The sequence below is a fragment of the Mesoplodon mirus genome (genome assembly GCF_964341445.2).
Source record: "Mesoplodon mirus genome assembly, chromosome: 12".
Classification (NCBI taxonomy): Eukaryota; Metazoa; Chordata; class Mammalia; order Artiodactyla; family Ziphiidae; genus Mesoplodon; species Mesoplodon mirus.
In genome coordinates, this window is record NC_138988.1 from 58,967,077 (window position 1) to 59,109,373 (window position 142,297).

Here is a 142,297-nt window from a genome sequence, read left to right on the forward strand (position 1 = left end):
CTTAGTGAATCCCTTCAAACCCTGTTTTCCAAAGGGACCACAAAGCACTCTCCCTTTGCCTTCCTGCGGTCTTTGGGGCTTCCCGGTGCTGTAGAAGGTAGATACTTCTGTTGTTCACATTGACACCTTCTAGTGGCTTCCGAAAACGCTGAACGTTTTCAGGTCAGTTTTCAAGCCCTATTCTGCACAAGGACCACAGAGCATTCCCCCTGCGCCTTCGTTCTGTGTTTTGTACTTCCCAGGTGCGGTAGAAGGGAGATACATCTGCTGTTCACATTTAGAGCTTCTAGTGGCTTAAGAAAAGAAGGTCTCCATTGCCCTTCTTTTGGCATATAGTTCTCCTCAACTGAACGTGGCTTACCGGTCCCAGAAGTGTCGGGCACTCCGTCGCCTACATCTTAGAATCTAGTGCACAGCCTAGTGGCCTATGACATCATAAACGCATGCTGGAGTTTAAGCACCGCTTTGAAACAGGCTGCCTTGGACCTGGGGCCTGCCTCTTTCTGGGACGAGAAATGGATTGTGTTAAGAAGAGAAGATATGGAACAACAGTGTTTCCCTGCCACAATTGAGCCGGCAACGCTCTAAATCCCAGTGAGGAAAAAAGTTTCCCTTCAAGCTCTCTTTTCCAAAGGGAACGCAGAGCATTCTCCCTGCACTTTCCCTTTGAGTTTTGTACTTCCCAGGTGCGGTAGAAGGGGGACACTTTGGCTGTTCACATTTACACGTTCTAGTGGCTTAAGGAAAGAAGGCCTCCATTGCCCTTCTTTTGGCATATAGGTGTCCTCAACTGAAAGTGGCTTACAGGTCCCAGTAGTGTCAGGCAGTCCGTCGTTTACATGTTGCATCCTAGTGCAGAGGCTCATGGCCTAAGACACCGTAAAAGCTTCCTGCATTTAAAGCACCGCTTTGACACACGCTGCCTTGGACCTGCGGCCTGCCTCTCTGTGTGACGAGAAACAGAGAGCTTGAGCTCGATGCAAGTCGTCCCATGTGCTTTACCTATTCACTAACAAATCTTAGTGAATCCCTTCAAACCCTGTTTTCCAAAGGGACCACAAAGCACTCTCCCTTTGCCTTCCTGCGGTCTTTGGGGCTTCCCGGTGCTGTAGAAGGTAGATACTTCTGTTGTTCTCATTGACACCTTCTAGTGGCTTCCGAAAACGCTGAACGTTTTCAGGTCAGTTTTCAAGCCCTATTCTCCACAAGGACCACAGAGCATTCCCCCTGCGCCTTCGTTCTGTGTTTTGTACTTCCCAGGTGCGGTAGAAGGGAGATACATCTGCTGTTCACATTTAGAGCTTCTAGTGGCTTAAGAGAAGAACGGCTCCATTGCCCTTCTTTTGGCATATAGTTCTCCTCAACTGAACGTGGCTTACCGGTCCCAGAAGTGTTAGGCACTCCGTCGCCTACATCTTAGAATCTAGTGCACAGCCTAGTGGCCTATGACATCATAAACGCATGCTGGAGTTTAAGCACCGCTTTGAAACAGGCTGCCTTGGACCTGGGGCCTGCCTCTTTCTGGGACGAGAAATGGATTGTGCTAAGAAGAGAAGATATGGAACAACAGTGTTTCCCTGCAACAATTGAGCATGCAACGCTCTAAATCCCAGTGAGGAAAAAACGTTCCCTTCAAGCTCTCTTTTCCAAAGGGAACACAGAGCATTCTCCCTGCACTTTCCCTTTGAGTTTTGTACTTCCCAGGTGCGGTAGAAGGGGGACACTTTGGCTGTTCACATTTACACGTTCTAGTGGCTTAAGGAAAGAAGGCCTCCATTGCCCTTCTTTTGGCATATAGGTGTCCTCAACTGAAAGTGGCTTACAGGTCCCAGTAGTGTCAGGCAGTCCGTCGTTTACATGTTGCATCCTAGTGCAGAGGCTCATGGCCTAAGACACCGTAAAAGCTTCCTGCATTTAAAGCACCGCTTTGACACACGCTGCCTTGGACCTGCGGCCTGCCTCTCTGTGTGACGAGAAACAGAGAGCTTGAGCTCGATGCAAGTCGTCCCATGTGCTTTACCTATTCACTAACAAATCTTAGTGAATCCCTTCAAACCCTGTTTTCCAAAGGGACCACAAAGCACTCTCCCTTTGCCTTCCTGCGGTCTTTGGGGCTTCCCGGTGCTGTAGAAGGTAGATACTTCTGTTGTTCTCATTGACACCTTCTAGTGGCTTCCGAAAACGCTGAACGTTTTCAGGTCAGTTTTCAAGCCCTATTCTCCACAAGGACCACAGAGCATTCCCCCTGCGCCTTCGTTCTGTGTTTTGTACTTCCCAGGTGCGGTAGAAGGGAGATACATCTGCTGTTCACATTTAGAGCTTCTAGTGGCTTAAGAGAAGAAGGGCTCCATTGCCCTTCTTTTGGCATATAGTTCTCCTCAACTGAACGTGGCTTACCGGTCCCAGAAGTGTTAGGCACTCCGTCGCCTACATCTTAGAATCTAGTGCACAGCCTAGTGGCCTATGACATCATAAAAGCATGCTGGAGTTTAAGCACCGCTTTGAAACAGGCTGCCTTGGACCTGGGGCCTGCCTCTTTCTGGGACGAGAAATGGATTGTGCTAAGAAGAGAAGATATGGAACAACAGTGTTTCCCTGCAACAATTGAGCATGCAACGCTCTAAATCCCAGTGAGGAAAAAACGTTCCCTTCAAGCTCTCTTTTCCATAGGGAACACAGAGCATTCTCCCTGCACTTTCCCTTTGAGTTTTGTACTTCCCAGGTGCGGTAGAAGGGGGACACTTTGGCTGTTCACATTTACACGTTCTAGTGGCTTAAGGAAAGAAGGCCTCCATTGCCCTTCTTTTGGCATATAGGTGTCCTCAACTGAAAGTGGCTTACAGGTCCCAGTAGTGTCAGGCAGTCCGTCGTTTACATGTTGCATCCTAGTGCAGAGGCTCATGGCCTAAGACACCGTAAAAGCTTCCTGCATTTAAAGCACCGCTTTGACACACGCTGCCTTGGACCTGCGGCCTGCCTCTCTGTGTGACGAGAAACAGAGAGCTTGAGCTCGATGCAAGTCGTCCCATGTTCTTTACCTATTCACTAACAATCCTTAGTGAATCCCTTCAAACCCTGTTTTCCAAAGGGACCACAAAGCACTCTCCCTTTGCCTTCCTGCGGTCTTTGGGGCTTCCCGGTGCTGTAGAAGGTAGATACTTCTGTTGTTCACATTGACACCTTCTAGTGGCTTCCGAAAACGCTGAACGTTTTCAGGTCAGTTTTCAAGCCCTATTCTGCACAAGGACCACAGAGCATTCCCCCTGCGCCTTCGTTCTGTGTTTTGTACTTCCCAGGTGCGGTAGAAGGGAGATACATCTGCTGTTCACATTTAGAGCTTCTAGTGGCTTAAGAAAAGAAGGTCTCCATTGCCCTTCTTTTGGCATATAGTTCTCCTCAACTGAACGTGGCTTACCGGTCCCAGAAGTGTCGGGCACTCCGTCGCCTACATCTTAGAATCTAGTGCACAGCCTAGTGGCCTATGACATCATAAACGCATGCTGGACTTTAAGCACCGCTTTGAAACAGGCTGCCTTGGACCTGGGGCCTGCCTCTTTCTGGGATGAGAAATGGATTGTGTTAAGAAGAGAAGATATGGAACAACAGTGTTTCCCTGCCACAATTGAGCCTGCAACGCTCTAAATCCCAGTGAGGAAAAAACGTTCCCTTCAAGCTCTCTTTTCCAAAGGGAACGCAGAGCATTCTCCCTGCACTTTCCCTTTGAGTTTTGTACTTCCCAGGTGCGGTAGAAGGGGGACACTTTGGCTGTTCACATTTACACGTTCTAGTGGCTTAAGGAAAGAAGGCCTCCATTGCCCTTCTTTTGGCATATAGGTGTCCTCAACTGAAAGTGGCTTACAGGTCCCAGTAGTGTCAGGCAGTCCGTCGTTTACATGTTGCATCCTAGTGCAGAGGCTCATGGCCTAAGACACCGTAAAAGCTTCCTGCATTTAAAGCACCGCTTTGACACACGCTGCCTTGGACCTGCGGGCTGCCTCTCTGTGTGACGAGAAACTGAGAGCTTGAGCTCGATGCAAGTCGTCCCATGTGCTTTACCTATTCACTAACAATCCTTAGTGAATCCCTTCAAACCCTGTTTTCCAAAGGGACCACAAAGCACTCTCCCTTTGCCTTCCTGCGGTCTTTGGGGCTTCCCGGTGCTGTAGAAGGTAGATATTTCTGTTGTTCTCATTGACACCTTCTAGAGGCTTCCGAAAACGCTGAACGTTTTCAGGTCAGTTTTTAAGCCCTATTCTCCACAAGGACCACAGAGCATTCCCCCTTCGCCTTCGTTCTGTGTTTTGTACTTCCCAGGTGCGGTAGAAGGGAGATACATCTGCTGTTCACATTTAGAGCTTCTAGTGGCTTAAGAAAAGAAGGTCTCCATTGCCCTTCTTTTGGCATATAGTTCTCCTCAACTGAACGTGGCTTACCGGTCCCAGAACTGTCGGGCACTCCGTCGCCTACATCTTAGAATCTAGTGCACAGCCTAGTGGCCTATGATATCATAAACGCATGCTGGAGTTTAAGCACCGCTTTGAAACAGGCTGCCTTTGACCTGGGGCCTGCCTCTTTCTGGGACGAGAAATGGATTGTGTTAAGAAGAGAAGATATGGAACAACAGTGTTTCCCTGCCACAATTGAGCCGGCAACGCTCTAAATCCCTGTGAGGAAAAAATTTTCCCTTCAAGCTCTCTTTTCCAAAGGGAACGCAGAGCATTCTCCCTGCACTTTCCCTTTGAGTTTTGTACTTCCCAGGTGCGGTAGAAGGGGGACACTTTGGCTGTTCACATTTACACGTTCTAGTGGCTTAAGGAAAGAAGGCCTCCATTGCCCTTCTTTTGGCATATAGGTGTCCTCAACTGAAAGTGGCTTACAGGTCCCAGTAGTGTCAGGCAGTCGGTCGTTTACATGTTGCATCCTAGTGCAGAGCCTCATGGCCTAAGACACCGTAAAAGCTTCCTGCATTTAAAGCACCGCTCTGACACATGCTGCCTTGGACCTGCGGCCTGCCTCTCTGTGTGACGAGAAACAGAGAGCTTGAGCTCGATGCAAGTCGTCCCATGTGCTTTACCTATTCACTAACAATCCTCAGTGAATCCCTTCAAACCCTGTTTTCCAAAGGGACCACAAAGCACTCTCCCTTTGCCTTCCTGCGGTCTTTGGGGCTTCCCGGTGCTGTAGAAGGTAGATACTTCTGTTGTTCACATTGACACCTTCTAGTGGCTTCCGAAAACGCTGAACGTTTTCAGGTCAGTTTTCAAGCCCTATTCTCCACAAGGACCACAGAGCATTCCCCCTGCGCCTTCGTTCTGTGTTTTGTACTTCCCAGGTGCGGTAGAAGGGAGATACATCTGCTGTTCACATTTAGAGCTTCTAGTGGCTTAAGAAAAGAAGGTCTCCATTGCCCTTCTTTTGGCATATAGTTCTCCTCAACTGAACGTGGCTTACCGGTCCCAGAAGTGTCGGGCACTCCGTCGCCTACATCTTAGAATCTAGTGCACAGCCTAGTGGCCTATGACATCATAAACGCATGCTGGAGTTTAAGCACCGCTTTGAAACAGGCTGCCTTGGACCTGGGGCCTGCCTCTTTCTGGGACGAGAAATGGATTGTGTTAAGAAGAGAAGATATGGAACAACAGTGTTTCCCTGCCACAATTGAGCCTGCAACGCTCTAAATCCCAGTGAGGTAAAAACGTTCCCTTCAAGCTCTCTTTTCCAAAGGGAACACAGAGCATTCTCCCTGCACTTTCCCTTTGAGTTTTGTACTTCCCAGGTGCGGTAGAAGGGGGACACTTTGGCTGTTCACATTTACACGTTCTAGTGGCTTAAGGAAAGAAGGCCTCCATTGCCCTTCTTTTGGCATATAGGTGTCCTCAACTGAAAGTGGCTTACAGGTCCCAGTAGTGTCAGGCAGTCCGTCGTTTACATGTTGCATCCTAGTGCAGAGGCTCATGGCCTAAGACACCGTAAAAGCTTCCTGCATTTAAAGCACCGCTTTGACACACGCTGCCTTGGACCTGCGGCCTGCCTCTCTGTGTGACGAGAAACAGAGAGCTTGAGCTCGATGCAAGTCGTCCCATGTGCTTTACCTATTCACTAACAATCCTTAGTGAATCCCTTCAAACCCTGTTTTCCAAAGGGACCACAAAGCACTCTCCCTTTGCCTTCCTGCGGTCTTTGGGGCTTCCCGGTGCTGTAGAAGGTAGATACTTCTGTTGTTCTCATTGACACCTTCTAGTGGCTTCCGAAAACGCTGAACGTTTTCAGGTCAGTTTTCAAGCCCTATTCTCCACAAGGACCACAGAGCATTCCCCCTGCGCCTTCGTTCTGTGTTTTGTACTTCCCAGGTGCCGTAGAAGGGAGATACATCTGCTGTTCACATTTAGAGCTTCTAGTGGCTTAAGAAAAGAAGGTCTCCATTGCCCTTCTTTTGGCATATAGTTCTCCTCAACTGAACGTGGCTTACCGGTCCCAGAAGTGTCGGGCACTCCGTCGCCTACATCTTAGAATCTAGTGCACAGCCTAGTGGCCTATGACATCATAAACGCATGCTGGAGTTTAAGCACCGCTTTGAAACAGGCTGCCTTGGACCTGGGGCCTGCCTCTTTCTGGGACGAGAAATGGATTGTGTTAAGAAGAGAAGATATGGAACAACAGTGTTTTCCTGCCACAATTGAGCCGGCAACGCTCTAAATCCCAGTGAGGAAAAAAGTTTCCCTTCAAGCTCTCTTTTCCAAAGGGAACACAGAGCATTCTCCCTGCACTTTCCCTTTGAGTTTTGTACTTCCCAGGTGCGGTAGAAGGGGGACACTTTGGCTGTTCACATTTACACGTTCTAGTGGCTTAAGGAAAGAAGGCCTCCATTGCCCTTCTTTTGGCATATAGGTGTCCTCAACTGAAAGTGGCTTACAGGTCCCAGTAGTGTCAGGCAGTCCGTCGTTTCCATGTTGCATCCTAGTGCAGAGGCTCATGGCCTAAGACACCGTAAAAGCTTCCTGCATTTAAAGCACCGCTTTGACACACGCTGCCTTGGACCTGCGGCCTGCCTCTCTGTGTGACGAGAAACAGAGAGCTTGAGCTCGATGCAAGTCGTCCCATGTGCTTTACATATTCACTAACAATCCTCAGTGAATCCCTTCAAACCCTGTTTTCCAAAGGGACCACAAAGCACTCTCCCTTTGCCTTCCTGCGGTCTTTGGGGCTTCCCGGTGCTGTAGAAGGTAGATACTTCTGTTGTTCACATTGACACCTTCTAGTGGCTTCCGAAAACGCTGAACGTTTTCAGGTCAGTTTTCAAGCCCTATTCTCCACAAGGACCACAGAGCATTCCCCCTGCGCCTTCGTTCTGTGTTTTGTACTTCCCAGGTGCGGTAGAAGGGAGATACATCTGCTGTTCACATTTAGAGCTTCTAGTGGCTTAAGAAAAGAAGGTCTCCATTGCCCTTCTTTTGGCATATAGTTCTCCTCAACTGAACGTGGCTTACCGGTCCCAGAAGTGTCGGGCACTCCGTCGCCTACATCTTAGAATCTAGTGCACAGCCTAGTGGCCTATGACATCATAAACGCATGCTGGAGTTTAAGCACCGCTTTGAAACAGGCTGCCTTGGACCTGGGGCCTGCCTCTTTCTGGGACGAGAAATGGATTGTGTTAAGAAGAGAAGATATGGAACAACAGTGTTTCCCTGCCACAATTGAGCCTGCAACGCTCTAAATCCCAGTGAGGAAAAAACGTTCCCTTCAAGCTCTCTTTTCCAAAGGGAACACAGAGCATTCTCCCTGCACTTTCCCTTTGAGTTTTGTACTTCCCAGGTGCGGTAGAAGGGGGACACTTTGGCTGTTCACATTTACACGTTCTAGTGGCTTAAGGAAAGAAGGCCTCCATTGCCCTTCTTTTGGCATATAGGTGTCCTCAACTGAAAGTGGCTTACAGGTCCCAGTAGTGTCAGGCAGTCCATCGTTTACATGTTGCATCCTAGTGCAGAGGCTCATGGCCTAAGACACCGTAAAAGCTTCCTGCATTTAAAGCACTGCTTTGACACACGCTGCCTTGGACCTGCGGCCTGCCTCTCTGTGTGACGAGAAACAGAGAGCTTGAGCTCGATGCAAGTCGTCACATGTGCTTTACCTATTCACTAACAATCCTTAGTGAATCCCTTCAAACCCTGTTTTCCAAAGGGACCACAAAGCACTCTCCCTTTGCCTTCCTGCGGTCTTTGGGGCTTCCCAGTGCTGTAGAAGATAGATAGTTCTGTTCTTCACATTGACACTTTCCAGTGGCTTCCGAAAACGCTGAACGTTTTCAGGTCAGTTTTCAAGCCCTATTCTCCACAAGGACCACAGAGCATTCCCCCTGCGCCTTCGTTCTGTGTTTTGTACTTCCCAGGTGCGGTAGTAGGGAGATACATCTGCTGTTCACATTTAGAGCTTCTAGTGGCTTAAGAAAAGAAGGTCTCCATTGCCCTTCTTTTGGCATATAGTTCTCCTCAACTGAACGTGGCTTACCGGTCCCAGAAGTGTCGGGCACTCCGTCGCCTACATCTTAGAATCTAGTGCACAGCCTAGTGGCCTATGACATCATAAACGCATGCTGGAGTTTAAGCACCGCTTTGAAACAGGCTGCCTTGGACCTGGGGCCTGCCTCTTTCTGGGACGAGAAATGGATTGTGTTAAGAAGAGAAGATATGGAACAACAGTGTTTCCCTGCCACAATTGAGCCTGCAACGCTCTAAATCCCAGTGAGGAAAAAAGTTTCCCTTCAAGCTCTCTTTTCCAAAGGGAACGCAGAGCATTCTCCCTGCACTTTCCCTTTGAGTTTTGTACTTCCCAGGTGCGGTAGAAGGGGGACACTTTGGCTGTTCACATTTACACGTTCTAGTGGCTTAAGGAAAGAAGGCCTCCATTGCCCTTCTTTTGGCATATAGGTGTCCTCAACTGAAAGTGGCTTACAGGTCCCAGTAGTGTCAGGCAGTCCGTCGTTTACATGTTGCATCCTAGTGCAGAGGCTCATGGCCTAAGACACCGTAAAAGCTTCCTGCATTTAAAGCACCGCTTTGACACACGCTGCCTTGGACCTGCGGGCTGCCTCTCTGTGTGACGAGAAACTGAGAGCTTGAGCTCGATGCAAGTCGTCCCATGTGCTTTACCTATTCACTAACAATCCTTAGTGAATCCCTTCAAACCCTGTTTTCCAAAGGGACCACAAAGCACTCTCCCTTTGCCTTCCTGCGGTCTTTGGGGCTTCCCGGTGCTGTAGAAGGTAGATATTTCTGTTGTTCTCATTGACACCTTCTAGAGGCTTCCGAAAACGCTGAACGTTTTCAGGTCAGTTTTTAAGCCCTATTCTCCACAAGGACCACAGAGCATTCCCCCTTCGCCTTCGTTCTGTGTTTTGTACTTCCCAGGTGCGGTAGAAGGGAGATACATCTGCTGTTCACATTTAGAGCTTCTAGTGGCTTAAGAAAAGAAGGTCTCCATTGCCCTTCTTTTGGCATATAGTTCTCCTCAACTGAACGTGGCTTACCGGTCCCAGAACTGTCGGGCACTCCGTCGCCTACATCTTAGAATCTAGTGCACAGCCTAGTGGCCTATGATATCATAAACGCATGCTGGAGTTTAAGCACCGCTTTGAAACAGGCTGCCTTGGACCTGGGGCCTGCCTCTTTCTGGGACGAGAAATGGATTGTGTTAAGAAGAGAAGATATGGAACAACAGTGTTTCGCTGCCACAATTGAGCCGGCAACGCTCTAAATCCCTGTGAGGAAAAAATTTTCCCTTCAAGCTCTCTTTTCCAAAGGGAACGCAGAGCATTCTCCCTGCACTTTCCCTTTGAGTTTTGTACTTCCCAGGTGCGGTAGAAGGGGGACACTTTGGCTGTTCACATTTACACGTTCTAGTGGCTTAAGGAAAGAAGGCCTCCATTGCCCTTCTTTTGGCATATAGGTGTCCTCAACTGAAAGTGGCTTACAGGTCCCAGTAGTGTCAGGCAGTCGGTCGTTTACATGTTGCATCCTAGTGCAGAGCCTCATGGCCTAAGACACCGTAAAAGCTTCCTGCATTTAAAGCACCGCTCTGACACATGCTGCCTTGGACCTGCGGCCTGCCTCTCTGTGTGACGAGAAACAGAGAGCTTGAGCTCGATGCAAGTCGTCCCATGTGCTTTACCTATTCACTAACAATCCTCAGTGAATCCCTTCAAACCCTGTTTTCCAAAGGGACCACAAAGCACTCTCCCTTTGCCTTCCTGCGGTCTTTGGGGCTTCCCGGTGCTGTAGAAGGTAGATACTTCTGTTGTTCACATTGACACCTTCTAGTGGCTTCCGAAAACGCTGAACGTTTTCAGGTCAGTTTTCAAGCCCTATTCTCCACAAGGACCACAGAGCATTCCCCCTTCGCCTTCGTTCTGTGTTTTGTACTTCCCAGGTGCGGTATAAGGGAGATACATCTGCTGTTCACATTTAGAGCTTCTAGTGGCTTAAGAAAAGAAGGTCTCCATTGCCCTTCTTTTGGCATATAGTTCTCCTCAACTGAACGTGGCTTACCGGTCCCAGAAGTGTCGGGCACTCCGTCGCCTACATCTTAGAATCTAGTGCACAGCCTAGTGGCCTATGACATCATAAACGCATGCTGGAGTTTAAGCACCGCTTTGAAACAGGCTGCCTTGGACCTGGGGCCTGCCTCTTTCTGGGACGAGAAATGGATTGTGTTAAGAAGAGAAGATATGGAACAACAGTGTTTCCCTGCCACAATTGAGCCTGCAACGCTCTAAATCCCAGTGAGGAAAAAACGTTCCCTTCAAGCTCTCTTTTCCAAAGGGAACACAGAGCATTCTCCCTGCACTTTCCCTTTGAGTTTTGTACTTCCCAGGTGCGGTAGAAGGGGGACACTTTGGCTGTTCACATTTACACGTTCTAGTGGCTTAAGGAAAGAAGGCCTCCATTGCCCTTCTTTTGGCATATAGGTGTCCTCAACTGAAAGTGGCTTACAGGTCCCAGTAGTGTCAGGCAGTCCATCGTTTACATGTTGCATCCTAGTGCAGAGGCTCATGGCCTAAGACACCGTAAAAGCTTCCTGCATTTAAAGCACTGCTTTGACACACGCTGCCTTGGACCTGCGGCCTGCCTCTCTGTGTGACGAGAAACAGAGAGCTTGAGCTCGATGCAAGTCGTCCCATGTGCTTTACCTATTCACTAACAATCCTTAGTGAATCCCTTCAAACCCTGTTTTCCAAAGGGACCACAAAGCACTCTCCCTTTGCCTTCCTGCGGTCTTTGGGGCTTCCCAGTGCTGTAGAAGATAGATAGTTCTGTTCTTCACATTGACACTTTCCAGTGGCTTCCGAAAACGCTGAACGTTTTCAGGTCAGTTTTCAAGCCCTATTCTCCACAAGGACCACAGAGCATTCCCCCTGCGCCTTCGTTCTGTGTTTTGTACTTCCCAGGTGCGGTAGTAGGGAGATACATCTGCTGTTCACATTTAGAGCTTCTAGTGGCTTAAGAAAAGAAGGTCTCCATTGCCCTTCTTTTGGCATATAGTTCTCCTAAACTGAACGTGGCTTACCGGTCCCAGAAGTGTCGGGCACTCCGTCGCCTACATCTTAGAATCTAGTGCACAGCCTAGTGGCCTATGACATCATAAACGCATGCTGGAGTTTAAGCACCGCTTTGAAACAGGCTGCCTTGGACCTGGGGCCTGCCTCTTTCTGGGACGAGAAATGGATTGTGTTAAGAAGAGAAGATATGGAACAACAGTGTTTCCCTGCCACAATTGAGCCTGCAACGCTCTAAATCCCAGTGAGGAAAAAAGTTTCCCTTCAAGCTCTCTTTTCCAAAGGGAACGCAGAGCATTCTCCCTGCACTTTCCCTTTGAGTTTTGTACTTCCCAGGTGCGGTAGAAGGGGGACACTTTGGCTGTTCACATTTACACGTTCTAGTGGCTTAAGGAAAGAAGGCCTCCATTGCCCTTCTTTTGGCATATAGGTGTCCTCAACTGAAAGTGGCTTACAGGTCCCAGTAGTGTCAGGCAGTCCGTCGTTTACATGTTGCATCCTAGTGCAGAGGCTCATGGCCTAAGACACCGTAAAAGCTTCCTGCATTTAAAGCACCGCTTTGACACACGCTGCCTTGGACCTGCGGGCTGCCTCTCTGTGTGACGAGAAACTGAGAGCTTGAGCTCGATGCAAGTCGTCCCATGTGCTTTACCTATTCACTAACAATCCTTAGTGAATCCCTTCAAACCCTGTTTTCCAAAGGGACCACAAAGCACTCTCCCTTTGCCTTCCTGCGGTCTTTGGGGCTTCCCGGTGCTGTAGAAGGTAGATATTTCTGTTGTTCTCATTGACACCTTCTAGAGGCTTCCGAAAACGCTGAACGTTTTCAGGTCAGTTTTTAAGCCCTATTCTCCACAAGGACCACAGAGCATTCCCCCTTCGCCTTCGTTCTGTGTTTTGTACTTCCCAGGTGCGGTAGAAGGGAGATACATCTGCTGTTCACATTTAGAGCTTCTAGTGGCTTAAGAAAAGAAGGTCTCCATTGCCCTTCTTTTGGCATATAGTTCTCCTCAACTGAACGTGGCTTACCGGTCCCAGAACTGTCGGGCACTCCGTCGCCTACATCTTAGAATCTAGTGCACAGCCTAGTGGCCTATGATATCATAAACGCATGCTGGAGTTTAAGCACCGCTTTGAAACAGGCTGCCTTGGACCTGGGGCCTGCCTCTTTCTGGGACGAGAAATGGATTGTGTTAAGAAGAGAAGATATGGAACAACAGTGTTTCGCTGCCACAATTGAGCCGGCAACGCTCTAAATCCCTGTGAGGAAAAAATTTTCCCTTCAAGCTCTCTTTTCCAAAGGGAACGCAGAGCATTCTCCCTGCACTTTCCCTTTGAGTTTTGTACTTCCCAGGTGCGGTAGAAGGGGGACACTTTGGCTGTTCACATTTACACGTTCTAGTGGCTTAAGGAAAGAAGGCCTCCATTGCCCTTCTTTTGGCATATAGGTGTCCTCAACTGAAAGTGGCTTACAGGTCCCAGTAGTGTCAGGCAGTCGGTCGTTTACATGTTGCATCCTAGTGCAGAGCCTCATGGCCTAAGACACCGTAAAAGCTTCCTGCATTTAAAGCACCGCTCTGACACATGCTGCCTTGGACCTGCGGCCTGCCTCTCTGTGTGACGAGAAACAGAGAGCTTGAGCTCGATGCAAGTCGTCCCATGTGCTTTACCTATTCACTAACAATCCTCAGTGAATCCCTTCAAACCCTGTTTTCCAAAGGGACCACAAAGCACTCTCCCTTTGCCTTCCTGCGGTCTTTGGGGCTTCCCGGTGCTGTAGAAGGTAGATACTTCTGTTGTTCACATTGACACCTTCTAGTGGCTTCCGAAAACGCTGAACGTTTTCAGGTCAGTTTTCAAGCCCTATTCTCCACAAGGACCACAGAGCATTCCCCCTTCGCCTTCGTTCTGTGTTTTGTACTTCCCAGGTGCGGTAGAAGGGAGATACATCTGCTGTTCACATTTAGAGCTTCTAGTGGCTTAAGAAAAGAAGGTCTCCATTGCCCTTCTTTTGGCATATAGTTCTCCTCAACTGAACGTGGCTTACCGGTCCCAGAAGTGTCGGGCACTCCGTCGCCTACATCTTAGAATCTAGTGCACAGCCTAGTGGCCTATGACATCATAAACGCATGCTGGAGTTTAAGCACCGCTTTGAAACAGGCTGCCTTGGACCTGGGGCCTGCCTCTTTCTGGGACGAGAAATGGATTGTGTTAAGAAGAGAAGATATGGAACAACAGTGTTTCCCTGCCACAATTGAGCCTGCAACGCTCTAAATCCCAGTGAGGTAAAAACGTTCCCTTCAAGCTCTCTTTTCCAAAGGGAACACAGAGCATTCTCCCTGCACTTTCCCTTTGAGTTTTGTACTTCCCAGGTGCGGTAGAAGGGGGACACTTTGGCTGTTCACATTTACACGTTCTAGTGGCTTAAGGAAAGAAGGCCACCATTGCCCTTCTTTTGGCATATAGGTGTCCTCAACTGAAAGTGGCTTACAGGTCCCAGTAGTGTCAGGCAGTCCGTCGTTTACATGTTGCATCCTAGTGCAGAGGCTCATGGCCTAAGACACCGTAAAAGCTTCCTGCATTTAAAGCACCGCTTTGACACACGCTGCCTTGGACCTGCGGCCTGCCTCTCTGTGTGACGAGAAACAGAGAGCTTGAGCTCGATGCAAGTCGTCCCATGTGGTTTACCTATTCACTAACAATCCTTAGTGAATCCCTTCAAACCCTGTTTTCCAAAGGGACCACAAAGCACTCTCCCTTTGCCTTCCTGCGGTCTTTGGGGCTTCCCGGTGCTGTAGAAGGTAGATACTTCTGTTGTTCTCATTGACACCTTCTAGTGGCTTCCGAAAACGCTGAACGTTTTCAGGTCAGTTTTCAAGCCCTATTCTCCACAAGGACCACAGAGCATTCCCCCTGCGCCTTCGTTCTGTGTTTTGTACTTCCCAGGTGCCGTAGAAGGGAGATACATCTGCTGTTCACATTTAGAGCTTCTAGTGGCTTAAGAAAAGAAGGTCTCCATTGCCCTTCTTTTGGCATATAGTTCTCCTCAACTGAACGTGGCTTACCGGTCCCAGAAGTGTCGGGCACTCCGTCGCCTACATCTTAGAATCTAGTGCACAGCCTAGTGGCCTATGACATCATAAACGCATGCTGGAGTTTAAGCACCGCTTTGAAACAGGCTGCCTTGGACCTGGGGCCTGCCTCTTTCTGGGACGAGAAATGGATTGTGTTAAGAAGAGAAGATATGGAACAACAGTGTTTTCCTGCCACAATTGAGCTGGCAACGCTCTAAATCCCAGTGAGGAAAAAAGTTTCCCTTCAAGCTCTCTTTTCCAAAGGGAACACAGAGCATTCTCCCTGCACTTTCCCTTTGAGTTTTGTACTTCCCAGGTGCGGTAGAAGGGGGACACTTTGGCTGTTCACATTTACACGTTCTAGTGGCTTAAGGAAAGAAGGCCTCCATTGCCCTTCTTTTGGCATATAGGTGTCCTCAACTGAAAGTGGCTTACAGGTCCCAGTAGTGTCAGGCAGTCCGTCGTTTACATGTTGCATCCTAGTGCAGAGGCTCATGGCCTAAGACACCGTAAAAGCTTCCTGCATTTAAAGCACCGCTTTGACACACGCTGCCTTGGACCTGCGGCCTGCCTCTCTGTGTGACGAGAAACAGAGAGCTTGAGCTCGATGCAAGTCGTCCCATGTGCTTTACATATTCACTAACAATCCTCAGTGAATCCCTTCAAACCCTGTTTTCCAAAGGGACCACAAAGCACTCTCCCTTTGCCTTCCTGCGGTCTTTGGGGCTTCCCGGTGCTGTAGAAGGTAGATACTTCTGTTGTTCACATTGACACCTTCTAGTGGCTTCCGAAAACGCTGAACGTTTTCAGGTCAGTTTTCAAGCCCTATTCTCCACAAGGACCACAGAGCATTCCCCCTGCGCCTTCGTTCTGTGTTTTGTACTTCCCAGGTGCGGTAGAAGGGAGATACATCTGCTGTTCACATTTAGAGCTTCTAGTGGCTTAAGAAAAGAAGGTCTCCATTGCCCTTCTTTTGGCATATAGTTCTCCTCAACTGAACGTGGCTTACCGGTCCCAGAAGTGTCGGGCACTCCGTCGCCTACATCTTAGAATCTAGTGCACAGCCTAGTGGCCTATGACATCATAAACGCATGCTGGAGTTTAAGCACCGCTTTGAAACAGGCTGCCTTGGACCTGGGGCCTGCCTCTTTCTGGGACGAGAAATGGATTGTGTTAAGAAGAGAAGATATGGAACAACAGTGTTTCCCTGCCACAATTGAGCCTGCAACGCTCTAAATCCCAGTGAGGAAAAAACGTTCCCTTCAAGCTCTCTTTTCCAAAGGGAACACAGAGCATTCTCCCTGCACTTTCCCTTTGAGTTTTGTACTTCCCAGGTGCGGTAGAAGGGGGACACTTTGGCTGTTCACATTTACACGTTCTAGTGGCTTAAGGAAAGAAGGCCTCCATTGCCCTTCTTTTGGCATATAGGTGTCCTCAACTGAAAGTGGCTTACAGGTCCCAGTATTGTCAGGCAGTCCATCGTTTACATGTTGCATCCTAGTGCAGAGGCTCATGGCCTAAGACACCGTAAAAGCTTCCTGCATTTAAAGCACTGCTTTGACACACGCTGCCTTGGACCTGCGGCCTGCCTCTCTGTGTGACGAGAAACAGAGAGCTTGAGCTCGATGCAAGTCGTCCCATGTGCTTTACCTATTCACTAACAATCCTTAGTGAATCCCTTCAAACCCTGTTTTCCAAAGGGACCACAAAGCACTCTCCCTTTGCCTTCCTGCGGTCTTTGGGGCTTCCCAGTGCTGTAGAAGATAGATAGTTCTGTTCTTCACATTGACACTTTCCAGTGGCTTCCGAAAACGCTGAACGTTTTCAGGTCAGTTTTCAAGCCCTATTCTCCACAAGGACCACAGAGCATTCCCCCTGCGCCTTCGTTCTGTGTTTTGTACTTCCCAGGTGCGGTAGAAGGGAGATACATCTGCTGTTCACATTTAGAGCTTCTAGTGGCTTAAGAAAAGAAGGTCTCCATTGCCCTTCTTTTGGCATATAGTTCTCCTCAACTGAACGTGGCTTACTGGTCCCAGAAGTGTCGGGCACTCCGTCGCCTACATCTTAGTATCTAGTGCACAGCCTAGTGGCCTATGACATCATAAACGCATGCTGGAGTTTAAGAACCGCTTTGAAACAGGCTGCCTTGGACCTGGGGCCTGCCTCTTTCTGGGACGAGAAATGGATTGTGTTAAGAAGAGAAGATATGGAACAACAGTGTTTCCCTGCCACAATTGAGCCTGCAACGCTCTAAATCACAGTGAGGAAAAAAGGTTCCCTTCAAGCTCTCTTTTCCAAAGGGAACACAGAGCATTCTCCCTGCACTTTCCCTTTGAGTTTTGTACTTCCCAGGTGCGGAAGAAGGGAGATACTTTTGCTGTTCACATTTACACGTTCTAGTGGCTTAAGGAAAGAAGGCCTCCATTGCCCTTCTTTTGGCATATAGGTGTCCTCAACTGAAAGTGGCTTACAGGTCCCAGTAGTGTCAGGCAGTCCGTCGTTTACATGTTGCATCCTAGTGCAGAGGCTCATGGCCTAAGACACCGTAAAAGCTTCCTGCATTTAAAGCACCACATTGACACACGCTGCCTTGGACCTGCGGCCTGCCTCTCTGTGTGACGAGAAACAGAGAGCTTGAGCTCGATGCAAGTCGTCCCATGTGCTTTACCTATTCACTAACAATCCTTAGTGAATTCCTTCAAACCCTGTTTTCCAAAGGGACCACAAAGCACTCTCCCTTTGCCTTCCTGCGGTCTTTGGGGCTTCCCGGTGCTGTAGAAGGTAGATACTTCTGTTGTTCACATTGACACCTTCTAGTGGCTTCCGAAAACGCTGAACGTTTTCAGGTCAGTTTTCAAGCCCTATTCTCCACAAGGACCACAGAGCATTCCCCCTGCGCCTTCGTTCTGTGTTTTGTACTTCCCAGGTGCGGTAGTAGGGAGATACATCTGCTGTTCACATTTAGAGCTTCTAGTGGCTTAAGAAAAGAAGGTCTCCATTGCCCTTCTTTTGGCATATAGTTCTCCTAAACTGAACGTGGCTTACCGGTCCCAGAAGTGTCGGGCACTCCGTCGCCTACATCTTAGAATCTAGTGCACAGCCTAGTGGCCTATGACATCATAAACGCATGCTGGAGTTTAAGCACCGCTTTGAAACAGGCTGCCTTGGACCTGGGGCCTGCCTCTTTCTGGGACGAGAAATGGATTGTGTTAAGAAGAGAAGATATGGAACAACAGTGTTTCCCTGCCACAATTGAGCCTGCAACGCTCTAAATCCCAGTGAGGAAAAAAGGTTCCCTTCAAGCTCTCTTTTCCAAAGGGAACGCAGAGCATTCTCCCTGCACTTTCCCTTTGAGTTTTGTACTTCCCAGGTGCGGTAGAAGGGGGACACTTTGGCTGTTCACATTTACACGTTCTAGTGGCTTAAGGAAAGAAGGCCTCCATTGCCCTTCTTTTGGCATATAGGTGTCCTCAACTGAAAGTGGCTTACAGGTCCCAGTAGTGTCAGGCAGTCCGTCGTTTACATGTTGCATCCTAGTGCAGAGGCTCATGGCCTAAGACACCGTAAAAGCTTCCTGCATTTAAAGCACCGCTTTGACACACGCTGCCTTGGACCTGCGGGCTGCCTCTCTGTGTGACGAGAAACAGAGAGCTTGAGCTCGATGCAAGTCGTCCCATGTGCTTTACCTATTCACTAACAATCCTTAGTGAATCCCTTCAAACCTGTTTTCCAAAGGGACCACAAAGCACTCTCCCTTTGCCTTCCTGCGGTCTTTGGGGCTTCCCGGTGCTGTAGAAGGTAGATATTTCTGTTGTTCTCATTGACACCTTCTAGAGGCTTCCGAAAACGCTGAACGTTTTCAGGTCAGTTTTTAAGCCCTATTCTCCACAAGGACCACAGCGCATTCCCCCTTCGCCTTCGTTCTGTGTTTTGTACTTCCCAGGTGCGGTAGAAGGGAGATACATCTGCTGTTCACATTTAGAGCTTCTAGTGGCTTAAGAAATGAAGGTCTCCATTGCCCTTCTTTTGGCATATAGTTCTCCTCAACTGAACGTGGCTTACCGGTCCCAGAACTGTCGGGCACTCCGTTGCCTACATCTTAGAATCTAGTGCACAGCCTAGTGGCCTATGATATCATAAACGCATGCTGGAGTTTAAGCACCGCTTTGAAACAGGCTGCCTTGGACCTGGGGCCTGCCTCTTTCTGGGACGAGAAACGGATTGTGTTAAGAAGAGAAGATATGGAACAACAGTGTTTCCCTGCCACAATTGAGCCGGCAATGCTCTAAATCCCAGTGAGGAAAAAAGTTTCCCTTCAAGCTCTCTTTTCCAAAGGGAACGCAGAGCATTCTCCCTGCACTTTCCCTTTGAGTTTTGTACTTCCCAGGTGCGGTAGAAGGGGGACACTTTGGCTGTTCACATTTACACGTTCTAGTGGCTTAAGGAAAGAAGGCCTCCATTGCCCTTCTTTTGGCATATAGGTGTCCTCAACTGAAAGTGGCTTACAGGTCCCAGTAGTGTCAGGCAGTCCGTCGTTTACATGTTGCATCCTAGTGCAGAGGCTCAGGGCCTAAGACACCGTAAAAGCTTCCTGCATTTAAAGCACCGCTTTGACACCGCTGCCTTGGACCTGCGGCCTGCCTCTCTGTGTGACGAGAAACAGAGAGCTTGAGCTCGATGCAAGTCGTCCCATGTGCTTTACCTATTCACTAACAATCCTTAGTGAATCCCTTCAAACCCTGTTTTCCAAAGGGACCACAAAGCACTCTCCCTTTGCCTTCCTGCGGTCTTTGGGGCTTCCCGGTGCTGTAGAAGGTAGATACTTCTGTTGTTCTCATTGACACCTTCTAGTGGCTTCCGAAAACGCTGAACGTTTTCAGGTCAGTTTTCAAGCCCTATTCTCCACAAGGACGACAGAGCATTCCCCCTGCGCCTTCGTTCTGTGTTTTGTACTTCCCAGGTGCGGTAGAAGGGAGATACATCTGCTGTTCACATTTAGAGCTTCTAGTGGCTTAAGAGAAGAAGGTCTCCATTGCCCTTCTTTTGGCATATAGTTCTCCTCAACTGAACGTGGCTTACCGGTCCCAGAAGTGTTAGGCACTCCGTCGCCTACATCTTAGTATCTAGTGCACAGCCTAGTGGCCTATGACATCATAAATGCATGCTGGAGTTTAAGCACCGCTTTGAAACAGGCTGCCTTGGACCTGGGGCCTGCCTCTTTCTGGGACGAGAAATGGATTGTGCTAAGAAGAGAAGATATGGAACAACAGTGTTTCCCTGCAACAATTGAGCAGGCAACGCTCTAAATCCCAGTGAGGAAAAAACGTTCCCTTCAAGCTCTCTTTTCCAAAGGGAACACAGCGCATTCTCCCTGCACTTTCCCTTTGAGTTTTGTACTTCCCAGGTGCGGTAGAAGGGGGACACTTTGGCTGTTCACATTTACACGTTCTAGTGGCTTAAGGAAAGAAGGCCTCCATTGCCCTTCTTTTGGCATATAGGTGTCCTCAACTGAAAGTGGCTTACAGGTCCCAGTAGTGTCAGGCAGTCCGTCGTTTACATGTTGCATCCTAGTGCAGAGGCTCATGGCCTAAGACACTGTAAAAGCTTCCTGCATTTAAAGCACCGCTTTGACACACGCTGCCTTGGACCTGCGGCCTGCCTCTCTGTGTGACGAGAAACAGAGAGCTTGAGCTCGATGCAAGTCGTCCCATGTTCTTTATCTATTCACTAACAATCCTTAGTGAATCCCTTCAAACCCTGTTTTCCAAAGGGACCACAAAGTACTCTCCCTTTGCCTTCCTGCGGTCTTTGGGGCTTCCCGGTGCTGTAGAAGGTAGATACTTCTGTTGTTCACATTGACACCTTCTAGTGGCTTCCGAAAACGCTGAACGTTTTCAGGTCAGTTTTCAAGCCCTATTCTCCACAAGGACCACAGAGCATTCCCCCTGCGCCTTCGTTCTGTGTTTTGTACTTCCCAGGTGCGGTAGAAGGGAGATACGTCTGCTGTTCACATTTAGAGCTTCTAGTGGCTTAAGAAAAGAAGGTCTCCATTGCCCTTCTTTTGGCATATACTTCTCCTCAACTGAACGTGGCTTACCGGTCCCAGAAGTGTCGGGCACTCCGTCGCCTACATCTTAGAATCTAGTGCACAGCCTAGTGGCCTATGACATCATAAACGCATGCTGGAGTTTAAGCACCGCTTTGAAACAGGCTGCCTTGGACCTGGGGCCTGCCTCTTTCTGGGACGAGAAATGGATTGTGTTAAGAAGAGAAGATATGGAACAACAGTGTTTCCCTGCCACAATTGAGCCTGCAACGCTCTAAATCCCAGTGAGGAAAAAACGTTCCCTTCAAGCTCTCTTTTCCAAAGGGAACACAGAGCATTCTCCCTGCACTTTCCCTTTGAGTTTTGTACTTCCCAGGTGCGGTAGAAGGGGGACACTTTGGCTGTTCACATTTACACGTTCTAGTGGCTTAAGGAAAGAAGGCCTCCATTGCCCTTCTTTTGGCATATAGGTGTCCTCAACTGAAAGTGGCTTACAGGTCCCAGTAGTGTCAGGCAGTCCGTCGTTTACATGTTGCATCCTAGTGCAGAGGCTCATGGCCTAAGACACCGTAAAAGCTTCCTGCATTTAAAGCACCGCTTTGACACACGCTGCCTTGGACCTGCGGGCTGCCTCTCTGTGTGACGAGAAACAGAGAGCTTGAGCTCGATGCAAGTCGTCCCATGTGCTTTACCTATTCACTAACAATCCTTAGTGAATCCCTTCAAACCTGTTTTCCAAAGGGACCACAAAGCACTCTCCCTTTGCCTTCCTGCGGTCTTTGGGGCTTCCCGGTGCTGTAGAAGGTAGATATTTCTGTTGTTCTCATTGACACCTTCTAGAGGCTTCCGAAAACGCTGAACGTTTTCAGGTCAGTTTTTAAGCCCTATTCTCCACAAGGACCACAGCGCATTCCCCCTTCGCCTTCGTTCTGTGTTTTGTACTTCCCAGGTGCGGTAGAAGGGAGATACATCTGCTGTTCACATTTAGAGCTTCTAGTGGCTTAAGAAATGAAGGTCTCCATTGCCCTTCTTTTGGCATATAGTTCTCCTCAACTGAACGTGGCTTACCGGTCCCAGAACTGTCGGGCACTCCGTTGCCTACATCTTAGAATCTAGTGCACAGCCTAGTGGCCTATGATATCATAAACGCATGCTGGAGTTTAAGCACCGCTTTGAAACAGGCTGCCTTGGACCTGGGGCCTGCCTCTTTCTGGGACGAGAAATGGATTGTGTTAAGAAGAGAAGATATGGAACAACAGTGTTTCCCTGCCACAATTGAGCCGGCAATGCTCTAAATCCCAGTGAGGAAAAAAGTTTCCCTTCAAGCTCTCTTTTCCAAAGGGAACGCAGAGCATTCTCCCTGCACTTTCCCTTTGAGTTTTGTACTTCCCAGGTGCGGTAGAAGGGGGACACTTTGGCTGTTCACATTTACACGTTCTAGTGGCTTAAGGAAAGAAGGCCTCCATTGCCCTTCTTTTGGCATATAGGTGTCCTCAACTGAAAGTGGCTTACAGGTCCCAGTAGTGTCAGGCAGTCCGTCGTTTACATGTTGCATCCTAGTGCAGAGGCTCAGGGCCTAAGACACCGTAAAAGCTTCCTGCATTTAAAGCACCGCTTTGACACCGCTGCCTTGGACCTGCGGCCTGCCTCTCTGTGTGACGAGAAACAGAGAGCTTGAGCTCGATGCAAGTCGTCCCATGTGCTTTACCTATTCACTAACAATCCTTAGTGAATCCCTTCAAACCCTGTTTTCCAAAGGGACCACAAAGCACTCTCCCTTTGCCTTCCTGCGGTCTTTGGGGCTTCCCGGTGCTGTAGAAGGTAGATACTTCTGTTGTTCTCATTGACACCTTCTAGTGGCTTCCGAAAACGCTGAACGTTTTCAGGTCAGTTTTCAAGCCCTATTCTCCACAAGGACCACAGAGCATTCCCCCTGCGCCTTCGTTCTGTGTTTTTTACTTCCCAGGTGCGGTAGAAGGGAGATACATCTGCTGTTCACATTTAGAGCTTCTAGTGGCTTAAGAGAAGAAGGTCTCCATTGCCCTTCTTTTGGCATATAGTTCTCCTCAACTGAACGTGGCTTACCGGTCCCAGAAGTGTTAGGCACTCCGTCGCCTACATCTTAGTATCTAGTGCACAGCCTAGTGGCCTATGACATCATAAATGCATGCTGGAGTTTAAGCACCGCTTTGAAACAGGCTGCCTTGGACCTGGGGCCTGCCTCTTTCTGGGACGAGAAATGGATTGTGCTAAGAAGAGAAGATATGGAACAACAGTGTTTCCCTGCCACAATTGAGCCTGCAACGCTCTAAATCCCAGTGAGGAAAAAACGTTCCCTTCAAGCTCTCTTTTCCAAAGGGAACACAGAGCATTCTCCCTGCACTTTCCCTTTGAGTTTTGTACTTCCCAGGTGCGGTAGAAGGGGGACACTTTGGCTGTTCACATTTACACGTTCTAGTGGCTTAAGGAAAGAAGGCCTCCATTGCCCTTCTTTTGGCATATAGGTGTCCTCAACTGAAAGTGGCTTACAGGTCCCAGTAGTGTCAGGCAGTCCGTCGTTTACATGTTGCATCCTAGTGCAGAGGCTCATGGCCTAAGACACCGTAAAAGCTTCCTGCATTTAAAGCACCGCTTTGACACACGCTGCCTTGGACCTGCGGCCTGCCTCTCTGTGTGACGAGAAACAGAGAGCTTGAGCTCGATGCAAGTCATCCCATGTGCTTTACCTATTCACTAACAATCCTCAGTGAATCCCTTCAAACCCTGTTTTCCAAAGGGACCACAAAGCACTCTCCCTTTGCCTTCCTGCGGTCTTTGGGGCTTCCCGGTGCTGTAGAAGGTAGATACTTCTGTTGTTCTCATTGACACCTTCTAGTGGCTTCCGAAAACGCTGAACGTTTTCAGGTCAGTTTTCAAGCCCTATTCTCCACAAGGACCACAGAGCATTCCCCCTGCGCCTTCGTTCTGTGTTTTGTACTTCCCAGGTGCGGTAGAAGGGAGATACATCTGCTGTTCACATTTAGAGCTTCTAGTGGCTTAAGAAAAGAAGGTCTCCATTGCCCTTCTTTTGGCATAAAGTTCTCCTCAACTGAACGTGGCTTACTGGTCCCAGAAGTGTCGGGCACTCCGTCGCCTACATCTTAGTATCTAGTGCACAGCCTAGTGGCCTATGACATCATAAACGCATGCTGGAGTTTAAGCACCGCTTTGAAACAGGCTGCCTTGGACCTGGGGCCTGCCTCTTTCTGGGACGAGAAATGGATTGTGTTAAGAAGAGAAGATATGGAACAACAGTGTTTCCCTGCCACAATTGAGCCTGCAACGCTCTAAATCCCAGTGAGGAAAAAAGATTCCCTTCAAGCTCTCTTTTCCAAAGGGAACGCAGAGCATTCTCCCTGCACTTTCCCTTTGAGTTTTGTACTTCCCAGGTGCGGTAGAAGGGGGACACTTTGGCTGTTCACATTTACACGTTCTAGTGGCTTAAGGAAAGAAGGCCTCCATTGCCCTTCTTTTGGCATATAAGTGTCCTCAACTGAAAGTGGCTTACAGGTCCCAGTAGTGTTAGGCAGTCCGTCGTTTACATGTTGCATCCTAGTGCAGAGGCTCATGGCCTAAGACACCGTAAAAGCTTCCTGCATTTAAAGCACCGCTTTGACACACGCTGCCTTGGACCTGCGGCCTGCCTCTCTGTGTGACGAGAAACAGAGAGCTTGAGCTCGATGCAAGTCGTCCCATGTGGTTTACCTATTCACTAACAATCCTTAGTGAATCCCTTCAAACCCTGTTTTCCAAAGGGACCACAAAGCACTCTCCCTTTGCCTTCCTGCGGTCTTTGGGGCTTCCCGGTGCTGTAGAAGGTAGATACTTCTGTTGTTCACATTGACACCTTCTAGTGGCTTCCGAAAACTCTGAACGTTTTCAGGTCAGTTTTTAAGCCCTATTCTCCACAAGGACCACAGAGCATTCCCCCTGCGCCTTCGTTCTGTGTTTTGTACTTCCCAGGTGCGGTAGAAGGGAGATACATCTGCTGTTCACATTTAGAGCTTCTAGTGGCTTAAGAAAAGAAGGTCTCCATTGCCCTTCTTTTGGCATATAGTTCTCCTCAACTGAACGTGGCTTACCGGTCCCAGAAGTGTAGGGCACACCGTCGCCTACATCTTAGAATCTAGTGCACAGCCTAGTGGCCTATGACATCATAAACGCATGCTGGAGTTTAAGCACCGCTTTGAAACAGGCTGACTTGGACCTGGGGCCTGCCTCTTTCTGGGACGAGAAATGGATTGTGTTAAGAAGAGAAGATATGGAACAACAGTGTTTCCCTGCCACAATTGAGCCTGCAACGCTCTAAATCCCAGTGAGGAAAAAACGTTCCCTTCAAGCTCTCTTTTCCAAAGGGAACACAGAGCATTCTCCCTGCACTTTCCCTTTGAGTTTTGTACTTGCCAGGTGCGGTAGAAGGGGGACACTTTGGCTGTTCACATTTACACGTTCTAGTGGCTTAAGGAAAGAAGGCCTCCATTGCCCTTCTTTTGGCATATAGGTGTCCTCAACTGAAAGTGGCTTACAGGTCCCAGTAGTGTCAGGCAGTCCGTCGTTTACATGTTGCATCCTAGTGCAGAGGCTCATGGCCTAAGACACCGTAAAAGCTTCCTGCATTTAAAGGACCGCTTTGACACACGCTGCCTTGGACCTGCGGCCTGCCTCTCTGTGTGACGAGAAACAGAGAGCTTGAGCTCGATGCAAGTCATCCCATGTGCTTTACCTATTCACTAACAATCCTCAGTGAATCCCTTCAAACCCTGTTTTCCAAAGGGACCACAAAGCACTCTCCCTTTGCCTTCCTGCGGTCTTTGGGGCTTCCCGGTGCTGTAGAAGGTAGATACTTCTGTTGTTCACATTGACACCTTCTAGTGGCTTCCGAAAACGCTGAACGTTTTCAGGTCAGTTTTCAAGCCCTATTCTCCACAAGGACCACAGAGCATTCCCCCTGCGCCTTCGTTCTGTGTTTTGTACTTCCCAGGTGCGGTAGAAGGGAGATACATCTGCTGTTCACATTTAGAGCTTCTAGTGGCTTAAGAAAAGAAGGTCTCCATTGCCCTTCTTTTGGCATAAATTTCTCCTCAACTGAACGTGGCTTACTGGTCCCAGAAGTGTCGGGCACTCCGTCGCCTACATCTTAGTATCTAGTGCACAGCCTAGTGGCCTATGACATCATAAACACATGCTGGAGTTTAAGCACCGCTTTGAAACAGGCTGCCTTGGACCTGGGGCCTGCCTCTTTCTGGGACGAGAAATGGATTGTGTTAAGAAGAGAAGATATGGAACAACAGTGTTTCCCTGCCACAATTGAGCCTGCAACGCTCTAAATCCCAGTGAGGAAAAAAGATTCCCTTCAAGCTCTCTTTTCCAAAGGGAACGCAGAGCATTCTCCCTGCACTTTCCCTTTGAGTTTTGTACTTCCCAGGTGCGGTAGAAGGGGGACACTTTGGCTGTTCACATTTACACGTTCTAGTGGCTTAAGGAAAGAAGGCCTCCATTGCCCTTCTTTTGGCATATAAGTGTCCTCAACTGAAAGTGGCTTACAGGTCCCAGTAGTGTTAGGCAGTCCGTCGTTTTCATGTTGCATCCTAGTGCAGAGGCTCATGGCCTAAGACACCGTAAAAGCTTCCTGCATTTAAAGCACCGCTTTGACACACGCTGCCTTGGACCTGCGGCCTGCCTCTCTGTGTGACGAGAAACAGAGAGCTTGAGCTCGATGCAAGTCATCCCATGTGCTTTACCTATTCACTAACAATCCTTAGTGAATCCCTTCAAACCCTGTTTTCCAAAGGGACCACAAAGCACTCTCCCTTTGCCTTCCTGCGGTCTTTGGGTCTTCCCGGTGCTGTAGAAGGTAGATACTTCTGTTGTTCACATTGACACCTTCTAGTGGCTTCCGAAAACGCTGAACGTTTTCAGGTCAGTTTTCAAGCCCTATTCTCCACAAGGACCACAGAGCATTCCCCCTGCGCCTTCGTTCTGTGTTTTGTACTTCCCAGGTGCGGTAGAAGGGAGATACATGTGCTGTTCACATTTAGAGCTTCTAGTGGCTTAAGAAAAGAAGGTCTCCATTGCCCTTCTTTTGGCATATAGTTCTCCTCAACTGAACGTGGCTTACCGGTCCCAGAAGTGTCGGGCACTCCGTCGCCTACATCTTAGAATCTAGTGCACAGCCTAGTGGCCTATGACATCATAAACGCATGCTGGAGTTTAAGCACCGCTTTGAAACAGGCTGCCTTGGACCTGGGGCCTGCCTCTTTCTGGGACGAGAAATGGATTGTGTTAAGAAGAGAAGATATGGAACAACAGTGTTTCCCTGCCACAATTGAGCCTGCAACGCTCTAAATCCCAGTGAGGAAAAAACGTTCCCTTCAAGCTCTCTTTTCCAAAGGGAACGCAGAGCATTCTCCCTGCACTTTCCCTTTGAGTTTTGTACTTCCCAGGTGCGGTAGAAGGGGGACACTTTGGTTGTTCACATTTACACGTTCTAGTGGCTTAAGGAAAGAAGGCCTCCATTGCCCTTCTTTTGGCATATAGGTGTCCTCAACTGAAAGTGGCTTACAGGTCCCAGTAGTGTCAGGCAGTCCGTCGTTTACATGTTGCATCCTAGTGCTGAGGCTCATGGCCTAAGACACCGTAAAAGCTTCCTGCATTTAAAGCACCGCTTTGACACACGCTGCCTTGGACCTGCGGCCTGCCTCTCAGTGTGACGAGAAACAGAGAGCTTGAGCTCGATGCAGGTCGTCCCATGTGCTTTACCTATTCACTAACAATCCTTAGTGAATCCCTTCAAACCCTGTTTTCAAAAGGGACCACAAAGCACTCTCCCTTTGCCTTCCTGCGGTCTTTGGGGCTTCCCGGTGCTGTAGAAGGTAGATAGTTCTGTTCTTCACATTGACACCTTCTAGTGGCTTCCGAAAACGCTGAACGTTTTCAGGTCAGTTTTCAAGCCCTATTCTCCACAAGGACCACAGAGCATTCCCCCTGCGCCTTCGTTCTGTGTTTTTTACTTCCCAGGTGCGGTAGAAGGGAGATACATCTGCTGTTCACATTTAGAGCTTCTAGTGGCTTAAGAAAAGAAGGTCTCCATTGCCCTTCTTTTGGCATATAGTTCTCCTCAACTGAACGTGGCTTACCGGTCCCAGAACTGTCGGGCACTCCGTCGCCTACATCTTAGAATCTAGTGCACAGCCTAGTGGCCTATGACATCATAAACGCATGCTGGAGTTTAAGCACCGCTTTGAAACAGGCTGCCTTGGACCTGGGGCCTGCCTCTTTCTGGGACGAGAAATGGATTGTGTTAAGAAGAGAAGATATGGAACAACAGTGTTTCCCTGCCACAATTGAGCCTGCAACGCTCTAAATCCCAGTGAGGAAAAAACGTTCCCTTCAAGCTCTCTTTTCCAAAGGGAACACAGAGCATTCTCCCTGCACTTTCCCTTTGAGTTTTGTACTTGCCAGGTGCGGTAGAAGGGGGACACTTTGGCTGTTCACATTTACACGTTCTAGTGGCTTAAGGAAAGAAGGCCTCCATTGCCCTTCTTTTGGCATATAGGTGTCCTCAACTGAAAGTGGCTTACAGGTCCCAGTAGTGTCAGGCAGTCCGTCGTTTACATGTTGCATCCTAGTGCAGAGGCTCATGGCCTAAGACACCGTAAAAGCTTCCTGCATTTAAAGCACCGCTTTGACACACGCTGCCTTGGACCTGCGGCCTGCCTCTCTGTGTGACGAGAAACAGAGAGCTTGAGCTCGATGCAAGTCATCCCATGTGCTTTACCTATTCACTAACCATCCTCAGTGAATCCCTTCAAACCCTGTTTTCCAAAGGGACCACAAAGCACTCTCCCTTTGCCTTCCTGCGGTCTTTGGGTCTTCCCGGTGCTGTAGAAGGTAGATACTTCTGTTGTTCTCATTGACACCTTCTAGTGGCTTCCGAAAACGCTGAACGTTTTCAGGTCAGTTTTCAAGCCCTATTCTCCACAAGGACCACAGAGCATTCCCCCTGCGCCTTCGTTCTGTGTTTTGTACTTCCCAGGTGCGGTAGAAGGGAGATACATCTGCTGTTCACATTTAGAGCTTCTAGTGGCTTAAGAAAAGAAGGTCTCCATTGCCCTTCTTTTGGCATAAAGTTCTCCTCAACTGAACGTGGCTTACTGGTCCCAGAAGTGTCGGGCACTCCGTCGCCTACATCTTAGTATCTAGTGCACAGCCTAGTGGCCTATGACATCATAAACACATGCTGGAGTTTAAGCACCGCTTTGAAACAGGCTGCCTTGGACCTGGGGCCTGCCTCTTTCTGGGACGAGAAATGGATTGTGTTAAGAAGAGAAGATATGGAACAACAGTGTTTCCCTGCCACAATTGAGCCTGCAACGCTCTAAATCCCAGTGAGGAAAAAAGATTCCCTTCAAGCTCTCTTTTCCAAAGGGAATGCAGAGCATTCTCCCTGCACTTACCCTTTGAGTTTTGTACTTCCCAGGTGCGGTAGAAGGGGGACACTTTGGCTGTTCACATTTACACGTTCTAGTGGCTTAAGGAAAGAAGGCCTCCATTGCCCTTCTTTTGGCATATAAGTGTCCTCAACTGAAAGTGGCTTACAGGTCCCAGTAGTGTTAGGCAGTCCGTCGTTTACATGTTGCATCCTAGTGCAGAGGCTCATGGCCTAAGACACCGTAAAAGCTTCCTGCATTTAAAGCACCGCTTTGACACACGCTGCCTTGGACCTGCGGCCTGCCTCTCTGTGTGACGAGAAACAGAGAGCTTGAGCTCGATGCAAGTCGTCCCATGTGCTTTACCTATTCACTAACAATCCTTAGTGAATCCCTTCAAACCCTGTTTTCCAAAGGGACCACAAAGCACTCTCCCTTTGCCTTCCTGCGGTCTTTGGGGCTTCCCGGTGCTGTAGAAGGTAGATACTTCTGTTGTTCACATTGACACCTTCTAGTGGCTTCCGAAAACGCTGAACGTTTTCAGGTCAGTTTTCAAGCCCTATTCTCCACAAGGACCACAGAGCATTCCCCCTGCGCCTTCGTTCTGTGTTTTGTACTTCCCAGGTGCGGTAGAAGGGAGATACATCTGCTGTTCACATTTAGAGCTTCTAGTGGCTTAAGAAAAGAAGGTCTCCATTGCCCTTCTTTTGGCATATAGTTCTCCTCAACTGAACGTGGCTTACCGGACCCAGAAGTGTCGGGCACTCCGTCGCCTACATCTTAGAATCTAGTGCACAGCCTAGTGGCCTATGACATCATAAACGCATGCTGGAGTTTAAGCACCGCTTTGAAACAGGCTGCCTTGGACCTGGGGCCTGCCTCTTTCTGGGACGAGAAATGGATTGTGTTAAGAAGAGAAGATATGGAACAACAGTGTTTCACTGCCACAATTGAGCCTGCAACGCTCTAAATCCCAGTGAGGAAAAAACGTTCCCTTCAAGCTCTCTTTTCCAAAGGGAACGCAGAGCATTCTCCCTGCACTTTCCCTTTGAGTTTTGTACTTCCCAGGTGCGGTAGAAGGGGGACACTTTGGCTGTTCACATTTACACGTTCTAGTGGCTTAAGGAAAGAAGGCCTCCATTGCCCTTCTTTTGGCATATAAGTGTCCTCAACTGAAAGTGGCTTACAGGTCCCAGTAGTGTTAGGCAGTCCGTCGTTTACATGTTGCATCCTAGTGCAGAGACTCATGGCCTAAGACACCGTAAAAGCTTCCTGCATTTAAAGCACCGCTTTGACACACGCTGCCTTGGACCTGCGGCCTGCCTCTCTGTGTGACGAGAAACAGAGAGCTTGAGCTCGATGCAAGTCGTCCCATGTGCTTTACCTATTCACTAACAATCCTTAGTGAATCCCTTCAAACCCTGTTTTCCAAAGGGACCACAAAGCACTCTCCCTTTGCCTTCCTGCGGTCTTTGGGGCTTCCCGGTGCTGTAGAAGGTAGATACTTCTGTTGTTCACATTGACACCTTCTAGTGGCTTCCGAAAACGCTGAACGTTTTCAGGTCAGTTTTCAAGCCCTATTCTCCACAAGGACCACAGAGCATTCCCCCTGCGCCTTCGTTCTGTGTTTTGTACTTCCCAGGTGCGGTAGAAGGGAGATATATCTGCTGTTCACATTTAGAGCTTCTAGTGGCTTAAGAAAAGAAGGTCTCCATTGCCCTTCTTTTGGCATATAGTTCTCCTCAACTGAACGTGGCTTACCGGTCCCAGAAGTGTCGGGCACTCCGTCGCCTACATCTTAGAATCTAGTGCACAGCCTAGTGGCCTATGACATCATAAACGCATGCTGGAGTTTAAGCACCGCTTTGAAACAGGCTGCCTTGGACCTGGGGCCTGCCTCTTTCTGGGACGAGAAATGGATTGTGTTAAGAAGAGAAGATATGGCACAACAGTGTTTCCCTGCCACAATTGAGCCTGCAACGCTCTAAATCCCAGTGAGGAAAAAAGTTTCCCTTCAAGCTCTCTTTTCCAAAGGGAACGCAGAGCATTCTCCCTGCACTTTCCCTTTGAGTTTTGTACTTCCGAGGTGCGGTAGAAGGGGGACACTTTGGCTGTTCACATTTACACGTTCTAGTGGCTTAAGGAAAGAAGGCCTCCATTGCCCTTCTTTTGGCATATAAGTGTCCTCAACTGAAAGTGGCTTACAGGTCCCAGTAGTGTTAGGCAGTCCGTCGTTTACATGTTGCATCCTAGTGCAGAGGCTCATGGCCTAAGACACCGTAAAAGCTTCCTGCATTTAAAGCACCGCTTTGACACACGCTGCCTTGGACCTGCGGCCTGCCTCTCTGTGTGACGAGAAACAGAGAGCTTGAGCTCGATGCAAGTCGTGCCATGTGCTTTACCTATTCACTAACAATCCTTAGTGAATCCCTTCAAACCCTGTTTTCCAAAGGGACCACAAAGCACTCTCCCTTTGCCTTCCTGCGGTCTTTAGGGCTTCCCGGTGCTGTAGAAGGTAGATACTTCTGTTGTTCACATTGACACCTTCTAGTGGCTTCCGAAAACGCTGAACGTTTTCAGGTCAGTTTTCAAGCCCTATTCTCCACAAGGACCACAGAGCATTCCCCCTGCGCCTTCGTTCTGTGTTTTGTACTTCCCAGGTGCGGTAGAAGGGAGATACATCTGCTGTTCACATTTAGAGCTTCTAGTGGCTTAAGAAAAGAAGGTCTCCATTGCCCTTCTTTTGGAATATAGTTCTCCTCAACTGAACGTGGCTTACCGGTCCCAGAAGTGTCGGGCACTCCGTCGCCTACATCTTAGAATCTAGTGCAAGCCTAGTGGCCTATGACATCATAAACGCATGCTGGAGTTTAAGCACCGCTTTGAAACAGGCTGCCTTGGACCTGGGGCCTGCGTCTTTCTGGGACGAGAAATGGATTGTGTTAAGAAGAGAAGATATGGAACAACAGTGTTTCCCTGCCACAATTGAGCCTGCAACGCTCTAAATCCCAGTGAGGAAAAAAGTTTCCCTTCAAGCTCTCTTCTCCAAAGGGAACGCAGAGCATTCTCCCTGCACTTTCCCTTTGAGTTTTGTACTTCCCAGGTGCGGTAGAAGGGGGACACTTTGGCTGTTCACATTTACACGTTCTAGTGGCTTAAGGAAAGAAGGCCTCCATTGCCCTTCTTTTGGCATATAGGTGTCCTCAACTGAAAGTGGCTTACAGGTCCCAGTAGTGTCAGGCTTTCCGTCGTTTACATGTTGCATCCTAGTGCAGAGGCTCATGGCCGAAGACACCGTTAAAGCTTCCTGCATTTAAAGCACCGCTTTGACACACGCTGCCTTGGACCTGCGGCCTGCCTCTCTGTGTGACGAGAAACAGAGAGCTTGAGCTCGATGCAAGTCGTCCCATGTGCTTTACCTATTCACTAACAATCCTTAGTGAATCCCTTCAAACCCTGTTTTCCAAAGGGACCACAAAGCACTCTCCCTTTGCCTTCCTTCGGTCTTTGGGGCTTCCTGGTGCTGTAGAAGGTAGATACTTCTGTTGTTCACATTGACACCTTCTAGTGGCTTCCGAAAACGCTGAACGTTTTCAGGTCAGTTTTCAAGCCCTATTCTCCACAAGGACCACAGAGCATTCCCCCTGCGCCTTCGTTCTGTGTTTTGTACTTCCCAGGTGCGGTAGAAGGGAGATACATCTGCTGTTCACATTTAGAGCTTCTAGTGGCTTAAGAAAAGAAGGTCTCCATTGCCCTTCTTTTGGCATATAGTTCTCCTCAACTGAACGTGGCTTACCGGTCCCAGAAGTGTCGGGCACTCCATCGCCTACATCTTAGAATCTAGTGCACAGCCTAGTGGCCTATGACATCATAAACGCATGCTGGAGTTTAAGCACTACTTTGAAACAGGCTGCCTTGGACCTGGGGCCTGCCTCTTTCTGGGACGAGAAATGGATTGTGTTAAGAAGAGAAGATATGGAACAACAGTGTTTCCCTGCCACAATTGAGCCTGCAACGCTCTAAATCCCAGTGAGGAAAAAACGTTCCCTTCAAGCTCTCTTTTCCAAAGGGAACGCAGAGCATTCTCCCTGCACTTTCCCTTTGAGTTTTGTACTTCCCAGGTGCGGTAGAAGGGGGACACTTTGGTTGTTCACATTTACACGTTCTAGTGGCTTAAGGAAAGAAGGCCTCCATTGCCCTTCTTTTGGCATATAGGTGTCCTCAACTGAAAGTGGCTTACAGGTCCCAGTAGTGTCAGGCAGTCCGTCGTTTACATGTTGCATCCTAGTGCAGAGGCTCATGGCCTAAGACACCGTAAAAGCTTCCTGCATTTAAAGCACCGCTTTGACACACGCTGCCTTGGACCTGCGGCCTGCCTCTCTGTGTGACGAGAAACAGAGAGCTTGAGCTCGATGCAAGTCGTCCCATGTGCTTTACCTATTCACTAACAATCCTTAGTGAATCCCTTCAAACCCTGTTTTCCAAAGGGACCACAAAGCACTCTCCCTTTGCCTTCCTGCGGTCTTTGGTGCTTCCCGGTGCTGTAGAAGGTAGATACTTCTGTTGTTCACATTGACACCTTCTAGTGGCTTCCGAAAACGCTGAACGTTTTCAGGTCAGTTTTCAAGCCCTATTCTCCACAAGGACCACAGAGCATTCCCCCTGCGCCTTCGTTCTGTGTTTTGTACTTCCCAGGTGCGGTAGAAGGGAGATACATCTGCTGTTCACATTTAGAGCTTCTAGTGGCTTAAGAAAAGAAGGTCTCCATTGCCCTTCTTTTGGCATATAGTTCTCCTCAACTGAACGTGGCTTACCGGTCCCAGAAGTGTCGGGCACTCCGTCGCCTACATCTTAGAATCTAGTGCACAGCCTAGTGGCCTATGACATCATAAACGCATGCTGGAGTTTAAGCACCGCTTTGAAACAGGCTGCCTTGGACCTGGGGCCTGCCTCTTTCTGGGACGAGAAATGGATTGTGTTAAGAAGAGAAGATATGGCACAACAGTGTTTCCCTGCCACAATTGAGCCTGCAACGCTCTAAATCCCAGTGAGGAAAAAAGGTTCCCTTCAAGCTCTCTTTTCCAAAGGGAACACAGAGCATTCTCCCTGCACTTTCCCTTTGAGTTTTGTACTTCCCAGGTGCGGTAGAAGGGGGACACTTTGGCTGTTCACATTTACACGTTCTAGTGGCTTAAGGAAAGAAGGCCTCCATTGCCCTTCTTTTGGCATATAGGTGTCCTCAACTGAAAGTGCCTTACAGGTCCCAGTAGTGTCAGGCAGTCCGTCGTTTACATGTTGCATCCTAGTGCAGAGGCTCATGGCCTAAGACACCGTAAAAGCTTCCTGCATTTAGAGCACCGCTTTGACACACGCTGCCTTGGACCTGCGGCCTGCCTCTCTGTGTGACGAGAAACAGAGAGCTTGAGCTCGATGCAAGTCGTCCCATGCGGTTTACCTATTCACTAACAATCCTTAGTGAATCCCTTCAAACCCTGTTTTCCAAAGGGACCACAAAGCACTCTCCCTTTGCCTTCCTGCGGTCTTTGGAGCTTCCCGGTGCTGTAGAAGGTAGATACTTCTGTTGTTCTCATTGACACCTTCTAGTGGCTTCCGAAAACTCTGAACGTTTTCAGGTCAGTTTTCAAGCCCTATTCTCCACAAGGACCACAGAGCATTCCCCCTGCGCCTTCGTTCTGTGTTTTGTACTTCCCAGGTGCGGTAGAAGGGAGATACATCTGCTGTTCACATTTAGAGCTTCTAGTGGCTTAAGAAAAGAAGGTCTCCATTGCCCTTCTTTTGGCATATAGTTCTCCTCAACTGAACGTGGCTTACCGGTCCCAGAAGTGTCGGGCACTCTGTCGCCTACATCTTAGAATCTAGTGCACAGCCTAGTGGCCTATGACATCATAAACGCATGCTGGAGTTTAAGCACCGCTTTGAAACAGGCTGCCTTGACCTGGGGCCTGCCTCTTTCTGGGAAGAGAAATGGATTGTGTTAAGAAGAGAAGATATGGAACAATAGTGTTTCCCTGCCACAATTGAGCCTGCAACGCTCTAAATCCCAGTGAGGAAAAAAGTTTCCCTTCAAGCTCTCTTTTCCAAAGGGAACGCAGAGCATTCTCCCTGCACTTTCCCTTTGAGTTTTGTACTTCCCAGGTGCGGTAGAAGGGGGACACTTTGGCTGTTCACATTTACACGTTCTAGTGGCTTAAGGAAAGAAGGCCTCCATTGCCCTTCTTTTGGCATATAAGTGTCCTCAACTGAAAGTGGCTTACAGGTCCCAGTAGTGTTAGGCAGTCCGTCGTTTACATGTTGCATCCTAGTGCAGAGACTCATGGCCTAAGACACCGTAAAAGCTTCCTGCATTTAAAGCACCGCTTTGACACACGCTGCCTTGGACCTGCGGCCTGCCTCTCTGTGTGACGAGAAACAGAGAGCTTGAGCTCGATGCAAGTCGTCCCATGTGCTTTACCTATTCACTAACAATCCTTAGTGAATCCCTTCAAACCCTGTTTTCCAAAGGGACCACAAAGCACTCTCCCTTTGCCTTCCTGCGGTCTTTGGGGCTTCCCGGTGCTGTAGAAGGTAGATACTTCTGTTGTTCACATTGACACCTTCTAGTGGCTTCCGAAAACGCTGAACGTTTTCAGGTCAGTTTTCAAGCCCTATTCTCCACAAGGACCACAGAGCATTCCCCCTGCGCCTTCGTTCTGTGTTTTGTACTTCCCAGGTGCGGTAGAAGGGAGATATATCTGCTGTTCACATTTAGAGCTTCTAGTGGCTTAAGAAAAGAAGGTCTCCATTGCCCTTCTTTTGGCATATAGTTCTCCTCAACTGAACGTGGCTTACCGGTCCCAGAAGTGTCGGGCACTCCGTCGCCTACATCTTAGAATCTAGTGCACAGCCTAGTGGCCTATGACATCATAAACGCATGCTGGAGTTTAAGCACCGCTTTGAAACAGGCTGCCTTGGACCTGGGGCCTGCCTCTTTCTGGGACGAGAAATGGATTGTGTTAAGAAGAGAAGATATGGCACAACAGTGTTTCCCTGCCACAATTGAGCCTGCAACGCTCTAAATCCCAGTGAGGAAAAAAGTTTCCCTTCAAGCTCTCTTTTCCAAAGGGAACGCAGAGCATTCTCCCTGCACTTTCCCTTTGAGTTTTGTACTTCCGAGGTGCGGTAGAAGGGGGACACTTTGGCTGTTCACATTTACACGTTCTAGTGGCTTAAGGAAAGAAGGCCTCCATTGCCCTTCTTTTGGCATATAAGTGTCCTCAACTGAAAGTGGCTTACAGGTCCCAGTAGTGTTAGGCAGTCCGTCGTTTACATGTTGCATCCTCGTGCAGAGGCTCATGGCCTAAGACACCGTAAAAGCTTCCTGCATTTAAAGCACCGCTTTGACACACGCTGCCTTGGACCTGCGGCCTGCCTCTCTGTGTGACGAGAAACAGAGAGCTTGAGCTCGATGCAAGTCATGCCATGTGCTTTACCTATTCACTAACAATCCTTAGTGAATCCCTTCAAACCCTGTTTTCCAAAGGGACCACAAAGCACTCTCCCTTTTCCTTCCTGTGGTCTTTAGGGCTTCCTGGTGCTGTAGAAGGTAGATACTTCTGTTGTTCACATTGACACCTTCTAGTGGCTTCCGAAAACGCTGAACGTTTTCAGGTCAGTTTTCAAGCCCTATTCTCCACAAGGACCACAGAGCATTCCCCCTGCGCCTTCGTTCTGTGTTTTGTACTTCCCAGGTGCGGTAGAAGGGAGATACATCTGCTGTTCACATTTAGAGCTTCTAGTGGCTTAAGAAAAGAAGGTCTCCATTGCCCTTCTTTTGGCATATAGTTCTCCTCAACTGAACGTGGCTTACCGGTCCCAGAAGTGTCGGGCACTCCGTCGCCTACATCTTAGAATCTAGTGCACAGCCTAGTGGCCTATGACATCATAAACGCATGCTGGAGTTTAAGCACCGCTTTGAAACAGGCTGCCTTGGACCTGGGGCCTGCGTCTTTCTGGGACGAGAAATGGATTGTGTTAAGAAGAGAAGATATGGAACAACAGTGTTTCCCTGCCACAATTGAGCCTGCAACGCTCTAAATCCCAGTGAGGAAAAAAGGTTCCCTTCAAGCTCTCTTTTCCAAAGGGAACGCAGAGCATTCTCCCTGCACTTTCCCTTTGAGTTTTGTACTTCCCAGGTGCGGTAGAAGGGGGACACTTTGGCTGTTCACATTTACACGTTCTAGTGGCTTAAGGAAAGAAGGCCTCCATTGCCCTTCTTTTGGCATATAGGTGTCCTCAACTGAAAGTGGCTTACAGGTCCCAGTAGTGTCAGGCTTTCCGTCGTTTACATGTTGCATCCTAGTGCAGAGGCTCATGGCCGAAGACACCGTTAAAGCTTCCTGCATTTAAAGCACCGCTTTGACACACGCTGCCTTGGACCTGCGGCCTGCCTCTCTGTGTGACGAGAAACAGAGAGCTTGAGCTCGATGCAAGTCGTCCCATGTGCTTTACCTATTCACTAACAATCCTTAGTGAATCCCTTCAAACCCTGTTTTCCAAAGGGACCACAAAGCACTCTCCCTTTGCCTTCCTTCGGTCTTTGGGGCTTCCCGGTGCTGTAGAAGGTAGATACTTCTGTTGTTCACATTGACACCTTCTAGTGGCTTCCGAAAACGCTGAACGTTTTCAGGTCAGTTTTCAAGCCCTATTCTCCACAAGGACCACAGAGCATTCCCCCTGCGCCTTCGTTCTGTGTTTTGTACTTCCCAGGTGCGGTAGAAGGGAGATACATCTGCTGTTCACATTTAGAGCTTTTAGTGGCTTAAGAAAAGAAGGTCTCCATTGCCCTTCTTTTGGCATATAGTTCTCCTCAACTGAACGTGGCTTACCGGTCCCAGAAGTGTCGGGCACTCCGTCGCCTACATCTTAGAATCTAGTGCACAGCCTAGTGGCCTATGACATCATAAACGCATGCTGGAGTTTAAGCACCGCTTTGAAACAGGCTGCCTTGGACCTGGGGCCTGCCTCTTTCTGGGACGAGAAATGGATTGTGTTAAGAAGAGAAGATATGGAACAACAGTGTTTTCCTGCCATAATTGAGCCGGCAACGCTCTAAATCCCACTGAGGAAAAAAGTTTCCCTTCAAGCTCTCTTTTCCAAAGGGAACACAGAGCATTCTCCCTGCACTTTCCCTTTGAGTTTTGTACTTCCCAGGTGCGGTAGAAGGGGGACACTTTGGCTGTTCACATTTACACGTTCTAGTGGCTTAAGGAAAGAAGGCCTCCATTGCCCTTCTTTTGGCATATAGGTGTCCTCAACTGAAAGTGGCTTACAGGTCCCAGTAGTGTCAGGCAGTCCGTCGTTTACATGTTGCATCCTAGTGCAGAGGCTCATGGCCTAAGACACCGTAAAAGCTTCCTGCATTTAAAGCACCGCTTTGACACACGCTGCCTTGGACCTGCGGCCTGCCTCTCTGTGTGACGAGAAACAGAGAGCTTGAGCTCGATGCAAGTCGTCCCATGTGCTTTACCTATTCACTAACAATCCTTAGTGAATCCCTTCAAACCCTGTTTTCCAAAGGGACCACAAAGCACTCTCCCTTTGCCTTCCTGCGGTCTTTGGAGCTTCCCGGTGCTGTAGAAGGTAGATATTTCTGTTGTTCTCATTGACACCTTCTAGTGGCTTCCGAAAACGCTGAACGTTTTCAGGTCAGTTTTCAAGCCCTATTCTCCACAAGGACCACAGAGCATTCCCCCTGCGCCTTCGTTCTGTGTTTTGTACTTCCCAGGTGCGGTAGAAGGGAGATACATCTGCTGTTCACATTTAGAGCTTCTAGTGGCTTAAGAAAAGAAGGTCTCCATTGCCCTTCTTTTGGCATATAGTTCTCCTCAACTGAACGTGGCTTACCGGTCCCAGAAGTGTCGGGCACTCCGTCGCCTGCATCTTAGAATCTAGTGCACAGCCTAGTGGCCTATGACATCATAAACGCATGCTGGAGTTTAAGCACCGCTTTGAAACAGGCTGCCTTGGACCTGGGGCCTGCCTCTTTCTGGGACGAGAAATGGATTGTGTTAAGAAGAGAAGATATGGCACAACAGTGTTTCCCTGCCACAATTGAGCCTGCAACGCTCTAAATCCCAGTGAGGAAAAAAAGTTCCCTTCAAGCTCTCTTTTCCAAAGGGAACACAGAGCATTCTCCCTGCACTTTCCCTTTGAGTTTTGTACTTCCCAGGTGCGGTAGAAGGGGGACACTTTGGCTGTTCACATTTGCACGTTCTAGTGGCTTAAGGAAAGAAGGCCTCCATTGCCCTTCTTTTGGCATATAGGTGTCCTCAACTGAAAGTGGCTTACAGGTCCCAGTAGTGTCAGGCAGTCCGTCGTTTACATGTTGCATCCTAGTGCAGAGGCTCATGGCCTAAGACACCGTAAAAGCTTCCTGCATTTAAAGCACTGCTTTGACACACGCTGCCTTGGACCTGCGGCCTGCCTCTCTGTGTGACGAGAAACAGAGAGCTTGAGCTCGATGCAAGTCGTCCCATGTGCTTTACCTATTCACTAACAATCCTTAGTGAATCCCTTCAAACCCTGTTTTCCAAAGGGACCACAAAGCACTCTCCCTTTGCCTTCCTTTGGTCTTTGGGGCTTCCCGGTGCTGTAAAAGGTAGATACTTCTGTTGTTCACATTGACACCTTCTAGTGGCTTCCGAAAACGCTGAACGTTTTCAGGTCAGTTTTCAAGCCCTATTCTCCACAAGGACCACAGAGCATTCCCCCTGCGCCTTCGTTCTGTGTTTTGTACTTCCCAGGTGCGGTAGAAGGGAGATACATGTGCTGTTCACATTTAGAGCTTCTAGTGGCTTAAGAAAAGAAGGTCTCCATTGCCCTTCTTTTGGCATATACTTCTCCTCAACTGAACGTGGCTTACCATTCCCAGAAGTGTCGGGCACTCCATCGCCTACATCTTAGAATCTAGTGCACAGCCTAGTGGCCTATGACATCATAAACGCATGCTGGAGTTTAAGCACCGTTTTGAAACAGGCTGCCTTGGACCTGGAGCCTGCCTCTTTCTGGGACGAGAAATGGATTGTGTTAAGAAGAGAAGATATGGCACAACAGTGTTTCCCTGCCACAATTGAGCCTGCAACGCTCTAAATCCCAGTGAGGAAAAAAAGGTTCCCTTCAAGCTCTCTTTTCCAGAGGGAACACAGAGCATTCTCCCTGCACTTTCCCTTTGAGTTTTCTACTTCCCAGGTGCGGTAGAAGGGGGACACTTTGGCTGTTCACATTTACACGTTCTAGTGGCTTAAGGAAAGAAGGCCTCCATTGCCCTTCTTTTGGCATATAGGTGTCCTCAACTGAAAGTGGCTTACAGGTCCCAGTAGTGTCAGGCAGTCCGTCGTTTACATGTTGCATCCTAGTGCAGAGGCTCATGGCCTAAGACACCGTAAAAGCTTCCTGCATTTAAAGCACCACTTTGACACACGCTGCCTTGGACCTGCGGCCTGCCTCTCTGTGTGATGAGAAACAGAGAGCTTGAGCTCGATGCAAGTCGTCCCATGTGGTTTACCTATTCACTAACAATCCTTAGTGAATCCCTTCAAACCCTGTTTTCCAAAGGGACCACAAAGCACTCTCCCTTTGCCTTCCTTTGGTCTTTGGGGCTTCCCAGTGCTGTAGAAGGTAGATACTTCTGTTGTTCACATTGACACCTTCTAGTGGCTTCCGAAAACGCTGAACGTTTTCAGGTCAGTTTTCAAGCCCTATTCTCCACAAGGACCACAGAGCATTCCCCCTGCGCCTTCGTTCTGTGTTTTGTACTTCCCAGGTGCGGTAGAAGGGAGATATATCTGCTGTTCACATTTAGAGCTTCTAGTGGCTTAAGAAAAGAAGGTCTCCATTGCCCTTCTTTTGGCATATAGTTCTCCTCAACTGAACGTGGCTTACCGGTCCCAGAAGTGTCGGGCACTCCGTCGCCTACATCTTAGAATCTAGTGCACAGCCTAGTGGCCTATGACATCATAAACGCATGCTGGAGTTTAAGCACCGCTTTGAAACAGGCTGCCTTGGACCTGGGGCCTGCCTCTTTCTGGGACGAGAAATGGATTGTGTTAAGAAGAGAAGATATGGCACAACAGTGTTTCCCTGCCACAATTGAGCCTGCAACGCTCTAAATCCCAGTGAGGAAAAAAGTTTCCCTTCAAGCTCTCTTTTCCAAAGGGAACGCAGAGCATTCTCCCTGCACTTTCCCTTTGAGTTTTGTACTTCCGAGGTGCGGTAGAAGGGGGACACTTTGGCTGTTCACATTTACACGTTCTAGTGGCTTAAGGAAAGAAGGCCTCCATTGCCCTTCTTTTGGCATATAAGTGTCCTCAACTGAAAGTGGCTTACAGGTCCCAGTAGTGTTAGGCAGTCCGTCGTTTACATGTTGCATCCTCGTGCAGAGGCTCATGGCCTAAGACACCGTAAAAGCTTCCTGCATTTAAAGCACCGCTTTGACACACGCTGCCTTGGACCTGCGGCCTGCCTCTCTGTGTGACGAGAAACAGAGAGCTTGAGCTCGATGCAAGTCATGCCATGTGCTTTACCTATTCACTAACAATCCTTAGTGAATCCCTTCAAACCCTGTTTTCCAAAGGGACCACAAAGCACTCTCCCTTTGCCTTCCTGCGGTCTTTAGGGCTTCCCGGTGCTGTAGAAGGTAGATACTTCTGTTGTTCACATTGACACCTTCTAGTGGCTTCCGAAAACGCTGAACGTTTTCAGGTCAGTTTTCAAGCCCTATTCTCCACAAGGACCACAGAGCATTCCCCCTGCGCCTTCGTTCTGTGTTTTGTACTTCCCAGGTGCGGTAGAAGGGAGATACATCTGCTGTTCACATTTAGAGCTTCTAGTGGCTTAAGAAAAGAAGGTCTCCATTGCCCTTCTTTTGGCATATAGTTCTCCTAAACTGAACGTGGCTTACCGGTCCCAGAAGTGTCGGGCACTCCGTCGCCTACATCTTAGAATCTAGTGCACAGCCTAGTGGCCTATGACATCATAAACGCATGCTGGAGTTTAAGCACCGCTTTGAAACAGGCTGCCTTGGACCTGGGGCCTGCGTCTTTCTGGGACGAGAAATGGATTGTGTTAAGAAGAGAAGATATGGAACAACAGTGTTTCCCTGCCACAATTGAGCCTGCAACGCTCTAAATCCCAGTGAGGAAAAAAGGTTCCCTTCAAGCTCTCTTTTCCAAAGGGAACGCAGAGCATTCTCCCTGCACTTTCCCTTTGAGTTTTGTACTTCCCAGGTGCGGTAGAAGGGGGACACTTTGGCTGTTCACATTTACACGTTCTAGTGGCTTAAGGAAAGAAGGCCTCCATTGCCCTTCTTTTGGCATATAGGTGTCCTCAACTGAAAGTGGCTTACAGGTCCCAGTAGTGTCAGGCTTTCCGTCGTTTACATGTTGCATCCTAGTGCAGAGGCTCATGGCCGAAGACACCGTTAAAGCTTCCTGCATTTAAAGCACCGCTTTGACACACGCTGCCTTGGACCTGCGGCCTGCCTCTCTGTGTGACGAGAAACAGAGAGCTTGAGCTCGATGCAAGTCGTCCCATGTGCTTTACCTATTCACTAACAATCCTTAGTGAATCCCTTCAAACCCTGTTTTCCAAAGGGACCACAAAGCACTCTCCCTTTGCCTTCCTTCGGTCTTTGGGGCTTCCCGGTGCTGTAGAAGGTAGATACTTCTGTTGTTCACATTGACACCTTCTAGTGGCTTCCGAAAACGCTGAACGTTTTCAGGTCAGTTTTCAAGCCCTATTCTCCACAAGGACCACAGAGCATTCCCCCTGCGCCTTCGTTCTGTGTTTTGTACTTCCCAGGTGCGGTAGAAGGGAGATACATCTGCTGTTCACATTTAGAGCTTTTAGTGGCTTAAGAAAAGAAGGTCTCCATTGCCCTTCTTTTGGCATATACTTCTCCTCAACTGAACGTGGCTTACCGGTCCCAGAAGTGTCGGGCACTCCGTCGCCTACATCTTAGAATCTAGTGCACAGCCTAGTGGCCTATGACATCATAAACGCATGCTGGAGTTTAAGCACCGCTTTGAAACAGGCTGCCTTGGACCTGGGGCCTGCCTCTTTCTGGGACGAGAAATGGATTGTGTTAAGAAGAGAAGATATGGAACAACAGTGTTTTCCTGCCATAATTGAGCCGGCAACGCTCTAAATCCCACTGAGGAAAAAAGTTTCCCTTCAAGCTCTCTTTTCCAAAGGGAACACAGAGCATTCTCCCTGCACTTTCCCTTTGAGTTTTGTACTTCCCAGGTGCGGTAGAAGGGGGACACTTTGGCTGTTCACATTTACACGTTCTAGTGGCTTAAGGAAAGAAGGCCTCCATTGCCCTTCTTTTGGCATATAGGTGTCCTCAACTGAAAGTGGCTTACAGGTCCCAGTAGTGTCAGGCAGTCCGTCGTTTACATGTTGCATCCTAGTGCAGAGGCTCATGGCCTAAGACACCGTAAAAGCTTCCTGCATTTAAAGCACCGCTTTGACACACGCTGCCTTGGACCTGCGGCCTGCCTCTCTGTGTGACGAGAAACAGAGAGCTTGAGCTCGATGCAAGTCGTCCCATGTGCTTTACCTATTCACTAACAATCCTTAGTGAATCCCTTCAAACCCTGTTTTCCAAAGGGACCACAAAGCACTCTCCCTTTGCCTTCCTGCGGTCTTTGGAGCTTCCCGGTGCTGTAGAAGGTAGATATTTCTGTTGTTCTCATTGACACCTTCTAGTGGCTTCCGAAAACGCTGAACGTTTTCAGGTCAGTTTTCAAGCCCTATTCTCCACAAGGACCACAGAGCATTCCCCCTGCGCCTTCGTTCTGTGTTTTGTACTTCCCAGGTGCGGTAGAAGGGAGATACATCTGCTGTTCACATTTAGAGCTTCTAGTGGCTTAAGAAAAGAAGGTCTCCATTGCCCTTCTTTTGGCATATAGTTCTCCTCAACTGAACGTGGCTTACCGGTCCCAGAAGTGTCGGGCACTCCGTCGCCTGCATCTTAGAATCTAGTGCACAGCCTAGTGGCCTATGACATCATAAACGCATGCTGGAGTTTAAGCACCGCTTTGAAACAGGCTGCCTTGGACCTGGGGCCTGCCTCTTTCTGGGACGAGAAATGGATTGTGTTAAGAAGAGAAGATATGGAACAACAGTGTTTCCCTGCCACAATTGAGCCTGCAACGCTCTAAATCCCAGTGAGGAAAAAAAGTTCCCTTCAAGCTCTCTTTTCCAAAGGGAACACAGAGCATTCTCCCTGCACTTTCCCTTTGAGTTTTGTACTTCCCAGGTGCGGTAGAAGGGGGACACTTTGGCTGTTCACATTTGCACGTTCTAGTGGCTTAAGGAAAGAAGGCCTCCATTGCCCTTCTTTTGGCATATAGGTGTCCTCAACTGAAAGTGGCTTACAGGTCCCAGTAGTGTCAGGCAGTCCGTCGTTTACATGTTGCATCCTAGTGCAGAGGCTCATGGCCTAAGACACCGTAAAAGCTTCCTGCATTTAAAGCACTGCTTTGACACACGCTGCCTTGGACCTGCGGCCTGCCTCTCTGTGTGACGAGAAACAGAGAGCTTGAGCTCGATGCAAGTCGTCCCATGTGCTTTACCTATTCACTAACAATCCTTAGTGAATCCCTTCAAACCCTGTTTTCCAAAGGGACCACAAAGCACTCTCCCTTTGCCTTCCTTTGGTCTTTGGGGCTTCCCGGTGCTGTAGAAGGTAGATACTTCTGTTGTTCACATTGACACCTTCTAGTGGCTTCCGAAAACGCTGAACGTTTTCAGGTCAGTTTTCAAGCCCTATTCTCCACAAGGACCACAGAGCATTCCCCCTGCGCCTTCGTTCTGTGTTTTGTACTTCCCAGGTGCGGTAGAAGGGAGATACATGTGCTGTTCACATTTAGAGCTTCTAGTGGCTTAAGAAAAGAAGGTCTCCATTGCCCTTCTTTTGGCATATACTTCTCCTCAACTGAACGTGGCTTACCATTCCCAGAAGTGTCGGGCACTCCATCGCCTACATCTTAGAATCTAGTGCACAGCCTAGTGGCCTATGACATCATAAACGCATGCTGGAGTTTAAGCACCGTTTTGAAACAGGCTGCCTTGGACCTGGAGCCTGCCTCTTTCTGGGACGAGAAATGGATTGTGTTAAGAAGAGAAGATATGGCACAACAGTGTTTCCCTGCCACAATTGAGCCTGCAACGCTCTAAATCCCAGTGAGGAAAAAAAGGTTCCCTTCAAGCTCTCTTTTCCAGAGGGAACACAGAGCATTCTCCCTGCACTTTCCCTTTGAGTTTTCTACTTCCCAGGTGCGGTAGAAGGGGGACACTTTGGCTGTTCACATTTACACGTTCTAGTGGCTTAAGGAAAGAAGGCCTCCATTGCCCTTCTTTTGGCATATAGGTGTCCTCAACTGAAAGTGGCTTACAGGTCCCAGTAGTGTCAGGCAGTCCGTCGTTTACATGTTGCATCCTAGTGCAGAGGCTCATGGCCTAAGACACCGTAAAAGCTTCCTGCATTTAAAGCACCACTTTGACACACGCTGCCTTGGACCTGCGGCCTGCCTCTCTGTGTGATGAGAAACAGAGAGCTTGAGCTCGATGCAAGTCGTCCCATGTGGTTTACCTATTCACTAACAATCCTTAGTGAATCCCTTCAAACCCTGTTTTCCAAAGGGACCACAAAGCACTCTCCCTTTGCCTTCCAGCGGTCTTTGGGGCTTCCCAGTGCTGTAGAATGTAGATACTTCTGTTGTTCACATTGACACCTTCTAGTGGCTTCCGAAAACGCTGAACGTTTTCAGGTCAGTTTTCAAGCCCTATTCTCCACAAGGACCACAGAGCATTCCCCCTGAGCCTCCGTTCTGTGATTTGTACTTCCCAGGTGCGGTAGAAGGGAGATACATCTGCTGTTCATATTTAGAGCTTCTAGTGGCTTAAGAAATGAAGGTCTCCATTGCCCTTCTTTTGGCATATAGTTCTCCTCAACTGAACGTGGCTTACCGGTCCCAGAAGTGTCGGGCACTCCGTCGCCTACATCTTAGAATCTAGTGCACAGCCTAGTGGCCTATGTCATCATAAACGCATGCTGGAGTTTAAGCACCGCTTTGAAACAGGCTGCCTTGGACCTGGGGCCTGCCTCTTTCTGGGACGAGAAATGGATTGTGTTAAGAAGAGAAGATATGGAACAAAAGTGTTTCCCTGCCACAATTGAGCCGGCAACGCTCTAAATCCCAGTGAGGAAAAAAGTTTCCCTTCAAGCTCTCTTTTCCAAAGGGAACGCAGAGCATTCTCCCTGCACTTTCCCTTTGAGTTTTGTACTTCCCAGGTGCGGTAGAAGGGGGACACTTTGGCTGTTTACATTTACACGTTCTAGTGGCTTAAGGAAAGAAGGCCTCCATTGCCCTTCTTTTGGCATATAGGTGTCCTCAACTGAAAGTGGCTTACAGGTCCCAGTAGTGTCAGGCAGTCCGTCGTTTACATGTTGCATCCTAGTGCAGAGGCTCATGGCCTAAGACACCGTAAAAGCTTCCTGCATTTAAAGCACTGCTTTGACACACGCTGCCTTGGACCTGCGGCCTGCCTCTCTGTGTGACGAGAAACAGAGAGCTTGAGCTCGATGCAAGTCGTCCCATGTGCTTTACCTATTCACTAACAATCCTTAGTGAATCCCTTCAAACCCTGTTTTCCAAAGGGACCACAAAGCACTCTCCCTTTGCCTTCCTTTGGTCTTTGGGGCTTCCCGGTGCTGTAGAAGGTGGATACTTCTGTTGTTCACATTGACACCTTCTAGTGGCTTCCGAAAACGCTGAACGTTTTCAGGTCAGTTTTCAAGCCCTATTCTCCACAAGGACCACAGAGCATTCCCCCTGCGCCTTCGTTCTGTGTTTTGTACTTCCCAGGTGCGGTAGAAGGGAGATACATGTGCTGTTCACATTTAGAGCTTCTAGTGGCTTAAGAAAAGAAGGTCTCCATTGCCCTTCTTTTCGCATATACTTCTCCTCAACTGAACGTGGCTTACCATTCCCAGAAGTGTCGGGCACTCCATCGCCTACATCTTAGAATCTAGTGCACAGCCTAGTGGCCTATGTCATCATAAACGCATGCTGGAGTTTAAGCACCGCTTTGAAACAGGCTGCCTTGGACCTGGGGCCTGCCTCTTTCTGGGACGAGAAATGGATTGTGTTAAGAAGAGAAGATATGGAACAAAAGTGTTTCCCTGCCACAATTGAGCCGGCAACGCTCTAAATCCCAGTGAGGAAAAAAGTTTCCCTTCAAGCTCTCTTTTCCAAAGGGAACGCAGAGCATTCTCCCTGCACTTTCCCTTTGAGTTTTGTACTTCCCAGGTGCGGTAGAAGGGGGACACTTTGGCTGTTTACATTTACACGTTCTAGTGGCTTAAGGAAAGAAGGCCTCCATTGCCCTTCTTTTGGCATATAGGTGTCCTCAACTGAAAGTGGCTTACAGGTCCCAGTAGTGTCAGGCAGTCCGTCGTTTACATGTTGCATCCTAGTGCAGAGGCTCATGGCCTAAGACACCGTAAAAGCTTCCTGCATTTAAAGCACTGCTTTGACACACGCTGCCTTGGACCTGCGGCCTGCCTCTCTGTGTGATGAGAAACAGAGAGCTTGAGCTCGATGCAAGTCGTCCCATGTGCTTTACCTATTTACTAACAATCCTTAGTGAATCCCTTCAAACCCTGTTTTCAAAAGGGACCACAAAGCACTCTCCTTTTGCCTTCCTGCGGTCTTTGGGGCTTCCCGGTGCTGTAGAAGGTAGATACTTCTGTTGTTCACATTGACACCTTCTAGTGGCTTCCGAAAACGCTGAACGTTTTCAGGTCAGTTTTCAAGCCCTATTCTCCACAAGGACCACAGAGCATTCCCCCTGCACCTTCGTTCTGTGTTTTGTACTTCCCAGGTGCGGTAGAAGGGAGATACATCTGCTGTTCACATTTAGAGCTTCTAGTGGCTTAAGAAAAGAAGGTCTCCATTGCCCTTCTTTTGGCATATAGTTCTCCTCAACTGAACGTGGCTTACCAGTCCCAGAAGTGTCGGGCACTCCGTCGCCTACATCTTAGAATCTAGTGCACAGCCTAGTGGCCTATGACATCATAAACGCATGCTGGAGTTTAAGAACCGCTTTGAAACAGGCTGCCTTGGACCTGGGGCCTGCCTCTTTCTGGGACGAGAAATGGATTGTGTTAAGAAGAGAAGATATGGAAGAACAGTGTTTCCCTGCCACAATTGAGCCTGAAACGCTCTAAATCCCAGTGAGGAAAAAAGGTTCCCTTCAAGCTCTCTTTTCCAAATGGAACACAGAGCATTCTCCCTGCACTTTCCCTTTGAGTTTTGTACTTCCCAGGTGCGGTAGAAGGGGGACACTTTGGATGTTCACATTTACACGTTCTAGTGGCTTAAGGAAAGAAGGCCTCCATTGCCCTTCTTTTGGCATATAGGTGTGCTCAACTGAAAGTGGCTTACAGGTCCCAGTAGTGTCAGGCAGTCCGTCGTTTACATGTTGCATCCTAGTGCAGAGGCTCATGGCCTAAGACACCGTAAAAGCTTCCTGCATTTAAAGCACCGCTTTGACACACGCTGCCTTGGACCTGCGGCCTGCCTCTCTGTGTGACGAGAAACAGAGAGCTTGAGCTCGATGCAAGTCGTCCCATGTGCTTTACCTATTCACTAACAAACCTTAGTGAATCCCTTCAAACCCTGTTTTCCAAAGGGACCACAAAGCACTCTCCCTTTGCCTTCCTGTGGTCTTTGTGGCTTCCCGGTGCTGTAGAAGGTAGATACTTCTGTTGTTCTCATTGACACCTTCTAGTGGCTTCCGAAAACGCTGAACGTTTTCAGGTCAGTTTTCAAGCCCTATTCTCCACAAGGACGACAGAGCATTCCCCCTGCGCCTTCGTTCTGTGTTTTGTACTTCCCAGGTGCGGTAGAAGGGAGATACATGTGCTGTTCACATTTAGAGCTTCTAGTGGCTTAAGAAAAGAAGGTCTCCATTGCCCTTCTTTTGGGATATAGTTCTCCTCAACTGAACGTGGCTTACCGGTCCCAGAAGTGTCGGGCACTCCGTCGCCTACATCTTAGAATCTAGTGCACAGCCTAGTGGCCTATGACATCATAAACGCATGCTGGAGTTTAAGCACCGCTTTGAAACAGGCTGCCTTGGACCTGGGGCCTGCCTCTTTCTGGGACGAGAAATGGATTGTGTTAAGAAGAGAAGATATGGAACAACAGTGTTTCCCTGCCACAATTGAGCCGGCAACGCTCTAAATCCCACTGAGGAAAAAAGTTTCCCTTCAAGCTCTCTTTTCCAAAGGGATCACAGAGCATTCTCCCTGCACTTTCCCTTTGAGTTTTGTACTTCCCAGGTGCGGTAGAAGGGGGACACTTTGGCTGTTCACATTTACACGTTCTAGTGGCTTAAGGAAAGAAGGCCTCCATTGCTCTTCTTTTGGCATATAGGTGTCCTCAACTGAAAGTGGCTTACAGGTCCCAGTAGTGTCAGGCTTTCTGTCGTTTAAATGTTGCATCCTAGTGCAGAGGCTCATGGCCTAAGACACCGTAAAAGCTTCCTGCATTTAAAGCACCGCTTTGACACACGCTGCCTTGGACCTGCGGCCTGCCTCTCTGTGTGACGAGAAACAGAGAGCTTGAGCTCGATGCAAGTCGTCCCATGTGCTTTACCTATTCACTAACAATCCTTAGTGAATCCCTTCAAACCCTGTTTTCCAAAGGGACCAGAAAGCACTCTCCCTTTGCCTTCCTGCGGTCTTTGGGGCTTCCCGGTGCTGTAGAAGGTAGATATATCTGTTGTTCTCATTGACACCTTCTAGTGGCTTCCGAAAACGCTGAACGTTTTCAGGTCAGTTTTCAAGCCCTATTCTCCACAAGGACCACAGAGCATACCCCCTGCGCCTTCGTTCTGTGTTTTGTACTTCCCAGGTGCGGTAGAAGGGAGATACATCTGCTGTTCACATTTAGAGCTTCTAGTGGCTTAAGAAAAGAAGGTCTCCATTGCCCTTCTTTTGGCATATAGTTCTCCTCAACTGAACGTGGCTTACCGGTCCCAGAAGTGTCGGGCACTCCGTCGCCTACATCTTAGAATCTAGTGCACAGCCTAGTGGCCTATGTCATCATAAACGCATGCTGGAGTTTAAGCACCGCTTTGAAACAGGCTGCCTTGGACCTGGGGCCTGCCTCTTTCTGGGACGAGAAATGGATTGTGTTAAGAAGAGAAGATATGGAACAAAAGTGTTTCCCTGCCACAATTGAGCCGGCAACGCTCTAAATCCCAGTGAGGAAAAAAGTTTCCCTTCAAGCTCTCTTTTCCAAAGGGAACGCAGAGCATTCTCCCTGCACTTTCCCTTTGAGTTTTGTACTTCCCAGGTGCGGTAGAAGGGGGACACTTTGGCTGTTTACATTTACACGTTCTAGTGGCTTAAGGAAAGAAGGCCTCCATTGCCCTTCTTTTGGCATATAGGTGTCCTCAACTGAAAGTGGCTTACAGGTCCCAGTAGTGTCAGGCAGTCCGTCGTTTACATGTTGCATCCTAGTGCAGAGGCTCATGGCCTAAGACACCGTAAAAGCTTCCTGCATTTAAAGCACTGCTTTGACACACGCTGCCTTGGACCTGCGGCCTGCCTCTCTGTGTGACGAGAAACAGAGAGCTTGAGCTCGATGCAAGTCGTCCCATGTGGTTTACCTATTCACTAACAATCCTTAGTGAATCCCTTCAAACCCTGTTTTCCAAAGGGACCACAAAGCACTCTCCCTTTGCCTTCCAGCGGTCTTTGGGGCTTCCCGGTGCTGTAGAAGGTAGATACTTCTGTTGTTCACATTGACACCTTCTAGTGGCTTCCGAAAACGCTGAACGTTTTCAGGTCAGTTTTCAAGCCCTATTCTCCACAAGGACCACAGAGCATTCCCCCTGCACCTTCGTTCTGTGTTTTGTACTTCCCAGGTGCGGTAGAAGGGAGATACATCTGCTGTTCACATTTAGAGCTTCTAGTGGCTTAAGAAAAGAAGGTCTCCATTGCCCTTCTTTTGGCATATAGTTCTCCTCAACTGAACGTGGCTTACCGGTCCCAGAAGTGTCGGGCACTCCGTCGCCTACATCTTAGAATCTAGTGCACAGCCTAGTGGCCTATGACATCATAAACGCATGCTGGAGTTTAAGAACCGCTTTGAAACAGGCTGCCTTGGACCTGGGGCCTGCCTCTTTCTGGGACGAGAAATGGATTGTGTTAAGAAGAGAAGATATGGAAGAACAGTGTTTCCCTGCCACAATTGAGCCTGAAACGCTCTAAATCCCAGTGAGGAAAAAAGGTTCCCTTCAAGCTCTCTTTTCCAAAGGGAACACAGAGCATTCTCCCTGCACTTTCCCTTTGAGTTTTGTACTTCCCAGGTGCGGTAGAAGGGGGACACTTTGGCTGTTCACATTTACACGTTCTAGTGGCTTAAGGAAAGAAGGCCTCCATTGCCCTTCTTTTGGCATGTAGGTGTCCTCAACTGAAAGTGGCTTACAGGTCCCAGTAGTGTCAGGCAGTCCGTCGTTTACATGTTGCATCCTAGTGCAGAGGCTCATGGCCTAAGACACCGTAAAAGCTTCCTGCATTTAAAGCACCACTTTGACACACGCTGCCTTGGACCTGCGGCCTGCCTCTCTGTGTGATGAGAAACAGAGAGCTTGAGCTCGATGCAAGTCGTCCCATGTGGATTACCTATTCACTAACAATCCTTAGTGAATCCCTTCAAACCCTGTTTTCCAAAGGGACCACAAAGCACTCTCCCTTTGCTTCCAGCGGTCTTTGGGGCTTCCCGGTGCTGTAGAAGGTAGATACTTCTGTTGTTCACATTGACACCTTCTAGTGGCTTCCGAAAACGCTGAACGTTTTCAGGTCAGTTTTCAAGCCCTATTCTCCACAAGGACCACAGAGCATTCCCCCTGAGCCTCCGTTCTGTGTTTTGTACTTCCCAGGTGCGGTAGAAGGGAGATACATCTGCTGTTCATATTTAGAGCTTCTAGTGGCTTAAGAAATGAAGGTCTCCATTGCCCTTCTTTTGGCATATAGTTCTCCTCAACTGAACGTGGCTTACCGGTCCCAGAAGTGTCGGGCACTCCGTCGCCTACATCTTAGAATCTAGTGCACAGCCTAGTGGCCTATGTCATCATAAACGCATGCTGGAGTTTAAGCACCGCTTTGAAACAGGCTGCCTTGGACCTGGGGCCTGCCTCTTTCTGGGACGAGAAATGGATTGTGTTAAGAAGAGAAGATATGGAACAAAAGTGTTTCCCTGCCACAATTGAGCCGGCAACGCTCTAAATCCCAGTGAGGAAAAAAGTTTCCCTTCAAGCTCTCTTTTCCAAAGGGAACGCAGAGCATTCTCCCTGCACTTTCCCTTTGAGTTTTGTACTTCCCAGGTGCGGTAGAAGGGGGACACTTTGGCTGTTTACATTTACACGTTCTAGTGGCTTAAGGAAAGAAGGCCTCCATTGCCCTTCTTTTGGCATATAGGTGTCCTCAACTGAAAGTGGCTTACAGGTCCCAGTAGTGTCAGGCAGTCCGTCGTTTACATGTTGCATCCTAGTGCAGAGGCTCATGGCCTAAGACACCGTAAAAGCTTCCTGCATTTAAAGCACTGCTTTGACACACGCTGCCTTGGACCTGCGGCCTGCCTCTCTGTGTGACGAGAAACAGAGAGCTTGAGCTCGATGCAAGTCGTCCCATGTGCTTTAACTATTCACTAACAATCCTTAGTGAATCCCTTCAAACCCTGTTTTCCAAAGGGACCACAAAGCACTCTCCCTTTGCCTTCCTGCGGTCTTTGGGGCTTCCCGGTGCTGTAGAAGGTGGATACTTCTGTTGTTCACATTGACACCTTCTAGTGGCTTCCGAAAACGCTGAACGTTTTCAGGCCAGTTTTCAAGCCCTATTCTCCACAAGGACCACAGAGCATTCCCCCTGCGCCTTCGTTCTGTGTTTTGTACTTCCCAGGTGCGGTAGAAGGGAGATACATGTGCTGTTCACATTTAGAGCTTCTAGTGGCTTAAGAAAAGAAGGTCTCCATTGCCCTTCTTTTCGCATATACTTCTCCTCAACTGAAAGTGGCTTACCATTCCCAGAAGTGTCGGGCACTCCATCGCCTACATGTTAGAATCTAGTGCACAGCCTAGTGGCCTATGTCATCATAAACGCATGCTGGAGTTTAAGCACCGCTTTGAAACAGGCTGCCTTGGACCTGGGGCCTGCCTCTTTCTGGGACGAGAAATGGATTGTGTTAAGAAGAGAAGATATGGAACAAAAGTGTTTCCCTGCCACAATTGAGCCGGCAACGCTCTAAATCCCAGTGAGGAAAAAAGTTTCCCTTCAAGCTCTCTTTTCCAAAGGGAACGCAGAGCATTCTCCCTGCACTTTCCCTTTGAGTTTTGTACTTCCCAGGTGCGGTAGAAGGGGGACACTTTGGCTGTTTACATTTACACGTTCTAGTGGCTTAAGGAAAGAAGGCCTCCATTGCCCTTCTTTTGGCATATAGGTGTCCTCAACTGAAAGTGGCTTACAGGTCCCAGTAGTGTCAGGCAGTCCGTCGTTTACATGTTGCATCCTAGTGCAGAGGCTCATGGCCTAAGACACCGTAAAAGCTTCCTGCATTTAAAGCACTGCTTTGACACACGCTGCCTTGGACCTGCGGCCTGCCTCTCTGTGTGACGAGAAACAGAGAGCTTGAGCTCGATGCAAGTCTTCCCATGTGCTTTACCTATTCACTAACAATCCTTAGTGAATCCCTTCAAACCCTGTTTTCAAAAGGGACCACAAAGCACTCTCCTTTTGCCTTCCTGCGGTCTTTGGGGCTTCCCGGTGCTGTAGAACGTAGATACTTCTGTTGTTCACATTGACACCTTCTAGTGGCTTCCGAAAACGCTGAACGTTTTCAGGTCAGTTTTCAAGCCCTATTCTCCACAAGGACCACAGAGCATTCCCCCTGCACCTTCGTTCTGTGTTTTGTACTTCCCAGGTGCGGTAGAAGGGAGATACATCTGCTGTTCACATTTAGAGCTTCTAGTGGCTTAAGAAAAGAAGGTCTCCATTGCCCTTCTTTTGGCATATAGTTCTCCTCAACTGAACGTGGCTTACCGGTCCCAGAAGTGTCGGGCACTCCGTCGCCTACATCTTAGAATCTAGTGCACAGCCTAGTGGCCTATGACATCATAAACGCATGCTGGAGTTTAAGAACCGCTTTGAAACAGGCTGCCTTGGACCTGGGGCCTGCCTCTTTCTGGGACGAGAAATGGATTGTGTTAAGAAGAGAAGATATGGAAGAACAGTGTTTCCCTGCCACAATTGAGCCTGCAACGCTCTAAATCCCAGTGAGGAAAAAAGGTTCCCTTCAAGCTCTCTTTTCCAAAGGGAACACAGAGCATTCTCCCTGCACTTTCCCTTTGAGTTTTGTACTTCCCAGGTGCGGTAGAAGGGGGACACTTTGGCTGTTCACATTTACACGTTCTAGTGGCTTAAGGAAAGAAGGCCTCCATTGCCCTTCTTTTGGCATATAGGTGTGCTCAACTGAAAGTGGCTTACAGGTCCCAGTAGTGTCAGGCAGTCCGTCGTTTACATGTTGCATCCTAGTGCAGAGGCTCATGGCCTAAGACACCGTAAAAGCTTCCTGCATTTAAAGCACCGCTTTGACACACGCTGCCTTGGACCTGCGGCCTGCCTCTCTGTGTGACGAGAAACAGAGAGCTTGAGCTCGATGCAAGTCGTCCCATGTGCTTTACCTATTCACTAACAATCCTTAGTGAATCCCTTCAAACCCTGTTTTCCAAAGGGACCAGAAAGCACTCTCCCTTTGCCTTCCTGCGGTCTTTGGGGCTTCCCGGTGCTGTAGAAGGTAGATACTTCTGTTGTTCACATTGAAACCTTCTAGTGGCTTCCGAAAACGCTGAACGTTTTCAGGTCAGTTTTCAAGCCCTATTCTCCACAAGGACCACAGAGCATTCCCCCTGCACCTTCGTTCTGTGTTTTGTACTTCCCAGGTGCGGTAGAAGGGAGATACATCTGCTGTTCACATTTAGAGCTTCTAGTGGCTTAAGAACAGAAGGTCTCCATTGCCCTTCTTTTGGCATATAGTTCTCCTCAACTGAACGTGGCTTACCGGTCCCAGAAGTGTCGGGCACTCCGTCGCCTACATCTTAGAATCTAGTGCACAGCCTAGTGGCCTATGACATCATAAACGCATGCTGGAGTTTAAGAACCGCTTTGAAACAGGCTGCCTTGGACCTGGGGCCTGCCTCTTTCTGGGACGAGAAATGGATTGTGTTAAGAAGAGAAGATATGGAAGAACAGTGTTTCCCTGCCACAATTGAGCCTGAAACGCTCTAAATCCCAGTGAGGAAAAAAGGTTCCCTTCAAGCTCTCTTTTCCAAAGGGAACACAGAGCATTCTCCCTGCACTTTCCCTTTGAGTTTTGTACTTCCCAGGTGCGGTAGAAGGGGGACACTTTGGCTGTTCACATTTACACGTTCTAGTGGCTTAAGGAAAGAAGGCCTCCATTGCCCTTCTTTTGGCATGTAGGTGTCCTCAACTGAAAGTGGCTTACAGGTCCCAGTAGTGTCAGGCAGTCCGTCGTTTACATGTTGCATCCTAGTGCAGAGGCTCATGGCCTAAGACACCGTAAAAGCTTCCTGCATTTAAAGCACCACTTTGACACACGCTGCCTTGGACCTGCGGCCTGCCTCTCTGTGTGATGAGAAACAGAGAGCTTGAGCTCGATGCAAGTCGTCCCATGTGGTTTACCTATTCACTAACAATCCTTAGTGAATCCCTTCAAACCCTGTTTTCCAAAGGGACCACAAAGCACTCTCCCTTTGCTTCCAGGGGTCTTTGGGGCTTCCCGGTGCTGTAGAAGGTAGATACTTCTGTTGTTCACATTGACACCTTCTAGTGGCTTCCGAAAACGCTGAACGTTTTCAGGTCAGTTTTCAAGCCCTATTCTCCACAAGGACCACAGAGCATTCCCCCTGAGCCTCCGTTCTGTGTTTTGTACTTCCCAGGTGCGGTAGAAGGGAGATACATCTGCTGTTCATATTTAGAGCTTCTAGTGGCTTAAGAAATGAAGGTCTCCATTGCCCTTCTTTTGGCATATAGTTCTCCTCAACTGAACGTGGCTTACCGGTCCCAGAAGTGTCGGGCACTCCGTCGCCTACATCTTAGAATCTAGTGCACAGCCTAGTGGCCTATGACATCATAAACGCATGCTGGAGTTTAAGCACCGCTTTGAAACAGGCTGCCTTGGACCTGGGGCCTGCCTCTTTCTGGGACGAGAAATGGATTGTGTTAAGAAGAGAAGATATGGAACAAAAGTGTTTCCCTGCCACAATTGAGCCGGCAACGCTCTAAATCCCAGTGAGGAAAAAAGGTTCCCTTCAAGCTCTCTTTTCCAAAGGGAACGCAGAGCATTCTCCCTGCACTTTCCCTTTGAGTTTTGTACTTCCCAGGTGCGGTAGAAGGGGGACACTTTGGCTGTTTACATTTACACGTTCTAGTGGCTTAAGGAAAGAAGGCCTCCATTGCCCTTCTTTTGGCATATAGGTGTCCTCAACTGAAAGTGGCTTACAGGTCCCAGTAGTGTCAGGCAGTCCGTCGTTTACATGTTGCATCCTAGTGCAGAGGCTCATGGCCTAAGACACCGTAAAAGCTTCCTGCATTTAAAGCACTGCTTTGACACACGCTGCCTTGGACCTGCGGCCTGCCTCTCTGTGTGACGAGAAACAGAGAGCTTGAGCTCGATGCAAGTCGTCCCATGTGCTTTACCTATTCACTAACAATCCTTAGTGAATCCCTTCAAACCCTGTTTTCCAAAGGGACCACAAAGCACTCTCCCTTTGCCTTCCTTTGGTCTTTGGGGCTTCCCGGTGCTGTAGAAGGTGGATACTTCTGTTGTTCACATTGACACCTTCTAGTGGCTTCCGAAAACGCTGAACGTTTTCAGGTCAGTTTTCAAGCCCTATTCTCCACAAGGACCACAGAGCATTCCCCCTGCGCCTTCGTTCTGTGTTTTGTACTTCCCAGGTGCGGTAGAAGGGAGATACATGTGCTGTTCACATTTAGAGCTTCTAGTGGCTTAAGAAAAGAAGGTCTCCATTGCCCTTCTTTTCGCATATACTTCTCCTCAACTGAACGTGGCTTACCATTCCCAGAAGTGTCGGGCACTCCATCGCCTACATGTTAGAATCTAGTGCACAGCCTAGTGGCCTATGTCATCATAAACGCATGCTGGAGTTTAAGCACCGCTTTGAAACAGGCTGCCTTGGACCTGGGGCCTGCCTCTTTCTGGGACGAGAAATGGATTGTGTTAAGAAGAGAAGATATGGAACAAAAGTGTTTCCCTGCCACAACTGAGCCGGCAACGCTCTAAATCCCAGTGAGGAAAAAAGTTTCCCTTCAAGCTCTCTTTTCCAAAGGGAATGCAGAGCATTCTCCCTGCACTTTCCCTTTGAGTTTTGTACTTCCCAGGTGCGGTAGAAGGGGGACACTTTGGCTGTTTACATTTACACGTTCTAGTGGCTTAAGGAAAGAAGGCCTCCATTGCCCTTCTTTTGGCATATAGGTGTCCTCAACTGAAAGTGGCTTACAGGTCCCAGTAGTGTCAGGCAGTCCGTCGTTTACATGTTGCATCCTAGTGCAGAGGCTCATGGCCTAAGACACCGTAAAAGCTTCCTGCATTTAAAGCACTGCTTTGACACACGCTGCCTTGGACCTGCGGCCTGCCTCTCTGTGTGACGAGAAACAGAGAGCTTGAGCTCGATGCAAGTCGTCCCATGTGCTTTACCTATTCACTAACAATCCTTAGTGAATCCCTTCAAACCCTGTTTTCAAAAGGGACCACAAAGCACTCTCCTTTTGCCTTCCTGCGGTCTTTGGGGCTTCCCGGTGCTGTAGAAGGTAGATACTTCTGTTGTTCACATTGACACCTTCTAGTGGCTTCCGAAAACGCTGAACGTTTTCAGGTCAGTTTTCAAGCCCTATTCTCCACAAGGACCACAGAGCATTCCCCCTGCACCTTCGTTCTGTGTTTTGTACTTCCCAGGTGCGGTAGAAGGGAGATACATGTGCTGTTCACATTTAGAGCTTCTAGTGGCTTAAGAAAAGAAGGTCTCCATTGCCCTTCTTTTGGCATATACTTCTCCTCAACTGAACGTGGCTTACCGGTCCCAGAAGTGTCGGGCACTCCGTCGCCTACATCTTAGAATCTAGTGCACAGCCTAGTGGCCTATGACATCATAAACGCATGCTGGAGTTTAAGAACCGCTTTGAAACAGGCTGCCTTGGACCTGGGGCCTGCCTCTTTCTGGGACGAGAAATGGATTGTGTTAAGAAGAGAAGATATGGAAGAACAGTGTTTCCCTGCCACAATTGAGCCTGCAACGCTCTAAATCCCAGTGAGGAAAAAAGGTTCCCTTCAAGCTCTCTTTTCCAAAGGGAACACAGAGCATTCTCCCTGCACTTTCCCTTTGAGTTTTGTACTTCCCAGGTGCGGTAGAAGGGGGACACTTTGGCTGTTCACATTTACACGTTCTAGTGGCTTAAGGAAAGAAGGCCTCCATTGCCCTTCTTTTGGCATATAGGTGTCCTCAACTGAAAGTGGCTTACAGGTCCCAGTAGTGTCAGGCAGTCCGTCGTTTACATGTTGCATCCTAGTGCAGAGGCTCATGGCCTAAGACACCGTAAAAGCTTCCTGCATTTAAAGCACCGCTTTGACACACGCTGCCTTGGACCTGCGGCCTGCCTCTCTGTGTGACGAGAAACAGAGAGCTTGAGCTCGATGCAAGTCGTCCCATGTGCTTTACCTATTCACTAACAAACCTTAGTGAATCCCTTCAAACCCTGTTTTCCAAAGGGACCACAAAGCACTCTCCCTTTGCCTTCCTGTGGTCTTTGTGGCTTCCCGGTGCTGTAGAAGGTAGATACTTCTGTTGTTCTCATTGACACCTTCTAGTGGCTTCCGAAAACGCTGAACGTTTTCAGGTCAGTTTTCAAGCCCTATTCTCCACAAGGACGACAGAGCATTCCCCCTGCGCCTTCGTTCTGTGTTTTGTACTTCCCAGGTGCGGTAGAAGGGAGATACATGTGCTGTTCACATTTAGAGCTTCTAGTGGCTTAAGAAAAGAAGGTCTCCATTGCCCTTCTTTTGGCATATACTTCTCCTCAACTGAACGTGGCTTACCGGTCCCAGAAGTGTCGGGCACTCCGTCGCCTACATCTTAGAATCTAGTGCACAGCCTAGTGGCCTATGACATCATAAACGCATGCTGGAGTTTAAGCACCGCTTTGAAACAGGCTGCCTTGGACCTGGGGCCTGCCTCTTTCTGGGACGAGAAATGGATTGTGTTAAGAAGAGAAGATATGGAACAACAGTGTTTCCCTGCCACAATTGAGCCGGCAACGCTCTAAATCCCACTGAGGAAAAAAGTTTCCCTTCAATCTCTCTTTTCCAAAGGGATCACAGAGCATTCTCCCTGCACTTTCCCTTTGAGTTTTGTACTTCCCAGGTGCGGTAGAAGGGGGACACTTTGGCTGTTCACATTTACACGTTCTAGTGGCTTAAGGAAAGAAGGCCTCCATTGCCCTTCTTTTGGCATGTAGGTGTCCTCAACTGAAAGTGGCTTACAGGTCCCAGTAGTGTCAGGCTTTCTGTCGTTTAAATGTTGCATCCTAGTGCAGAGGCTCATGGCCTAAGACACCGTAAAAGCTTCCTGCATTTAAAGCACCGCTTTGACACACGCTGCCTTGGACCTGCGGCCTGCCTCTCTGTGTGACGAGAAACAGAGAGCTTGAGCTCGATGCAAGTCGTCCCATGTGCTTTACCTATTCACTAACAATCCTTAGTGAATCCCTTCAAACCCTGTTTTCCAAAGGGACCAGAAAGCACTCTCCCTTTGCCTTCCTGCGGTCTTTGGGGCTTCCCGGTGCTGTAGAAGGTAGATATATCTGTTGTTCTCATTGACACCTTCTAGTGGCTTCCGAAAACGCTGAACGTTTTCAGGTCAGTTTTCAAGCCCTATTCTCCACAAGGACCACAGAGCATACCCCCTGCGCCTTCGTTCTGTGTTTTGTACTTCCCAGGTGCGGTAGAAGGGAGATACATCTGCTGTTCACATTTAGAGCTTCTAGTGGCTTAAGAAAAGAAGGTCTCCATTTCTCTTCTTTTGGCATATAGTTCTCCTCAACTGAACGTGGCTTACCGGTCCCAGAAGTGTCGGGCACTCCGTCGCCTACATCTTAGAATCTAGTGCACAGCCTAGTGGCCTATGTCATCATAAACGCATGCTGGAGTTTAAGCACCGCTTTGAAACAGGCTGCCTTGGACCTGGGGCCTGCCTCTTTCTGGGACGAGAAATGGATTGTGTTAAGAAGAGAAGATATGGAACAAAAGTGTTTCCCTGCCACAATTGAGCCGGCAACGCTCTAAATCCCAGTGAGGAAAAACAGTTTCCCTTTAAGCTCTCTTTTCCAAAGGGAACGCAGAGCATTCTCCCTGCACTTTCCCTTTGAGTTTTGTACTTCCCAGGTGCGGTAGAAGGGGGACACTTTGGCTGTTTACATTTACACGTTCTAGTGGCTTAAGGAAAGAAGGCCTCCATTGCCCTTCTTTTGGCATATAGGTGTCCTCAACTGAAAGTGGCTTACAGGTCCCAGTAGTGTCAGGCAGTCCGTCGTTTACATGTTGCATCCTAGTGCAGAGGCTCATGGCCTAAGACACCGTAAAAGCTTCCTGCATTTAAAGCACTGCTTTGACACACGCTGCCTTGGACCTGCGGCCTGCCTCTCTGTGTGACGAGAAACAGAGAGCTTGAGCTCGATGCAAGTCGTCCCATGTGCTTTACCTATTTACTAACAATCCTTAGTGAATCCCTTCAAACCCTGTTTTCAAAAGGGACCACAAAGCACTCTCCTTTTGCCTTCCTGCGGTCTTTGGGGCTTCCCGGTGCTGTAGAAGGTAGATACTTCTGTTGTTCACATTGAAACCTTCTAGTGGCTTCCGAAAACGCTGAACGTTTTCAGGTCAGTTTTCAAGCCCTATTCTCCACAAGGACCACAGAGCATTCCCCCTGCACCTTCGTTCTGTGTTTTGTACTTCCCAGGTGCGGTAGAAGGGAGATACATCTGCTGTTCACATTTAGAGCTTCTAGTGGCTTAAGAACAGAAGGTCTCCATTGCCCTTCTTTTGGCATATAGTTCTCCTCAACTGAACGTGGCTTACCGGTCCCAGAAGTGTCGGGCACTCCGTCGCCTACATCTTAGAATCTAGTGCACAGCCTAGTGGCCTATGACATCATAAACGCATGCTGGAGTTTAAGAACCGCTTTGAAACAGGCTGCCTTGGACCTGGGGCCTGCCTCTTTCTGGGACGAGAAATGGATTGTGTTAAGAAGAGAAGATATGGAAGAACAGTGTTTCCCTGCCACAATTGAGCCTGAAACGCTCTAAATCCCAGTGAGGAAAAAAGGTTCCCTTCAAGCTCTCTTTTCCAAAGGGAACACAGAGCATTCTCCCTGCACTTTCCCTTTGAGTTTTGTACTTCCCAGGTGCGGTAGAAGGGGGACACTTTGGCTGTTCACATTTACACGTTCTAGTGGCTTAAGGAAAGAAGGCCTCCATTGCCCTTCTTTTGGCATGTAGGTGTCCTCAACTGAAAGTGGCTTACAGGTCCCAGTAGTGTCAGTCAGTCCGTCGTTTACATGTTGCATCCTAGTGCAGAGGCTCATGGCCTAAGACACCGTAAAAGCTTCCTGCATTTAAAGCACCACTTTGACACACGCTGCCTTGGACCTGCGGCCTGCCTCTCTGTGTGATGAGAAACAGAGAGCTTGAGCTCGATGCAAGTCGTCCCATGTGGTTTACCTATTCACTAACAATCCTTAGTGAATCCCTTCAAACCCTGTTTTCCAAAGGGACCACAAAGCACTCTCCCTTTGCCTTCCAGCGGTCTTTGGGGCTTCCCGGTGCTGTAGAAGGTAGATACTTCTGTTGTTCACATTGACACCTTCTAGTGGCTTCCGATAACGCTGAACGTTTTCAGGTCAGTTTTCAAGCCCTATTCTCCACAAGGACCACAGAGCATTCCCCCTGAGCCTCCGTTCTGTGTTTTGTACTTCCCAGGTGCGGTAGAAGGGAGATACATCTGCTGTTCATATTTAGAGCTTCTAGTGGCTTAAGAAAAGAAGGTCTCCATTGCCCTTCTTTTGGCATATACTTCTCCTCAACTGAACGTGGCTTACCGGTCCCAGAAGTGTCGGGCACTCCGTCGCCTACATCTTAGAATCTAGTGCACAGCCTAGTGGCCTATGACATCATAAACGCATGCTGGAGTTTAAGCACCGCTTTGAAACAGGCTGCCTTGGACCTGGGGCCTGCCTCTTTCTGGGACGAGAAATGGATTGTGTTAAGAAGAGAAGATATGGAACAACAGTGTTTCCCTGCCACAATTGAGCCGGCAACGCTCTAAATCCCACTGAGGAAAAAAGTTTCCCTTCAAGCTCTCTTTTCCAAAGGGATCACAGAGCATTCTCCCTGCACTTTCCCTTTGAGTTTTGTACTTGCCAGGTGCGGTAGAAGGGGGACACTTTGGCTGTTCACATTTACACGTTCTAGTGGCTTAAGGAAAGAAGGCCTCCATTGCCCTTCTTTTGGCATATAGGTGTCCTCAACTGAAAGTGGCTTACAGGTCCCAGTAGTGTCAGGCTTTCTGTCGTTTAAATGTTGCATCCTAGTGCAGAGGCTCATGGCCTAAGACACCGTAAAAGCTTCCTGCATTTAAAGCACCGCTTTGACACACGCTGCCTTGGACCTGCGGCCTGCCTCTCTGTGTGACGAGAAACAGAGAGCTTGAGCTCGATGCAAGTCGTCCCATGTGCTTTACCTATTCACTAACAATCCTTAGTGAATCCCTTCAAACCCTGTTTTCCAAAGGGACCACAAAGCACTCTCCCTTTGCCTTCCTGCGGTCTTTGGGGCTTCCCGGTGCTGTAGAAGGTAGATATATCTGTTGTTCTCATTGACACCTTCTAGTGGCTTCCGAAAACGCTGAACGTTTTCAGGTCAGTTTTCAAGCCCTATTCTCCACAAGGACCACAGAGCATTCCCCCTGCGCCTTCGTTCTGTGTTTTGTACTTCCCAGGTGCGGTAGAAGGGAGATACATCTGCTGTTCATATTTAGAGCTTCTAGTGGCTTAAGAAAAGAAGGTCTCCATTGCCCTTCTTTTGGCATATAGTTCTCCTCAACTGAACGTGGCTTACCGGTCCCAGAAGTGTCGGGCACTCCGTCGCCTACATCTTAGAATCTAGTGCACAGCCTAGTGGCCTATGTCATCATAAACGCATGCTGGAGTTTAAGCACCGCTTTGAAACAGGCTGCCTTGGACCTGGGGCCTGCCTCTTTCTGGGACGAGAAATGGATTGTGTTAAGAAGAGAAGATATGGAACAAAAGTGTTTCCCTGCCACAATTGAGCCGGCAACGCTCTAAATCCCAGTGAGGAAAAAAGTTTCCCTTCAAGCTCTCTTTTCCAAAGGGAACGCAGAGCATTCTCCCTGCACTTTCCCTTTGAGTTTTGTACTTCCCAGGTGCGGTAGAAGGGGGACACTTTGGCTGTTTACATTTACACGTTCTAGTGGCTTAAGGAAAGAAGGCCTCCATTGCCCTTCTTTTGGCATATAGGTGTCCTCAACTGAAAGTGGCTTACAGGTCCCAGTAGTGTCAGGCTTTCTGTCGTTTAAATGTTGCATCCTAGTGCAGAGGCTCATGGCCTAAGACACCGTAAAAGCTTCCTGCATTTAAAGCACCGCTTTGACACACGCTGCCTTGGACCTGCGGCCTGCCTCTCTGTGTGACGAGAAACAGAGAGCTTGAGCTCGATGCAAGTCGTCCCATGTGCTTTACCTATTCACTAACAATCCTTAGTGAATCCCTTCAAACCCTGTTTTCCAAAGGGACCACAAAGCACTCTCCCTTTGCCTTCCTGCGGTCTTTGGGGCTTCCCGGTGCTGTAGAAGGTAGATATATCTGTTGTTCTCATTGACACCTTCTAGTGGCTTCCGAAAACGCTGAACGTTTTCAGGTCAGTTTTCAAGCCCTATTCTCCACAAGGGCCACAGAGCATACCCCTGCGCCTTCGTTCTGTGTTTTGTACTTCCCAGGTGCGGTAGAAGGGAGATACATCTGCTGTTCACATTTAGAGCTTCTAGTGGCTTAAGAAAAGAAGGTCTCCATTGCCCTTCTTTTTGCATATAGTTCTCCTCAACTGAACGTGGCTTACCGGTCCCAGAAGTCTCGGGCACTCCGTCGCCTACATCTTAGAATCTAGTGCACAGCCTAGTGGCCTATGACATCATAAACGCATGCTGGCGTTTAAGCACCGCTTTGAAACAGGCTGCCTTGGACCTGGGGCCTGCCTCTTTCAGGGACGAGAAATGGATTGTGTTAAGAAGAGAAGATATGGAACAACAGTGTTTCCCTGCCACAATTGAGCCTGCAACGCTCTAAATCCCAGTGAGGAAAAAAGGTTCCCTTCAAGCTCTCTTTTCCAAAGGGAACGCAGAGCATTCTCCCTGCACTTTCCCTTTGAGTTTTGTACTTCCCAGGTGCGGTAGAAGGGGGACACTTTGGCTGTTCACATTTACACGTTCTAGTGGCTTAAGGAAAGAAGGCCTCCATTGCCCTTCTTTTGGCATACAGGTGTCCTCAACTGAAAGTGGCTTACAGGTCCCAGTAGTGTCAGGCAGTCCATCGTTTACATGTTGCATCCTAGTGCAGAGGCTCATGGCCTAAGACACCGTAAAAGCTTCCTGCATTTAAAGCACCGCTTTGACACACGCTGCCTTGGACCTGCGGCCTGCCTCTCTGTGTGACGAGAAACAGAGAGCTTGAGCTCGATGCAAGTCGTCCCATGTGCTTTACCTATTCACTAACAATCCTTAGTGAATCCCTTCAAACCCTGTTTTCCAAAGGGACCACAAAGCACTCTCCCTTTGCCTTCCTGCGGTCTTTGGGGCTTCCCAGTGCTGTAGAAGATAGATATTTCTGTTCTTCACATTGACACTTTCTAGTGGCTTCCGAAAACGCTGAACGTTTTCAGGTCAGTTTTCAAGCCCTATTCTCCACAAGGACCACAGAGCATTCCCCCTGCGCCTTCGTTCTGTGTTTTGTACTTCCCAGGTGCGGTAGAAGGGAGATACATGTGCTATTCACATTTAGAGCTTCTAGTGGCTTAAGAAAAGAAGGTCTCCATTGCCCTTCTTTTGGCATATACTTCTCCTCAACTGAACGTGGCTTACCGGTCCCAGAAGTGTCGGGCACTCCGTCGCCTACATCTTAGTATCTAGTGCACAGCCTAGTGGCCTATGACATCATAAACGCATGCTGGAGTTTAAGCACCGCTTTGAAACAGGCTGCCTTGGACCTGGGGCCTGCCTCTTTCTGGGACGAGAAATGGATTGTGTTAAGAAGAGAAGATATGGAACAACAGTGTTTCCATGCCACAATTGAGCCTGCAACGCTCTAAATCCCAGTGAGGAAAAAATTTCCCTTCAAGCTCTCTTTTCCAAAGGGAACACAGAGCATTTTCCCTGCACTTTCCCTTTGAGTTTTGTACTTCCCAGGTGCGGAAGAAGGGAGATACTTTTGCTGTTCACATTTACACGTTCTAGTGGCTTAAGGAAAGAAGGCCTCCATTGCCCTTCTTTTGGCATATAGGTGTCCTCAACTGAAAGTGGGTTACAGGTCCCAGTAGTGTCATGCAGTCCGTCGTTTACATGTTGCTTCCTAGTGCAGAGGCTCATGGCCTAAGACACCGTAAAAGCTTCCTGCATTTAAAGCACCACATTGACACACGCTGCCTTGGACCTGCGGCCTGCCTCTCTGTGTGACGAGAAACAGAGAGCTTGAGCTCGATGCAAGTCGTCCCATGTGCTTTACCTATTCACTAACAATCCTTAGTGAATTCCTTCAAACCCTGTTTTCCAAAGGGACCACAAAGCACTCTCCCTTTGCCTTCCTGCGGTCTTTGGGGCTTCCCGGTGCTGTAGAAGGTAGATACTTCTGTTGTTCACATTGACACCTTCTAGTGGCTTCCGAAAACGCTGAACGTTTTCAGGTCAGTTTTCAAGCCCTATTCTCCACAAGGACCACAGAGCATTCCCCCTGCGCCTTTGTTCTGTGTTTTGTACTTCCCAGGTGCGGTAGAAGGGAGATACATCTGCTGTTCACATTTAGAGCTTCTAGTGGTTTCAGAAAAGAAGGTCTCCATTGCCCTTCTTTTGGCATATAGTTCTCCTCAACTGAACGTGGCTTACAGGTCCCAGAAGTCTCGGGCACTCCGTCGCCTACATCTTAGAATCTAGTGCACAGCCTAGTGGCCTATGACATCATAAACGCATGCTGGTGTTTAAGCACCGCTTTGAAACAGGCACCTTGGACCTGGGGCCTGCCTCTTTCTGGGACGAGAAATGGATTGTGTTAAGAAGAGAAGATATGGAACAACAGTGTTTCCCTGCCACAATTGAGCCTGCAACGCTCTAAATCCCAGTGAGGAAAAAACGTTCCCTTCAAGCTCTCTTTTCCAAAGGGAACACAGAGCATTCTCCCTGCACTTTCCCTTTGAGTTTTGTACTTCCCAGGTGCGGTAGAAGGGGGACACTTTGGCTGTTCACATTTACACGTTCTAGTGGCTTAAGGAAAGAAGGCCTCCATTGCCCTTCTTTTGGCATATAGGTGTCCTCAACTGAAAGTGGCTTACAGGTCCCAGTAGTGTCAGGCAGTCCGTCGTTTACATGTTGCATCCTAGTGCAGAGGCTCATGGCCTAAGACACCGTAAAAGCTTCCTGCATTTAAAGCACTGCTTTGACACACGCTGCCTTGGACCTGCGGCCTGCCTCTCTGTGTGACGAGAAACAGAGAGCTTGAGCTCGATGCAAGTCGTCCCATGTGCTTTACCTATTTACTAACAATCCTTAGTGAATCCCTTCAAACCCTGTTTTCAAAAGGGACCACAAAGCACTCTCCTTTTGCCTTCCTGCGGTCTTTGGGGCTTCCCGGTGCTGTAGAAGGTAGATACTTCTGTTGTTCACATTGACACCTTCTAGTGGCTTCCGAAAACGCTGAACGTTTTCAGGTCAGTTTTCAAGCCCTATTCTCCACAAGGACCACAGAGCATTCCCCCTGCACCTTCGTTCTGTGTTTTGTACTTCCCAGGTGCGGTAGAAGGGAGATACATCTGCTGTTCACATTTAGAGCTTCTAGTGGCTTAAGAAAAGAAGGTCTCCATTGCCCTTCTTTTGGCATATAGTTCTCCTCAACTGAACGTGGCTTACCGGTCCCAGAAGTGTCGGGCACTCCGTCGCCTACATCTTAGAATCTAGTGCACAGCCTAGTGGCCTATGACATCATAAACGCATGCTGGAGTTTAAGAACCGCTTTGAAACAGGCTGCCTTGGACCTGGGGCCTGCCTCTTTCTGGGACGAGAAATGGATTGTGTTAAGAAGAGAAGATATGGAAGAACAGTGTTTCCCTGCCACAATTGAGCCTGCAACGCTCTAAATCCCAGTGAGGAAAAAAGGTTCCCTTCAAGCTCTCTTTTCCAAAGGGAACACAGAGCATTCTCCCTGCACTTTCCCTTTGAGTTTTGTACTTCCCAGGTGCGGTAGAAGGGGGACACTTTGGCTGTTCACATTTACACGTTCTAGTGGCTTAAGGAAAGAAGGCCTCCATTGCCCTTCTTTTGGCATATAGGTGTCCTCAACTGAAAGTGGCTTACAGGTCCCAGTAGTGTCAGGCAGTCCGTCGTTTACATGTTGCATCCTAGTGCAGAGGCTCATGGCCTAAGACACCGTAAAAGCTTCCTGCATTTAAAGCACCGCTTTGACACACGCTGCCTTGGACCTGCGGCCTGCCTCTCTGTGTGACGAGAAACAGAGAGCTTGAGCTCGATGCAAGTCGTCCCATGTGCTTTACCTATTCACTAACAATCCTTAGTGAATCCCTTCAAACCCTGTTTTCCAAAGGGACCACAAAGCACTCTCCCTTTGCCTTCCTGTGGTCTTTGGGGCTTCCCGGTGCTGTAGAAGGTAGATACTTCTGTTGTTCTCATTGACACCTTCTAGTGGCTTCCGAAAACGCTGAACGTTTTCAGGTCAGTTTTCAAGCCCTATTCTCCACAAGGACGACAGAGCATTCCCCCTGCGCCTTCGTTCTGTGTTTTGTACTTCCCAGGTGCGGTAGAAGGGAGATACATGTGCTGTTCACATTTAGAGCTTCTAGTGGCTTAAGAAAAGAAGGTCTCCATTGCCCTTCTTTTGGCATATACTTCTCCTCAACTGAACGTGGCTAACCGGTCCCAGAAGTGTCGGGCACTCCGTCGCCTACATCTTAGAATCTAGTGCACAGCCTAGTGGCCTATGACATCATAAACGCATGCTGGAGTTTAAGCACCGCTTTGAAACAGGCTGCCTTGGACCTGGGGCCTGCCTCTTTCTGGGACGAGAAATGGATTGTGTTAAGAAGAGAAGATATGGAACAACAGTGTTTCCCTGCCACAATTGAGCCGGCAACGCTCTAAATCCCACTGAGGAAAAAAGTTTCCCTTCAAGCTCTCTTTTCCAAAGGGATCACAGAGCATTCTCCCTGCACTTTCCCTTTGAGTTTTGTACTTCCCAGGTGCGGTAGAAGGGGGACACTTTGGCTGTTCACATTTACACGTTCTAGTGGCTTAAGTAAAGAAGGCCTCCATTGCCCTTCTTTTGGCATATAGGTGTCCTCAACTGAAAGTGGCTTACAGGTCCCAGTAGTGTCAGGCTTTCTGTCGTTTAAATGTTGCATCCTAGTGCAGAGGCTCATGGCCTAAGACACCGTAAAAGCTTCCTGCATTTAAAGCACCGCTTTGACACACGCTGCCTTGGACCTGCGGCCTGCCTCTCTGTGTGACGAGAAACAGAGAGCTTGAGCTCGATGCAAGTCGTCCCATGTGCTTTACCTATTCACTAACAATCCTTAGTGAATCCCTTCAAACCCTGTTTTCCAAAGGGACCACAAAGCACTCTCCCTTTGCCTTCCTGCGGTCTTTGGGGCTTCCCGGTGCTGTAGAAGGTAGATATATCTGTTGTTCTCATTGACACCTTCTAGTGGCTTCCGAAAACGCTGAACGTTTTCAGGTCAGTTTTCAAGCCCTATTCTCCACAAGGTCCACAGAGCATACCCCTGCGCCTTCGTTCTGTGTTTTGTACTTCCCAGGTGCGGTAGAAGGGAGATACATCTGCTGTTCACATTTAGAGCTTCTAGTGGCTTAAGAAAAGAAGGTCTCCATTGCCCTTCTTTTTGCATATAGTTCTCCTCAACTGAACGTGGCTTACCGGTCCCAGAAGTCTCGGGCACTCCGTCGCCTACATCTTAGAATCTAGTGCACAGCCTAGTGGCCTATGACATCATAAACGCATGCTGGCGTTTAAGCACCGCTTTGAAACAGGCTGCCTTGGACCTGGGGCCTGCCTCTTTCAGGGACGAGAAATGGATTGTGTTAAGAAGAGAAGATATGGAACAACAGTGTTTCCCTGCCACAATTGAGCCTGCAACGCTCTAAATCCCAGTGAGGAAAAAAGGTTCCCTTCAAGCTCTCTTTTCCAAAGGGAACGCAGAGCATTCTCCCTGCACTTTCCCTTTGAGTTTTGTACTTCCCAGGTGCGGTAGAAGGGGGACACTTTGGCTGTTCACATTTACACGTTCTAGTGGCTTAAGGAAAGAAGGCCTCCATTGCCCTTCTTTTGGCATACAGGTGTCCTCAACTGAAAGTGGCTTACAGGTCCCAGTAGTGTCAGGCAGTCCATCGTTTACATGTTGCATCCTAGTGCAGAGGCTCATGGCCTAAGACACCGTAAAAGCTTCCTGCATTTAAAGCACCACATTGACACACGCTGCCTTGGACCTGCGGCCTGCCTCTCTGTGTGACGAGAAACAGAGAGCTTGAGCTCGATGCAAGTCGTCCCATGTGCTTTACCTATTCACTAACAATCCTTAGTGAATTCCTTCAAACCCTGTTTTCCAAAGGGACCACAAAGCACTCTCCCTTTGCCTTCCTGCGGTCTTTGGGGCTTCCCGGTGCTGTAGAAGGTAGATACTTCTGTTGTTCACATTGACACCTTCTAGTGGCTTCCGAAAACGCTGAACGTTTTCAGGTCAGTTTTCAAGCCCTATTCTCCACAAGGACCACAGAGCATTCCCCCTGCGCCTTTGTTCTGTGTTTTGTACTTCCCAGGTGCGGTAGAAGGGAGATACATCTGCTGTTCACATTTAGAGCTTCTAGTGGCTTAAGAAAAGAAGGTCTCCATTGCCCTTCTTTTGGCATATAGTTCTCCTCAACTGAACGTGGCTTACAGGTCCCAGAAGTCTCGGGCACTCCGTCGCCTACATCTTAGAATCTAGTGCACAGCCTAGTGGCCTATGACATCATAAACGCATGCTGGTGTTTAAGCACCGCTTTGAAACAGGCACCTTGGACCTGGGGCCTGCCTCTTTCTGGGACGAGAAATGGATTGTGTTAAGAAGAGAAGATATGGAACAACAGTGTTTCCCTGCCACAATTGAGCCTGCAACGCTCTAAATCCCAGTGAGGAAAAAACGTTCCCTTCAAGCTCTCTTTTCCAAAGGGAACACAGAGCATTCTCCCTGCACTTTCCCTTTGAGTTTTGTACTTCCCAGGTGCGGTAGAAGGGGGACACTTTGGCTGTTCACATTTACACGTTCTAGTGGCTTAAGGAAAGAAGGCCTCCATTGCCCTTCTTTTGGCATATAGGTGTCCTCAACTGAAAGTGACTTACAGGTCCCAGTAGTGTTAGGCAGTCCGTCGTTTACATGTTGCATCCTAGTGCAGAGGCTCATGGCCTAAGACACCGTAAAAGATTCCTGCATTTAAAGCACCGCTTTGACACACGCTGCCTTGGACCTGCGGCCTGCCTCTCTGTGTGACGATAAACAGAGAGCTTGAGCTCGATGCAAGTCGTCCCATGTGCTTTACCTATTCACTAACAATCCTTAGTGAATCCCTTCAAACCCTGTTTTCCAAAGGGACCACAAAGCACTCTCCCTTTGCCTTCCTGCGGTCTTTGGTGCTTCCCGGTGCTGTAGAAGGTAGATACTTCTGTTGTTCACATTGACACCTTCTAGTGGCTTCCGAAAACGCTGAACGTTTTCAGGTCAGTTTTCAAGCCCTATTCTCCAAAAGGACCACAGAGCATTCCCCCTTCGCCTTCGTTCTCTGTTTTGTACTTCCCAGGTGCGGTAGAAGTGAGATACATCTGCTGTTCACATTTAGAGCTACTAGTGGCTTAAGAAAAGAAGGTCTCCATTGCCCTTCTTTTGGCATATAGTTCTCCTCAACTGAACGTGGCTTACTGGTCCCAGAACTGTCGGGCACTCCGTCGCCTACATCTTAGAATCTAGTGCACAGCCTAGTGGCCTATGACATCATAAACGCATGCTGGAGTTTAAGCACCGTTTTGAAACAGGCTGCCTTGGACCTGGGTCCTGCCTCTTCCTGGGACGAGAAATGGATTGTGTTAAGAAGAGAAGATATGGCACAACAGTGTTTCCCTGCCACAATTGAGCCTGCAGCGCTCTAAATCCCAGTGAGGAAAAAAGGTTCCCTTCAAGCTCTCTTTTCCAAAGGGAACACAGAGCATTCTCCCTGCACTTTCCCTTTGAGTTTTGTACTTCCCAGGTGCGGTAGAAGGGGGCCCCTTTGGCTGTTCACATTTACACGTTCTAGAGGCTTAAGGAAAGAAGGCCTCCATTGCCCTACTTTTGGCATATAGGTGTCCTCAACTGAAAGTGGCTTACAGGTCCCAGTAGTGTCAGGCAGTCCGTCGTTTACATGTTGCATCCTAGTGCAGAGGCTCATGGCCTAAGACACCGTAAAAGCTTCCTGCATTTAAAGCACCGCTTTGACACACGCTGCCTTGGACCTGCGGCCTGCCTCTCTGTGTGACGAGAAACAGAGAGCTTGAGCTCGATGCAAGTCGTCCCATGTGCTTTACCTATTCACTAACAATCCTTAGTGAATCCCTTCAAACCCTGTTTTCCAAAGGGACCACAAAGCACTCTCCCTTTGCCTTCCTGCGGTCTTTGGGGCTTCCCGGTGCTGTAGAAGGTAGATATTTCTGTTGTTCTCATTGACACCTTCTAGAGGCTTCCGAAAACGCTGAACGTTTTCTGGTCAGTTTTTAAGCCCTATTCTCCACAAGGACCACAGAGCATTCCCCCTTCGCCTTCGTTCTGTGTTTTGTACTTCCCAGGTGCGGTAGAAGGGAGATACATCTGCTGTTCACATTTAGAGCTTCTAGTGGCTTAAGAAAAGAAGGTCTCCATTGCCCTTCTTTTGGCATATAGTTCTCCTCAACTGAACGTGGCTTACTGGTCCCAGAACTGTCGGGCACTCCGTCGCCTACATCTTAGAATCTAGTGCACAGCCTAGTGGCCTATGACATCATAAACGCATGCTGGAGTTTAAGCACCATTTTGAAACAGGCTGCCTTGGACCTGGGTCCTGCCTCTTCCTGGGACGAGAAATGGATTGTGTTAAGAAGAGAAGATATGGAACAACAGTGTTTCCCTGCCACAATTGAGCCTGCAACGCTCTAAATCCCAGTGAGGAAAAAAAGGTTCCCTTCAAGCTCTCTTTTCCAAAGGGAACACAGAGCATTCTCCCTGCACTTTCCCTTTGAGTTTTGTACTTCGCAGGTGCGGTAGAAGGGAGATACTTTTGCTGTTCACATTTACACGTTCTAGTGGCTTAAGGAAAGAAGGCCTCCATTGCCCTTCTTTTGGCATATAGTTGTCCTCAACTGAAAGTGGCTTACAGGTCCCAGTAGTGTCAGGCAGTCCGTCGTTTACATGTTGCATCCTAGTGCAGAGGCTCATGGCCTAAGACACCGTAAAAGCTTCCTGCATTTAAAGCACCGCTTTGACACACGCTGCCTTGGACCTGCGGCCTGCCTCTCTGTGTGACGAGAAACACAGAGCTTGAGCTCGATGCAAGTCGTCCCATGTGCTTTACCTATTCACTAACAATCCTTAGTGAATCCCTTCAAACCCTGTTTTCCAAAGGGACCACAAAGCACTCTCCCTTTGCCTTCCTGCGGTCTTTGGAGCTTCCCGGTGCTGTAGAAGGTAGATACTTCTGTTGTTCTCATTGACACCTTCTAGTGGCTTCCGAAAACGCTGAACGTTTTCAGGTCAGTTTTCAAGCCCTATTCTCCACAAGGACCACAGAGCATTCCCCCTGCGCCTTCGTTCTGTGTTTTGTACTTCCCAGGTGCGGTAGAAGGGAGATACATCTGCTGTTCACATTTAGAGCTTCTAGTGGCTTAAGAAAAGAAGGTCTCCATTGCCCTTCTTTTGGCATATAGTTCTCCTCAACTGAACGTGGCTTACCGGTCCCAGAAGTGTCGGGCACTCCATCGCCTACATCTTAGAATCTAGTGCACAGCCTAGTGGCCTATGACATCATAAACGCATGCTGGAGTTTAAGCACCGCTTTGAAACAGGCTGCCTTGGACCTGGGGCCTGCCTCTTCCTGGGACGAGAAATGGATTGTGTTAAGAAGAGAAGATATGGAACAACAGTGTTTCCCTGCCACAATTGAGCCTGCAACGCTCTAAATCTCAGTGAGGAAAAAAAGTTCCCTTCAAGCTCTCTTTTCCAAAGGGAACACAGAGCATTCTCCCTGCACTTTCCCTTTGAGTTTTGTACTTCCCAGGTGCGGTAGAAGGGGGACACTTTGGCTGTTCACATTTACACGTTCTAGTGGCTTAAGGAAAGAAGGCCTCCATTGCCCTTCTTTTGGCATATAGGTGTCCTCAACTGAAAGTGGCTTACATGTCCCAGTAGTGTCAGGCAGTCCGTCGTTTACATGTTGCATCCTAGTGCAGAGGCTCATGGCCTAAGACACCGTAAAAGCTTCCTGCATTTAAAGCACCGCTTTGACACACGCTGCCTTGGACCTGCGGCCTGCCTCTCTGTGTGACGAGAAACAGAGAGCTTGAGCTCGATGCAAGTCGTCCCATGTGCTTTACCTATTCACTAACAATCCTTAGTGAATCCCTTCAAACCCTGTTTTCCAAAGGGACCACAAAGCACTCTCCCTTTGCCTTCCTGCGGTCTTTGGGGCTTCCCGGTGCTGTAGAAGGTAGATATTTCTGTTGTTCTCATTGACACCTTCTAGAGGCTTCCGAAAACGCTGAACGTTTTCTGGTCAGTTTTTAAGCCCTATTCTCCACAAGGACCACAGAGCATTCCCCCTTCGCCTTCGTTCTGTGTTTTGTACTTCCCAGGTGCGGTAGAAGGGAGATACATCTGCTGTTCACATTTAGAGCTTCTAGTGGCTTAAGAAAAGAAGGTCTCCATTGCCCTTCTTTTGGCATATAGTTCTCCTCAACTGAACGTGGCTTACTGGTCCCAGAACTGTCGGGCACTCCGTCGCCTACATCTTAGAATCTAGTGCACAGCCTAGTGGCCTATGACATCATAAACGCATGCTGGAGTTTAAGCACCATTTTGAAACAGGCTGCCTTGGACCTGGGTCCTGCCTCTTCCTGGGACGAGAAATGGATTGTGTTAAGAAGAGAAGATATGGAACAACAGTGTTTCCCTGCCACAATTGAGCCTGCAACGCTCTAAATCCCAGTGAGGAAAAAAAGGTTCCCTTCAAGCTCTCTTTTCCAAAGGGAACACAGAGCATTCTCCCTGCACTTTCCCTTTGAGTTTTGTACTTCGCAGGTGCGGTAGAAGGGAGATACTTTTGCTGTTCACATTTACACGTTCTAGTGGCTTAAGGAAAGAAGGCCTCCATTGCCCTTCTTTTGGCATATAGTTGTCCTCAACTGAAAGTGGCTTACAGGTCCCAGTAGTGTCAGGCAGTCCGTCGTTTACATGTTGCATCCTAGTGCAGAGGCTCATGGCCTAAGACACCGTAAAAGCTTCCTGCATTTAAAGCACCGCTTTGACACACGCTGCCTTGGACCTGCGGCCTGCCTCTCTGTGTGACGAGAAACACAGAGCTTGAGCTCGATGCAAGTCGTCCCATGTGCTTTACCTATTCACTAACAATCCTTAGTGAATCCCTTCAAACCCTGTTTTCCAAAGGGACCACAAAGCACTCTCCCTTTGCCTTCCTGCGGTCTTTGGAGCTTCCCGGTGCTGTAGAAGGTAGATACTTCTGTTGTTCTCATTGACACCTTCTAGTGGCTTCCGAAAACGCTGAACGTTTTCAGGTCAGTTTTCAAGCCCTATTCTCCACAAGGACCACAGAGCATTCCCCCTGCGCCTTCGTTCTGTGTTTTGTACTTCCCAGGTGCGGTAGAAGGGAGATACATCTGCTGTTCACATTTAGAGCTTCTAGTGGCTTAAGAAAAGAAGGTCTCCATTGCCCTTCTTTTGGCATATAGTTCTCCTCAACTGAACGTGGCTTACCGGTCCCAGAAGTGTCGGGCACTCCATCGCCTACATCTTAGAATCTAGTGCACAGCCTAGTGGCCTATGACATCATAAACGCATGCTGGAGTTTAAGCACCGCTTTGAAACAGGCTGCCTTGGACCTGGGGCCTGCCTCTTCCTGGGACGAGAAATGGATTGTGTTAAGAAGAGAAGATATGGAACAACAGTGTTTCCCTGCCACAATTGAGCCTGCAACGCTCTAAATCTCAGTGAGGAAAAAAAGTTCCCTTCAAGCTCTCTTTTCCAAAGGGAACACAGAGCATTCTCCCTGCACTTTCCCTTTGAGTTTTGTACTTCCCAGGTGCGGTAGAAGGGGGACACTTTGGCTGTTCACATTTACACGTTCTAGTGGCTTAAGGAAAGAAGGCCTCCATTGCCCTTCTTTTGGCATATAGGTGTCCTCAACTGAAAGTGGCTTACATGTCCCAGTAGTGTCAGGCAGTCCGTCGTTTACATGTTGCATCCTAGTGCAGAGGCTCATGGCCTAAGACACCGTAAAAGCTTCCTGCATTTAAAGCACCGCTTTGACACACGCTGCCTTGGACCTGCGGCCTGCCTCTCTGTGTGACGAGAAACAGAGAGCTTGAGCTCGATGCAAGTCGTCCCATGTGCTTTACCTATTCACTAACAATCCTTAGTGAATCCCTTCAAACCCTGTTTTCCAAAGGGACCACAAAGCACTCTCCCTTTGCCTTCCTGCGGTCTTTGGGGCTTCCCGGTGCTGTAGAAGGTAGATATTTCTGTTGTTCTCATTGACACCTTCTAGAGGCTTCCGAAAACGCTGAACGTTTTCAGGTCAGTTTTTAAGCCGTATTCTCCACAAGGACCACAGAGCATTCCCCCTTCGCCTTCGTTCTGTGTTTTGTACTTCCCAGGTGCAGTAGAAGGGAGATACATCTGCTGTTCACATTTAGACCTTCTAGTGGCTTAAGAAAAGAAGGTCTCCATTGCCCTTCTTTTGGCATATAGTTCTCCTCAACTGAACGTGGCTTACTGGTCCCAGAACTGTCGGGCACTCCGTCGCCTACATCTTAGAATCTAGTGCACAGCCTAGTGGCCTATGACATCATAAACGCATGCTGGAGTTTAAGCACCGTTTTGAAACAGGCTGCCTTGGACCTGGGTCCTGCCTCTTCCTGGGACGAGAAATGGATTGTGTTAAGAAGAGAAGATATGGCACAACAGTGTTTCCCTGCCACAATTGAGCCTGCAACGCTCTAAATCCCAGTGAGGAAAAAAAGGTTCCCTTCAAGCTCTCTTTTCCAAAGGGAACACAGAGCATTCTCCCAGCATTTTCCCTTTGAGTTTTGTACTTCGCAGGTGCGGTAGAAGGGAGATACTTTTGCTGTTCACATTTACACGTTCTAGTGGCTTAAGGAAAGAAGGCCTCCATTGCCCTTCTTTTGGCATATAGTTGTCCTCAACTGAAAGTGGCTTACAGGTCCCAGTAGTGTCAGGCAGTCCGTCGTTTACATGTTGCATCCTAGTGCAGAGGCTCATGGCCTAAGACACCGTAAAAGCTACCTGCATTTAAAGCACCGCTTTGACACACGCTGCCTTGGACCTGCGGCCTGCCTCTCTGTGTGACGAGAAACAGAGAGCTTGAGCTCGATGCAAGTCGTCCCTTGTGGTTTACCTATTCACTAACAATCCTTAGTGAATCCCTTCAAACCCTGTTTTCCAAAGGGACCACAAAGCACTCTCCCTTTGCCTTCCTGCGGTCTTTGGGGCTTCCCAGTGCTGTAGAAGATAGATATTTCTGTTCTTCACATTGACACTTTCTAGTGGCTTCCGAAAACGCTGAACGTTTTCAGGTCAGTTTTCAAGCCCTATTCTCCACAAGGACCACAGAGCATTCCCCCTGCGCCTTCGTTCTGTGTTTTGTACTTCCCAGGTGCGGTAGAAGGGAGATACATCTGCTGTTCACATTTAGAGCTTCTAGTGGCTTAAGAAAAGAAGGTCTCCATTGCCCTTCTTTTGGCATATACTTCTCCTCAACTGAACGTGGCTTACCGGTCCCAGAAGTGTCGGGCACTCCGTCGCCTACATCTTAGTATCTAGTGCACAGCCTAGTGGCCTATGACATCATAAACGCATGCTGGAGTTTAAGCACCGCTTTGAAACAGGCTGCCTTGGACCTGGGGCCTGCCTCTTTCTGGGACGAGAAATGGATTGTGTTAAGAAGAGAAGATATGGAACAACAGTGTTTCCATGCCACAATTGAGCCTGCAACGCTCTAAATCCCAGTGAGGAAAAAATTTCCCTTCAAGCTCTCTTTTCCAAAGGGAACACAGAGCATTTTCCCTGCACTTTCCCTTTGAGTTTTGTACTTCCCAGGTGCGGAAGAAGGGAGATACTTTTGCTGTTCACATTTACACGTTCTAGTGGCTTAAGGAAAGAAGGCCTCCATTGCCCTTCTTTTGGCATATAGGTGTCCTCAACTGAAAGTGGGTTACAGGTCCCAGTAGTGTCATGCAGTCCGTCGTTTACATGTTGCTTCCTAGTGCAGAGGCTCATGGCCTAAGACACCGTAAAAGCTTCCTGCATTTAAAGCACCACATTGACACACGCTGCCTTGGACCTGCGGCCTGCCTCTCTGTGTGACGAGAAACAGAGAGCTTGAGCTCGATGCAAGTCGTCCCATGTGCTTTACCTATTCACTAACAATCCTTAGTGAATTCCTTCAAACCCTGTTTTCCAAAGGGACCACAAAGCACTCTCCCTTTGCCTTCCTGCGGTCTTTGGGGCTTCCCGGTGCTGTAGAAGGTAGATACTTCTGTTGTTCACATTGACACCTTCTAGTGGCTTCCGAAAACGCTGAACGTTTTCAGGTCAGTTTTCAAGCCCTATTCTCCACAAGGACCACAGAGCATTCCCCCTGCGCCTTTGTTCTGTGTTTTGTACTTCCCAGGTGCGGTAGAAGGGAGATACATCTGCTGTTCACATTTAGAGCTTCTAGTGGCTTAAGAAAAGAAGGTCTCCATTGCCCTTCTTTTGGCATATAGTTCTCCTCAACTGAACGTGGCTTACAGGTCCCAGAAGTCTCGGGCACTCCGTCGCCTACATCTTAGAATCTAGTGCACAGCCTAGTGGCCTATGACATCATAAACGCATGCTGGTGTTTAAGCACCGCTTTGAAACAGGCACCTTGGACCTGGGGCCTGCCTCTTTCTGGGACGAGAAATGGATTGTGTTAAGAAGAGAAGATATGGAACAACAGTGTTTCCCTGCCACAATTGAGCCTGCAACGCTCTAAATCCCAGTGAGGAAAAAACGTTCCCTTCAAGCTCTCTTTTCCAAAGGGAACACAGAGCATTCTCCCTGCACTTTCCCTTTGAGTTTTGTACTTCCCAGGTGCGGTAGAAGGGGGACACTTTGGCTGTTCACATTTACACGTTCTAGTGGCTTAAGGAAAGAAGGCCTCCATTGCCCTTCTTTTGGCATATAGGTGTCCTCAACTGAAAGTGACTTACAGGTCCCAGTAGTGTTAGGCAGTCCGTCGTTTACATGTTGCATCCTAGTGCAGAGGCTCATGGCCTAAGACACCGTAAAAGATTCCTGCATTTAAAGCACCGCTTTGACACACGCTGCCTTGGACCTGCGGCCTGCCTCTCTGTGTGACGATAAACAGAGAGCTTGAGCTCGATGCAAGTCGTCCCATGTGCTTTACCTATTCACTAACAATCCTTAGTGAATCCCTTCAAACCCTGTTTTCCAAAGGGACCACAAAGCACTCTCCCTTTGCCTTCCTGCGGTCTTTGGTGCTTCCCGGTGCTGTAGAAGGTAGATACTTCTGTTGTTCACATTGACACCTTTTAGTGGCTTCCGAAAACGCTGAACGTTTTCAGGTCAGTTTTCAAGCCCTATTCTCCAAAAGGACCACAGAGCATTCCCCCTTCGCCTTCGTTCTCTGTTTTGTACTTCCCAGGTGCGGTAGAAGGGAGATACATCTGCTGTTCACATTTAGAGCTACTAGTGGCTTAAGAAAAGAAGGTCTCCATTGCCCTTCTTTTGGCATATAGTTCTCCTCAACTGAACGTGGCTTACTGGTCCCAGAACTGTCGGGCACTCCGTCGCCTACATCTTAGAATCTAGTGCACAGCCTAGTGGCCTATGACATCATAAACGCATGCTGGAGTTTAAGCACCGTTTTGAAACAGGCTGCCTTGGACCTGGGTCCTGCCTCTTCCTGGGACGAGAAATGGATTGTGTTAAGAAGAGAAGATATGGCACAACAGTGTTTCCCTGCCACAATTGAGCCTGCAGCGCTCTAAATCCCAGTGAGGAAAAAAGGTTCCCTTCAAGCTCTCTTTTCCAAAGGGAACACAGAGCATTCTCCCTGCACTTTCCCTTTGAGTTTTGTACTTCCCAGGTGCGGTAGAAGGGGGCCCCTTTGGCTGTTCACATTTACACGTTCTAGAGGCTTAAGGAAAGAAGGCCTCCATTGCCCTACTTTTGGCATATATGTGTCCTCAACTGAAAGTGGCTTACAGGTCCCAGTAGTGTCAGGCAGTCCGTCGTTTACATGTTGCATCCTAGTGCAGAGGCTCATGGCCTAAGACACCGTAAAAGCTTCCTGCATTTAAAGCACCGCTTTGACACACGCTGCCTTGGACCTGCGGCCTGCCTCTCTGTGTGACGAGAAACAGAGAGCTTGAGCTCGATGCAAGTCGTCCCATGTGCTTTACCTATTCACTAACAATCCTTAGTGAATCCCTTCAAACCCTGTTTTCCAAAGGGACCACAAAGCACTCTCCCTTTGCCTTCCTGCGGTCTTTGGTGCTTCCCAGTGCTGTAGAAGGTAGATATTTCTGTTGTTCTCATTGACACCTTCTAGAGGCTTCCGAAAACGCTGAACGTTTTCTGGTCAGTTTTTAAGCCCTATTCTCCACAAGGACCACAGAGCATTCCCCCTTCGCCTTCGTTCTGTGTTTTGTACTTCCCAGGTGCGGTAGAAGGGAGATACATCTGCTGTTCACATTTAGAGCTTCTAGTGGCTTAAGAAAAGAAGGTCTCCATTGCCCTTCTTTTGGCATATAGTTCTCCTCAACTGAACGTGGCTTACTGGTCCCAGAACTGTCGGGCACTCCGTCGCCTACATCTTAGAATCTAGTGCACAGCCTAGTGGCCTATGACATCATAAACGCATGCTGGAGTTTAAGCACCGTTTTGAAACAGGCTGCCTTGGACCTGGGTCCTGCCTCTTCCTGGGACGAGAAATGGATTGTGTTAAGAAGAGAAGATATGGAACAACAGTGTTTCCCTGCCACAATTGAGCCTGCAACGCTCTAAATCCCAGTGAGGAAAAAAAGGTTCCCTTCAAGCTCTCTTTTCCAAAGGGAACACAGAGCATTCTCCCTGCACTTTCCCTTTGAGTTTTGTACTTCGCAGGTGCGGTAGAAGGGAGATACTTTTGCTGTTCACATTTACACGTTCTAGTGGCTTAAGGAAAGAAGGCCTCCATTGCCCTTCTTTTGGCATATAGTTGTCCTCAACTGAAAGTGGCTTACAGGTCCCAGTAGTGTCAGGCAGTCCGTCGTTTACATGTTGCATCCTAGTGCAGAGGCTCATGGCCTAAGACACCGTAAAAGCTTCCTGCATTTAAAGCACCGCTTTGACACACGCTGCCTTGGACCTGCGGCCTGCCTCTCTGTGTGAAGAGAAACACAGAGCTTGAGCTCGATGCAAGTCGTCCCATGTGCTTTACCTATTCACTAACAATCCTTAGTGAATCCCTTCAAACCCTGTTTTCCAAAGGGACCACAAAGCACTCTCCCTTTGCCTTCCTGCGGTCTTTGGAGCTTCCCGGTGCTGTAGAAGGTAGATATTTCTGTTGTTCTCATTGACACCTTCTAGTGGCTTCCGAAAACGCTGAACGTTTTCAGGTCAGTTTTCAAGCCCTATTCTCCACAAGGACCACAGAGCATTCCCCCTGCGCCTTCGTTCTGTGTTTTGTACTTCCCAGGTGCGGTAGAAGGGAGATACATCTGCTGTTCACATTTAGAGCTTCTAGTGGCTTAAGAAAAGAAGGTCTCCATTGCCCTTCTTTTGGCATATAGTTCTCCTCAACTGAACGTGGCTTACCTGTCCCAGAAGTGTCGGGCACTCCATCGCCTACATCTTAGAATCTAGTGCACAGCCTAGTGGCCTATGACATCATAAACGCATGCTGGAGTTTAAGCACCGCTTTGAAACAGGCTGCCTTGGACCTGGGGCCTGCCTCTTCCTGGGACGAGAAATGGATTGTGTTAAGAAGAGAAGATATGGAACAACAGTGTTTCCCTGCCACAATTGAGCCTGCAACGCTCTAAATCTCAGTGAGGAAAAAAAGTTCCCTTCAAGCTCTCTTTTCCAAAGGGAACACAGAGCATTCTCCCTGCACTTTCCCTTTGAGTTTTGTACTTCCCAGGTGCGGTAGAAGGGGGACACTTTGGCTGTTCACATTTACACGTTCTAGTGGCTTAAGGAAAGAAGGCCTCCATTGCCCTTCTTTTGGCATATAGGTGTCCTCAACTGAAAGTGGCTTACATGTCCCAGTAGTGTCAGGCCGTCCGTCGTTTACATGTTGCATCCTAGTGCAGAGGCTCATGGCCTAAGACACCGTAAAAGCTTCCTGCATTTAAAGCACCGCTTTGACACACGCTGCCTTGGACCTGCGGCCTGCCTCTCTGTGTGACGAGAAACAGAGAGCTTGAGCTCGATGCAAGTCGTCCCATGTGCTTTACCTATTCACTAACAATCCTTAGTGAATCCCTTCAAACCCTGTTTTCCAAAGGGACCACAAAGCACTCTCCCTTTGCCTTCCTGCGGTCTTTGGGGCTTCCCGGTGCTGTAGAAGGTAGATATTTCTGTTGTTCTCATTGACACCTTCTAGAGGCTTCCGAAAACGCTGAACGTTCTCAGGTCAGTTTTTAAGCCCTATTCCCCACAAGGACCACAGAGCATTCCCCCTTCGCCTTCGTTCTGTGTTTTGTACTTCCCAGGTGCAGTAGAAGGGAGATACATCTGCTGTTCACATTTAGACCTTCTAGTGGCTTAAGAAAAGAAGGTCTCCATTGCCCTTCTTTTGGCATATAGTTCTCCTCAACTGAACGTGGCTTACTGGTCCCAGAACTGTCGGGCACTCCGTCGCCTACATCTTAGAATCTAGTGCACAGCCTAGTGGCCTATGACATCATAAACGCATGCTGGAGTTTAAGCACCGTTTTGAAACAGGCTGCCTTGGACCTGGGTCCTGCCTCTTCCTGGGACGAGAAATGGATTGTGTTAAGAAGAGAAGATATGGCACAACAGTGTTTCCCTGCCACAATTGAGCCTGCAACGCTCTAAATCCCAGTGAGGAAAAAAAGGTTCCCTTCAAGCTCTCTTTTCCAAAGGGAACACAGAGCATTCTCCCTGCATTTTCCCTTTGAGTTTTGTACTTCGCAGGTGCGGTAGAAGGGAGATACTTTTGCTGTTCACATTTACACGTTCTAGTGGCTTAAGGAAAGAAGGCCTCCATTGCCCTTCTTTTGGCATATAGTTGTCCTCAACTGAAAGTGGCTTACAGGTCCCAGTAGTGTCAGGCAGTCCGTCGTTTACATGTTGCATCCTAGTGCAGAGGCTCATGGCCTAAGACACCGTAAAAGCTACCTGCATTTAAAGCACCGCTTAGACACACGCTGCCTTGGACCTGCGGCCTGCCACTCTGTGTGACGAGAAACAGAGAGCTTGAGCTCGATGCAAGTCGTCCCTTGTGGTTTACCTATTCATTAACAATCCTTAGTGAATCCCTTCAAACCCTGTTTTCCAAAGGGACCACAAAGCACTCTCCCTTTGCCTTCCTGCGGTCTTTGGGGCTTCCCAGTGCTGTAGAAGATAGATAGTTCTGTTCTTCACATTGACACTTTCTAGTGGCTTCCGAAAACGCTGAACGTTTTCAGGTCAGTTTTCAAGCCCTATTCTCCACAAGGACCACAGAGCATTCCCCCTGCGCCTTCGTTCTGTGTTTTGTACTTCCCAGGTGCGGTAGAAGGGAGATACATCTGCTGTTCACATTTAGAGCTTCTAGTGGCTTAAGAAAAGAAGGTCTCCATTGCCCTTCTTTTGGCATATAGTTCTCCTCAACTGAACGTGGCTTACCGGTCCCAGAAGTGTCGGGCACTCCATCGCCTACATCTTAGAATCTAGTTCACAGCCTAGTGGCCTATGACATCATAAACGCATGCTGGAGTTTAAGCACCGCTTTGAAACAGGCTGCCTTGGACCTGGGGCCTGCCTCTTCCTGGGACGAGAAATGGATTGTGTTAAGAAGAGAAGATATGGAACAACAGTGTTTCCCTGCCACAATTGAGCCTGCAACGCTCTAAATCTCAGTGAGGAAAAAAAGTTCCCTTCAAGCTCTCTATTCCAAAGGGAACACAGAGCATTCTCCCTGCACTTTCCCTTTGAGTTTTGTACTTCCCAGGTGCGGTAGAAGGGGGACACTTTGGCTGTTCACATTTACACGTTCTAGTGGCTTAAGGAAAGAAGGCCTCCATTGCCCTTCTTTTGGCATATAGGTGTCCTCAACTGAAAGTGGCTTACAGGTCCCAGTAGTGTCAGGCAGTCCGTCGTTTACATGTTGCATCCTATTGCAGAGGCTCATGGCCTAAGACACCGTAAAAGCTTCCTGCATTTAAAGCACCGCTTTGACACACGCTGCCTTGGACCTGCGGCCTGCCTCTCTGTGTGACGAGAAACAGAGAGCTTGAGCTCGATGCAAGTCGTCCCATGTGCTTTACCTATTCACTAACAATCCTTAGTGAATCCCTTCAAACCCTGTTTTCCAAAGGGACCACAAAGCACTCTCCCTTTGCCTTCCTGCGGTCTTTGGGGCTTCCCGGTGCTGTAGAAGGTAGATATTTCTGTTGTTCTCATTGACACCTTCTAGAGGCTTCCGAAAACGCTGAACGTTTTCAGGTCAGTTTTTAAGCCCTATTCTCCACAAGGACCACAGAGCATTCCCCCTTCGCCTTCGTTCTGTGTTTTGTACTTCCCAGGTGCAGTAGAAGGGAGATACATCTGCTGTTCACATTTAGAGCTTCTAGTGGCTTAAGAAAAGAAGGTCTCCATTGCCCTTCTTTTGGCATATAGTTCTCCTCAACTGAACGTGGCTTACCGGTCCCAGAAGTGTCGGGCACTCCGTCGCCTACATCTTAGAATCTAGTGCACAGCCTAGTGGCCTATGACATCATAAACGCATGCTGGAGTTTAAGCACCGCTTTGAAACAGGCTGCCTTGGACCTGGGGCCTGCCTCTTTCTGGGACGAGAAATGGATTGTGTTAAGAAGAGAAGATATGGAACAACAGTGTTTCCCTGCCACAATTGAGCCGGCAACGCTCTAAATCCCAGTGAGGAAAAACGTTTCCCTTCGAGCTCTCTTTTCCAAAGGGAACACAGAGCATTCTCCCTGCACTTTCCCTTTGAGTTTTGTACTTCCCAGGTGCGGTAGAAGGGGGACACTTTGGCTGTTCACATTTACACGTTCTAGTGGCTTAAGGAAAGAAGGCCTCCATTGCCCTTCTTTTGGCATATAGGTGTCCTCAACTGAAAGTGGCTTACAGGTCCCAGTAGTGTCAGGCAGTCCGTCGTTTACATGTTGCATCCTAGTGCAGAGGCTCATGGCCTAAGACACCGTAAAAGCTTCCTGCATTTAAAGCACCGCTTTGACACACGCTGCCTTGGACCTGCGGCCTGCCTCTCTGTGTGACGAGAAACAGAGAGCTTGAGCTCGATGCAAGTCGTCCCATGTGCTTTACCTATTCACTAACAATCCTTAGTGAATCCCTTCAAACCCTGTTTTCCAAAGGGACCACAAAGCACTCTCCCTTTGCCTTCCTGCGGTCTTTGGAGCTTCCCGGTGCTGTAGAAGGTAGATACTTCTGTTGTTCTCATTGACACCTTCTAGTGGCTTCCGAAAACGCTGAACGTTTTCAGGTCAGTTTTCAAGCCCTATTCTCCACAAGGACCACAGAGCATTCCCCCTGCGCCATCGTTCTGTGTTTTGTACTTCCCAGGTGCGGTAGAAGGGAGATACATCTGCTGTTCACATTTAGAGCTTCTAGTGGCTTAAGAAAAGAAGGTCTCCATTGCCCTTCTTTTGGCATATAGTTCTCCTCAACTGAACGTGGCTTACCGGTCCCAGAAGTGTCGGGCACTCCGTCGCCTACATCTTAGAATCTAGTGCACAGCCTAGTGGCCTATGACATCATAAACGCATGCTGGAGTTTAAGCACCGCTTTGAAACAGGCTGCCTTGGACCTGGTTCCTGCCTCTTTCTGGGACGAGAAATGGATTGTGTTAAGAAGAGAAGATACGGAACAACAGTGTTTCCCTGCCACAATTGAGCCTGCAACGCTCTAAATCCCAGTGAGGAAAAAATTTTCCCTTCAAGCTCTCTTTTCCAAAGGGAACGCAGAGCATTCTCCCTGCACTTTCCCTTTGAGTTTTGTACTTCCCAGGTGCGGTAGAAGGGGGACACTTTGGCTGTTCACATTTACACGTTCTAGTGGCTTAAGGAATGAAGGCCTCCATTGCCCTTCTTTTGGCATATAAGTGTCCTCAGCTGAAAGTGGCTTACAGGTCCCAGTAGTGTCAGGCAGTCCGTCGTTTACATGTTGCATCCTAGTGCAGAGGCTCATGGCCTAAGACACCGTAAAAGCTTCCTGCATTTAAAGCACCGCTTTGACACACGCTGCCTTGGACCTGCGGCCTGCCTCTCTGTGGGACGAGAAACAGAGAGCTTGAGCTCGATGCAAGTCGTCCCATGTGCTTTACCTATTCACTAACAATCCTTAGTGAATCCCTTCAAACCCTGTTTTCCAAAGGGACCACAAAGCACTCTCCCTTTGCCTTCCTGCGGTCTTTGGGGCTTCCCGGTGCTGTAGAAGGTAGATACTTCTGTTGTTCACATTGACACCTTCTAGTGGCTTCCGAAAACTCTGAACGTTTTCAGGTCAGTTTTCAAGCCCTATTCTCCACAAGGACCACAGAGCATTCCCCCTGCGCCTTCGTTCTGTGTTTTGTACTTCCCAGGTGCGGTAGAAGGGAGATACATCTGCTGTTCACATTTAGAGCTTCTAGTGGCTTAAGAAAAGAAGGTCTCCATTGCCCTTCTTTTGGCATATAGTTCTCCTCAACTGAACGTGGCTTACCGGTCCCAGAAGTGTCGGGCACTCCGTCGCCTACATCTTAGAATCTAGTGCACAGCCTAATGGCCTATGACATCATAAACGCATGCTGGAGTTTAAGCACCGCTTTGAAACAGACTGCCTTGGACCTGGGGCCTAATTCTTTCTGGGACGAGAAATGGATTGTGTTAAGAAGAGAAGATATGGAACAACAGTGTTTCCCTGCCACAATTGAGCCTGCAACGCTCTAAATCGCAGTGAGGAAAAAAGGTTCCCTTCAAGCTCTCTTTTCCAAAGGGAACACAGAGCATTCTCCCTGCAATTTCCCTTTGAGTTTGGTACTTCCCAGGTGCGGTAGAAGGGGGACTATTTGGCAGTTCACATTTACACGTTCTAGAGGCTTAAGGAAAGAAGGCCTCCATTGCCCTTCTTTTGGCATATAGGTGTCCTCAACTGAAAGTGGCTTACAGGTCCCAGTAGTGTCAGGCAGTCCGTCGTTTACATGTTGCATCCTAGTGCAGAGGCTCATGGCCTAAGACACCGTAAAAGCTTCCTGCATTTAAAGCACCGCTTTGACACACGCTGCCTTGGACCTGCGGCCTGCCTCTCTGTGTGACGAGAAACAGAGAGCTTGAGCTCGATGCAAGTCGTCCCATGTGCTTTACCTATTCACTAACAATCCTTAGTGAATCCCTTCAAACCCTGTTTTCCAAAGGGACCACAAAGCACACTCCCTTTGCCTTCCTGCGGTCTTTGGGGCTTCCCGGTGCTGTAGAAGGTAGATACTACTGTTGTTCACATTGACACCTTCTAGTGGCTTCTGAAAACGCTGAACGTTTTCAGGTCAGTTTTCAAGCCCTATTCTCCACAAGGACTACAGAGCATTCCCCCTGCGCCTTCGTTCTGTGTTTTGCACTTCCCAGGTGTGGTAGAAGGGAGATACATCTGCTGTTCACATTTAGAGCTTCTAGTGGCTTAAGAAAAGAATATCTCCATTGCCCTTCTTTTGGCATATAGTTCTCCTCAACTGAACGTGACTTACCGGTCCCAGAAGTGTCGGGCACTCCGTCGCCTACATCTTAGTATCTAGTGCACAGCCTAGTGGCCTATGACATCATAAACGCATGCTGGAGTTTAAGCACCGCTTTGAAACAGGCTGCCTTGGAACTGGGGCCTGCCTCTTTCTGGGACGAGAAATGGATTGTGTTAAGAAGAGAAGATATGGCACAACAGTGTTTCCCTGCCACAATTGAGCCTGCAACGCTCTAAATCCCAGTGAGGAAAAAAGGTTCCCTTCAAGCTCTCTTTTCCAAAGGGAACGCAGAGCATTCTCCCTGCACTTTCCCTTTGAGTTTTGTACTTCCCAGGTGCGGTAGAAGGGGGACACTTTGGATGTTCACATTTACACGTTCTAGTGGCTTAAGGAAAGAAGGCCTCCATTGCCCTTCTTTTGGCATATAAGTGTCCTCAACTGAAAGTGGCTTACAGGTCCCAGTAGTGTCAGGCAGTCCATCGTTTACATGTTGCATCCTAGTGCAGAGGCTCATGGCCTAAGACACCGTAAAAGCTTCCTGCATTTAAAGCACCGCTTTGACACACGCTGCCTTGGACCTGCGGCCTGCCTCTCTTTGTGACGAGAAACAGAGAGCTTGAGCTCGATGCAAGTCGTCCCATGTGCTTTACCTATTCACTAACAATCCTTAGTGAATCCCTTCAAACCTTGTTTTCCAAAGGGACCACAAAGCACTCTCCCTTTGCCTTCCTGCGGTCTTTGGGGCTTCCCCGTGCTGTAGAAGGTAGATACTTCTGTTGTTCACATTGACACCTTCTAGTGGCTTCCGAAAACGCTGAACGTTTTCAGGTCAGTTTTCAAGCCCTATTCTCCACAAGGACCACAGAGCATTCCCCCTGCGCCTTCGTTCTGTGTTTTGTACTTCCCAGGTGCGGTAGAAGGGAGATACATCTGCTGTTCACATTTAGAGCTTCTAGTGGCTTAAGAAAAGAAGGTCTCCATTGCCCTTCTTTTGGCATATAGTTCTCCTCAACTGAACGTGACTTACCGGTCCCAGAAGTGTCGGGCACTCCGTAGCCTACATCTTAGTATCTAGTGCACAGCCTAGTGGCCTATGACATCATAAACGCATGCTTGAGTTTAAACACCGCTTTGAAACAGGCTGCCTTGGACCTGGGGCCTGCCTCTTTCTGGGACGAGAAATGGATTGTGTTAAGAAGAGAAGATATGGCACAACAGTGTTTCCCTGCCACAATTGAGCCTGCAACGCTCTAAATCCCAGTGAGGAAAAAAGGTTCCCTTCAAGCTCTCTTTTCCAAAGGGAACGCAGAGCATTCTCCCTGCACTTTCCCTTTGAGTTTTGTACTTCCCAGGTGCGGTAGAAGGGGGACACTTTGGATGTTCACATTTACACGTTCTAGTGGCTTAAGGAAAGAAGGCCTCCATTGCCCTTCTTTTGGCATATAAGTGTCCTCAACTGAAAGTGGCTTACAGGTCCCAGTAGTGTCAGGCAGTCCATCGTTTACATGTTGCATCCTAGTGCAGAGGCTCATGGCCTAAGACACCGTAAAAGCTTCCTGCATTTAAAGCACCGCTTTGACACACGCTGCCTTGGACCTGCGGCCTGCCTCTCTGTGTGATGAGAAACCGAGAGCTAGAGCTCGATGCAAGTCGTCCCATGTGCTTTACCTATTCACTAACAATCCTTAGTGAATCCCTTCAAACCCTGTTTTCCAAAGGGACCACAAAGCACTCTCCCTTTGCCTTCCTGCGGTCTTTGGGGCTTCCCGGTGCTGTAGAAGGTAGATACTTCTGTTGTTCACATTGAGACCTTCTAGTGGCTTCCGAAAACGCTGAACGTTTTCAGGTCAGTTTTCAAGCCCTATTCTCCACAAGGACCACAGAGCATTCCCCCTGCGCCTTCGTTCTGTGTTTTGTACTTCCCAGGTGCGGTAGAAGGGAGATACATCTGCTGTTCACATTTAGAGCTTCTAGTGGCTTAAGAAAAGAAGGTCTCCATTGCCCTTCTTTTGGCATATAGTTCTCCTCAACTGAACATGGCTTACCGGTCCCAGAAGTGTCGGGCACTCCGTCGCCTACATCTTAGAATCTAGTGCACAGCCTAGTGGCCTATGACATCATAAACGCATGCTGGAGTTTAAGCACCGCTTTGAAACAGGCTGCCTTGGACCTGGGGCCTGCCTCTTTCTGGGACGAGAAATGGATTGTGTTAAGAAGAGAAGATATGGAACAACAGTGTTTCCCTGCCACAATTGAGCCTGCAACGCTCTAAATCGCAGTGAGGAAAAAAGGTTCCCTTCAAGCTCTCTTTTCCAGAGGGAACACAGAGCATTCTCCCTGCACTTTCCCTTTGAGTTTTGTACTTCCCAGGTGCGGTAGAAGGGGGACACTTTGGCTGTTCACATTTACACGTTCTAGTGGCTTAAGGAAAGAAGGCCTCCATTGCCCTTCTTTTGGCATATAGGTGTCCTCAACTGAAAGTGGCTTACAGGTCCCAGTAGTGTCAGGCAGTCCGTCGTTTATATGTTGCATCCTAGTGCAGAGGCTCATGGCCTAAGACACCGTAAAAGCTTCCTGCATTTAAAGCACCGCTTTGACACACGCTGCCTTGGACCTGCGGCCTGCCTCTCTGTGTGACGAGAAACAGAGAGCTTGAGCTCGATGCAAGTCGTCCCATGTGCTTTACCTATTCACTAACAATCCTTAGTGAATCCCTTCAAACCCTGTTTTCCAAAGGGACCACAAAGCACTCTCCCTTTGCCTTCCTGCGGTCTTTGGGGCTTCCCGGTGCTGTAGAAGGTAGATACTTCTGTTGTTCACATTGACACCTTCTAGTGGCTTCCAAAAACGCTGAACGTTTTCAGGTCAGTTTTCAAGCCCTATTCTCCACAAGGACCACAGAGCATTCCCCCTGCGCCTTCGTTCTGTGTTTTGTACTTCCCAGGTGCGGTAGAAGGGAGATACATCTGCTGTTCACATTTAGAGCTTCTAGTGGCTTAAGAAAAGAAGGTCTCCATTTCCCTTCTGTTGGCATATAGTTCTCCTCAACTGAACGTGGCTTACCGGTCCCAGAAGTGTCGGGCACTCCGTCGCCTACATCTTAGAATCTAGTGCACAACCTAGTGGCCTATGACATCATAAACGCATGCTGGAGTTTAAGCACCGTTTTGACACAGGCTGCCTTGGACCTGGAGCCTGCCTCTTTCTGGGACGAGAAATGGATTGTGTTAAGAAGAGAAGATATGGCACAACAGTGTTTCCCTGCCACAATTGAGCCTGCAACGCTCTAAATCCCAGTGAGGAAAAAAAGGTTCCCTTCAAGCTCTCTTTTCCAGAGGGAACACCGAGCATTCTCCCTGCACTTTCCCTATGAGTTTTGTACTTCCCAGGTGCGGTAGAAGGGGGACACTTTGGCTGTTCACATTTACACGTTCTAGTGGCTTAAGGAAAGAAGGCCTCCATTGCCCTTCTTTTGGCATATAGGTGTCCTCAACTGAAAGTGGCTTACAGGTCCCAGTAGTGTCAGGCAGTCCGTCGTTTACATGTTGCATCCTAGTGCAGAGGCTCATGGCCTAAGACACCGTAAAAGCTTCCTGCATTCAAAGCACCGCTTTGACACACGCGGCCTTGGACCTGCGGCCTGCCTCTCTGTGTGACGAGAAACAGAGAGCTTGAGCTCGATGCAAGTCGTCCCATGTGCTTTACCTATTCACTAACAATCCTTGGTGAATCCCTTCAAGCCCTGTTTTCCAAAGGGACCACAAAGCACTCTCCCTTTGCCTTCCTGCGGTCTTTGGGGCTTCCCGGTGCTGTACAAGGTGGATACTTCTGTTGTTCACATTGACACCTTCTAGTGGCTTCCGAAAACGCTGAACGTTTTCAGGTCAGTTTTCAAGCCCTATTCTCCACAAGGACCACAGAGCATTCCCCCTGCGCCTTGGTTCTGTGTTTTGTACTTCCCAGGTGCGGTAGAAGGGAGATACATCTGCTGTTCACATTTAGAGCTTCTAGTGGCTTAAGAAAAGAAGGTCTCCATTGCCCTTCTTTTGGCATATAGTTCTCCTCAACTGAACGTGGCTTACCGGTCCCAGAAGTGTCGGGCACTCCGTCGCCTACATCTTAGAATCTAGTGCACAGCCTAGTGGCCTATGACATCATAAACGCATGCTGGAGTATAAGCACCGCTTTGAAACAGGCTGCCTTGGACCTGGGGCCTGCCTCTTTCTGGGACGAGAAATGGATTGTGTTAAGAAGAGAAGATATGGAACAACAGTGTTTCCCTGCCACAATTGAGCCGGCAACGCTCTAAATCCCAGTGAGGAAAAAACGTTCCCTTCAAGCTCTCTTTTCCAAAGGGAACGCAGAGCATTCTCCCTGCACTTTCCCTTTGAGTTTTGTACTTCCCAGGTGCGGTAGAAGGGGGACACTTTGGCTGTTCACATTTACACGTTCTAGTGGCTTAAGGAAAGAAGGCCTCCATTGCCCTTCTTTTGGCATATAGGTGTCCTCAACTGAAAGTGGCTTACAGGTCCCAGTAGTGTCAGGCAGTTCGTCGTTTACATGTTGCATCCTAGTGCAGAGGCTCATGGCCTAAGACACCGTAAAGCTTCCTGCATTTAAAGCACCGCTTTGACACACGCTGCCTTGGACCTGCGGCCTGCCTCTCTGTGTGATGAGAAACAGAGAGCTTGAGCTCGATGCAAGTCGTCCCATGTGCTTTACCTATTCACTAACAATCCTTAGTGAATCCCTTCAAGCCCTGTTTTCCAAAGGGAACACAAAGCACTCTCGCTTTGCCTTCCTGCGGTCTTTGGGGCTTCCCGGTGCTGTAGAAGGTAGATACTTCTGTTGTTCACATTGACACCTTCTAGTGGCTTCCGAAAACGCTGAATGTTTTCAGGTCAATTTTCAAGCCCTATTCTCCACAAGGACCACAGAGCCTTCCCCCTGCGCCTTTGTTCTGTGTTTTGTACTTCCCAGGTGCGGTAGAAGGGAGATACATGTGCTGTTCACCTTTAGAGCTTCTAGTGGCTTAAGAAAAGAAGGTCTCCATTGCCCTTCTTTTGGCATATAGTTCTCCTCAACTGAACGTGACTTACCGGTCCCAGAAGTGTCGGGCACTCCGTCGCCTACATCTTAGTATCTAGTGCACAGCCTAGTGGCCTATGACATCATAAACGCATGCTGGAGTTTAAGCACCGCTTTGAAACAGGCTGCCTTGGACCTGGGGCCTGCCTCTTTCTGGGACGAGAAATGGATTGTGTTAAGAAGAGAAGATATGGCACAACAGTGTTTCCCTGCCACAATTGAGCCTGCAATGCTCTAAATCCCAGTGAGGAAAAAAGTTTCCCTTCAAGCTCTCTTTTCCAAAGGGAACGCAGAGCATTCTCCCTGCACTTTCCCTTTGAGTTTTGTACTTCCCAGGTGCGGTAGAAGGGGGACACTTTGGCTGTTCACATTTACACGTTCTAGTGGCTTAAGGAAAGAAGGCCTCCATTGCCCTTCTTTTGGCATATAGGTGTCCTCAACTGAAAGTGGCTTACAGGTCCCAGTAGTGTCAGGCAGTCCGTCGTTTACATGTTGCATCCTAGTGCAGAGGCTCATGGCCTAAGACACCGTAAAAGCTTCCTGCATTTAAAGCACCGCTTTGACACACGCTGCCTTGGACCTGCGGCCTGCCTCTCTGTGTGACGAGAAACAGAGAGCTTGAGCTCGATGCAAATCGTCCCATGTGCTTTACCTATTCACTAACAATCCTTAGTGAATCCCTTCCAGCCCTGTTTTCCAAAGGGACCACAAAGCACTCTCCCTTTGCCTTCCTGCGGTCTTTGGGGCTTCCCGGTGCTGTAGAAGGTAGATACTTCTGTTGTTCACATTGACACCTTCTAGTGGCTTCCGAAAACGCTGAACGTTTTCAGGTCAGTTTTCAAGCCCTATTCTCCACAAGGACCACAGAGCATTCCACCTGCGCCTTCGTTCTGTGTTTTGTACTTCCCAGGTGCGGTAGAAGGGAGATACATCTGCTGTTCACATTTAGAGCTTCTAGTGGCTTAAGAAAAGAAGGTCTCCATTGCCCTTCTTTTGGCATATACTTCTCCTCAACTGAACGTGGCTTACCGGTCCCAGAAGTGTCGGGCACTCCGTCGCCTACATCTTAGAATCTAGTGCACAGCCTAGTGGCCTATGACATCATAAACGCATGCTGGAGTTTAAGCACCGCTTTGAAACAGGCTGCCTTGGACCTGGGGCCTGCCTCTTTCAGGGACGAGAAATGGATTGTGTTAAGAAGAGAAGATATGGAACAACAGTGTTTCCCTGCCACAATTAAGCCAGCAACGCTCTAAATCCCAGTGAGGAAAAAACGTTCCCTTCAAGCTCTCTTTTCCAGAGGGAACACAGAGCATTCTCCCTGCACTTTCCCTTTGAGTTTTGTACTTCCCAGGTGCGGTAGAAGGGGGACACTTTGGCTGTTCACATTTACACGTTCTAGTGGCTTAAGGAAAGAAGGCCTCCATTGCCCTTCTTTTGGCATATAGGTGTCCTCAACTGAAAGTGGCTTACAGGTCCCAGTAGTGTCAGGCAGTCCGTCGTTTACATGTTGCATCCTAGTGCAGAGGCTCATGGCCTAAGACACCGTAAAAGCTTCCTGCATTTAAAGCACCGCTTTGACACACGCTGCCTTGGACCTGCGGCCTGCCTCTCTGTGGGACGAGAAACAGAGAGCTTGAGCTCGATGCAAGTCGTCCCATGTGCTTTACCTATTCACTAACAATCCTTAGTGAATCCCTTCAAGCCCTGTTTTCCAAAGGGACCACAAAGCACTCTGCCTTTGCCTTCCTGCGGTCTTTGGGGCTTCCCGGTGCTGTAGAAGGTAGATACTTCTGTTGTTCACATTGACACCTTCTAGTGGCTTCCGAAAACGCTGAACGTTTTCAGGTCAGTTTTCAAGCCCTATTCTCCACAAGGACCACAGAGCATTCCACCTGCGCCTTCGTTCTGTGTTTTGTACTTCCCAGGTGCGGTAGAAGGGAGATACATCTGCTGTTCACATTTAGAGCTTCTAGTGGCTTAAGAAAAGAAGGTCTCCATTGCCCTTCTTTTGGCATATAGTTCTCCTCATCTGAACGTGGCTTTCCGGTCCCAGAAGTGTCGGGCACTCCGTCGCCTACATCTTAGAATCTAGTGCACAGCCTAGTGGCCTATGACATCATAAACGCATGCTGGAGTTTAAGCACCGCTTTGAAACAGGCTGCCTTGGACCTGGGGCCTGCCTCTTTCTGGGACGAGAAATGGATTGTGTTAAGAAGAGAAGATATGGCACAACAGTGTTTCCCTGCCACAATTGAGCCTGCAATGCTCTAAATCCCAGTGAGGAAAAAAGTTTCCCTTCAAGCTCTCTTTTCCAAACGGAACGCAGAGCATTCTCCCTGCACTTTCCCTTTGAGTTTTGTACTTCCCAGGTGCGGTAGAAGGGGGACACTTTGGATGTTCACATTTACACGTTCTAGTGGCTTAAGGAAAGAAGGCCTCAATTGCCCTTCTTTTGGCATATAAGTGTCCTCAACTGAAAGTGGCTTACAGGTCCCAGTAGTGTCAGGCAGTCCGTCGTTTACATGTTGCATCCTACTGCAGAGGCTCATGGCCTAAGACACCGTAAAAGCTTCCTGCATTTAAAGCACCGCTTTGACACACGCTGCCTTGGACCTGCGGCCTGCCTCTCTGTGTGACGAGAAACAGAGAGCTTGAGCTCGATGCAAGTCGTCCCATGTGCTTTACCTATTCACTAACAATCCTTAGTGAATCCCTTCAAACCCTGTTTTCCAAAGGGACCACAAAGCACTCTCCCTTTGCCTTCCTGCGGTCTTTGGGGCTTCCCGGTGCTGTAGAAGGTAGATACTTCTGTTGTTCACATTGACACCTTCTAGTGGCTTCCAAAAACGCTGAACGTTTTCAGGTCAGTTTTCAAGCCCTATTCTCCACAAGGACCACAGAGCATTCCCCCTGCGCCTTCGTTCTGTGTTTTGTACTTCCCAGGTGCGGTAGAAGGGAGATACATCTGCTGTTCACATTTAGAGCTTCTAGTGGCTTAAGAAAAGAAGGTCTCCATTGCCCTTCTTTTGGCATATACTTCTCCTCAACTGAACGTGGCTTACCGGTCCCAGAAGTGTCGGGCACTCCGTCGCCTACATCTTAGAATCTAGTGCACACCCTAGTGGCCTATGACATCATAAACGCATGCTGGAGCTTAAGCACCGTTTTGACACAGGCTGCCTTGGACCTGGAGCCTGCCTCTTTCTGGGACGAGAAATGGATTGTGTTAAGAAGAGAAGATATGGCACAACAGTGTTTCCCTGCCACAATTGAGCCTGCAACGCTCTAAATCCCAGTGAGCAAAAAAAGGTTCCCTTCAAGCTCTCTTTTCCAGAGGGAACACAGAGCATTCTCCCTGCACTTTCCCTTTGAGTTTTGTACTTCCCAGGTGCGGTAGAAGGGGGACACTTTGGCTGTTCACATTTACACGTTCTAGTGGCTTAAGGAAAGAAGGCCTCCATTGCCCTTCTTTTGGCATATAGGTGTCCTCAACTGAAAGTGGCTTACAGGTCCCAGTAGTGTCAGGCAGTCCGTCGTTTACATGTTGCATCCTAGTGCAGAGGCTCATGGCCTAAGACACCGTAAAAGCTTCCTGCATTTAAAGCACCGCTTTGACACACGCTGCCTTGGACCTGCAGCCTGCCTCTCTGTGTGACGAGAAACAGAGAGCTTGAGCTCGATGCAAGTCGTCCCATGTGCTTTACCTATTCACTAACAATCCTTAGTGAATCCCTTCCAGCCCTGTTTTCCAAAGGGACCACAAAGCACTCTCCCTTTGCCTTCCTGCGGTCTTTGGGGCTTCCCGGTGCTGTAGAAGGTAGATACTTCTGTTGTTCACATTGACACCTTCTAGTGGCTTCCGAAAACGCTGAACGTTTTCAGGTCAGTTTTCAAGCCCTATTCTCCACAAGGACCACAGAGCATTCCACCTGCGCCTTCGTTCTGTGTTTTGTACTTCCTAGGTGCGGTAGAAGGGAGATACATCTGCTGTTCACATTTAGAGCTTCTAGTGGCTTAAGAAAAGAAGGTCTCCATTGCCCTTCTTTTGTCATATACTTCTCCTCAACTGAACGTGGCTTACCGGTCCCAGAAGTGTCGGGCACTCCGTCGCCTACATCTTAGAATCTAGTGCACAGCCTAGTGGCCTATGACATCATAAACGCATGCTGGAGTTTAAGCACCGCTTTGAAACAGGCTGCCTTGGACCTGGGGCCTGCCTCTTTCAGGGACGAGAAATGGATTGTGTTAAGAAGAGAAGATATGGAACAACAGGGTTTCCCTGCCACAATTGAGCCAGCAACGCTCTAAATCCCAGTGAGGAAAAAACGTTCCCTTCAAGCTCTCTTTTCCAAAGGGAACACAGAGCATTCTCCCTGCACTTTCCCTTTGAGTTTTGTACTTCCCAGGTGCGGTAGAAGTGGGACACTTTGGCTGTTCACATTTACACGTTCTAGTGGCTTAAGGAAAGAAGGCCTCCATTGCCCTTCTTTTGGCATATAAGTGTCCTCAACTGAAAGTGGCTTACAGGTCCCAGTAGTGTCAGGCAGTTCGTCGTTTACATGTTGCATCCTAGTGCAGAGGCTCATGGCCTAAGACACTGTAAAGTTTCCTGCATTTAAAGCACAGCTTTGACACACGCTGCCTTGGACCTGCGGCCTGCCTCTCTGTGTGACGAGAAACAGAGAGCTTGAGCTCGATGCAAGTCGTCCCCTGTGCTTTACCTATTCACTAACAATCCTTAGTGAATCCCTTCAAACCCTGTTTTCCAAAGGGACCACAAAGCACTCTCCCTTTGCCATCCTGCGGTCTTTGGGGCTTCCCGGTGCTGTAGAAGGTAGATACTTCTGTTGTTCACATTGACACCTTCTAGTGGCTTCCGAAAACGCTGAACGTTTTCAGGTCAGTTTTCAAGCCCTATTCTCCACAAGGACCACAGAGCATTCCACCTGCGCCTTCGTTCTGTGTTTTGTACCCCCAGGTGCGGTAGAAGGGAGATACATCTGCTGTTCACATTTAGAGCTTCTAGTGGCTTAAGAAAAGAAGGTCTCCATTGCCCTTCTTTTGGCATATAGTTCTCCTCAACTGAACGTGGCTTACCGGTCCCAGAAGTGTCGGGCACTCCGTCGCCTACATCTTAGAATCTAGTGCACAGCCTAGTGGCCTATGACATCATAAACGCATGCTGGAGTTTAAGCACCGCTTTGAAACAGGCTGCCTTGGACCTGTGGCCTGCCTCTTTCTGGGACGAGAAATGGATTGTGTTAAGAAGAGAAGATATGGAACAACAGTGTTTCCCTGCCACAATTGAGCCTGCAACGCTCTAAATCTCAGTGAGGATAAAATTTCCCTTCAAGCTCTCTTTTCCAAAGGGAACGCAGAGCATTCTCCCTGCACTTTCCCTTTGAGTTTTGTACTTCCCAGGTGCGGTAGAAGGGGGACACTTTGGCTGTTCACATTTACACGTTCTAGTGGCTTAAGGAAAGAAGGCCTCCATTGCCCTTCTTTTGGCATATAGGTGTCCTCAACTGAAAGTGGCTTACAGGTCCCAGTAGTGTCAGGCAGTCCGTCGTTTACATGTTGCATCCTAGTGCAGAGGCTCATGGCCTAAGACACCGTAAAAGCTTCCTGCATTTAAAGCACCGCTTTGACACACGCTGCCTTGGACCTGCGGCCTGCCTCTCTGTGTGACGAGAAACAGAGAGCTTGAGCTCGATGCAAGTCGTCCCATGTGCTTTACCTATTCACTAACAATCCTTAGTGAATCCCTTCAAGCCCTGTTTACCAAAGGGACCACAAAGCACTCTCCCTTTGCCTTCCTGCGGTCTTTGGGGCTTCCCGGTGCTGTAGAAGGTAGATACTTCTGTTGTTCACATTGACACCTTCTAGTGGCTTCCGAAAACGCTGAACGTTTTCAGGTCAGTTTTCAAGCCCTATTCTCCACAAGGACCACAGAGCATTCCCCCTGCGCCTTTGTTCTGTGTTTTGTACTTCCCAGGTGCGGTAGAAGGGAGATACATCTGCTGTTCACATTTAGAGCTTCTAGTGGCTTAAGAAAAGAAGGTCTCCATTGCCCTTCTTTTGGCATATAGTTCTCCTCAACTGAACGTGGCTTACCGGTCCCAGAAGTGTCGGGCACTCCGTCGCCTACATCTTAGAATCTAGTGCACAGCCTAGTGGCCTATGACATCATAAACGCATGCTGGAGTTTAAGCACCGCTTTGAAACAGGCTGCCTTGGACCTGGGGCCTGCCTCTTTCTGGGACGAGAAATGGATTGTGTTAAGAAGAGAAGATATGGAACAACAGTGTTTCCCTGCCACAATTGAGCCGGCAACGCTCTAAATCCCAGTGAGGAAAAAACGTTCCCTTCAAGCTCTCTTTTCCAAAGGGAACGCAGAGCATTCTCCCTGCACTTTCCCTTTGAGTTTTGTACTTCCCAGGTGCGGTAGAAGGGGGACACTTTGGCTGTTCACATTTACACGTTCTAGTGGCTTAAGGAAAGAAGGCCTCCATTGCCCTTCTTTTGGCATATAGGTGTCCTCAACTGAAAGTGGCTTACAGGTCCCAGTAGTGTCAGGCAGTTCGTCGTTTACATGTTGCATCCTAGTGCAGAGGCTCATGGCCTAAGACACCGTAAAGCTTCCTGCATTTAAAGCACCGCTTTGACACACGCTGCCTTGGACCTGCGGCCTGCCTCTCTGTGTGACGAGAAACAGAGAGCTTGAGCTCGATGCAAGTCGTCCCATGTGCTTTACCTATTCACTAACAATCCTTAGTGAATCCCTTCAAGCCCTGTTTTCCAAAGGGACCACAAAGCACTCTCCCTTTGCCTTCCTGCGGTCTTTGGGGCTTCCCGGTGCTGTAGAAGGTAGATACTTCTGTTGTTCACATTGACACCTTCTAGTGGCTTCTGAAAACGCTGAATGTTTTCAGGTCAATTTTCAAGCCCTATTCTCCACAAGGACCACAGAGCCTTCCCCCTGCGCCTTCGTTCTGTGTTTTGTACTTCCCAGGTGCGGTAGAAGGGAGATACATGGGCTGTTCACATTTAGATCTTCTAGTGGCTTAAGAAAAGAAGGTCTCCATTGCCCTTCTTTTGGCATATAGTTCTCCTCAACTGAACGTGACTTACCGGTCCCAGAAGTGTCGGGCACTCCGTCGCCTACATCTTAGTATCTAGTGCACAGCCTAGTGGCCTATGACATCATAAACGCATGCTGGAGTTTAAGCACCGCTTTGAAACAGGCTGCCTTGGACTTGGGGCCTGCCTCTTTCTGGGACGAGAAATGGATTGTGTTAAGAAGAGAAGATATGGCACAACAGTGTTTCCCTGCCACAATTGAGCCTGCAACGCTCTAAATCCCAGTGAGGAAAAAAGTTTCCCTTCAAGCTCTCTTTTCCAAAGGGAACGCAGAGCATTCTCCCTGCACTTTCCCTTTGAGTTTTGTACTTCCCAGGTGCGGTAGAAGGGGGACACTTTGGCTGTTCACATTTACACGTTCTAGTGGCTTAAGGAAAGAAGGCCTCCATTGCCCTTCTTTTGGCATATAGGTGTCCTCAACTGAAAGTGGCTTACAGGTCCCAGTAGTGTCAGGCAGTCCGTCGTTTACATGTTGCATCCTAGTGCAGAGGCTCATGGCCTAAGACACCGTAAAAGCTTCCTGCATTTAAAGCACCGCTTTGACACACGCTGCCTTGGACCTGCGGCCTGCCTATCTGTGTGACGAGAAACAGAGAGCATGAGCTCGATGCAAGTCGTCCCATGTGCTTTACCTATTCACTAACAATCCTTGGTGAATCCCTTCCAGCCCTGTTTTACAAAGGGACCACAAAGCACTCTCCCTTTGCCTTCCTGCGGTCTTTGGGGCTTCCCGGTGCTGTAGAAGGTAGATACTTCTGTTGTTCACATTGACACCTTCTAGTGGCTTCCGAAAACGCTGAACGTTTTCAGGTCAGTTTTCAAGCCCTATTCTCCACAAGGACCACAGAGCATTCCCCCTGCGCCTTCGTTCTGTGTTTTGTACTTCCCAGGTGCGGTAGAAGGGAGATACATCTGCTGTTCACATTTAGAGCTTCTAGTGGCTTAAGAAAAGAAGGTCTCCATTGCCCTTCTTTTGGCATATAGTTCTCCTCAACTGAACGTGGCTTACCGGTCCCAGAAGTGTCGGGCACTCCGTCGCCTACATCTTAGAATCTAGTGCACAGCCTAGTGGCCTATGACAACATAAACGCATGCTGGAGTTTAAGCACCGCTTTGAAACAGGCTGCCTTTGACCTGGGGCCTGCCTCTTTCAGGGACGAGAAATGGATTGTGTTAAGAAGAGAAGATATGGAACAACAGGGTATCCGTGCCACAATTGAGCAAGCAACGCTCTAAATCCCAGTGAGGAAAAAACGTTCCCTTCAAGCTCTCTTTTCCAGAGGGAACACAGAGCATTCTCCCTGCAGTTTCCCTTTGAGTTTTGTACTTCCCAGGTGCGGTAGAAGGGGGACACTTTGGCTGTTCACATTTACACGTTCTAGTGGCTTAAGGAAAGAAGGCCTCCATTGCCCTTCTTTTGGCATATAGGTGTCCTCAACTGAAAGTGGCTTACAGGTCCCAGTAGTGTCAGGCAGTCCGTCGTTTACATGTTGCATCCTAGTGCAGAGGCTCATGGCCTAAGACACCGTAAAAGCTTCCTGCATTTAAAGCACCACTTTGACACATGCTGCCTTGGACCTGCGGCCTGCCTCTCTGTGTGACGAGAAACAGAGAGCTTGAGCTCGATGCAAGTCGTCCCATGTGCTTTACCTATTCACTAACAATCCTTGGTGAATCCCTTCCAGCCCTGTTTTCCAAAGGGACCACAAAGCACTCTCCCTTAGCCTTCCTGCGGTCTTTGGGGCTTCCCGGTGCTGTAGAAGGTAGATACTTCTGTTGTTCACATTGACACCTTCTAGTGGCTTCCGAAAACGCTGAACGTTTTCAGGTCAGTTTTCAAGCCCTATTCCCCACAAGGACCACAGAGCATTCCCCCTGCGCCTTCGTTCTGTGTTTTGTACTTCCCAGGTGCGGTAGAAGGGAGATACATCTGCTGTTCACATTTAGAGCTTCTAGTGGCTTAAGAAAAGAATGTCTCCATTGCCCTTCTTTTGGCATATACTTCTCCTCAACTGAACGTGGCTTACCGGTCCCAGAAGTGTCGGGCACTCCGTCGCCTACATCTTAGAATCTAGTGCACAGCCTAGTGGCCTATGACATCATAAACGCATGCTGGAGTTTAAGCACCGCTTTGAAACAGGCTGCCTTGGACCTGGGGCCTGCCTCTTTCAGGGACGAGAAATGGATTGTGTTAAGAAGAGAAGATATGGAACAACAGTGTTTCCCTGCCACAATTGAGCCTGCAACACTCTAAATCCCAGTGAGGAAAAAAGTTTCCCTTCAAGCTCTCTTTTCCAAAGGGAACGCAGAGCATTCTCCCTGCACTTTCCCTTTGAGTTTTGTACTTCCCAGGTGCGGTAGAAGGGGGACACTTTGGCTGTTCACATTTACGCGTTCTAGTGGCTTAAGGAAAGAAGGCCTCCATTGCCCTTCTTTTGGCATATAAGTGTCCTCAAATGAAAGTGGCTTACAGGTCCCAGTAGTGTCAGGCAGTCCGTCGTTTATATGTTGCATCCTAGTGCAGAGGCTCATGGCTTAAGACACCGTAAAAGCTTCCTGCATTTAAAGCACCGCTTTGACACACGCTGCCTTGGACCTGCGGCCTGCCTCTCTGTGTGACGAGAAACAGAGAGCTTGAGCTCGATGCAAGTCGTCCCATGTGCTTTACCTATTCACTAACAATCCTTAGTGAATCCCTTCCAGCCCTGTTTTCCAAAGGGACCACAAAGCACTCTCCCTTTGCCTTCCTGCGGTCTTTGGGGCTTCCCGGTGCTGTAGAAGGTAGATACTTCTGTTGTTCACATTGACACCTTCTAGTGGCTTCCGAAAACGCTGAACGTTTTCAGGTCAGTTTTCAAGCCCTATTCTCCACAAGGACCACAGAGCATTCCACCTGCGCCTTCGTTCTGTGTTTTGTACTTCCCAGGTGCGGTAGAAGGGAGATACATCTGCTGTTCACATTTAGAGCTTCTAGTGGCTTAAGAAAAGAAGGTCTCCATTGCCCTTCTTTTGGCATATAGTTCTCCTCAACTGAACGTGGCTTACCGGTCCCAGAAGTGTCGGGCACTCCATCGCCTACATCTTAGAATCTAGTGCACAGCCTAGTGGCCTATGACATCATAAACGCATGCTTGAGTTTAAGCACCGCTTTGAAACAGGCTGCCTTGGACCTGGGGCCTGCCTCTTTCTGGGACGAGAAATGGATTGTGTTAAGAAGAGAAGATATGGCACAACAGTGTTTCCCTGCCACAATTGAGCCTGCAACGCTCTAAATCACAGTGAGGAAAAAAAGGTTCCCTTGAAGCTCTCTTTTCCAGAGGGAACACAGAGCATTCTCCCTGCACTTTCCCTTTGAGTTTTGTACTTCCCAGGTGCGGTAGAAGGGGGACACTTTGGCTGTTCACATTTACACGTTCTAGTGGCTTAAGGAAAGAAGGCCTCCATTGCCCTTCTTTTGGCATATAGGTGTCCTCAACTGAAAGTGGCTTACAGGTCCCAGTAGTGTCAGGCAGTCCGTCGTTTACATGTTGCATCCTAGTGCAGAGGCTCATGGCCTAAGACACCGTAAAAGCTTCCTGCATTTAAAGCACCGCTTTGACACACGCTGCCTTGGACCTGCAGCCTGCCTCTCTGTGTGACGAGAAACAGAGAGCTTGAGCTCGATGCAAGTCGTCCCATGTGCTTTACCTATTCACTAACAATCCTTAGTGAATCCCTTCCAGCCCTGTTTTCCAAAGGGACCACAAAGCTCTCTCCCTTTGCCTTCCTGCGGTCTTTGGGGCTTCCCGGTGCTGTAGAAGGTAGATACTTCTGTTGTTCACATTGACACCTTCTAGTGGCTTCCGAAAACGCTGAACGTTTTCAGGTCAGTTTTCAAGCCCTATTCTCCACAAGGACCACAGAGCATTCCACCTGCGCCTTCGTTCTGTGTTTTGTACTTCCCAGGTGCGGTAGAAGGGAGATACATCTGCTGTTCACATTTAGAGCTTCTAGTGGCTTAAGAAAAGAAGGTCTCCATTGCCCTTCTTTTGTCATATACTTCTCCTCAACTGAACGTGGCTTACCGGTCCCAGAAGTGTCGGGCACTCCGTCGCCTACATCTTAGAATCTAGTGCACAGCCTAGTGGCCTATGACATCATAAACACATGCTGGAGTTTAAGCACCGCTTTGAAACAGGCTGCCTTGGACCTGGTGCCTGCCTCTTTCAGGGACGAGAAATGGATTGTGTTAAGAAGAGAAGATATGGAACAACAGGGTTTCCCTGCCACAATTGAGCCAGCCACGCTCTAAATCCCAGTGAGGAAAAAACGTTCCCTTCAAGCTCTCTTTTCCAAAGGGAACACAGAGCATTCTCCCTGCACTTTCCCTTTGAGTTTTGTACTTCCCAGGTGCGGTGGAAGGGGGACACTTTGGCTGTTCACATTTATGCGTTCTAGTGGCTTAAGGAAAGAAGGCCTCCATTGCCCTTCTTTTGGCATATAAGTGTCCTCAACTGAAAGTGGCTTACAGGTCCCAGTAGTGTCAGGCAGTCCGTCGTTTATATGTTGCATCCTAGTGCAGAGGCTCATGGCTTAAGACACCGTAAAAGCTTCCTGCATTTAAAGCACCGCTTTGACACATGCATCCTTGGACCTGCGGCCTGCCTCTCTGTGTGACGATAAACAGAGAGCTTGAGCTCGATGCAAGTCGTCCCATGTGGTTTACTTATTCACTAACAATCCTTAGTGAATCCCTTCAAACCCTGTTTCCAAAGGGACCACAAAGCACTCTCCCTTTGCCTTCCTGCGGTCTTTGGGGCTTCCCGGTGCTGTAGAAGGTAGATACTTCTGTTGTTCACATTGACACCTTAAGTGGCTTCCGAAAACGCTGAACGTTTTCAGGTCAGTTTTCAAGCCCTATTCTCCACAAGGACCACAGAGCATTCCCCCTGCGCCTTCGTTCTGTGTTTTGTACTTCCCAGGTGCTGTAGAAGGGAGATACATCTGCTGTTCACATTTAGAGCTTCTAGTGGCTTAAGAAAAGAAGGTCTCCATTGCCCTTCTTTTGGCATATAGTTCTCCTCAACTGAACGTGGCTTACTGGCCCCGGAAGTGTCTGGCCCTCCGTCGCCTACATCTTAGTATCTAGTGCACAGCCTAGTGGCCTATGACATCATAAACGCATGCTGGAGTTTAAGCACCGCTTTGAAACAGGCTGCCTTGGACCTGGGGCCTGCCTCTTTCTGGGAGGAGAAATGGATTGTGTTAAGAAGAGAAGATATGGCACAACAGTGTTTCCCTGCCACAATTGAGCCTGCAACGCTCTAAATCCCAGTGAGGAAAAAAAGGTTCCCTGCAAGCTCTCTTTTACAGAGGGAACACAGAGCATTCTCCCTGCACTTTCCCATTGAGTTTTGTACTTCCCAGGTGCGGTAGAAGGGGGACACTTTGGCTGTTCACATTTACACGTTCTAGTGGCTTAAGGAAAGAAGGCCTCCATTGCCCTTCTTTTGGCATATAGGTGTCCTCAACTGAAAGTGGCTTACAGGTCCCAGTAGTGTCAGGCAGTCCGTCGTTTACATGTTGCATCCTAGTGCAGAGGCTCATGGCCTAAGACACCGTAAAAGCTTCCTGCATTTAAAGCACCGCTTTGACACACGCTGCCTTGGACCTGCGGCCTGCCTCTCTGTGTGTCTTGAAACAGAGAGCTTGAGCTCGATGCAAGTCGTCCCATGTGGTTTACCTATTCACTAACAATCCTTAGTGAATCCCTTCAAACCCTGTTTTCCAAAGGGACCACAAAGCACTCTCCCTTTGCCTTCCTGCGGTCTTTGGCGCTTCCCGGTGCTGTAGAATGTAGATAGTTCTGTTCTTTACATTGACACTTTCTAGTGGCTTCCGAAAACCCTGAACGTTTTCAGGTCAGTTTTCAAGCCCTATTCTCCACAAGGACCACAGAGCATTCCCCCTGCGCCTTCGTTCTGTGTTTTGTACTTCCCAGGTGCGGTAGAAGGGAGATACATCTGCTGTTCACATTTAGAGCTTCTAGTGGCTTAAGAAAAGAAGGTCTCCATTGCCCTTCTTTTGGCATATAGTTCTCCTCAACTGAACGTGGCTTACCGGTCCCAGAAGTGTCGGGCACTCCGTCGCCTACATCTTAGATCTAGTGCACAGCCTAGTGGCCTATGACATCATAAACGCATGCTGGAGTTTAAGCACCGCTTTCAAACAGGCTGCCTTGGACCTGGGGCCTGCCTCTTTCTGGGACGAGAAATGGATTGGGTTAAGAAGAGAAGATATGGAACAACAGTGTTTCCCTGCCACAATTGAGCCTGCAACGCTCTAAATCCCAGTGAGGAAAAAAGGTTCCCTTCAAGCTCTCTTTTCCAAAGGGAACACAGAGCATTCTCCCTGCACTTTCCCTTTGAGTTCTGTACTTGCCAGGTGCGGTAGAAGGGGGACACTTTGGCTGTTCACATTTACACGTTCTAGTGGCTTAAGGAAAGAAGGCCTCCATTGCCCTTCTTTTGGCATATAGGTGTGCTCAACTGAAAGTGGCTTACAGGTCCCAGTAGTGTCAGGCAGTCCGTCGTTTACATGTTGCATCCTAGTGCAGAGGCTCATGGCCTAAGACACCGTAAAAGCTTCCTGCATTTAAAGCACCGCTTTGACACACGCTGCCTTGGACCTGCGGCCTGCCTCTCTGTGTGACGAGAAACAGAGAGCTTGAGCTCGATGCAAGTCGTCCCATGTGCTTTACCTATTCACTAACAATCCTTAGTGAATCCCTTCAAACCCTGTTTTCCAAAGGGACCACAAAGCACTCTCCCTTTGCCTTCCTGCGGTCTTTGGGGCTTCCCGGTGCTGTAGAAGGTAGATACTTCTGTTGTTCACATTGACACCTTCTAGTGGCTTCCAAAAACGCTGAACGTTTTCAGGTCAGTTTTCAAGCCCTATTCTCCACAAGGACCACAGAGCATTCCCCCTGCGCCTTCGTTCTGTGTTTTGTACTTCCCAGGTGCGGTAGAAGGGAGATACATCTGCTGTTCACATTTAGAGCTTCTAGTGGCTTAAGAAAAAAAGGTCTCCATTGCCCTTCTTTTGGCATATACTTCTCCTCAACTGAACGTGGCTTACCGGTCCCAGAAGTGTCGGGCACTCCGTCGCCTACATCTTAGAATCTAGTGCACAGCCTAGTGGCCTATGACATCATAAACGCATGCTGGAGCTTAAGCACCGTTTTGACACAGGCTGCCTTGGACCTGGAGCCTGCCTCTTTCTGGGACGAGAAATGGATTGTGTTAAGAAGAGAAGATATGGAACAACAGTGTTTCCCTGCCACAATTGAGCCGGCAACGCTCTAAATCCCAGTGAGGAAAAAAAGGTTCCCTTCAAGCTCTCTTTTCCAGAGGGAACACAGAGCATTCTCCCTGCACTTTCCCTTTGAGTTTTGTACTTCCCAGGTGCGGTAGAAGGGGGACACTTTGGCTGTTCACATTTACACGTTCTAGTGGCTTAAGGAAAGAAGGCCTCCATTGCCCTTCTTTTGGCATATAGGTGTCCTCAACTGAAAGTGGCTTACAGGTCCCAGTAGTGTCAGGCAGTCCGTCGTTTACATGTTGCATCCTAGTGCAGAGGCTCATGGCCTAAGACACCGTAAAAGCTTCCTGCATTTAAAGCACCGCTTTGACACACGCTGCCTTGGACCTGCAGCCTGCCTCTCTGTGTGACGAGAAACAGAGAGCTTGAGCTCGATGCAAGTCGTCCCATGTGCTTTACCTATTCACTAACAATCCTTAGTGAATCCCTTCCAGCCCTGTTTTCCAAAGGGACCACAAAGCACTCTCCCTTTGCCTTCCTGCGGTCTTTGGGGCTTCCCGGTGCTGTAGAAGGTAGATACTTCTGTTGTTCACATTGACACCTTCTAGTGGCTTCCGAAAACGCTGAACGTTTTCAGGTCAGTTTTCAAGCCCTATTCTCCACAAGGACCACAGAGCATTCCACCTGCGCCTTCGTTCTGTGTTTTGTACTTCCCAGGTGCGGTAGAAGGGAGATACATCTGCTGTTCACATTTAGAGCTTCTAGTGGCTTAAGAAAAGAAGGTCTCCATTGCCCTTCTTTTGTCATATACTTCTCCTCAACTGAACGTGGCTTACCGGTCCCAGAAGTGTCGGGCACTCCGTCGCCTACATCTTAGAATCTAGTGCACAGCCTAGTGGCCTATGACATCATAAACACATGCTGGAGTTTAAGCACCGCTTTGAAACAGGCTGCCTTGGACCTGGTGCCTGCCTCTTTCAGGGACGAGAAATGGATTGTGTTAAGAAGAGAAGATATGGAACAACAGGGTTTCCCTGCCACAATTGAGCCAGCCACGCTCTAAATCCCAGTGAGGAAAAAACGTTCCCTTCAAGCTCTCTTTTCCAAAGGGAACACAGAGCATTCTCCCTGCACTTTCCCTTTGAGTTTTGTACTTCCCAGGTGCGGTGGAAGGGGGACACTTTGGCTGTTCACATTTATGCGTTCTAGTGGCTTAAGGAAAGAAGGCCTCCATTGCCCTTCTTTTGGCATATAAGTGTCCTCAACTGAAAGTGGCTTACAGGTCCCAGTAGTGTCAGGCAGTCCGTCGTTTATATGTTGCATCCTAGTGCAGAGGCTCATGGCTTAAGACACCGTAAAAGCTTCCTGCATTTAAAGCACCGCTTTGACACATGCGTCCTTGGACCTGCGGCCTGCCTCTCTGTGTGACGATAAACAGAGAGCTTGAGCTCGATGCAAGTCGTCCCATGTGGTTTACCTATTCACTAACAATCCTTAGTGAATCCCTTCAAACCCTGTTTCCAAAGGGACCACAAAGCACTCTCCCTTTGCCTTCCTGCGGTCTTTGGGGCTTCCCGGTGCTGTAGAAGGTAGATACTTCTGTTGTTCACATTGACACCTTAAGTGGCTTCCGAAAACGCTGAACGTTTTCAGGTCAGTTTTCAAGCCCTATTCTCCACAAGGACCACAGAGCATTCCCCCTGCGCCTTCGTTCTGTGTTTTGTACTTCCCAGGTGCTGTAGAAGGGAGATACATCTGCTGTTCACATTTAGAGCTTCTAGTGGCTTAAGAAAAGAAGGTCTCCATTGCCCTTCTTTTGGCATATAGTTCTCCTCAACTGAACGTGGCTTACTGGCCCCGGAAGTGTCTGGCCCTCCGTCGCCTACATCTTAGTATCTAGTGCACAGCCTAGTGGCCTATGACATCATAAACGCATGCTGGAGTTTAAGCACCGCTTTGAAACAGGCTGCCTTGGACCTGGGGCCTGCCTCTTTCTGGGAGGAGAAATGGATTGTGTTAAGAAGAGAAGATATGGCACAACAGTGTTTCCCTGCCACAATTGAGCCTGCAACGCTCTAAATCCCAGTGAGGAAAAAAAGGTTCCCTGCAAGCTCTCTTTTACAGAGGGAACACAGAGCATTCTCCCTGCACTTTCCCTTTGAGTTTTGTACTTCCCAGGTGCGGTAGAAGGGGGACACTTTGGCTGTTCACATTTACACGTTCTAGTGGCTTAAGGAAAGAAGGCCTCCATTGCCCTTCTTTTGGCATATAGGTGTCCTCAACTGAAAGTGGCTTACAGGTCCCAGTAGTGTCAGGCAGTCCGTCGTTTACATGTTGCATCCTAGTGCAGAGGCTCATGGCCTAAGACACCGTAAAAGCTTCCTGCATTTAAAGCACCGCTTTGACACACGCTGCCTTGGACCTGCGGCCTGCCTCTCTGTGTGTCTTGAAACAGAGAGCTTGAGCTCGATGCAAGTCGTCCCATGTGGTTTACCTATTCACTAACAATCCTTAGTGAATCCCTTCAAACCCTGTTTTCCAAAGGGACCACAAAGCACTCTCCCTTTGCCTTCCTGCGGTCTTTGGCGCTTCCCGGTGCTGTAGAAGGTAGATACTTCTGTTGTTCACATTGACACCTTCTAGTGGCTTCCAAAAACGCTGAACGTTTTCAGGTCAGTTTTCAAGCCCTATTCTCCACAAGGACCACAGAGCATTCCCCCTGCGCCTTCGTTCTGTGTTTTGTACTTCCCAGGTGCGGTAGAAGGGAGATACATCTGCTGTTCACATTTAGAGCTTCTAGTGGCTTAAGAAAAAAAGGTCTCCATTGCCCTTCTTTTGGCATATACTTCTCCTCAACTGAACGTGGCTTACCGGTCCCAGAAGTGTCGGGCACTCCGTCGCCTACATCTTAGAATCTAGTGCACAGCCTAGTGGCCTATGACATCATAAACGCATGCTGGAGCTTAAGCACCGTTTTGACACAGGCTGCCTTGGACCTGGAGCCTGCCTCTTTCTGGGACGAGAAATGGATTGTGTTAAGAAGAGAAGATATGGAACAACAGTGTTTCCCTGCCACAATTGAGCCGGCAACGCTCTAAATCCCAGTGAGGAAAAAAAGGTTCCCTTCAAGCTCTCTTTTCCAGAGGGAACACAGAGCATTCTCCCTGCACTTTCCCTTTGAGTTTTGTACTTCCCAGGTGCGGTAGAAGGGGGACACTTTGGCTGTTCACATTTACACGTTCTAGTGGCTTAAGGAAAGAAGGCCTCCATTGCCCTTCTTTTGGCATATAGGTGTCCTCAACTGAAAGTGGCTTACAGGTCCCAGTAGTGTCAGGCAGTCCGTCGTTTACATGTTGCATCCTAGTGCAGAGGCTCATGGCCTAAGACACCGTAAAAGCTTCCTGCATTTAAAGCACCGCTTTGACACACGCTGCCTTGGACCTGCAGCCTGCCTCTCTGTGTGACGAGAAACAGAGAGCTTGAGCTCGATGCAAGTCGTCCCATGTGCTTTACCTATTCACTAACAATCCTTAGTGAATCCCTTCCAGCCCTGTTTTCCAAAGGGACCACAAAGCACTCTCCCTTTGCCTTCCTGCGGTCTTTGGGGCTTCCCGGTGCTGCAGAAGGTAGATACTTCTGTTGTTCACATTGACACCTTCTAGTGGCTTCCGAAAACGCTGAACGTTTTCAGGTCAGTTTTCAAGCCCTATTCTCCACAAGGACCACAGAGCATTCCACCTGCGCCTTCGTTCTGTGTTTTGTACTTCCCAGGTGCGGTAGAAGGGAGATACATCTGCTGTTCACATTTAGAGCTTCTAGTGGCTTAAGAAAAGAAGGTCTCCATTGCCCTTCTTTTGTCATATACTTCTCCTCAACTGAACGTGGCTTACCGGTCCCAGAAGTGTCGGGCACTCCGTCGCCTACATCTTAGAATCTAGTGCACAGCCTAGTGGCCTATGACATCATAAACACATGCTGGAGTTTAAGCACCGCTTTGAAACAGGCTGCCTTGGACCTGGTGCCTGCCTCTTTCAGGGACGAGAAATGGATTGTGTTAAGAAGAGAAGATATGGAACAACAGGGTTTCCCTGCCACAATTGAGCCAGCCACGCTCTAAATCCCAGTGAGGAAAAAACGTTCCCTTCAAGCTCTCTTTTCCAAAGGGAACACAGAGCATTCTCCCTGCACTTTCCCTTTGAGTTTTGTACTTCCCAGGTGCGGTGGAAGGGGGACACTTTGGCTGTTCACATTTATGCGTTCTAGTGGCTTAAGGAAAGAAGGCCTCCATTGCCCTTCTTTTGGCATATAAGTGTCCTCAACTGAAAGTGGCTTACAGGTCCCAGTAGTGTCAGGCAGTCCGTCGTTTATATGTTGCATCCTAGTGCAGAGGCTCATGGCTTAAGACACCGTAAAAGCTTCCTGCATTTAAAGCACCGCTTTGACACATGCGTCCTTGGACCTGCGGCCTGCCTCTCTGTGTGACGATAAACAGAGAGCTTGAGCTCGATGCAAGTCGTCCCATGTGGTTTACCTATTCACTAACAATCCTTAGTGAATCCCTTCAAACCCTGTTTCCAAAGGGACCACAAAGCACTCTCCCTTTGCCTTCCTGCGGTCTTTGGGGCTTCCCGGTGCTGTAGAAGGTAGATACTTCTGTTGTTCACATTGACACCTTAAGTGGCTTCCGAAAACGCTGAACGTTTTCAGGTCAGTTTTCAAGCCCTATTCTCCACAAGGACCACAGAGCATTCCCCCTGCGCCTTCGTTCTGTGTTTTGTACTTCCCAGGTGCTGTAGAAGGGAGATACATCTGCTGTTCACATTTAGAGCTTCTAGTGGCTTAAGAAAAGAAGGTCTCCATTGCCCTTCTTTTGGCATATAGTTCTCCTCAACTGAACGTGGCTTACTGGCCCCGGAAGTGTCTGGCCCTCCGTCGCCTACATCTTAGTATCTAGTGCACAGCCTAGTGGCCTATGACATCATAAACGCATGCTGGAGTTTAAGCACCGCTTTGAAACAGGCTGCCTTGGACCTGGGGCCTGCCTCTTTCTGGGAGGAGAAATGGATTGTGTTAAGAAGAGAAGATATGGCACAACAGTGTTTCCCTGCCACAATTGAGCCTGCAACGCTCTAAATCCCAGTGAGGAAAAAAAGGTTCCCTGCAAGCTCTCTTTTACAGAGGGAACACAGAGCATTCTCCCTGCACTTTCCCTTTGAGTTTTGTACTTCCCAGGTGCGGTAGAAGGGGGACACTTTGGCTGTTCACATTTACACGTTCTAGTGGCTTAAGGAAAGAAGGCCTCCATTGCCCTTCTTTTGGCATATAGGTGTCCTCAACTGAAAGTGGCTTACAGGTCCCAGTAGTGTCAGGCAGTCCGTCGTTTACATGTTGCATCCTAGTGCAGAGGCTCATGGCCTAAGACACCGTAAAAGCTTCCTGCATTTAAAGCACCGCTTTGACACACGCTGCCTTGGACCTGCGGCCTGCCTCTCTGTGTGTCTTGAAACAGAGAGCTTGAGCTCGATGCAAGTCGTCCCATGTGGTTTACCTATTCACTAACAATCCTTAGTGAATCCCTTCAAACCCTGTTTTCCAAAGGGACCACAAAGCACTCTCCCTTTGCCTTCCTGCGGTCTTTGGCGCTTCCCGGTGCTGTAGAATGTAGATAGTTCTGTTCTTTACATTGACACTTTCTAGTGGCTTCCGAAAACCCTGAACGTTTTCAGGTCAGTTTTCAAGCCCTATTCTCCACAAGGACCACAGAGCATTCCCCCTGCGCCTTCGTTCTGTGTTTTGTACTTCCCAGGTGCGGTAGAAGGGAGATACATCTGCTGTTCACATTTAGAGCTTCTAGTGGCTTAAGAAAAGAAGGTCTCCATTGCCCTTCTTTTGGCATATAGTTCTCCTCAACTGAACGTGGCTTACCGGTCCCAGAAGTGTCGGGCACTCCGTCGCCTACATCTTAGATCTAGTGCACAGCCTAGTGGCCTATGACATCATAAACGCATGCTGGAGTTTAAGCACCGCTTTCAAACAGGCTGCCTTGGACCTGGGGCCTGCCTCTTTCTGGGACGAGAAATGGATTGTGTTAAGAAGAGAAGATATGGAACAACAGTGTTTCCCTGCCACAATTGAGCCTGCAACGCTCTAAATCGCAGTGAGGAAAAAAGGTTCCCTTCAAGCTCTCTTTTCCAAAGGGAACACAGAGCATTCTCCCTGCACTTTCCCTTTGAGTTTTGTACTTCCCAGGTGCGGTAGAAGGGGGACACTTTGGCTGTTCACATTTACACGTTCTAGTGGCTTAAGGAAAGAAGGCCTCCATTGCCCTTCTTTTGGCATATAGGTGTCCTCAACTGAAAGTGGCTTACAGGTCCCAGTAGTGTCAGGCAGTCCGTCGTTTACATGTTGCATCCTAGTGCAGAGGCTCATGGCCTAAGACACCGTAAAAGCTTCCTGCATTTAAAGCACCGCTTTGACACACGCTGCCTTGGACCTGCGGCCTGCCTCTCTGTGTGACGAGAAACAGAGAGCTTGAGCTCGATGCAAGTCGTCCCATGTGCTTTACCTATTCACTAACAATCCTTAATGAATCCCTTCAAACCCTGTTTTCCAAAGGGACCACAAAGCACTCTCCCTTTGCCTTCCTGCGGTCTTTGGGGCTTCCCGGTGCTGTAGAAGGTAGATACTTCTGTTGTTCACATTGACACCTTCTAGTGGCTTCCAAAAACGCTGAACGTTTTCAGGTCAGTTTTCAAGCCCTATTCTCCACAAGGACCAGAGAGCATTCCCCCTGCGCCTTCGTTCTGTGTTTTGTACTTCCCAGGTGCGGTAGAAGGGAGATACATCTGCTGTTCACATTTAGAGCTTCTAGTGGCTTAAGAAAAAAAGGTCTCCATTGCCCTTCTTTTGGCATATACTTCTCCTCAACTGAACGTGGCTTACCGGTCCCAGAAGTGTCGGGCACTCCGTCGCCTACATCTTAGAATCTAGTGCACAGCCTAGTGGCCTATGACATCATAAACGCATGCTGGAGCTTAAGCACCGTTTTGACACAGGCTGCCTTGGACCTGGAGCCTGCCTCTTTCTGGGACGAGAAATGGATTGTGTTAAGAAGAGAAGATATGGAACAACAGTGTTTCCCTGCCACAATTGAGCCGGCAACGCTCTAAATCCCAGTGAGGAAAAAAAGGTTCCCTTCAAGCTCTCTTTTCCAGAGGGAACACAGAGCATTCTCCCTGCACTTTCCCTTTGAGTTTTGTACTTCCCAGGGGCGGTAGAAGGGGGACACTTTGGCTGTTCACATTTACACGTTCTAGTGGCTTAAGGAAAGAAGGCCTCCATTGCCCTTCTTTTGGCATATAGGTGTCCTCAACTGAAAGTGGCTTACAGGTCCCAGTAGTGTCAGGCAGTCCGTCGTTTACATGTTGCATCCTAGTGCAGAGGCTCATGGCCTAAGACACCGTAAAAGCTTCCTGCATTTAAAGCACCGCTTTGACACACGCTGCCTTGGACCTGCAGCCTGCCTCTCTGTGTGACGAGAAACAGAGAGCTTGAGCTCGATGCAAGTCGTCCCATGTGCTTTACCTATTCACTAACAATCCTTAGTGAATCCCTTCCAGCCCTGTTTTCCAAAGGGACCACAAAGCACTCTCCCTTTGCCTTCCTGCGGTCTTTGGGGCTTCCCGGTGCTGTAGAAGGTAGATACTTCTGTTGTTCACATTGACACCTTCTAGTGGCTTCCGAAAACGCTGAACGTTTTCAGGTCAGTTTTCAAGCCCTATTCTCCACAAGGACCACAGCGCATTCCACCTGCGCCTTCGTTCTGTGTTTTGTACTTCCCAGGTGCGGTAGAAGGGAGATACATCTGCTGTTCACATTTAGAGCTTCTAGTGGCTTAAGAAAAGAAGGTCTCCATTGCCCTTCTTTTGGCATATACTTCTCCTCAACTGAACGTGGCTTACCGGTCCCAGAAGTGTCGGGCACTCCGTCGCCTACATCTTAGAATCTAGTGCACAGCCTAGTGGCCTATGACATCATAAACGCATGCTGGAGTTTAAGCACCCGCTTTGAAACAGGCTGCCTTGGACCTGGGGCCTGCCTCTTTCAGGGACGAGAAATGGATTGTGTTAAGAAGAGAAGATATGGAACAACAGGGTTTCCCTGCCACAATTGAGCCAGCAACGCTCTAAATCCCAGTGAGGAAAAAACGTTCCCTTCAAGCTCTCTTTTCCAAAGGGAACACAGAGCATTCTCCCTGCACTTTCCCTTTGAGTTTTGTACTTCCCAGGTGCGGTAGAAGGGGGACACTTTGGCTGTTCACATTTACACGTTCTAGTGTCTTAAGGAAAGAAGGCCTCCATTGCCCTTCTTTTGGCATATAGGTGTCCTCAACTGAAAGTGGCTTACAGGTCCCAGTAGTGTCAGGCAGTTCGTCGTTTACATGTTGCATCCTAGTGCAGAGGCTCATTGTCTAAGACACTGTATAGCTTCCTGCATTTAAAGCACAGCTTTGACACACGCTGCCTTGGACCTGCGGCCTGCCTCTCTGTGTGACGAGAAACAGAGAGCTTGAGCTCGATGCAAGTCGTCCCATGTGGTTTACCTATTCACTAACAATCCTTAGTGAATCCCTTCAAACCCTGTTTCCAAAGGGACCACAAAGCACTCTCCCTTTGCCTTCCTGCGGTCTTTGGGGCTTCCCGGTGCTGTAGAAGGTAGATACTTCTGTTGTTCACATTGACACCTTAAGTGGCTTCCGAAAACGCTGAACGTTTTCAGGTCAGTTTTCAAGCCCTATTCTCCACAAGGACCACAGAGCATTCCCCCTGCGCCTTCGTTCTGTGTTTTGTACTTCCCAGGTGGTGTAGAAGGGAGATACATCTGCTGTTCACATTTAGAGCTTCTAGTGGCTTAAGAAAAGAAGGTCTCCATTGCCCTTCTTTTGGCATATAGTTCTCCTCAACTGAACGTGGCTTACTGGCCCCGGAAGTGTCTGGCCCTCCGTCGCCTACATCTTAGTATCTAGTGCACAGCCTAGTGGCCTATGACATCATAAACGCATGGTGGAGTTTAAGCACCGCTTTGAAACAGGCTGCCTTGGACCTGGGGCCTGCCTCTTTCTGGGAGGAGAAATGGATTGTGTTAAGAAGAGAAGATATGGCACAACAGTGTTTCCCTGCCACAATTGAGCCTGCAACGCTCTAAATCCCAGTGAGGAAAAAAAGGTTCCCTGCAAGCTCTCTTTTCCAGAGGGAACACAGAGCATTCTCCCTGCACTTTCCCTTTGAGTTTTGTACTTCCCAGGTGCGGTAGAAGGGGGACACTTTGGCTGTTCACATTTACACGTTCTAGTGGCTTAAGGAAAGAAGGCCTCCATTGCCCTTCTTTTGTCATATAGGTGTCCTCAACTGAAAGTGGCTTACAGGTCCCAGTAGTGTCAGGCAGTCCGTCGTTTACATGTTGCATCCTAGTGCAGAGGCTCATGGCCTAAGACACCGTAAAAGCTTCCTGCATTTAAATCACCGCTTTGACACATGCTGCCTTGGACCTGCGGCCTGCCTCTCTGTGTGTCTTGAAACAGAGAGCTTGAGCTCGATGCAAGTCGTCCCATGTGGTTTACCTATTCACTAACAATCCTTAGTGAATCCCTTCAAACCCTGTTTTCCAAAGGGACCACAAAGCACTCTCCCTTTGCCTTCCTGCGGTCTTTGGCGCTTCCCGGTGCTGTAGAATGTAGATAGTTCTGTTCTTTACATTGACACTTTCTAGTGGCTTCCGAAAACCCTGAACGTTTTCAGGTCAGTTTTCCAGCCCTATTCTCCACAAGGACCACAGAGCATTCCCCCTGCGCCTTCGTTCTGTGTTTTGTACTTCCCAGGTGCGGTAGAAGGGAGATACATCTGCTGTTCACATTTAGAGCTTCTAGTGGCTTAAGAAAAGAAGGTCTCCATTGCCCTTCTTTTGGCATATACTTCTCCTCAACTGAACGTGGCTTACCGGTCCCAGAAGTGTCGGGCACTCCGTCGCCTACATCTTAGAATCTAGTGCACAGCCTAGTGGCCTATGACATCATAAACGCATGCTGGAGTTTAAGCACCGCTTTGAAACAGGCTGCCTTGGACCTGGGGCCTGCCTCTTTCAGGGACGAGAAATGGATTGTGTTAAGAAGAGAAGATATGGAACAACAGGGTTTCCCTGCCACAATTGAGCCAGCAACGCTCTAAATCCCAGTGAGGAAAAAACGTTCCCTTCAAGCTCTCTTTTCCAAAGGGAACACAGAGCATTCTCCCTGCACTTTCCCTTTGAGTTTTGTACTTCCCAGGTGCGGTAGAAGGGGGACACTTTGGCTGTTCACATTTACACGTTCTAGTGGCTTAAGGAAAGAAGGCCTCCATTGCCCTTCTTTTGGCATATAGGTGTCCTCAACTGAAAGTGGCTTACAGGTCCCAGTAGTGTCAGGCAGTTCGTCGTTTACATGTTGCATCCTAGTGCAGAGGCTCATTGTCTAAGACACTGTATAGCTTCCTGCATTTAAAGCACAGCTTTGACACACGCTGCCTTGGACCTGCGGCCTGCCTCTCTGTGTGACGAGAAACAGAGAGCTTGAGCTCGATGCAAGTCGTCCCATGTGGTTTACCTATTCACTAACAATCCTTAGTGAATCCCTTCAAACCCTGTTTCCAAAGGGACCACAAAGCACTCTCCCTTTGCCTTCCTGCGGTCTTTGGGGCTTCCCGGTGCTGTAGAAGGTAGATATTTCTGTTGTTCACATTGACACCTTAAGTGGCTTCCGAAAACGCTGAACGTTTTCAGGTCAGTTTTCAAGCCCTATTCTCCACAAGGACCACAGAGCATTCCCCCTGCGCCTACGTTCTGTGTTTTGTACTTCCCAGGTGGTGTAGAAGGGAGATACATCTGCTGTTCACATTTAGAGCTTCTAGTGGCTTAAGAAAAGAAGGTCTCCATTGCCCTTCTTTTGGCATATAGTTCTCCTCAACTGAACGTGGCTTACTGGCCCCGGAAGTGTCTGGCCCTCCGTCGCCTACATCTTAGTATCTAGTGCACAGCCTAGTGGCCTATGACATCATAAACGCATGGTGGAGTTTAAGCACCGCTTTGAAACAGGCTGCCTTGGACCTGGGGCCTGCCTCTTTCTGGGAGGAGAAATGGATTGTGTTAAGAAGAGAAGATATGGCACAACAGTGTTTCCCTGCCACAATTGAGCCTGCAACGCTCTAAATCCCAGTGAGGAAAAAAAGGTTCCCTTCAAGCTCTCTTTTCCAGAGGGAACACAGAGCATTCTCCCTGCACTTTCCCTTTGAGTTTTGTACTTCCCAGGTGCGGTAGAAGGGGGACACTTTGGCTGTTCACATTTACACGTTCTAGTGGCTTAAGGAAAGAAGGCCTTCATTGCCCTTCTTTTGTCATATAGGTGTCCTCAACTGAAAGTGGCTTACAGGTCCCAGTAGTGTCAGGCAGTCCGTCGTTTACATGTTGCATCCTAGTGCAGAGGCTCATGGCCTAAGACACCGTAAAAGCTTCCTGCATTTAAAGCACCGCTTTGACACATGCTGCCTTGGACCTGCGGCCTGCCTCTCTGTGTGTCTTGAAACAGAGAGCTTGAGCTCGATGCAAGTCGTCCCATGTGGTTTACCTATTCACTAACAATCCTTAGTGAATCCCTTCAAACCCTGTTTTCCAAAGGGACCACAAAGCACTCTCCCTTTGCCTTCCTGCGGTCTTTGGCACTTCCCGGTGCTGTAGAATGTAGATAGTTCTGTTCTTTACATTGACACTTTCTAGTGGCTTCCGAAAACCCTGAACGTTTTCAGGTCAGTTTTCCAGCCCTATTCTCCACAAGGACCACAGAGCATTCCCCCTGCGCCTTCGTTCTGTGTTTTGTACTTCCCAGGTGCGGTAGAAGGGAGATACATCTGCTGTTCACATTTAGAGCTTCTAGTGGCTTAAGAAAAGAAGGTCTCCATTGCCCTTCTTTTGGCATATAGTTCTCCTCAACTGAACGTGGCTTAGCGGTCCCAGAAGTTTCGGGCACTCCGTCGCCTACATCTTAGAATCTAGTGCACAGCCTAGTGGCCTATGACATCATAAACGCATGCTGGAGTTTAAGCACCGTTTTGAAAGAGGCTGCCTGGGACCTGGGGCCTGCCTCTTCCTGGGACGAGAAATGGATTGTGTTAAGAAAAGAAGATATGGCACAACAGTGTTTCCCTTCCACAATTGAGCCTGCAACGCTCTAAATCCCAGTGAGGAAAAAATGGTTCCCTTCAAACTCTCTTTTCCAAAGGGAACACAGAGCATTCTCCCTGCACTTTCCCTTCGAGTTTTGTACTTCCCAGGTGCGGTAGAAGGGGGACACTTTGGCTGTTCACATTTACACGTTCTAGTGGCTTAAGGAAAGAAGGCCTCCATTGCCCTTCTTTTGGCATATAGGTGTCCTCAACTGAAAGTGGCTTACAGGTCCCAGTAGTGTCAGGCAGTCCGTCGTTTACATGTTGCATCCTAGTGCAGAGGCTCATGGCCTAAGACACCGTAAAAGCTTCCTGCATTTAAAGCACCGCTTTGACACACGCTGCCTTGGACCTGCGGCCAGCCTCTCTGTGTGATGAGAAACAGAGAGCTTGAGCTCGATGCAAGTCGTCCCATGTGGTTTACCTATTCACTAACAATCCTTAGTGAATCCCTTCAAACCCTGTTTTCCAAAGGGACCACAAAGCACTCTCCCTTTGCCTTCCTGCGGTCTTTGGGGCTTCCCGGTGCTGTAGAAGGTAGATACTTCTGTTGTTCACATTGACACCTTCTAGTGGCTTCCAAAAACGCTGAACGTTTTCAGGTCAGTTTTCAAGCCCTATTCTCCACAAGGACCACAGAGCATTCCCCCTGCGCCTTCGTTCTGTGTTTTGTACTTCCCAGGTGCGGTAGAAGGGAGATACATCTGCTGTTCACATTTAGAGCTTCTAGTGGCTTAAGAAAAGAAGGTCTCCATTGCCCTTCTTTTGGCATATACTTCTCCTCAACTGAACGTGGCTTACCGGTCCCAGAAGTGTCGGGCACTCCGTCGCCTACATCTTAGAATCTAGTGCACAGCCTAGTGGCCTATGACATCATAAACACATGCTAGAGTTTAAGCACCGTTTTGAAACAGGCTGCCTTGGACCTGGAGCCTGCCTCTTTCTGGGACGAGAAATGGATTGTGTTAAGAAGAGAAGATATGGCACAACAGTGTTTCCCTGCCACAATTGAGCCTGCAACGCTCTAAATCCCAGTGAGGAAAAAAAGGTTCCCTTCAAGCTCTCTTTTCCAGAGGGAACACAGAGCATTCTCCCTGCACTTTCCCTTTGAGTTTTGTACTTCCCAGGTGCGGTAGAAGGGGGACATTTTGGCTGTTCACATTTACACGTTCTAGTGGCTTAAGGAAAGAAGGCCTCCATTGCCCTTCTTTTGGCATATAGGTGTGCTCAACTGAAAGTGGCTTACAGGTCCCAGTAGTGTCAGGCAGTCCGTCGTTTACATGTTGCATCCTAGTGCAGAGGCTCATGGCCTAAGACACCGTAAAAGCTTCCTGCATTTAAAGCACCGCTTTGACACACGCTGCCATGGACCTGCGGCCTGCCTCTCTGTGTGTCTTGAAACAGAGAGCTTGAGCTCGATGCAAGTCGTCCCATGTGGTTTACCTATTCACTAACAATCCTTAGTGAATCCCTTCAAACCCTGTTTTCCAAAGGGACCACAAAGCACTCTCCCTTTGCCTTCCTGCGGTCTTTGGGGCTTCCCGGTGCTGTAGAATGTAGATAGTTCTGTTCTTTACATTGACACTTTCTAGTGGCTTCCGAAAACCCTGAAGGTTTTCAGGTCAGTTTTCAAGCCCTATTCTCGACAAGGACCAGAGAGCATTCCCCCTGCGCCTTCCTTCTGTGTTTTGAACTTCCCAGGTGCGGTAGAAGGGAGATACATCTGCTGTTCACATTTAGAGCTTCTAGTGGCTTAAGAAAAGAAGGTCTCCATTGCCCTTCGTTTGGCATATAGTTCTCCTCAACTGAACGTGGCTTACTGGTACCAGAAGTGTCGGGCACTCCGTCACCTACATCTTAGTATCTAGTGCACAGCCTAGTGGGTATGACATCATAAACGCATGCTGGAGTGTAAGCACCGCTTTGAAACAGGCTGCCTTGGACCTGGGACCTGCTTCTTTTTGGGTCGAGAAATGGATTGTGTTAAGAAGAGAAGATATGGAACAACAGTGTTTCCCTGCCACAATTGAGCCTGCAACGCTCTAAATCCCAGTGAGGAAAAAAGTTTCCCTTCAAGCTCTCTTTTCCAAAGGGAACACAGAGCATTCTCCCTGCACTTTCCCTTTGAGTTTTGTACTTCCCAGATGCGGTAGAAGGGGGACACTTTGGATGTTCACATTTAGACGTACTAGTGGCTTAAGGAAAGAAGGCCTCCATTGCCCTTCTTTTGGCATATAAGTGTCCTCAACTGAAAGTGGCTTACAAGTCCCAGTAGTGTCAGGCAGTCCGTCGTTTACATGTTGCATCCTAGTGCAGAGGCTCATGGCCTAAGACACCGTAAAAGCTTCCTGCATTTAAAGCACCGCTTTGACACACGCTGCCTTGGACCTGCGGCCTGCCTCTCTGTGTGACGAGAAACAGAGAGCTTGAGCTCGAAGCAAGTCGTCCCATGTGCTTTACCAATTCACTAACAATCCTTAGTGAATCCCTTCAAATCCTGTTTTCCAAAGGGACCACAAAGCACTCTCCCTTTGCCTTCCTGCGGTCTTTGGGGCTTCCCGGTGCTGTAGAAGGTAGATACTTATGTTGTTCACATTGACACCTTCTAGTGGCTTCCGAAAACGCTGAACGTTTTCAGGTCAGTTTTCAAGCCCTATTCTCCACAAGGACCACACAGCATTCCCCCTGCGCCTTCGTTCTGTGTTTTGTACTTCCCAGGTGCGGTAGAAGGGAGATACATCTGCTGTTCACATTTAGAGCTTCTAGTGGCTTAAGAAAAGAAGGTCTCCATTGCCCTTCTTTTGGCATATAGTTCTCCTCAACTGAACGTGGCTTACCGGTCCCAGAAGTGTCGGGCACTCCGTCGCCTACATCTTAGAATCTAGTGCACAGCCTAGTGGCCTATGACATCATAAACGCATGCTGGAGTTTAAACACCGTTTTGCAACAGGCTGCCTTGGACCTGGAGCCTGCCCCTTTCTGGGACGAGAAATGGATTGTGTTAAGAAGAGAAGATATGGCACAACAGTGTTTCCCTGCCACAATTGAGCCTGCAACGCTCTAAATCCCAGTGAGGAAAAAAAGTTTCCCTTCAAGCTCTCTTTTCCAGAGGGAACACAGAGCATTCTCCCTGCCCTTTCCCTTTGAGTTTTCTACTTCCCAGGTGCGGTAGAAGGGGGACACTTTGGCTGTTCACATTTACACGTTCTAGTGGCTTAAGGAAAGAAGGCCTCCATTGACCTTCTTTTGGCATATAGGTGTCCTCAACTGAAAGTGGCTTACAGGTCCCAGTAGTGTCAGGCAGTCCGTCGTTTACATGTTGCATCCTAGTGCAGAGGCTCATGGCCTAAGACACCGTAAAAGCTTCCTGCATTTAAAGCACCGCTTTGACACACGCTGCCTTGGACCTGCGGCCTGCCCCTCTGTGGGACGAGAAACAGAGAGCTTGAGCTCGATGCAAGTCGTCCCATGTGGTTTACCTATTCACTAACAATCCTTAGTGAATCCCTTCAAACCCTGTTTTCCAAAGGGACCACAAAGCACTCTCCCTTTGACTTCCTGCGGTCTTTGGGGCTTCCCGGTGCTGTAGAATGTAGATAGTTCTGTTCTTTACATTGACACTTTCTAGTGGCTTCCGAAAACGCTGAACGTTTTCAGGTCAGTTTTCAAGTCCTATTCTCCACAAGGACCACAGAGCATTCCCCCTGCGCCTTCGTTCTGTGTTTTGTACTTCCCAGGTGCGGTAGAAGGGAGATACATCTGCTGTTCACATTTAGAGCTTCTAGTGGCTTAAGAAAAGAAGGTCTCCATTGCCCTTCTTTTGGCATATATTTCTCCTCAACTGAACGTGGCTTACCGGTCCCAGAAGTGTCGGGCACTCCGTCGCCTACATCTTAGAATCTAGTGCACAGCCTAGTGGCCTATGACATCATAAACGCATGCTGGAGTTTAAGCACCGCTTTGAAACAGGCTGCCTTGGACCTGGGGCCTGCCTCTTTCTGGGACGAGAAATGGATTGTGTTAAGAAGAGAAGATATGGAACAACAGTGTTTCCCTGCCACAATTGAGCCTGCAACGCTCTAAATCCCAGTGAGGAAAAAAGGTTCCCTTCAAGCTCTCTTTTCCAAAGGGAACGCAGAGCATTCTCCCTGCACTTTCCCTTTGAGTTTTGTACTTGCCAGGTGCGGTAGAAGCGGGACACTTTGGCTGTTCATATTTACACGTTCTAGTGGCTTAAGGAAAGAAGGCCTCCATTGCCCTTCTTTTGGCATATAGGTGTGCTCAACTGAAAGTTGCTTACAGGTCCCAGTAGTGTCAGGCAGTCCGTCGTTTACATGTTGCATCCTAGTGCAGAGGCTCATGGCCTAAGACACCGTAAAAGCTTCCTGCATTTAAAGCACCGCTTTGACACACGCTGCCTTGGACCTGCGGGCTGCCTCTCTGTGTGACGAGAAACAGAGAGCTTGAGCTCGATGCAAGTCGTCCCATGTGGTTTACCTATTCACTAACAATCCTTAGTGAATCCCTTCAAACCCTGTTTTCCAAAGGGACCACAAAGCACTCTCCCTTTGCCTTCCTGCGGTCTTTGGGGCTTCCCGGTGCTGTAGAAGGTAGATACTTCTGTTGTTCACATTGACACCTTCTAGTGGCTTCCGAAAACGCTGAACGTTTTCAGGTCAGTTTTCAAGCCCTATTCTCCACAAGGACCACAGAGCATTCCCCCTGCGCCTTCGTTCTGTGTTTTGTACTTCCCAGGTGCGGTAGAAGGGAGATACATCTGCTGTTCACATTTAGAGATTCTAGTGGCTTAAGAAAAGTAGGTCTCCATTGCCCTTCTTTTGGCATATACTTCTCCTCAACTGAACGTGGCTTACCGGTCCCAGAAGTGTCGGGCACTCCGTCGCCTACATCTTAGAATCTAGTGCACAGCCTAGTGGCCTATGACATCATAAACGCATGCTGGAGTTTAAGCACCGTTTTGAAACAGGCTGCCTTGGACCTGGAGCCTGCCTCTTTCTGGGACGAGAAATGGATTGTGTTAAGAAGAGAAGATATGGCACAACAGTGTTTCCCTGCCACAATTGAGCCTGCAACGCTCTAAATCCCAGTGAGGAAAAAAAGATTCCCTTCAAGCTCTCTTTTCCAGAGGGAACACAGAGCATTTTCCCTGCACTTTCCCTTTGAGTTTTCTACTTCCCAGGTGCGGTAGAAGGGGGACACTTTGGCTGTTCACATTTGCACGTTCTAGTGGCTTAAGGAAAGAAGGCCTCCATTGCCCTTCTTTTGGCATATAGGTGTCCTCAACTGAAAGTGGCTTACAGGTCCCAGTAGTGTCAGGCAGTCCGTCGTTTACATGTTGCATCCTAGTGCAGAGGCTCATGGCCTAAGACACCGTAAAAGCTTCCTGCATTTAAAGCACCACTTTGACACACGCTGCCTTGGACCTGCGGCCTGCCTCTCTGTGTGATGAGAAACAGAGAGCTTGAGCTCGATGCAAGTCGTCCCATGTGGTTTACCTATTCACTAACATTCCTTAGTGAATCCCTTCAAACCCTGTTTTCCAAAGGGACCACAAAGCACTCTCCCTTTGCCTTCCTGCAGTCTTTGGGGCTTCCCGGTGCTGTAGAAGGTAGATACTTCTGTTGTTCACATTGACACCTTCTAGTGGCTTCCAAAAACGCTGAACGTTTTCAGGTCAGTTTTCAAGCCCTATTCTCCACAAGGACCACAGAGCATTCCCCCTGCGCCTTCGTTCTGTGTTTTGTACTTCCCAGGTGCGGTAGAAGGGAGATACATGTGCTGTTCACATTTAGAGCTTCTAGTGGCTTAAGAAAAGAAGGTCTCCATTGCCCTTCTTTTGGCATATAGTTCTCCTCAACTGAACGTGGCTTACCGGTCCCAGAAGTGTCGGGCACTCCGTCGCCTACATCTTAGAATCTAGTGCACAGCCTAGTGGCCTATGACATCATAAACGCATGCTGGAGTTTAAGCACCGCTTTGAAACAGGCTGCCTTGGACCTGGGGCCTGCCTCTTTCTGGGACGAGAAATGGATTGTGTTAAGAAGAGAAGATATGGAACAACAGTGTTTCCCTGCCACAATTGAGCCTGCAACGCTCTAAATCCCAGTGAGGAAAAAAAGGTTCCCTTCAAGCTCTCTTTTCCAGAGGGAACCCAGAGCATTCTCCCTGCACTTTCCCTTTGAGTTTTCTACTTCCCAGGTGCGGTAGAAGGGGGACACTTTGGCTGTTCACATTTACACGTTCTAGTGGCTTAAGGAAAGAAGGCCTCCATTGCCCTTCTTTTGGCATATAGGTGTCCTCAACTGAAAGTGGCTTACAGGTCCCAGTAGTGTCAGGCAGTCCGTCGTTTACATGTTGCATCCTAGTGCAGAGGCTCATGGCCTAAGACACCGTAAAAGCTTCCTGCATTTAAAGCACCACTTTGACACACGCTGCCTTGGACCTGCGGCCTGCCTCTCTGTGTGATGAGAAACAGAGAGCTTGAGCTCGATGCAAGTCGTCCCATGTGGTTTACCTATTCACTAACAATCCTTAGTGAATCCCTTCAAACCCTGTTTTCCAAAGGGACCACAAAGCACTCTCCCTTTGCCTTCCTGCGGTCTTTGGGGCTTCCCAGTGCTGTAGAAGATAGATAGTTCTGTTCTTCACATTGACTCTTTCTAGTGGCTTCCGAAAATGCTGAACGTTTTCAGGTCAGTTTTCAAGCCCTATTCTCCACAAGGACCACAGAGCATTCCCCCTGCGCCTTTGTTCTGTGTTTTGTACTTCCCAGGTGCGGTAGAAGGGAGATACATCTGCTGTTCACATTTAGAGCTTCTAGTGGCTTAAGAAAAGAAGGTCTCCATTGCCCTTCTTTTGGCATATAGTTCTCCTCAACTGAACGTGGCTTACCGGTCCCAGAAGTGTCGGGCACTCCATCGCCTACATCTTAGAATCAAGTGCACAGCCTAGTGGCCTATGACATCATAAACGCATGCTGGAGTTTAAGCACCGCTTTGAAACAGGCTGCCTTGGACCTGGGGCCTGCCTCTTTCTGGGACGAGAAATGGATTGTGTTAAGAAGAGAAGATATGGAACAACAGTGTTTCCCTGCCACAATTGAGCCTGCAACGCTCTAAATCCCAGTGAGGAAAAAAGTTTCCCTTCAAGCTCTCTTTTCCAAAGGGAACGCAGAGCATTCTCCCTGCACTTTCCCTTTGAGTTTTGTACTTGCCAGGTGCGGTAGAAGGGGGACACTTTGGCTGTTCACATTTACACGTTCTAGTGGCTTAAGGAAAGAAGGCCTCCATTGCCCTTCTTTTGGCATATAGGTGTGCTCAACTGAAAGTTGCTTACAGGTCCCAGTAGTGTCAGGCAGTCCGTCGTTTACATGTTGCATCCTAGTGCAGAGGCTCATGGCCTAAGACACCGTAAAACCTTCCTGCATTTAAAGCACCGCTTTGACACACGCTGCCTTGGACCTGCGGCCTGCCTCTCTGTGTGACGAGAAACAGAGAGCTTGAGCTCGATGCAAGTCGTCCCATGTGGTTTACCTATTCACTAACAATCCTTAGTGAATCCCTTCAAACCCTGTTTTCCAAAGGGACCACAAAGCACTCTCCCTTTGCCTTCCTGCGGTCTTTGGGGCTTCCCGGTGCTGTAGAAGGTAGATACTTCTGTTGTTCACATTGACACCTTCTAGTGGCTTCCGAAAACGCTGAACGTTTTCAGGTCAGTTTTCAAGCCCTATTCTCCACAAGGACCACACAGCATTCTCCCTGCGCCTTCGTTCTGTGTTTTGTACTTCCCAGGTGCGGTAGAAGGGAGATACATGTGCTGTTCACATTTAGAGCTTCTAGTGGCTTAAGAAAAGAAGGTCTCCATTGACCTTCTTTTGGCATATACTTCTCCTCAACTGAACGTGGCTTACCGGTCCCAGAAGTGTAGGGCACTCCGTCGCCTACATCTTAGAATCTACTGTACAGCCTAGTGGCCTATGACATCATAAACGCATGCTGGAGTTTAAGCACCGTTTTGAAACAGGCTGCCTTGGACCTGGAGCCTGCCTCTTTCTGGGACGAGAAATGGATTGTGTTAAGAAGAGAAGATATGGCACAACAGTGTTTCCCTGCCACAATTGAGCCTGCAACGCTCTAAATCCCAGTGAGGAAAAAAAGGTTCCCTTCAAGCTCTCTTTTCCAGAGGGAACACAGAGCATTCTCCCTGCACTTTCCCTTTGAGTTTTCTACTTCCCAGGTGCGGTAGAAGGGGGACACTTTGGCTGTTCACATTTACACGTTCTAGTGGCTTAAGGAAAGAAGGCCTCCATCGCCCTTCTTTTGTCATATAGTTGTCCTCAACTGAAAGTGGCTTACAGGTCCCAGTAGTGTCAGGCAGTCCGTCGTTTACATGTTGCATCCTAGTGCAGAGGCTCATGGCCTAAGACACCGTAAAAGCTTCCTGCATTTAAAGCACCGCTTTGACACACGCTGCCTTGGACCTGCGGCCTGCCTCTCTGTGTGATGAGAAACAGAGAGCTTGAGCTCGATGCAAGTCGTCCCATGTGGTTTACCTATTCACTAACAATCCTTAGTGAATCCCTTCAAACCCTGTTTTCCAAAGGGACCACAAAGCACTCTCCCTTTGCCTTCCTGCGGTCTTTGGGGCTTCCCAGTGCTGTAGAATGTAGATAATTCTGTTCTTTACATTGACACTTTCTAGTGGCTTCCGAAAACCCTGAACGTTTTCAGGTCAGTTTTCAAGCCCTATTCTCGACAAGGACCACAGAGCATTCCCCCTGCGCCTTCGTTCTGTGTTTTGTACTTCCCAGGTGCGGTAGAAGGGAGATACATCTGCTGTTCACATTTAGAGCTTCTAGTGGCTTAAGAAAAGAAGGTCTCCATTGCCCTTCTTTTGGCATATAGTTCTCCTCAACAGAACGTGGCGTACCGGTCCCAGAAGTGTCGGGCACTCCGTCACCTACATCTTAGTATCTAGTGCACAGCCTAGTGGGTATGACATCATAAACGCATGCTGGAGTTTAAGCACCGCTTTGAAACAGGCTGCCTTGGACCTGGGGCCTGCTTCTTTTTGGGACGAGAAATGGATTGTGTTAAGAAGAGAAGATATGGAACAACAGTGTTTCCCTGCCACAATTGAGCCTGCAACGCTCTAAATCCCAGTGAGGAAAAAAGATTCCCTTCAAGCTCTCTTTTCCAAAGGGAACACAGAGCATTCTCCCTGCACTTTCCCTTTGAGTTTTGTACTTCCCAGGTGCGGTAGAAGGGGGACACTTTGGATGTTCACATTTACACGTTCTAGTGGCTTAAGGAAAGAAGGCCTCCATTGCCCTTCTTTTGGCATATAAGTGGCCTCAACTGAAACTGGCTTACAGGTCCCAGTAGTGTCAGGCAGTCCGTCGTTTACATGTTGCATCCTAGTGCAGAGGCTCATGGCCTAAGACACCGTAAAACCTTCCTGCATTTAAAGCACCGCTTTGACACACGCTGCCTTGGACCTGCGGCCTGCCTCTCTGTGTGACGAGAAACAGAGAGCTTGAGCTCGATGCAAGTCGTCCCATGTGCTTTACCTATTCACTAACAATCCTTAGTGAATCCCTTCAAACCCTGTTTTCCAAAGGGACCACAAAGCACTCTCCCTTTGCCTTCCTGCGGTCTTTGGGGCTTCCCGGTGCTGTAGAAGGTAGATACTTCTGTTGTTCACATTGACACCTTCTAGTGGCTTCCGAAAACGCTGAACGTTTTCAGGTCAGTTTTCAAGCCCTATTCTCCACAAGGACCACACAGCATTCTCCCTGCGCCTTCGTTCTGTGTTTTGTACTTCCCAGGTGCGGTAGAAGGGAGATACATGTGCTGTTCACATTTAGAGCTTCTAGTGGCTTAAGAAAAGAAGGTCTCCATTGACCTTCTTTTGGCATATACTTCTCCTCAACTGAACGTGGCTTACCGGTCCCAGAAGTGTAGGGCACTCCGTCGCCTACATCTTAGAATCTAGTGTACAGCCTAGTGGCCTATGACATCATAAACGCATGCTGGAGTTTAAGCACCGTTTTGAAACAGGCTGCCTTGGACCTGGAGCCTGCCTCTTTCTGGGACGAGAAATGGATTGTGTTAAGAAGAGAAGATATGGCACAACAGTGTTTCCCTGCCACAATTGAGCCTGCAACGCTCTAAATCCCAGTGAGGAAAAAAAGGTTCCCTTCAAGCTCTCTTTTCCAGAGGGAACACAGAGCATTCTCCCTGCACTTTCCCTTTGAGTTTTGTACTTCCCAGGTGCGGTAGAAGGGAGATACTTTTGCTGTTCACATTTACACGTTCTAGTGGTTTAAGGAAAGAAGGCCTCCATTGCCCTTCTTTAGGCATATAGTTGTCCTCAACTGAAAGTGGCTTACAGGTCCCAGTAGTGTCAGGCAGTCCGTCGTTTACATGTTGCATCCTAGTGCAGAGGCTCATGGCCTAAGACACCGTAAAAGCTTCCTGCATTTAAAGCACCGCTTTGACACACGCTGCCTTGGACCTGCGGCCTGCCTCTCTGTGTGACGAGAAACAGAGAGCTTGAGCTCGATGCAAGTCGTCCCATGTGCTTTACCTATTCACTAACAATCCTTAGTGAATCCCTTCAAACCCTGTTTTCCAAAGGGACCACAAAGCACTCTCCCTTTGCCTTCTTGCGGTCTTTGGGGCTTCCCGGTGCTGTAGAAGGTATATAGTTCTGTTCTTCACATTGACATTTTTTAGTGGCTTCCGAAAACGCTGAACGTTTTCAGGTCAGTTTTCAAGCCCTATTCTCCACAAGGACCACAGAGCATTCCCCCTGCGCCTTCGTTCTGTGTTTTGTACTTCCCAGGTGCGGTAGAAGGGAGATACATCTGCTGTTCACATTTAGAGCTTCTAGTGGCTTAAGAAAAGAAGGTCTCCATTGCCCTTCTTTTGGCATATAGTTCTCCTCAACTGAACGTGGCTTACTGGTCCCAGAAGTGTCGGGCACTCCGTCACGTACATCTTAGTATCTAGTGCACAGCCTAGTGGCCTATGACATCATAAACGCATGCTGGAGTTTAAGCACCGCTTTGAAACTGGTTGCCTTGGACCTGGGGCCTGCCTCTTTCTGGGACGAGAAATGGATTGTGTTAAGAAGAGAAGATATGGAACAACAGTGTTTCCCTGCCACAATTGAGCCTGCAACGCTCTAAATCCCAGTGAGGAAAAAAGTTTCCCTTCAAGCTCTCTTTTCCAAAGGGAACACAGAGCATTCTCCCTGCACTTTCCCTTTGAGTTTTGTACTTCCCAGGTGCGGTAGAAGGGGGACACTTTGGATGTTCACATTTACACGTTCTAGTGGCTTAAGGAAAGAAGGCCTCCATTGCCCTTCATTTGGCATATAAGTGTCCTCAACTGAAAGTGGCTTACAGGTCCCAGTAGTGTCAGGCAGTCCGTCGTTTACATGTTGCATCCTAGTGCAGAGGCTCATGGCCTAAGACACCGTAAAAGCTTCCTGCATTTAAAGCACCGATTTGACACATGCTGCCTTGGACCTGCGGCCTGCCTCTCTGTGTGACGAGAAACAGAGAGCTTGAGCTCGATGCAAGTCGTCCCATGTGCTTTACCTATTCACTAACAATCCTTAGTGAATCCCTTCAAATCCTGTTTTCCAAAGGGACCACAAAGCACTCTCCCTTTGCCTTCCTGCAGTCTTTGGGGCTTCCCGGTGCTGTAGAAGGTAGATACTTCTGTTGTTCACATTGACACCTTCTAGTGGCTTCCGAAAACGCTGAACGTTTTCAGGTCAGTTTTCAAGTCCTATTCTCCACAAGGACCACAGAGCATTCCCCCTGCGCCTTCGTTCTGTGTTTTGTACTTCCCAGGTGCGGTAGAAGGGAGATACATCTGCTGTTCACATTTAGAGCTTCTAGTGGCTTAAGAAAAGAAGGTCTCCATTGCCCTTTTTTGGCATATAGTTCTCCTCAACTGAACGTGGCTTACCGGTCCCAGAAGTGTCGGGCACTCCGTCGCCTACATCTTAGAATCTAGTGCACAGCCTAGTGGCCTATGACATCATAAACGCATGCTGGAGTTTAAGCACCGCTTTGAAACAGGCTGCCTTGGACCTGGGGCCTGCCTCTTTCTGGGACGAGAAATGGATTGTGTTAAGAAGGCAAGATATGGCACAACAGTGTTTCCCTGCCACAATTGAGCCTGCAACGCTCTAAATCCCAGTGAGGAAAAAAAGGTTCCCTTCAAGCTCTCTTTTCCAGAGGGAACACAGAGCATTCTCCCTGCACTTTCCCTTTGAGTTTTGTAGTTCCCAGGTGCGGTAGAAGGGAGATACTTTTGCTGTTCACATTTACACGTTCTAGTGGTTTAAGGAAAGAAGGCCTCCATTGCCCTTCTTTAGGCATATAGTTGTCCTCAACTGAAAGTGGCTTACAGGTCCCAGTAGTGTCAGGCAGTCCGTCGTTTACATGTTGCATCCTAGTGCAGAGGCTCATGGCCTAAGACACCGTAAAAGCTTCCTGCATTTAAAGCACCGCTTTGACACACGCTGCCTTGGACCTGCGGCCTGCCTCTCTGTGGGACGAGAAACAGAGAGCTTGAGCTCGATGCAAGTCGTCCCATGTGGTTTACCTATTCACTAACAATCCTTAGTGAATGCCTTCAAACCCTGTTTTCCAAAGGGACCACAAAGCACTCTCCCTTTGCCTTCCTGCGGTCTTTGGGGCTTCCCGGTGCTGTAGAAGGTAGATACTTCTGTTGTTCACATTGACACCTTCTAGTGGCTTCCGAAAACGCTGAACGTTTTCAGGTCAGTTTTCAAGCCCTATTCTCCACAAGGACCAGAGAGCCTTCCCCCTGCGCCTTCGTTCTGTGTTTTGTACTTCCCAGGTGCGGTAGAAGGGAGATACATCTGCTGTTCACATTTAGAGCTTCTAGTGGCTTAAGAAAAGAAGGTCTCCATTGCCCTTCTTTTGGCATATAGTTCTCCTCAACTGAACGTGGCTTACCGGTCCCAGAAGTGTCGGGCACTCCGTCGCCTACATCTTAGAATCTAGTGCACAGCCTAGTGGCCTATGACATCATAAACGCATGCTGGAGTTTAAGCACCGTTTTGAAACAGGCTGCCTTGGACCTGGGGCCTGCCTCTTCCTAGGACGAGAAATGGATTGTGTTAAGAAGAGAAGATATGGCACAACAGTGTTTCCCTGCCACAATTGAGCCTGCAACGCTCTAAATCCCAGTGAGGAAAAAAAGATTCCCTTCAAGCTCTCTTTTCCAGAGGGAACGCAGAGCATTCTCCCTGCACTTTCCCTTTGAGTTTTGTACTTCCGAGGTGCGGTAGAAGGGAGATACTTTTGCTGTTCACATTTACACGTTCTAGTGGCTTAAGGAAAGAAGGCCTCCATTGCCCTTCTGTTGGCATATAGGTGTCCTCAACTGAAAGTGGCTTACAGGTCCCAGTAGTGTCAGGCAGTCCATCGTTTACGTGTTGCATCCTAGTGCAGAGGCTCATGGCCTAAGACACCGTAAAAGCTTCCTGCATTTAAAGCACCGCTTTGACACACGCTGCCTTGGACCTGCGGCCTGCCTCTCTGTGGGACGAGAAACAGAGAGCTTGAGCTCGATGCAAGTCGTCCCATGTGGTTTACCTATTCACTAACAATCCTTAGTGAATGCCTTCAAACCCTGTTTTCCAAAGGGACCACAAAGCACTCTCCCTTTGCCTTCCTGTGGTCTTTGGGGCTTCCTGGTGCTGTAGAAGGTAGATAGTTCTGTTCTTCACATTGACATTTTTTAGTGGCTTCCGAAAACGCTGAACGTTTTCAGGTCAGTTTTCAAGCCCTATTCTCCACAAGGACCACAGAGCATTCCCCCTGCGCCTTCGTTCTGTGTTTTGTACTTCCCAGGTGTGGTAGAAGGGAGATACATCTGCTGTTCACATTTAGAGCTTCTAGTGGCTTAAGAAAAGAAGGTCTTCATTGCCCTTCTTTTGGCATATAGTTCTCCTCAACTGAACGTGACTTACCGGTCCCAGAAGTGTCGGGCACTCCGTCACCTACATCTTAGTATCTAGTGCAGAGCCTAGTGGCCTATGACATCATAAACGCATGCTGGAGTTTAAGAGCCGCTTTGAAAGAGGCTGCCTTGGACCTGGGGCCTGCCTCTTTCTGGGACGAGAAATGGATTGTGTTAAGAAGAGAAGATATGGAACAACAGTGTTTCCCTGCCACAATTGAGCCTGCAACGCTCTAAATCCCAGTGAGGAAAAAAGTTTCCCTTCAAGCTCTCTTTTCCAAAGGGAACACAGAGCATTCTCCCTGCACTTTCCCTTTGAGTTTTGTACTTCCCAGGTGCGGTAGAAGGGGGACACTTTGGCTGTTCACATTTACACGTTCTAGTGGCTTAAGGAAAGAAGGCCTCCATTGCCCTTCTTTTGGCATATAGGTGTCCTCAACTGAAAGTGGCTTACAGGTCCCAGTAGTGTCAGGCAGTCCGTCGTTTACATGTTGCATCCTAGTGCAGAGGCTCATGGCCTAAGACACCGTAAAAGCTTCCTGCATTTAAAACACCGCTTTGACACATGCTGCCTTGGACCTGCGGCCTGCCTCTCTGTGTGATGAGAAACAGAGAGCTTGAGCTCGATGCAAGTCGTCCCATGTGCTTTACCTATTCACTAACAATCCTTAGTGAATCCCTTCAAATCCTGTTTTCCAAAGGGACCACAAAGCACTCTCCCTTTGCCTTCCTGCAGTCTTTGGGGCTTCCCGGTGCTGTAGAAGGTAGATACTTCTTTTGTTCACATTGACACCTTCTAGTGGCTACCGAAAACGCTGAACGTTTTCAGGTCAGTTTTCAAGCCCTATTCTCCACAAGGACCACAGAGCATTCCCCCTGCGCCTTCGTTCTGTGTTTTGTACTTCCCAGGTGCGGTAGAAGGGAGATACATCTGCTGTTCACATTTAGAGCTTCTAGTGGCTTAAGAAAAGAAGGTCTCCATTGCCCTTCTTTTGGCATATAGTTCTCCTCAACTGAACGTGGCTTACCGGTCCCAGAAGTGTCGGGCACTCCGTCGCCTACATCTTAGAATCTAGTGCACAGCCTAGTGGCCTATGACATCATAAACGCATGCTGGAGTTTAAGCACCGCTTTGAAACAGGCTGCCTTGGACCTGGGGCCTGCATCTTTGTGGGACGAGAAATGGATTGTGTTAAGAAGAGAAGATATGGCACAACAGTGTTTCCCTGCCACAATTGAGCCTGCAACACTCTAAATCCCAGTGAGGAAAAAAAGGTTCCCTTCAAGCTCTCTTTTCCAGAGGGAACACAGAGCATTCTCCCTGCACTTTCCCTTTGAGTTTTGTACTTCCCAGGTGCGGTAGAAGGGAGATACTTTTGCTGTTCACATTTACACGTTCTAGTGGCTTAATGAAAGAAGGCCTCCATTGCCCTTCTTTAGGCATATAGTTGTCCTCAACTGAAAGTGGCTTACAGGTCCCAGTAGTGTCAGGCAGTCCGTCGTTTACATGTTGCATCCTAGTGCAGAGGCTCATGGCCTAAGACACCGTAAAAGCTTCCTGCATTTAAAGCACCGCTTTGACACACGCTGCCTTGGACCTGCGGCCTGCCTCTCTGTGGGACGAGAAACAGAGAGCTTGAGCTCGATGCAAGTCGTCCCATGTGGTTTACCTATTCACTAACAATCCTTAGTGAATGCCTTCAAACCCTGTTTTCCAAAGGGACCACAAAGCACTCTCCCTTTGCCTTCCTGCGGTCTTTGGGGCTTCCCGGTGCTGTAGAAGGTTGATAGTTCTGTTCTTCACATTGACACTTTCTAGTGGCTTCCGAAAACGCTGAACGTTTTCAGGTCAGTTTTCAAGCCCTATTCTCCACAAGGACCACAGAGCATTCCCCCTGTGCCTTCGTTCTGTGATTTGTACTTCCCAGGTGCGGTAGAAGCGAGATACATCTGCTGTTCACATTTAGAGCTTCTAGTGGCTTAAGAAAAGAAGGTCTCCATTGCCCTTCTTTTGGCATATAGTTCTCCTCAACTGAACGTGGCTTACCGGTCCCAGAAGTGTCGGGCACTCCGTCGCCTACATCTTAGAATCTAGTGCACAGCCTAGTGGCCTATGACATCATAAACGCATGCTGGAGTTTAAGCACCGCTTTGAAACAGGCTGCCTTGGACCTGGGGCCTGCCTCTTTCTGGGACGAGAAATGGATTGTGTTAAGAAGAGAAGATATGGAACAACAGTGTTTCCCTGCCACAATTGAGCCTGCAACGCTCTAAATCCCAGTGAGGAAAAAAGTTTCCCTTCAAGCTCTCTTTTCCAAAGGGAACGCAGAGCATTCTCCCTGCACTTTCCCTTTGAGTTTTGTACTTGCCAGGTGCGGTAGAAGGGGGACACTTTGGCTGTTCACATTTACACGTTCTAGTGGCTTAAGGAAAGAAGGCCTCCATTGCCCTTCTTTTGGCATATAGGTGTGCTCAACTGAAACTGGCTTACAGGTCCCAGTAGTGTCAGGCAGTCCGTCGTTTACATGTTGCATCCTAGTGCAGAGGCTCATGGCCTAAGACACCGTAAAAGCTTCCTGCATTTAAAGCACCGCTTTGACACACGCTGCCTTGGACCTGCGGCCTGCCTCTCTGTGTGACGAGAAACAGAGAGCTTGAGCTCGATGCAAGTCGTCCCATGTGGTTTACCTATTCACTAACAATCCTTAGTGAATCCCTTCAAACCCTGTTTTCCAAAGGGACCACAAAGCACTCTCCCTTTGCCTTCCTGCGGTCTTTGGGGCTTCCCGGTGCTGTAGAAGGTAGATAGTTCTGTTCTTCACATTGACACTTTCTAGTGGCTTCCGAAAACGCTGAACGTTTTCAGGTCAATTTTCAAGCCCTATTCTCCACAAGGACCACAGAGCATTCCCCCTGCGCCTTCGTTCTGTGTTTTGTACTTCCCAGGTGCGGTAGAAGGGAGATACATCTGCTGTTCACATTTAGAGCTTCTAGTGGCTTAAGAAAAGAAGGTCTCCATTGCCCTTCTTTTGGCATATAGTTCTCCTCAACTGAACGTGGCTTACCCGTCCCAGAAGTGTCGGGCACTCCATCGCCTACATCTTAGAATCTAGTGCACAGCCTAGTGGCCTATGACATCATAAACGCATGCTGGAGTTTAAGCATCGTTTTGAAACAGGCTGCCTTGGACCTGGGGCCTGCCTCTTCCTAGGACGAGAAATGGATTGTGTTAAGAAGAGAAGATATGGCACAACAGTGTTTCCCTGCCACAATTGAGCCTGCAACGCTGTAAATCCCAGTGAGGAAAAAAAGGTTCCCTTCAAGCTCTCTTTTCCAGAGGGAACACAGAGCATTCTCCCTGCACTTTCCCTTTGAGTTTTGTACTTCCCAGTTGCGGTAGAAGGGGGACACTTTGGCTGTTCACATTTACACGTTCTAGTGGCTTAAGGAAAGAAGGCCTCCATTGCCCTTCTTTTGGCATATAGGTGTCCTCAACTGAAAGTGGCTTACAGGTCCCAGTAGTGTCAGGCAGTCCGTCGTTTACATGTTGCATCCTAGTGCAGAGGCTCATGGCCTAAGACACCGTAAAAGATTCCTGCATTTAAAGCACCGCTTTGACACACGCTGCCTTGGACCTGCGGCCTGCCTCTCTGTGTGACGAGAAACAGAGAGCTTGAGCTCGATGCAAGTCGTCCCATGTGCTTTACCTATTCACTAACAATCCTTAGTGAATCCCTTCAAACCCTGTTTTCCAAAGGGACCACAAAGCACTCTCCCTTTGCCTTCCTGCGGTCTTTGGGGCTTCCCGGTGCTGTAGAAGGTAGATACTTCTGTTGTTCACACTGACACCTTCTAGTGGCTTCCGAAAACGCTGAACGTTTTCAGGTCAGTTTTCATGCCCTATTCTCCACAAGGACCACAGAGCATTCCCCCTGCGCCTTCGTTCTGTGTTTTGTACTTCCCAGGTGCGGTAGAAGGGAGATACATCTGCTGTTCACATTTAGAGCTTCTAGTGGCTTAAGAAAAGAAGGTCTCCATTGCCCTTCTTTTGGCATATAGTTCTCCTCAACTGAACGTGGCTTACCGGTCCCAGAAGTGTCGGGCACTCCATCGCCTACATCTTAGAATCAAGTGCACAGCCTAGTGGCCTATGACATCATAAACGCATGCTGGAGTTTAAGCACCGCTTTGAAACAGGCTGCCTTGGACCTGGGGCCTGCCTCTTTCTGGGACGAGAAATGGATTGGGTTAAGAAGAGAAGATATGGAACAACAGTGTTTCCCTGCCACAATTGAGCCTGCAACGCTCTAAATCCCAGTGAGGAAAAAAGTTTCCCTTCAAGCTCTCTTTTCCAAAGGGAACACAGAGCATTCTCCCTGCACTTTCCCTTTGAGTTTTGTACTTCCCAGGTGCGGTAGAAGGGGGACACTTTGGATGTTCACATTTACACGTTCTAGTGGCTTAAGGAAAGAAGGCCTCCATTGCCCTTCTTTTGGCATAAAGGTGTCCTCAACTGAAAGTGGCTTACAGGTCCCAGTAGTGTCAGGCAGTCCGTCGTTTACATGTTGCATCCTAGTGCAGAGGCTCATGGCTTAAGACACCGTAAAAGATTCCTGCATTTAAAGCACCGCTTTGACACACGCTGCCTTGGACCTGCGGCCTGCCTCTCTGTGTGACGAGAAACAGAGAGCTTGAGCTCGATGCAAGTCTTCCCATGTGGTTTACCTATTCACTAACAATCCTTAGTGAATCCCTTCAAACCCTGTTTTCCAAAGGGACCACAAAGCACTCTCCCTTTGCCTTCCTGCGGTCTTTGGGGCTTCCCGGTGCTGTAGAAGGTAGATACTTCTGTTGTTCACATTGACACCTTCTAGTGGCTTCCGAAAACGCTGAACGTTTTCAGGTCAGTTTTCAAGCCCTATTCTCCACAAGGACCACAGAGCATTCCCCCTGCGCCTTCGTTCTGTGTTTTGTAATTCCCAGGTGCGGTAGAAGGGAGATACATCTGCTGTTCACATTTAGAGCTTCTAGTGGCTTAAGAAAAGAAGGTCTCCATTGCCCTTCTTTTGGCATATAGTTCTCCTCAACTGAACGTGGCTTACCGGTCCCAGAAGTGTCGGGCACTCCGTCGCCTACATCTTAGAATCTAGTGCACAGCCTAGTGGCCTATGACATCATAAACGCATGCTGGAGTTTAAGCACCGCTTTGAAACAGGCTGCCTTGAACCTGGGGCCTGCCTCTTTCTGGGACGAGAAATGGATTGGGTTAAGAAGAGAAGATATGGAACAACAGTGTTTCCCTGCCACAATTGAGCCTGCAACGCTCTAAATCCCAGTGAGGAAAAAAGTTTCCCTTCAAGCTCTCTTTTCCAAAGGGAACACAGAGCATTCTCCCTGCACTTTCCCTTTGAGTTTTGTACTTCCCAGGTGCGGTAGAAGGGGGACACTTTGGATGTTCACATTTACACGTTCTAGTGGCTTAAGGAAAGAAGGCCTCCATTGCCCTTCTTTTGGCATATAGGTGTCCTCAACTGAAAGTGGCTTACAGGTCCCAGTAGTGTCAGGCAGTCAGTCGTTTACATGTTGCATCCTAGTGCAGAGGCTCATGGCCTAAGACACCGTAAAAGCTTCCTGCATTTAAAGCACCGCTTTGACACACGCTGCCTTGGACCTGCGGCCTGCCTCTCTGTGTGACGAGAAACAGAGAGCTTGAGCTCGATGCAAGTCGTCCCATGTGCTTTACCTATTCACTAACAATCCTTAGTGAATGCCTTCAAACCCTGTTTTCCAAAGGGACCACAAAGCACTCTCCCTTTGCCTTCCTGCGGTCTTTGGGGCTTCCCGGTGCTGTAGAAGGTAGATACTTCTGTTGTTCACATTGACACCTTCTAGTGGCTTCCGAAAACGCTGAACGTTTTCAGGTCAGTTTTCAAGCCCTATTCTCCACAAGGACCACAGAGCATTCCCCCTGTGCCTTCGTTCTGTGTTTTGTACTTCCCAGGTGCGGTAGAAGGGAGATACATCTGCTGTTCACATTTAGAGCTTCTAGTGGCTTAAGAAAAGAAGGTCTCCATTGCCCTTCTTTTGGCATATACTTCTCCTCAACTGAACGTGGCTTACCGGTCCCAGAAGTGTCGGGCACTCCGTCGCCTACATCTTAGAATCTAGTGCACAGCCTAGTGGCCTATGACATCATAAACGCATGCTGGAGTTTAAGCACCGCTTTGAAACAGGCTGCCTTGGACCTGGGGCCTGCCTCTTTCTGGGACGAGAAATGGATTGTGTTAAGAAGAGAAGATATGGCACAACAGTGTTTCCCTGCCACAATTGAGCCTGCAACGCTCTAAATCCCAGTGAGGAAAAAAGTTTCCCTTCAAGCTCTCTTTTCCAAAGGGAACGCAGAGCATTCTCCCTGCACTTTCCCTTTGAGTTTTGTACTTGCCAGGTGCGGTAGAAGGGGGACACTTTGGCTGTTCACATTTACACGTTCTAGTGGCTTAAGGAAAGAAGGCCTCCATTGCCCTTCTTTTGGCATATAGGTGTGCTCAACTGAAACTGGCTTACAGGTCCCAGTAGTGTCAGGCAGTCCGTCGTTTACATGTTGCATCCTAGTGCAGAGGCTCATGGCCTAAGACACCGTAAAAGCTTCCTGCATTTAAAGCACCACTTTGACACACGCTGCCTTGGACCTGCGGCCTGCCTCTCTGTGTGACGAGAAACAGAGAGCTTGAGCTCGATGCAAGTCGTCCCATGTGCTTTACCTATTCACTAACAATCCTTAGTGAATCCCTTCAAACCCTGTTTTCCAAAGGGACCACAAAGCACTCTCCCTTTGCCTTACTGCGGTCTTTGGGGCTTCCCGGTGCTGTAGAAGGTAGATAGTTCTGTTGTTCACATTGACACCTTCTAGTGGCTTCCGAAAACGCTGAACGTTTTCAGGTCAGTTTTCAAGCCCTATTCTCCACAAGGACCACAGAGCATTCCCCCTGCGCCTTCGTTCTGTGTTTTGTACTTCCCAGGTGCGGTAGAAGGGAGATACATCTGCTGTTCACATTTAGAGCTTCTAGTGGCTTAAGAAAAGAAGGTCTCCATTGCCCTTCTTTTGGCATATAGTTCTCCTCAACTGAACGTGGCTTACCGGTCCCAGAAGTGTCGGGCACTCCATCGCCTACATCTTAGAATCTAGTGCACAGCCTAGTGGCCTATGACATCATAAAAGCATGCTGGAGTTTAAGCATCGTTTTGAAACAGGCTGCCTTGGACCTGGGGCCTGCCTCTTCCTAGGACGAGAAATGGATTGTGTTAAGAAGAGAAGATATGGCACAACAGTGTTTCCCTGCCACAATTGAGCCTGCAACGCTGTAAATCCCAGTGAGGAAAAAAAGGTTCCCTTCAAGCTCTCTTTTCCAGAGGGAACACAGAGCATTCTCCCTGCACTTTCCCTTTGAGTTTTGTACTTCCCAGTTGCGGTAGAAGGGGGACACTTTGGCTGTTCACATTTACACGTTCTAGTGGCTTAAGGAAAGAAGGCCTCCATTGCCCTTCTTTTGGCATATAGGTGTCCTCAACTGAAACTGGCTTACAGGTCCCAGTAGTGTCAGGCAGTCCGTCGTTTACATGTTGCATCCTAGTGCAGAGGTTCATGGCCTAAGACACCGTAAAAGATTCCTGCATTTAAAGCACCGCTTTGACACACGCTGCCTTGGACCTGCGGCCTGCCTCTCTGTGTGACGAGAAACAGAGAGCTTGAGCTCGATGCAAGTCGTCCCATGTGCTTTACCTATTCACTAACAATCCTTAGTGAATCCCTTCAAACCCTGTTTTCCAAAGGGACCACAAAGCACTCTCCCTTTGCCTTCCTGCGGTCTTTGGGGCTTCCCGGTGCTGTAGAAGGTAGATACTTCTGTTGTTCACACTGACACCTTCTAGTGGCTTCCGAAAACGCTGAACGTTTTCAGGTCAGTTTTCATGCCCTATTCTCCACAAGGACCACAGAGCATTCCCCCTGCGCCTTCGTTCTGTGTTTTGTACTTCCCAGGTGCGGTAGAAGGGAGATACATCTGCTGTTCACATTTAGAGCTTCTAGTGGCTTAAGAAAAGAAGGTCTCCATTGCCCTTCTTTTGGCATATAGTTCTCCTCAACTGAACGTGGCTTACCGGTCCCAGAAATGTCGGGCACGCCGTCGCCTACATCTTAGTATCTAGTGCACAGCCTAGTGGCCTATGACATCATAAACACATGCTGGAGTTTAAGCACCGCTTTGAAACAGGCTGCCTTGGACCTGGGGCCTGCCTCTTTCTGGGACGAGAAATGGATTGGGTTAAGAAGAGAAGATATGGAACAACAGTGTTTCCCTGCCACAATTGAGCCTGCAACGCTCTAAATCCCAGTGAGGAAAAAAGTTTCCCTTCAAGCTCTCTTTTCCAAAGGGAACACAGAGCATTCTCCCTGCACTTTCCCTTTGAGTTTTGTACTTCCCAGGTGCGGTAGAAGGGGGACACTTTGGCTGTTCACATTTACACGTTCTAGTGGCTTAAGGAAAGAAGGCCTCCATTGCCCTTCTTTTGGCATAAAGGTGTCCTCAACTGAAAGTGG